The following is a 144,179-nucleotide window of genomic DNA, read 5'->3' as shown; positions in this document are numbered from 1 at the left end:
CGCGTCGCGGTACAGCCCGCACGGGCTGTCGCTAGGTGTAAACAGCCATCTGGCTTGAAGGCCCACACCAAGTTCTATCAGGACCCATCTAGCCTAATCAATTGGGCAAATCTTGGTTTAATTTATTTATGATACCTCACTACGAGTAGTTTAAATGAACGGTCATATGGCAAATCCTACGTGAACACCCCAGGACACTGTTCTGGTTGAGCGGGACATTACACTACACCTGATGTTTAAGTAATCGGGCAGATTCATTGGCTTCCTATTGCTGATTAATCGGACTGGTGCAGTTCTTTACTGGCACCACCCCTGTATATATTAACATTAAGTGTTAATGGTTAATAAGTAATATTATAAGTTAATTAAATTAAAAAAAAATTAAAGGAATTTTGGAAATCCAAAACAGTGAAAATCCAGGATGTTACAGAATATCAATGGTCTACTCTTAATATTTGTGGTTCACAATGAATATCAGTGATTCACAGAGAATGTTGACGATATACATTGAATATCAGCAATCTACAGTAAGAATATCAGCAATCCATAGTAAAAACACCAAGGAATGAAGAAAGAAATGGTCAAATAGCCCTTGTTTGAAAGTGCCCAACATTTCGAACTTATTCACATCTAATGTGAAGCCCACTAGATTGTCCCAAGGTAAATCTAACTCATTCACAAGGAGTTTCAATTTCATGTCATTGGCTCAAGATTGAGGTCAAATCTCATTATATATGGACCACACTGAAGAAAAGAGTTCAATATTAATGCACAAAGTTAATGTAATTGATAGTCACGCACATCTTTAAAAAAAAAACAATGAAAAGATCTTTTCATGGGTTCACGGTAGTTTGATCGGCATGGGCTAAATTTCAATTTTAAGTGGAGCCATTTCCATTTTGAGAAGGACTTTTTACCATCCGAGATGGGAGCTTGCCATACTACGAACGGATATAAGTATATAACATAGGAGCATTTTTATCATCAGATAATGTGAAAAAATAAATTGAGGGCTTGGATTTCTTACTCTCTACCCTATGATGCTTTTGACACAACCACGTCACCTTAAAGTCACCTTAAACGGCCACATAGTCCAAAAACCTAGAATAATGGGGAAGCAGATTGCCGGTGACTTGGGCACCAAAAAAAATAACATGTGCCCAAGGCTGTGTGGGGTCCATGCAGATGTATGTGACAAATCCACTCCGTCCATCTATTTTGAAATACCACGATAATACAGGAAACTAAAATTCAGGCAGACACAAAACTCAAGTGGGCCACACTAATGAAACAGTGGGAACGGAGACATCCACCGTTGAAACCTTCCTGAAGCTGATCATGATGTTTATATGTCATCCAAACCGTTCATAGTATTATTACCACTCAGATAAACTGTAACCACAAATATCATCCTGATACAAAACTTCTATCACCCCAGGCATTCAATTCCCACTGTTTCGTATGGTATGGCTCACATGACTTTTGAATCTGCCTGATTTATAGATTCCTATCCTATTGTGGTCTTTAAAACAGATGGACGGAGTGGATTTGTCACATACATATCTGTGGGCACACACAACCCGGGCACAGGAATATCTGTGCCCGGGTCAAAGACAATCCGCTTCCATGAACGGGACCCTTTTTTTTTTTTCTTTCTTTCTTTCTTTTTTAAGTTTTTGGGCAACGATGAAAGGAACCCTTTTAGGGGCCCACCTTGAATCCTTGATGGAGAGTAGAAAGAGGGCCAAGAGCTCCACATATGCTTCTTGTCCATTTGAGGAAGACGCTAGGAAAGAAGCCTTTGGACTTCTCATAAGAAGCCGAAACATGTGAGAGAGAGAGAGAGAGAGAGAGAGAGAGAGAGAAGGATGACTTTGTAGACTTGATTTTGGTCTGGGTCAGCTCAAAGGAAGATCCATGGAAAAGAGCCTCAACCATCCATCTTTGAATCTCTCTCTCTCTCTCTCACTCTCTCACCAACCTCGACTTCAAACGTACGGATTTGCTCCCTATCATGGCTTGAAAAAAGACCATGTAAACGTCCACATGTGACCGTACAAGTTTGAAAAATAAAACAAAAATGCATTCAACATTCTATTTTCTAGCACTTCTAATGAATTGTCTTCACCCACCAACCAACCAGGCAATTCCCATTCATTCGAGTTGTGTGGGGCGCACCTGTGATGTGTACATGGAATCCAAACCGTGCATCTGGTGCGCCTAGTCATGTTCGTCGTACATGCCAAGAATCGTCTTTACCCAAAACTCAATTGGGAGACACCACAAGGAGCAACTTATAATCAAGATACTTGTGGCTCAGATGAGTCTTGGAATGGCATAATTTTTGGTAAGACCTTTCATCCTGGTGGGCCACATCTGATGAATGGATTGGATGACATATATACAACATGCTGGACAAAAACTCCATCTGGACCATTCTACGGTGGCCGTTTCCATCCCCAATGTCCCCCTTTATTCCCTTTGGTAGGGCCCACTAGAGTTATTGATCAGACTGGATTTTGGGACCTAGGGCCTAATATGGGGAGCATCTAATGGACGGATTGGATGACACTCACATATAAAGGTAGGCCCCACACAGGTCCAATCGTACAATACTACCATACATTCAAAGGCATGTGATCATTGCTCTTCAAACCCCCCCTACCTACCTATCTTTGACTTGTCATAATCTTTTCTAATCTTTTCCCCCGTATGCACGAAACAGTCCTCACCCATGGACCCCACCACTCCCATTCTGGTCAAACCTGTGGGCCCCACCGTTTGTTGTCATAACACAAGCCCTTAAAGCATTTGATGACCCATTCTCGGTCCACATGGCACATAGGCATGCAAATCCAGACCGTCCAAAGTTATAGACCCGATTGCAGAGTGGAGCATGGCTCAACAGTGACACCAATCTGACATTCCCAAACGTTGGATTAGTGGCCATGACATAAACGGTTCAGATGCATGGTCAATAATACAAACCCAACATTCAAAACCAGATGGTTCGGATGGTTAGATGGGCATGATACTCTGCCTATGCTCCATCAGTGAAGGGCCCCACAAGTTTGAGAGTTTATCTTGTTAAGTTCCGTTTGGGGTCATAGAGCTGTGGACTGGGTTGCTCTTAGCTCAGTTGGGGTAAGGAGGATAATTTTCTTGGGAATTTCTCTATTTGGAGAGAGGAAGATGTTTGGGTGGGTTCTTTCTCTCTGAATGTTGTTTTTTCGCGAGATTTCGGGCATTACATGGGCCTTCCTAGGAGTCTATGGCCCTAATGTGTTATCTTCGGTTTCATGGATTGAGTTCCAAGGGTTTGGAAAGGACTTATGAATGTTCTCAATTTAGAACATTCTCCCATCATAGAGAGTTTTTCATTGTAGAAGTATTGAGGTACTTGACTTTACAGGATTTTTATTTTTTGGGAGGAATTGAACCCCATAAAGAGTTTTTCACTTGCAGAATCATTGAGGTACTCGTCTTCATGGGATTTTCATTTTTTTGGGAGGAATCGAACCTCATAAAGAGTTTTTCACCTGCAGAAGCATTGGGGTACTCGTCTTTATGGGATTTTCATTTTTTGGGAGGAATCGAACTTCCCGGCCGGCTAGCCCATGTTCCAAATAAGATAGTGTCTTCTTTGGTGTGTTGGTTGGGATTTTAACACGGTTCATTTTGTCTAAGAAAAGTTGTGTGGGGTTCAAGCATCTGCTAGTATGCGTAATTTTGCTTCTTGGGTTCTTAAGCGCAACTTAGTAGACATTTCTATGGGTGGGGTGAGGTTCACATGGTCTAATGGACAAGCTTCACTAGCTATATCCCTTTTGGATAGGTTCTTTGTCTCTTGATTGGTTGCAATTATTCCCCTTCTCTCGTCGATTTGGGTTCTTTAAACTAGTCTCAGACTATTGCCCAGTCTTATTGGAAGTGGATGAATCGAACCGAGTTCCAAGCCTTCACATTTAGTTTGGATTGGGGATTCCCCTCTTTAGCAGTCTTTTCCCTCCATTGCTCCCCTCTACCCAGAGGCTAACATTCCTATAGACAACTGCTTTCTTCTCAGGAGAAGGGGGAGTCTGGTTGCCTCCTTGCTGTAGGGAGCTAGATGATTTGAAGTTGGGTGAATTACCAGTCCTCTCTCAACTGCAAAAGTGTCACTGGTTCCAGGGGAGAAAGATTAGATGGTGTGGTGTTTTTGCAAATCAAGGGCTTTCTCAGCAAGGTTGTTATATCTGTAGCTGTCCGTCCTAATCCTAGTCGCTCCGAAAGTTGCTGCCTTCACTTAGTTGGCTGGGAGGAATACAATCCTCACGATTGATAATTTGCATAAAGGCCCAATGCTTGCCTGCTATGGCCTTAGTGTTGAAGAGTCCATTGACTAAATGTTCATCCACTTCTCCTCCATTGTTTCGTCCAAAATCTTTAGATTGGCGAGGATCAGCTGGGTGATGCCGTCCTCATTTGAAGATCTTTTTCGCTGCAAGCATTTCAATGGGGAGGTATCCTTGGATCCAAGAAATGGAGGATAGCTCTATTAGTCATCCTCTAGTGAATATGGCTGGAAGGAAGTGAATACATATGTTTTAGGCATGATAGTACATCGCGGCCTGTAGTGTGTCCCAAATGAGTTTTTTACATTGCTCTCTGCAGTGAAAATGAGGCACACCAGACAGTTTGGATTCCACATGAGCATCAAAGGTGGGGCCCATACAGCTCAATAGCATTTGAATTACCATACCATAAGTTCCCATGTATGTGATCATTCCCCTAGAAAAAAACCATCCATGAAGTTAAGAGTTTCCAACCATTCATCAAAATCTGTCCCACTTGAAGTAGGTATCAGACAATGCTCAGCCAGTAGTTTCCGCACCACGTTCGGGTCTTCTGTCTGTACAACTGAGGTCCATGTTTCAGTGATCCAGACTGTTGATATGATGGGCCAGACCGTGGTCAGCACATACACCAAATATCTCCCAAATTTGGAGATCCTACCCGTAGAACATGCCCCCTCATTGAATCTGAACCATTGTTGCATTTTCTTTCTTAACCGCATACTCATCAGCCACCTATGGAAGGATTAGAAGAAAAAAAATCCATCTGGGAGATTTTGGTGCACTGACCATCCAATGTGGGGCCCAGAGTCTGAATCACTGAACCATGGCAAACATATACGAATCAAAAGCCCAACAGTGGCATATAAACTTTCCGGCCCTCGCATTATATAATACCTCTTGAAAAGCAGTAAATGAAAAGCCAAAGAATGGTGTTCCTTAAACATGCAAATCTGTGGCCCATACCATGATTTGGATGTTGCAAGGAATAAGAGTGCAATTGAGATATCTACAACAGGATATGTTTGGACGCACAATGGAATTGAATTGCGAAAATTCATTTCCATCGCAAGTAAATGACGAAGTTGTATTCACATTCCCTGCATTCACAATGAGGACATAGCTGTCTAGAGAGTACCTCAATCTCAATTGCAGCATCCAATGGAACATCCAAATGCATGGAACTTCTATTGCAATTGAACCCAATGGCACATCCAAACGCATCACCGTATTCATCAGCCATAGAAACAAACAGTTCTGAGAAACATATTCTATATGCATGTACCACTCTGACCCATCTGTTCCAACAAAATGTTTAGTCTAACATAAAATAGTATGCTACTTACAAGGGGCTTCAAATATGTCATTATCTGTCTTGCCCTCTCAAGTTCCGAGGTGCGGCCCACGGGTGGATACTGGTGCACCGAACGAATATCTCCACTGCCCACAAGCTGAACATTTGTCTAGCTTCACGCTGTTCTCTAGGGTGCAGAATTTGCAAGACCATATCTTGAACTTTGTCCCAACATCTTTGGGCTTTTGGGTGCCACAAGCTTCGCAGATCAGAACTAATGGCTGCAGCAATCCACCATCACCACCATGCAAAACACTTCGGAGTGAGTACCAGTGGTGGGCCAGAAAAACAGTATGTTGCACTTTAAAACATGCCCACATGGAGAAAAATTGCTCAAAGGAGACATGTTATAAAATGGATCGGCCCAAATTACTGGCATCTTCAAATACAGATCATTCATCAGGTGGACCTCATGATAGTTGGAGGATGGGCCAAAAATCCTCCATTCAACAATTCCATCCATCCAATTGATGGACAAGCACATGAATTGTTGGCTATATTTTCTTCTTAACCGTACATTTGTAGACAACAGATTGAATGTCTAGGATGTATGAGTGGAGGAGTCTATTGAAGGGTCATCAACAGATGATAAGCTCCACCAGATAAACAGAATGAATCACCGAAAACGAGGAGCCCAGGAATTTACAGAGCTGGCCCACATGAAAGCACCAGTAATATCAGCCGATCTTATATTTGATCTTGTAGAGAGATCTTTTTAGGGTTTTGATTCACAAAAATCACACTAATGCCATGTTAGTCTTTGCACGGCGGAGAAGAGAGGAGAGATGGTTTTGGAAATGAGGATTGTGAAGAATACATCTTCTGACCCCAATTGTCTTTTATTAAACCACAAAAAACCAAAAAACAAAAAAAAAAAACAAAAGTAAATACAGACTCAACCCTAATTTATATCCCCCTACACACCTACGTATGACTACAGCTGCAAACTGGTTCGGGTCAACCGAAACCCAACTGACCACACCTGAGTTCAGGTCAGGTTGTCAAGGTCCTCGAGTCGGATTTGGGTTGAAAAACACCAACCAGATTTGAATTCGGGTTGGTTTGTGGTTGAGTAAATTTTGGGTCAGGTTGGGTCGGGTCAGTTTGAGTATCGAGAACTTAGAGCTGGGTTTGGGTTGGGCACCACAGGTTGAAATTCAAGTCGGGTCGGGTAGGGTTGCAGGTTGGGCCTTCTTATGGTCAGTTTGGGGTCGGGTTGACCTTCAACCTGACCAACCCGCCCAAGTTGTCTGACCTATGACCCAAAATACACACGCACTCGCACTCTCTCAACAATCCTTAAATTCAATGACAGTCAGCAGCTTGCATAGCTAGGATGGGTATTTTCTCTCTCTCTTTTTCTTTCTCTTTCTCTTTTTCTTTTTCTTTTGAGAGAGAGAGAGAGAGAGAGAGAGAGCTCATACAAGGTTGCATAATTTGTATGAGTTCCAGAGTTTAAATGACAACATGTGATCTCCAAAGCAGCGATGCTGTGGAAACATAAAAGATAAAGCCTAGAAAAGAAAATATCAGCAAATCAAATGTAAGCTGAACATATGGCCCTGGACAGAGTGGAATGGCAGAAAAGGATTCATGTAGCCGACTCCAATTTTTTGGCATAAGGCTTAGATGATGATGGTGAATAGAAGTAAGCTGAACAAAATATTTTTTTTATTGAAATACAAAATAGTTAACTTTGGCATGGCATGAGTATGAATGTATAACAAAGGACATCTAACATCAGCTTTCGAACTTAAAAGGATGAATTTGGTTCACTGCCATTTCAACAGCAGAGAGAGAGTTACAATATCCACTATTAGACTGAAAATGGTGTAATGGAACTGTTTCCCATTCATATTAGCTCTTACATATCTGCACGAGTATCATTTCATGATATTTGGAAATTCTAGTAACAGTACATATCCTAAAAATTGCAAACTATTTTTCTCCCAGAATGAACCAAACTATTTTCTCTTTGCATTAACTAGAAACTAGAGTCTCGAGTCTATCAATTCAGATTCATGTGGTTTCTTCCATTGAAAGCAGGAAACACTAGAGAACTGAATTCTGCATAATAAGATTTACATTTTTCCACGCCACCCCAAACAAAGTGGAACTGATGGTTACTGGTTATCGGTTTCACCAAAATATCTTATCTGCTTCCAATTTGGGGAAACGCGCTCTTAATACGCCTAATGCCGCCTCCATGTAAACAGCATACTGTTTGACAGATGCATTAGGCTGTGTTTAACTGGAATAATATATTAAAAAGAGAACAGGTACAAAAGGGAAAGAGGCCTCTGCTGAGGTAGCAGAAAACCTAACAACCTAGAAAGGAGAGATCATAACCATGGAAAATATTTACAAGCCCTGCCCTTTCAAAAATTAGCGTTTTAGCTCTAGACCCAACAGCCTGCGGAGAAGCGGAGATGCTCAATCAAATCACATTGACATAATCAAATCACTAACGTAGAAATGACTAGATTGATATCATGGTAACAAACATCGTTCTTGGCAATTTCTCAGAAGATTTTTAAATTTAGACGTATCTCACAAAAATATCACAAGATTTTGAAAATCATGGCAACATTGGTCACAAAGATTGAAATTGCCTTTGTATTCATATTGAGGAACTAGGCAATTGCAATAAATTAACTGCAGAGCTGGACTTAAAGAGGAATGAAACTGCAAATGAGGGCCGGCAAGACCAGCCATGCTTTACAGGACAGAATGTTGGGCAATCAAGGAATAAGATGTTCCTAGGATGAGTGTAGCGGAAATGAGGATGTTGAGACGGATGAGAAGCAAGAAAAGGATAGAATTAGGAATGAATGCATACAAGGGAACTTAGGACTAGCATAAACAAGTAGTAAAACGACGGAAAGTTGACTTAGATGGTTTGACCATGTGCAACGGAGACCAAAAACTACACCAATTAGAAGAATCGAGTCGCTTTAAGTTGAAGGCTCTAGAAGGATAAGGTTAAGGCCCGAAAGGATGTGGGTAGATGTAGTAAGAAAAGACTTTAGGAACTATGTTTTACCTGAGGAAGTGGTCCGTGATAGAACGGGATTCGGGTAGTGGACCCTAATAGTTGGGATAAGGCTTTGATGATGATGATGATGGTACCAAATGTCAGCTCATGAACTGTGATTTGTATCGTTGAGAAAGGGTGTGTTTGGGTGTTCATGGTTTCAAAGGCCAATATGATTTGCTACCTGGTAGTGTCAGATCGGGGTTGGGATAAGAACATTTTACTTCCTGCTCTTATCTCCACCGAGTTTTGGGGCATAAAAAAGTAGGAAATAACTGCCCCGCTCAATGCAGGTCACATCCTCCATGCTGACCAAAGCACGAAATAAAATAAGTTGGCTTGAGGAGCACCACTGATCAGGATTTGTAATTAAAACCCAACACTGCCTTAAGTTATGAAATGAAGTCACAAGCAGTAATCACGACACAAACAATATAATGCCAAATGAAGGAAAGCAAATTTACCTGATTCAATAGGGTGCACATGTTGCATTCCCAATTGGCTTTATCCTCTATACCATCTGTTGCACGATGACTACGAATGGAGCCAGAAGTTGAAGAGCTCATTGATCCATCCTTGGAATCTGAGCCAACCTTTGAGGAACATACACCGTCATCATCCAGGCATATCACATCTGTATCACTTACAACAACAATGGAATCTTTTGAGCCTGCAGCCAATCCCCTAGGTGTCATCACTCCAGGAATGCCAGTTTCATTTTCTACTGCACTAGAAGTGCCAGAAGATACAGATCCACACCACAGATCATCCTGCATTCTCCTCTCTGCAGCCATTGCAGCAGCTTGAATGGGGCTAAGTGCAGCCATTATATTGCTATCACCACCAAGGCGCTTTGGTCCGGATGGGAGTAGAGTTCCCAGCCGGGCCCTTTTCTCTGCAGCAGCTAATGCAGATTCCCGAAGAGATGACAGTGGAGGTTGACGAGAAAAACCGCCCACACGTCTGCCGAGAGTATCGAATCCCTGACCGGTACCAGTAATTCCCTTCGCGATCAACTCGTCACATTCCTGCAAAGAGCATGAAACCTGAATTCAGTAAAAGATGAACAGAAAAATATTGGTACAATCCGGGAGTATAGTACTCAAGGAGTCCTAGACTTGCCATTGGCGTAAAGCAAGGGCCCCACCTGAAAAAGTAATAGGACCCCCTACTTCAACAGCCAAAAGGAGGCCATAAAAGGTAAGAACTATAGTTCTGAAAGACTATTAAACCTACAAGTCAAGCAAGGAAGAATCAAAACAATTACAGATGAAACTGAGCGACAAATGCTCAATTTACATAATCCTGTTACTGCAATCTGAATTGGAAAGCAAGGAACATGACTCGGTATGCAGATTGTCAAAAAGCTCAGGGCCTGTTTGTATGCCATCCATTTATCATTTCTGCCAAATGGACTGACATGGTCATTAAAATAGCTCTCCATCTCTTTTGAGAAAAAAGTTTTTAGTTTTTTTTAAAATTCATTTAGAGAGGCAGTGATTTACAGCCAGACTACACATAGGAAAGCACACGTGTGCAGACTCCAAACTGTCCAGACAACCAAAGTGAATGTGCATGTGGGCCACAGCATAAAACTTCTGAAACATAGACCGAAATTCCAACAGGCACTGACAAATCCTGTTGTGCTTGTCAGACAAATGAATTGGAATGGTTTTTTGGTGTCACCCAGGGTGTCCCAAAACGGTTACGTATCGGCCGTAACGGCCGATACGTAACGGTAACGGTGGTACCCGTTACGCGATACGGGGCTGTATCGGCCGAGTCGTTTTTCTGTACACGTAACGGCCGTTACGGGCACGTTACAGGCGTAACGGCCGTTACTGACCTGTAACAGCTGTTACGGGCCTTGAAAAAAATATATATATATATAAATAAATAAATAAACCCTAACCTTTTTCCTTTCTTTTCCTCTTCTTCTTCTCTCTCTTCTTCTTCTTCTTCTTCTTCTTCTTCCTCTTCTCGGCCTGCTACGGCCCTGCTGCGGCTGCGGTCCTGCTGCGACTGCGGCTGCGGCTGCGGCTGCGGCCTCCTCCTCCTCCTCCTTCTTCTTCTTCTCTCTCTCTCTCTCCCTCTCTGTTCTTTCCCTCTTTCCCTCTTTTTTCTTCTCTTCTTTCCCTTTTTTTTCTTTTCGGTTTCCCTCTCTCCTTCCCTCTTTTTTTTCTTTTTTTTTTTTTTGGGCAGCGTAAGCTGCTGTCGTTACGTGTCACGCTGAGACGAGCGCTGACACTCCTCGAGCTCCGCGTTGTACGAACGGTTCAAAGGAGATCAAAGTTTTATAGGCTCCACAGTGATGTATTTATTATATCCACACCGTTCATCTATTTTTAAATATTATTTTATAGCATTACCTAAAAAATGAATCGTATCCAAAGACCGTCCGGACCACACCAAAAATAGCAGCGGAGGTGATGATTTTCACCGTTAAACAATTCGTAGGCCCACCGTAACATTTATTTTCCATCCAATCTGTTCATAAGGTCAAAAAGACCCGAATGAAGAGGAAAAACAAATTTTATATTGATCTAAAAGTCATGTGATCCCAAAAAAGTTTTCAATGGTAGACGTTCAATCCCCCATTGCTTTTTGCAGTGTGGTCCACTTGATAGTTAGATCTGTATTATTTTTCGTGTCAAGTCTTAAGACAATCTCGTCAAATGAATGGACGGTTTAGATATAACACATTCATCATGCGTGGGGCCCAAAAAATTTTGACATGTGTGCTACACTTCACAATCCAAGTCTCACCTAATTTGAGGCCATAAAAAATTGTACCAAAGACATATTAACTTAAAATTTACTGATTAAATTATAAACTGCAATTGCTAACTCACAATGCCAAAATCAAATTATTTGAATAGTTTTTAATTGTTATTCGGTGTACTCTTATTTTTTAAAATAGGGCCTTTTGGTTTTTTTCATGATTCACTATCCAATAAATGTCCACTAATACATAAGTGGGATAATGACAATAAATTGCATGAATTTGAGGCTAATTTGGGGCATAAATTGGTCCTCCAAGTTAGCCCGAAATTAGCAACGCCATCTACCTAAATTTAATTTCATTTTTTTAAAGAACTACTAGGAGAAAGATATTAAATTGTTAAGTATATAAATTAGATATTTAGAAAATTAAATATATACATTTTGTAGTCAAATTCAGGTTACTTGGTTCAAAAATTAATCAGACAGTCCGATACAGCTTCTCACCAAAGAGTGGACCGTTACACCACCATAAACATGTTCCAATTTATAAATGAATGCATATTTGGAATGCTTAGAATATTCCGGATTTAATACATATTTTTTTATATTTTTTTGGCAAAAAAAAAAAATTTACGCCGTTACGGGCCGTTACGCCCCCGTATCGCCATTACGACCCCGTATCCGTATCGGTTTTGGAGGTCACCGTTACGCCAACCGATACCGATACGGGACACCTTGGTGTCACCCAACACAATCTTACACTAAATTTCAAAATGGCTCGTCAACTTCATTTATTTAGAAGAACGAATGCAGTGGCATACCTTGTAGTCACAAAAATAAATGTCATACAAGCATCGGAAATCATGTATGATAATAGGTAGTTATAAGATACTTAGGCAGCATATAACAATTGATACACAGGCACTCAGAAATTGTACACGTGGCATACATTAGCTCAAATTAAACCAACTAAAGTGTGGAATCCACTGTCACTAAGTCACAGTACCAAAATTTATACTGGTTGAAAATCATAAACTCGTTTATAGAAATATGACCATTATATATATATATATATATATATATATATATATATATATATATATATATATAGCCCTACAAGAAATGTCCACAATCCAATAGTCAAAGGATCTGATAAGTGTAATTTGGCTCATGATACATCTAAACTAATACATTTAATTTGACCAGTTTAAATTGACTCACTTGCACGCTACTTACGAAATTTCTAAGTAATAATACTTAACTACCAGTGTACCATGCACGACACTTTCACAGTGTATGAAAGCTTTTTCTATATGAGTTTATGGGGCTTTTTGGACTTTGGAGCCTGCAGTGAGAATATACTTTGATATAAATAATAATAATAATAAAGATTAAAAAATAAAAAATAACACCTAACAGGCTGCTATCATACATGTAGGATTAAGTGTACTGGAAAAGTATAGCTCATAGCTAAACATTTACCACATTATATCTCCTTGTTATCCCACTAGAAGATAACTCCTGTGCCGACATAGCTATAATAGCAGCTGGTCAACAGGTGTTTTCCTACCACAGTATATTCTCCCAGAAGATTCGAAAACCAAAACTAAAATGCAAGCCAACCCACAAACCAAGCTGACAGAAGAAGCAAAACAAACAGCGGGCAAACAAATACATAAACCCACTTTCTCTTATCTGCGATCATCAGCTGCAATCTATGGACACCATTCCCAACAATCGACCAGTTAGTATCATCTTATTCCCAACGATTTTCGAGTCATGTCCCGACCTACAGCACCACATCAACATTTTGGATTAAGTGGCCCACTATAGAAGAGGTGCAAACCAAAATCAGATCTATCAGACAATCCTAACCTCGGATTTATGGACACTAGTTTGCTGAATCAAAGCAGTTAAAATATTCCATTTTAAACTGCCCATTCAATGTCAGCCAATCAGCCATTTAGACCATCTCTTTAGTATGAGTTTTGAGTAGGGGTGTACATCGAACCGAACCGAGTCGAGCTGAGCATTTAGACCATCTCTTCAGTATGAGTTTTGAGTAGGGGTGTACATCGAGCCAAACCGAGTCGAGCTAGCCTCAGCTTAGCCTGGCTCAGTCACCAGGCACACCCAGCTCGAACTCGGCTCGGCTCGGTCAGCAATTGGACCAGTTCGAGCCAATTTCGAGCTATGTTCGAGTTCGTTTTTCGAGCCGAGTTTCGAGCCGTTTAGTTTTCGAATTTGAATTCGAGTTTAGTTTTCGCGATTATACAATGTCGGAACTCGGAACTAGGAAGTCCAAAATATCGAGTTAAAATTATAATTTTACTACATTTACATACATTTAATAACACAACAGAGCATAAAATAAAATATCAAATACAAACTGAAGACATTACTGTTAGGGGTGTACATGAACCGAGCCAGCTCGGTCAACTTGGCCCGAAAAAGCTCAACTCGAAACTGAGTTCGATCCGAGTCGAGCTGTTTTTTACAGCTCGAAAATGAGTTCGAGCTGACCCCAGCTCGACTCGACTCGGATCAACACTCGGCTCGACTCGGTGTGTGTGTGTTTGTGTGTGTGTGTGTGTGTGTGTGTATAAACCTAAAGTGAAATTCCTTTCCCTCTTTTCAATATACACAACCGAGTCCGAGTGTCACCCCTCTCCCTGCTCCATCTCCCTGGACCCTACTTGTCCCAGACCTACGCCTGACCCTCTCTCCCTGCTCGTCTCAGAGTCTCGGCCGCCCCTCTTTCCCCGGCCCTTGTTCATCCCTCTCTCTCTCTCTCTCTCTCTCTCTCTCTCTCTCGTCCCGCCCGACCAGCAGAGGGCCTCCGCATCTCTCTGCTCGTCTCACTGCCCGACCAGCAGAGGCCCTCCGCCTCTTTGCTCATCTCGCCTCTCTGCTCGTCTCGCTGCCCGACCAACAGAGGCCCACTGCTGACTCGCCTGCTTGCCCTCTGCCTACTGGTAAGCCCATGAACCCCATCTTTTGTTTTAAGAAAAATGAATGAAATCTATGATTGTGGCCAAATCTGATTGTGGTTAATCGTATCATGTATATTAGACTGTAAAGAAAATAGATCTAGAATTAATCTGGACCCTAAGATAATATGTATAAATGTTTGGATCGATGTAGTGGGACCCATTTGAATTAAATCCTATAAATGGGCCTAACTACATTGTCTCGAGATAAAGATATGATGATTTGTATGATTACACTTATTTGTATATGCTAATGTATATTTTGTAAATGTGAATTTGTATATGCTAAATTGTTATTGTATTTTTTATAAATGTGGATTTAGAATGATATCTAGGGCCTAACCACATATGATGATTTGAAATGATTACACTTTGTTTTGAGATAAAGATATGATGATTTGTATGATTACACTTATTTGTATATGCTAATGTAGTTTTTTATGCTTATGTGATCAATGATCACTACCAACTTTGTGGGCCCACCATGATTTATTTAGATTGGATAATCTGATCTTGTTAAAGATCAAGTTAGTGTACAATATGATATTTTGGATTACTACGAACTATGAATTTGAACTTTACCCAAACTTCAAATTATGGCTTACATGCACGAGTTCCAGCCCATCTTACCTATCAAAAAAGATATATGGCTTGCATGACAGATCTCATATGCATGATATATGGAGAGATCTAGTATGTTTTTATCCTTTATTTATAGCTTCCTAGTTTCTTCACTTGTAATATTTCTCTTTTGTTTCCATTTGAAAGGGATCAGAACAATACATGAGGACCAACAGCCCGTTTGATAGAAGAGGTAACACCTATAACTGTGCTCTCTGAGCAGTAGCTCCTTTGGAGCCCGCTTTCACATCGGCCCCAGGGTCCTAGCATGTAACTATCAAATCTGCCCGTTGAATCTAAAAGAGAGACGCAATGTTTTTTTGTTTTTATTAGTTAGTCTTAATCTATGCTTATACCTATTGCCTATTAGATATATATTTATTTATTTATTGCTCTAGTTGTAGTATAGGATAATCAGTTGTCCATTTGAGGATTTCTATGTTACCAGACATAGATTCAGTGTGTTCTTGGATGCATAGAAATTCTCAAATTGTCTCTTTTTGGACAGTTCAATGTCGAATAAATAATAATGTTTTCATTTATTCTAATTTAAATGCATATGCTTGTTTCAGTTCATCTCTCCTAATTCTCTTTGGATATATTTCTTACATTTATTCCATCATCAAATATTCACACTTTGTGTGGATAGTTGACGTGTGAATTAAATACAAGATTAATATATTCCGAAGAAATAAGGGAAGATGATGCCAAAATTTTGGCGTGGCATTTAAATTAAATAATGAAAGCATTACTATCTATTCAACATTGAATGGGTGATTGATTTAAACGCTTAGAAAATTATTGAAAGTTTAGAGGACATTTATATACACATGATACACTACTTAGGAAATTCTTTACTAAAGTTAAACGAAATTGTTTCATATCTTTAAAGATGGCTAGTGAGGATGAAGTCTCAACTACCCCTGGTGCCGGTGCGTCAACCACATCACCTCTTGTTGTTGAGGGAGGGGTCTTCAGCTGCAAATAAATGAAAGAAACGGTCAACTGTCTGGGATGATTTTGAAGTAATAGTAGTTAACAATGTTACTAAGATCAGATGTTTGCACTGCAAAAGTCTATACAGCACAAATACTGGGGGGTCCACTACTCATTTAAATAGATATAGGCAAAGTTGTGCAAGGAGACCTATAATTCCACCTTCAGGCTAACAATTGCTATCATTTACAAAGTTCGAAGGAACTGCTTCTGAAGGTACACTTACCACTCATAAGTTTGAAAAAGGGAAGCTGAAGGAGTGGTTTGCAAGGCTTATCATTATTGACGAGCAACCATTTAAAATAATAGAGAGTGAAACATTCATAGGATACAGTAAATTCCTTAATCCTTAGTTTGAGAATGTCTCCCGTGTTACTGTGAAGAGGGAGTGCATGAAGATGTACGCAAGCGAGAAAATGAAGTTGAAAACAATTTTAGATTCGGTTTCAAGGATAAGTTTGACTTCTGATACGTGGACAGCGCAAAATCAAAGAAAGGAATACATTTCATTAACTGCACATTATATTGATGAAAATTGAAAACTTTGCAAGAGAATATTGAACTTTCGCCACCATCCACCTCCCCATTCCGGTTTGGTTATTTCAGATTGTATTTACAACTGTCTACGAAATTGGGGCATTGAAAAAAAATTGGTTCATTAACTTTAGATAATACTTCAACAAATGACAATATAATATCATTTTTACGTAAACAGTTCAAGGCAACCGACAATTTATTTTTTGAGGAAAAAATATTTCACGTTCGGTGTTCTGCACACATTCTAAACCTAATTATACAAGAAAGGTTGAAATCAATTAACCAAACTATAGAGAATGTGAGGGAGAGTGTAAAGTACATAAGGGGCTCGCCTTCAAGATTGAGTATATGGAATGACAGTCCAACGTTTGAATTTGAAGTCTCCAAAAACGTTGAAGCTAGATGTATGCACGCGTTGGAATTCGACTTTTGAGATGTTGGATTCGGCCTTGGAATTGGAACTTGCATTTTCAGAATATGCAACGAGTGATAGAACGTATGCTTGGTTGCCTACTAAAGAAAATTAGAGCAAAGCGAAGGAAGTTCACAAAATTTTAAAAGTTTTTTATGATTGTACAAAGATATTTTCTGACAATAAGTTTCCTACAGCAAATATGTTTCTTCCAGCTATGTAGAAGATCAAGAAAACCCTAAAGAAAGGTGCCAGTGAAGGTCCATTTTTTCTGCAACTCATGACAAGTGGTATGCAAACAAAGTTCAATAAGTACTGGGATGAATGTCATTTGTTAATGTCCTTAACTGTTGTTCTTAATCCTAGGTGCAAGATGAGTTATGTTAAGTACATCTTCATGAAGATTTATTCTAATAAAAAGGCAATAACTAAAACCTCGAAGGTTTGTGACACAATCGAAGCATTGTATAATACATACACAACCACAAGGTCCACACCAAGTGTTAACGAAGTTAAATCACATGCTGCTACAATCTCGACACTATGCTCAACGATGATTACATGTCTTTCTTAGCAAAAGAAAATATAGACACTGAAACGAAAGAATCAGAGTTAGACTTGTATCTCAAAGAGTCAGTCGTACTGCGGCAAGATTCAGACTTCGATGTTTTGGAGTGGTGGAAAATGAGAGTTAGTGAAGGAAAATACCTTACACTATCGATGATGGTATGAGATATTTTGTCAATTCCTATTTCAATAGTGGCATCAGAATATGCTTTTCGCACAGGGAGTAGGGTCGTGAGCAAGACTCGAAGCTCCATTACACCGAATACAGTGGAAGCATTAATTTGTACACAAGATTGGTTGCGTTCGAGTTGGGGAGATTCTAATATTGATGAGGAAGAAGAGAATGTGTATCAAGCCGCAACACATGAAACAACAAAAACATAAATGAAGTTAGGTTATCATTTCTTGTTAATTTATTGAAACTTGAAAATGATGTAATGGATACTCTTTTATTTTTATTTTTATGTTATGTTGATAGATGTTATACGTGCAATGCATTAATGGCATTTTTTTATCAATAAATTGCTTTTGTTTTATGTCGGTATTTCATTATTGTTAAAATACTTATTTATCCAACACAATATGTAGATATGTCTTCAAGTGAACCATCAATCGATGTTTGGGACTATGGTTCCTTAGTCCATTCTCCAAAGTCTGAAAAGTTGAAGATTTTGTGTCATTTGTATCGAGCCAATTTTGTTAACAAAACTAATCGGCTCATATTACACTTATCCTGTTGGGGTGGAGATGCAAAACTGTGTCCTAAAGCCCCAAAGGAAGTTCAAGTTCTTTTCCAAGCACTTACTGATTCAAACCAAAAAGCTTTCATTCCCCCATCCAAACTTTCTAAAGCAGAGGAAGCTAAATTATTAGCGTTGGAAGAAGAACAATTCCAACTCGCCCTAAGGCGCAGTATGGAAGAGACTTCTACACATCAGTGATGTCCTCCAAGACAACATGATGTCGAAGCAGGTTCAAGCTACATGGGTAAAAAGAAGAAGAGTAAGAATTCAACTAAGTTTCTTTCTAGTCTTGGTGTGTTTTACAGGATGTTGGGAACTACGTATAAATCTTCTCATAAAGAAAGTTCGAAAAATCCAATTCAAACTATACAAGAGGGCGATAAAATGCTATCTCTACCTTCTGATTTGGGAGAGGTGAACGCACCAAGGTGGAGATAGCTTTTTATCATCCTCTTGTATAGTTTGAATTAAAATTTTCAAACTTTCTTTGTGAGAAGATTTATACGTAGTTCCCAACGTCCTGTAAAACGCATTAAGATTGGAAAAAAACTTGGCTGAATTCTTACTCTTGTTTAAATGAGTAGTCGACCCCACGGCATTTTTACTGTATAGACTTTTACAATGCAGACATCTGATCTCAGTAACATTGTTAACTACTACTACTTCAAAATCATCCCAGACAGCTGACCATTTCTTTCCTTTATTTGCAGCTGAAGACCCCTCCCTCAACAACAAGAGGTGATGGTTGACGCACCGGCACCAGGGGTAGTTGGGACTTCATCTTCACTAGCCATCTCTAAAGATATGAAACAATTTCATCTAACCTTAGTAAAGAATTTTCTAAGTAGTGTATCATGTGTGTATAAATGTCCTCTAAACTTTTAGCAATTTCCTAAGCGTTTAAATCAGTCACTCATTCAATGCTGAATAGATAGTAATGCTTTCATTATTCAATTTAAATGCTACGCCAAAATTTCAACAGCATCTCCCCTTATCTCTCTAGAATATATTAATCTTGTATTTGATTCACACGTCAAATATCCGCACAAAGTGTAGATATTTAATTAGGAAATAAATGTAAAAAATATATCAAGAGAGAATTAGGAGAGACGAACCGAAAAAAGCATATGCATTTAAATTAGAATAAATGAAAACATTATTATCTATCCAACATTGACCTGTCCAAAGGGACAATTTGAGAATTTCTATGCATCCAAGAACATACTAAATCTATGTCTGGCAACATAGAAATCCTTAAATGGACAATTGATTATTCTATGCTACAACTAGAACAATAAAAATAAAATATATATATATATATATATATATATATATATATATATATATATATATATATATATCCAATAGGCAATAGGTATAAGCATAGATTAAGACTAGCTAATAAAAATAAAAAACATTGCGTCTCTCTTTTAGACTCAACGGGCAAATCTGGTAGTTCCACACTAGGACCCTTGGGCCGATGTGAAAGAGGGCTCCAAAGGAGCTACTGCTCAGAGAGCATAGCTAGAGGTGCTACCTCTTCTACCAAACGGTCTGTTGGTCCACATATATTGTTCTGATCCCTTTCAAATGGAAACAAAGGGAAATATTACAAGTAAAGAAACTAGGAAGCTATAGATAAATGATAAAAACATACTAGATCTCTCCACATATCATGCATATGGGATCTGTCATATAAGCCATATATCTTTTTTGATAGGTAAGATGGGCTGGAACTCGAGCATACAAGTCATAATTTGAAGTTTGGCTAAAGTTCAAATTCATGGTTCGTAGTAATCCAAAATATCATATTGTACACTTACTTAATCTTTAACAAGATCAGATTATCCAATCTAAATAAATCCATGGTGGGCCCACTAAGTTGGTAGTAATCACTGATCACATAAGCATAAAAAACTACATTAGCATATACAAATAAGTGTAATCATACAAATCATCATATTTTTATCTCGAAACAAAGTGTAATCATTCCAAATCATCATATGTGGTTAGGCCCTAGATATCATTCCAAATCCACATTTATAAAAAATACAATAGCAATTTAGCATATACAAATCCAAATTTACAAAAAATACATTAGCATATACAAATAAGTGTAATCATACAAATCATCATATTTTTATCTCGAGACAATGTGGTTAGGCCCATTTATAGGATTTGATTCAAATGGGTCCCACTACATCAATCCAAACATTTATACATATAATCTTAGGGTCCAGATTAATTCTAGATCTATTTTCTTTACAGTCTAATATACATGATACGATTAATCACAATCAGATTTGGCCACAATCATAGATTTCATTCATTTTTCTTAAAACAAAAGATGGGGTCCATGTGCTTACCAGCAGGCAGAGGGTGAGCAGGCGAGTTGGCGGTGGGCCTCTGCCGGTCGGGCGGCGAGACGAGCAAAGAGAGGCGAGAGACCTCCGCTGGTCGGGAAACGAGACGAGCAGAGAGGCAGAGGGCCTCTACTGGTCGGGCGGAGAGACGGACAGAGAGAGGTGGAGGCCCTCTGCTAGTCAGGTTGCTGGCCTTGCTGGTCGGGTGGAACGAGAGAGAGAGAGAGAGAGAGAGAGAGAGAGAGAGAGAGAGGCGTCGGATGAGCAGATAAAGAGATGAGAGAGTTGAGAAAGGCGGACGGAGACAAGAGAGAGAGAGAGATTATAGAGCTGAGAGGGGTGGTCGGGCGGGAGTCTGGGATGAGCAGGGGCCAAGGAGAGAGGGAGCAGGGAGAGAGGGGTGGCGGGACTTTGGGATGAGTAGGGAGAGAGGGTCGGGCGTAGGTCTAGGAAGAGTAGGGGCCAAGGAGAGGGGCGACACTCGGACTCGGTTGTGTATTTTGAAAAGAGGAAAAGGGATTTCATTTTAGGGTTTACACACACACACACACACACACCGAGTCGATCCGAGTCGAGTCGAGTTGGGGTTAGCTCAAACTCGACTCGAACTCATTTTCGAGCTGTAAAAAAACGGCTCGACTCGGATCAAACTCAATTTCGAGTCGAGCTTTTTCGGGCCGAGTCGAGTGAGTTGACTGAGCTAGCTTGGTTCGTGTACACCCCTAGTTTTGAGTCATGTCCCCTCTACAGCGGGCCCCACCATGTTGACAGTTTGGATTAAGAAGGCCCCACGATAGAAGGGAAGCGACCCCACAATTAGATCAATCAGACAATCCAACCTCAAGATTTATGGACACTTGTCCACTGAATCCAAGCAATTAAACATCTTCCATCTTAGAACGACCATTCAATTTCAACCAAACGCCCAGTTAGTGCCATCTATTCAATATGATTTTTGAGTTATGACCCATTTACAGTGGACCCCACTGTGTCGACAGCTCTCTCTCTCAGCAGACCTTGGTATGGCTCACCTAATGCTTTGAATTCATGGGCCCACTTTTATGGCTCACCTAATGCTTGGTTTTCTGTGAGGATCAACTCTAAGCTTTAGTGAGATGAGTTTAACCCAATGATCCACTTTAAAATCCACTATTATATGCCATTTCAATGTTTTTTTTTTTTTTTTTTAAATTTACAGAATTACTTCTCTAAACTATCTCAGGTGTGAATACTCAATTAGAGGATACAAACCATTTACAGGCTATCCAAACACTGTAAACCAATTACAGCCTGTAAATGTAAATCATTTACAGGCATCCAAATGACCCCTTGGCCACTTACTACCATCCATTCAGCACGATTCTTGAGCCATATCCCCTCTACAGTGGGCCCACTATCTCACCGGTTCTGATTAAAGTATATGAATGTATATGTAGAAAACAAGTTACATTCAGATATTTCGCAAAGAAGACTATTACCGCCTATTGAAATTCAATTATTAAAAAAAAAAAAAAAAAAACCTTTCGGATATCGTCCCAGAGCTTGTAGAAAAGGGCGTTGTGGGGGCCATGGACGTTGTGGCAGAGCTCGTGCAGCATCGTATCGAGAACCTGCTCGTACGGGAAGAATTCCCACTCTCTGTTATGCTTCCGAAGCCTCAGCTTAACCTGCGCACCCCCGTTCACGTTTAGCCCCAGCAGCGAAGGATTGGCAGGGCTGCATTTTTTTAAAATCTTTTTCACATCAGATGTAGAAAAAAATAAAAATAAAAAAAATGGGGGAGAAAGGAAAGGAAGAGAATGTTACCAGAACTCGGAGAGGATCTTGACCGTCCATCTGTGCTTCTTCATGATGGGCTGCACCTGTTTGGCTATTCGCTGCAGGATCTTCAGGGCCTCGTCCTCCCCGGGTTTCTTCAGGGCCTTGATTTCCCATACCTTGTTGAGATCGTTGAGATCCATGGCTAAGTCGGATGGACAGCCCTGATCTTCGCGACGGATGGATAGAGCGATCTCTAAAGATATGAAACAATTTCATCTAACCTTAGTAAAGAATTTCCTTAGTAGTGTATTATGTGTGTATAAATGTCCTCCAAACTTTCAGCAATTTCCTAAGCGTTTAAATCAGTCACTCATTCAATGCTGAATAGATAATAATGCTTTCATTATTCAATTTAAATGCCACGCCAAAATTTCAGCAGCATCTCCCCTTATTTCTCTAGAACATATTAATCTTGTATTTGATTCACACGTCAAATATCTGCACAAAGTGTAGATATTTAATTAGGAAATAAATGTAAGAAATATATCAAGAGAGAATTAGGAGAAACGAACCGAAAAAAATATTTGCATTTAAATTAGAATAAATGAAAACATTATTATCTATCCAACATTGAACTGTCCAAAGGGACAATTTGAGAATTTCTATGCATCCAAGAACATACTGAATCTATGTTTGGCAACATAGAAATCCTTAAATGGGCAACTGATTATCCTATACTACAACTAAAACAATAAAAATAATATATATATATATATATGTCTAATAGGCAATAGGTATAAGCATAGATTAAGACTAGCTAACAAAAATAAAAAACATTATGTCTCTCTTTTAGACTCAACGGGCAAATCTGGTAGTTCGACTCTAGGACCCTTGGGCCGACGTGAAAGCGGGCTCCAAAGGAGCTACTGCTCAGAGAGCATGGCTAGAGGTGTTACCTCTTCTACAAGGTGTCCCGTATCGGTATCGGTTGGCGTAACGGTGCCCTCCGAAACCGATACGGATACGGGGGTGTAACGGCCCGTAACGGTGCAATTTTATTTTTTTTTGCCAAAAAAATATGAAAAAATATGGATTAAATCCGAAATATTCTAAGCATTCCAAATATGCATTCATTTATAAATTGGAACATGTTTATAGTGGTGTAACGGTCCACTCTTTGGTAAGAAGTTGTATCGGACTATCTGATTAATTTTTTAACCAGGTAATTTGAATTTGACTACAAAATTCATATATTTAATTTTTTAAATATGTAATTTATATACTTAACAACTTGATATCATTTCTCCCAATAGTTCTTTAAAAAAATAAAATTAAATTTAGGTAGATGGCGTTGCCAATTTGGGACTGACTTGGAGGACCAATCTATTCTTCAAATCAGCCTCAAATTCATGCCATTTATTGTGATTATCCCACTTATAAATTGGTGGACATTTATTGGATAGTGAATCATAAAAAAATAAAAATCAAAAGGCTCTATTTTAAAAAATAAAAGTTCACAAATTAATAATTAAAACAATTCAAATAATTTGATTTTGGCATGGTGAGTTAGCAATTGCAGTCCATAATTTAATTGTCAAATTTCAAGTTAATATATGTCTCGTGTACAATTTTTTAAAGCTTGAATTATGAGGGACTCGGATGTAAAGTGCAGCACACGTGTCAAAGTTTTTTGGGCCTAACCCGTGATGAATGTGTTATATCTACACCATCCATCTATTTTGCCAAATAATTTTAGGGCATGAGCCCAAAAATGAGGCACATCCAAAGCTCAGGTAGATTGCACCATAAGAAACAACAATAATTAAACGTTCACCGTTAAAAATTTATTGGGGGCTAGAAAAGTTTTAGATCAAGTTGACATGTGTGTTTTCCCTTCATCCACGTCAATGTGACCCAATTAACAGGTTAGATTGAAAATAAACATTACAGTGGACTTTAAGTAATTTTTAATGGTGAGCATTCTATAACCATTATTTTCTATGGTGTGGTCCACCTGAGATTTGGATATTATTAATATTTTGAATCCTGACTTTAAAATGACGTGGCAAAATGGATGGACGGTATGGGTAAAATATATACATTACGGGGGGCCCAATAAACATTACCGTGTGCCCTACGAATTAATTGTGAAAATCATTATCTCTGCTGCTATTTTTGGCGTGGTCCACATGATCTCTGGATATAATTTATTTTTTGGCTGGTGCTCTCAAATGATCTCTGAAAATAGATGAACGGTGTAGATGTGATAAATACATCACCGTGGAGCCGATATAACTTTGATCTCCTTTGAACCGTTCGTACAACTCGGAGCTCGAGGAGTGTCAGCGCTCGTCTTTGCGTGACACGTACCTACCGCTGCTGGAAATTTAAAAAAAAAAAGAGAGAGAGGGAAACGAAAAGAAAAAACAGAGGGAAAGAAAGAAAAGAAAAAAAGAGGGAAAGGGGGAAAGAAGGGATCGAGAGAGAGAGGAAGAAGAAGAAGAAGAACAAGAAGAAGCCGCGAGAAGCCGCAGCCGCAGCCGCAGCCGCAGCTGCTCGAGAAGAAGAAGAAGAAGAAGAAAGAGAAGAAGAAAGAGAAGAAGAAGAAGAGAAGAAAGCAAAAAAAGGTAAGGTTTTTTTTTTGTTTTTTTGTTTTTTTGTTTTTTTCAGGGCCCGTAACAGCCGTTACGGGTCTGTAACGGCCGTTATGGCCCGTAACGGCCCCGTAACGGCCGTTACGGTCACAGAAATCCGTAACGGCCGTTTCGACCCCGTATCGCGTAACGGGTCCCTGCTCTTCTACCAAATGGTCTGTTAGTCCACATATATTGTTCTGATCCCTTTCAAATGGAAACAAAGGAAAATATTACAAGTAAAGAAACTAGGAAGCTATAAATAAATGATAAAAACATACTAGATCTCTCCACATATCATGCATATGGGATCTGTCATACAAGCCATATATCTTTTTGGATAGGTAAGATGAGCTGGAACTCGAGCATACAAGTCATAATTTGAAGTTTGGCTAAAGTTCAAATTCATGGTTCGTAGTAATCCAAAATATCATATTGTACACTTACTTGATCTTTAACAAGATCAGATTATCCAATCTAAATAAATCCATGGTGGGCCCACTAAGTTGGTAGTAATCACTGATCACATAAGCATAAAAAACTACATTAGCATATACAAATAAGTGTAATCATACAAATCATCATATCTTTATCTCGAAACAAAGTGTAATCATTCCAAATCATCATATGTGGTTAGGCCCTAGATATCATTCCAAATCCACATTTATAAAAAATACAATAGCAATTTAGCATATACAAATCCACATTTACAAAAAATACATTAGCATATACAAATAAGTGTAATCATACAAATCATCATATCTTTATCTCGAGACAATGTGGTTAGGCCCGTTTATAGGATTTGATTCAAATGGGTCCCACTACATCAATCCAAACATTTATACATATAATCTTAGGGTCCAGATTAATTCTAGATCTATTTTCTTTACAGTCTAATATACATGATACAATTAACCACAATCAGATTTGGCCACAATCATAGATTTCATTCATTTTTCTTAAAACAAAAGATGGGGTCCATGTGCTTACCAACAAGTAGAGGGTGAGCAGGCGAGTCAACGGTGGGCCTCTGCTGGTCGGGCAGCGAGACGAGCAGAGAGAGGCGAGAGACCTCCGCTGGTCAGGAAACGAGACGAGCAAAGAGGCAGAGGGCCTCTGCTGGTCGGGCAGAGAGACAGGCAACGAGAGGTGGAGGCCCTCTGCTAGTCGGGTTGCTGACCTTGCTGGTCGGGTGGAACGAGAGAGAGAGAGAGAGAGAGAGAGAGAGAGAGAGAGAGATTAAAGAGCTGAGAGGGGTGTCGAATGAGCAGATAAAGAGATGAGAGAGTTGAGAGGGGCGGACGGAGACGAGAGAGAGAGAGAGATTAAAGAGCTGAGAGGGCCGGTCGAGCAGGAGTCTGGGATGAGCAGGGGCCAAGGAGAGAGGGAGCAAGGAGAGAGGGGTGGCCGGGACTCTGGGATGAGTAGGGAGAGAGGGTCGGGCGCAGGTCTAAGAAGAGTAGGGGCCAGGGAGAGGGGCGACACTCGGACTCGGTTGTGTATTTTGAAAAGAGGGAAAGGGATTTCATTTTAGGGTTTACACACACACACACACACACACACACACACCGAGTCGAGTCGAGCTGGGGTCAGCTCGAACTCGACTCGAACTCATTTTCGAGCTGTAAAAACGGCTCGACTCGGATCGAACTCAATTTCGAGTCGAGCTGAGTCGAGCTTTTTTGGGCCGAGTCGAGTGAGTTGACCAAGTTGGTTTGGTTCGTGTACACCCCTAGTTTTGAGTCATGTCCCCTCTACAGCGGGCCCCACCATGTCGACAGTTTGGATTAAGAGGGCCCCACTATAGAAGGGAAGCAACCCCACAATCAGATCAATCAGACAATCCAACCTCAAGATTTATGGACACTTGTCCACTGAATCCAAGCAATTAAACATCTTCCATCTTAGAACGACCATTCAATTTCAACCAAACGCCCAGTTAGTGCCATCTATTCAATATGATTTTTGAGTTATGACCCATTTACAGTAGTGGACCCCACTGTGTCGACAGCTCTCTCTCTCAGCAGACCTTGGTATGGCTCACCTAATGCTTTGAATTCATGGGCCCACTTTTATGGCTCACCTAATGCATGGTTTTCTGTGAGGATCAACTCTAAGCTTTAGTGAGATGAGTTTAACCCAATGATCCACTTTAAAATCCACTCTTATATGCCATTTCAATGTTTTTAAAAAAAAAAAAAAATTTACAGAATTACTTCTCTAAACTATCTCAGGTGTGAATACTCAATTAGAGGATATAAACCATTTACAGGCTATCCAAACACTGTAAACCAATTACAGCCTGTAAATGTAAATCATTTACAGGCATCCAAATGACCCCTTGGCCACTTACTACCATCCATTCAGCACGATTCTTGAGCAATATCCCATCTACAGTGGGCCCACTATCTCACCGGTTCTGATTAAAGTATATGTATGTATATGTAGAAAACAAGTTACATTCAGATATTTCGCAAAGAAGACTATTACCGCCTATTGAAATTCAATTATTAAAAAAAAAAAAAAAACCTTTCGGATATCGTCCCAGAGCTTGTAGAAAAGGGCGTTGTGGGGGCCATGGACGTTGTGGCAGAGCTCGTGCAGCATCGTATCGAGAACCTGCTCGTACGGGAAGAATTCCCACTCTCTGTTATGCTTCCGAAGCCTCAGCTTAACCTGCGCACCCCCGTTCACGTTTAGCCCCTGCAGGGCAGGATTGGCAGGGCTGCATTTTTTTAAAATCTTTTTCACATCAGATGAAGAAAAAAATAAAAATAAAATAAATGCGGGAGAAAGGAAAGGAAGAGAATGTTACCAGAACTCGGAGAGGATCTTGACCGTCCATCTGTGCTTCTTCATGATGGGCTGCACCTGTTTGGCTATCCGCTGCAGGATCTTCAGGGCCTCGTCCTCCCCGGGTTTCTTCAGGGCCTTGATTTCCCATACCTTGTTGAGATCGTTGAGATCCATGGCTAAGTCGGATGGACAGCCCTGATCTTCGCGACGGATGGATAGAGCGATCTGATCTCTCTGGTTTTGAATGGAAAAAACGCGATCGTTTTAGTTCTGTTTGTGGCAGAGCAGGAAGAAGTCCGTTTTGCATCTGTCGCGACTGACAATCCACTGTGTGTCGCCACACAATGGGCCCCAGATTTCCGGTCATTTGAACCGTCCATATTATTGTTTCTACATAAATAAGTTTCATCTGCATAATTAAGCTTCATTGATGATCTTAAACTTTGATTTTTATAGTTGAATGTGATCCATTTAAAATTTTCTCCCCATTCTTCTAATTTCATCTACAGATCAATGGTCAGAATCATCCGATCATCATAGTTTTCCTAGAATATCGCAAATAGACATTATTTCACAACATGGACGGTTATGATCATCCCATTACTTATAATGTAGGGCCCAGAGTGGCGACACACGTTGGAACTGAGTCGCGACAGAGGCAAAATGAACAATTTCATTTGTGGGAACCTTGCATAGGAAGTTAACTTAAAATTCATATGATACTCAGGCAGCGTATGACGCTTGATACACAGGCAGCAGGAACTGTACACATGGCACATAACTAGAATAATCAGACCAGATTGTCGAATCATCTCTAAGTGAAAATCCAAAATCAGATCTTTTTAACGACTTTAATCTCTGATTCTTGGACACTACTTTATTGAAATAGGACCGTTGGATTTATGTCCACCAAACTGATACGAAGATGATCAAATAAGAGTGATTGTTTGTTCACGATACATCTACACTGATAACCATAATTTGAACAGTGTAGTTTGATTTGTATGCCAGCGTATGCAATTCCTAAGCAATTTCAAGTGGCCGCGTATCAACCATTCAACTCTGCCAGAGTAGAGAAAAAAATAAATGCCGTTCGTTCTTTGAAAAGAGCGAAGTTCCCACGCGGCCCTTTATTTCCCGCCAACATCTCCAATTCAAATATGTAGAATATCTGATCCGTGAAAAAGGTGGGCCACATTACAATAATCGCATAATATGAAAATCAGGCCGATCAAGTTATTGGATGGACCACGTTCTCAAAACCAATGAACATCCAACGGTACCAGTCAGTTTACTGTTGTGGCCGACCCAATGAGTGGATCGTCCAGATGCTCGTGGCGGGTCCCACTTTTTATACGGATCAGATGTTTTACACGTTGGCAGGAAAGAGAGAGCTATACGAGCGCGACTTGGCTGCTACGTAGAACCCGGCAGTGGGACCCTGACCGTAAGGCCCATCTCAATGTATGCATTGTATATTCACGCCATCCGTCTGTTTTTTTGCAGCTTATGACAGGACTTTGTAAAAGAAATAAAGCAGATAGAAGTTTCAGGTGGACCACACAATAGGAAACAATCATCACTAAACACCTACCATTAAAATTTAAACTTCCTAAGGTCCACCGTATTGTTTATTGAACATCTGACCGGTTGATAAGGGGACACTGACCTGGATGAAAGGGAAAAACAAATATCATCTCGATCCAAAATTTTTGTGGGTCACAAAAGGCTTTTGATGGTCAATTATCACTGATTCCTTCGGTGTGATCCACCTGAGATTTTATGCTTTAGAATAATCTGACGAAAGCAGATTGTGTACTAAGTAACTCAAAACTCTGTGGGACCCACTGTTATTAATGTATTTTTTGGACTCTGTCCATCCATTGTAACAAATAATTTTAGGTTTTGAGCTAAAAAATGAAGCATATAAAAATCTCAAGTAGACCACATCACAGGAAACAACAGCATGAATTGAATATCTACGGTTGAAAAATTATGCCACGAAAGTTTTATATCAAGGTGATATTTGTTTTTTTTTGATATTTGTTTTTTTTTTATTTTTTCATTTATCCATGTATCATGTATGTGTGATCTTATAAAGAGATTAGATGACAAATAAACATTACATCTTATGAACAAGTTGGATGATAAATAAACATCACTCAACGGTGGAAATCAATACTCCCACCGTTTCCTTTAGTATGGTCCTCTTGAGCTTCAGATATGCTTTGATTTTGGTTTCAACTCCTAAAATGATCTAGAAAAACAGATGGAAGGTGTGGATAAACCACATGCATTCACAGTGGACCCAACAGAGTAACTCAGTATGCAATCCGATTTCTAATCTTACCAAACAGATTAACCGTATGGATATACAGTGCATACATCGAGGTGGGCCCTACGGTTAGTGTAACGCCCTAAAAATTGGGGGTCGTGCATATACTCGACTCCCGAGTTCCTGGGGTCACTTATAGCCAATTTTCATTAATATGCGATCCAGTCTAAATGCGTAGCCTGGAATCTCCTGGAACATGAAGTACATCCATACAAGTCCACTGAAATGAAAGAGACCGAAAACAAATATATATATAAATATATATACATGTCCAAAAGAATACATGGGTCGCATAAGATGCTACCCAACAAAATCGCAAAAGAATAGTAATTCCAAAAAGGAATAAAACTGAGCCCCTGCTCAGCGATCCAATTCCGCCTCTCAAGCTGGCAGAGAACCGCCCATCAACTGGAAGTATGATAGCTCGTCCTCCTCGTCCAGGCTCGTCTCGCCAGGCTCCTCCAGTCCTGAGTCACCTGCATCTATGAATGGGTTTGGTTGGTGTTTTAAAACACCGTCCCAGAATGGGAGTGAGTGATCAACTCAGTGGGTGCTATTAATCTTAAGTTATCACAGGCATCAATTATAATGTGATCTTAATGAAAAGCAGACAATCACATACGTCTAAGTAATCTTATTAATGCGCATGTATGCAGCATGACATGATGCATGCTCTCACCACAACACTCCCTCGTGCGACACCATTTAACGATCGCCAATGCCAACACTTCCTCAGTGCGACCTCGACTGCCGAGTCGCCACATAACTAGTGCGATGCAATGATCGTGTTAGCCGTGTGATTAGTTAAGTCCATTCATCCAGCAGATTTGGGAATCTGGTACACCCCACGTATCAATGCCCTAAATGGGTTGCGAGGCCAAGACCCCCTAATGCGTGAGGCCGAGACCCCGCGGTCCGTGATCCCGTCGGGTTCCTCATCCCCGACTTCAAGCACATGAGGAGTGTCATGAGAAAGGGATCGCTCGCGGTCACTATGGGGAGGCGCGGTACCCCAGCATAGGCCGATAGCTCGGACACAGTGTCTCATTCCACCATGCCCGGCTCACGAGGCTGTGGACCAAATTTTAAGTGGGTTATTGATGAGCTACAACGGTTGTAGGGTGTTCCAGGTTCCATACAAGTGTGAACAAGTAGGGTTAACAATCAAGGTTAGTCAGACAGTAGGCTAGACCACTTGAGTCGGGCGAGCATGAGGCGAATGACATCGGGCACAAAGGACCCATGTAGTCGAACTACAGCCACCCGCACACACCCGCCCAAACGCATGGGTCTAGCCATAGCATAGTCCAACCGATGGGACTACCGTCACTTCTCAAATTCCTGACCAACCTAAGGATAGGAATAGGGACTCATAGCATGTCAACTACCAAAGTATCAAGCATATTCAACACCATGTTCTCATGTTGCTCAATATACAATTCAAATTTCTCTAACGAGCAAACTATTAACATCATGAATAAAGTGTATGTGTGTGGTGTGGTTTGGTGAGGAAGTTAATACTTCCTCTAACTTAAGAAATCACATGCACAAGGGTAATGAATCATACATCCTATGAAGCAACAACACATATGAAAATCAAATATGGCATGAACATATAATAATCCATACATAAAATTATGTGAGAGACAAGAACAATCATCATAAGAGTCAAACCTACAATTCCATACTATTGCAACAAACATACAATTCCTAGGGTTCCTCTAGTTCTCCTAATATGGCATCCAAGCAATCAAAATTATTAATCTCATACTAGAATTGGTGCTAGGCTACCTAAGATCAATAGTCCGCACCTTCGAATTCGTTGGAGGCTTGGGAACGACCTAGGAGCGGGGATTTTTAGGGTTGAACGGCTGGAATCCCTAAAGCAAGCATTTGTATGTTAGAATCCATGCTAATCTCTCCTCAATACATGGATTTCAAGAAAAAGTGGTGAAGAATTTTACCTAAACGATCAACGGAGTGAATGTGTGGTTGTGGTGGAGGGATTTCCTTGGAGAAAGGGTAGAGAGTTACAAGGTTGAGCTTCCTTGGGCCCCACCATCAACAACACCCTCCTTCACTCTCTTCTTCCTCCCTCTTTCTCTTCCTTTCTCCTCTTTCTCTCTTCTCTCTTTCCTTTTCTAGGGCAAAATCGTATGGGGAGAGAGGGTGCCCAAATGAGGCCCTTTTATAATGCCAGATTTGGTGGAAATGGCCCCAAATGTTGGGTTTTTACTATACTAGACCTATGAGAGGGTCTTTCTAAGCTCTAGGGCCCACTATGGGGCGTACATATTGATATACACCGTAGGATAGTTAGCCCTAATGATGATCTACGTATGAACATGATTGGCCCGCCATTTGGATGCACCAATCGACAGATACGATTAGAAGTCTGTTCAACGGTCATCGATGGTTGATCGGGGCCAAGACTATACGGATATGAGCAGGAAAATATCCTTACTCCACGTGTGAAGTTTGGTCACAAACCGACGGTCCGAAATCCTCAACTTTGCATAAGAGTGAATGACTCAATTTACTTAAGTTCCAGTTCCTTTCTTTAGGGTATTTGCGTTTCTCATGCACTCGTCCTTCGGCTCAAGTTGAGCGGTTCTGGACACTACCCAGGTCCGAATCCTGCGATAAACGTCGAGCCCAGTAAGACGAACATTACTTTATAATTTTGGAACTAATGGCCCACCAACGAGCGGTCTAGAGCTTGTCCGGAAAATCGGGACGTTTTTGGAATGAATTTGGTATTGAGATTTCTCGTGGGAAATGATCAGGGTTTGGATTAACTATATTTATAGGGTAACTTATTTATAACTAGTGAAAGTGGATATTTGGTCATGATCACACTAAACCGTCGGTTTTAGACTAGAAGAGTAATGGGGTTGATTTAGTCTATTATTCAAGATCCAGGCCTTATCTGACTCTGCCCCGGTTAGATCTTTAATTTAGTCATGCTTGTCTTGATTAGTTAGCGAAGAGTCGGTTAGATTTGGGCCCTCTGGCCTTTAATTTTAATGAATTCCCACAATGGCCCTCTAGGATTCCTCATTGGCTTTGGGGCGAACCCAACACCCTCTTGGCCACCAAATTCGATGTGTAGGTACCTTATGGCCTAATGAGGGGCCATATAAAATTCAGGAACAAACGGATGAACGGTTATGGGGTTTGAGTAAACGGTTCCGATCTTCAAATGGCCCTGTGGAGTCCATTCCGGTGATTGGATCAGTTCTGGTGGCCCTCTGGTTATGAAATTCATAGGATAGTTGCTCCATGGCCCGATAAAGGGCCATGCAAAATTTGGAGACGATCGGATATGGAGTTTGGTCACACGGGCCTGATTTATGATCAACGGTCACCATTCCACGATCGGGTCCCAGAGTTTGTGGATGGGTGTAGGAAAATTTATTAGACCTCTCCTGAAAATGTAGAAGAGATCCGACGGCTGGATAACCTTGTATCTCGGTTTCATTTGCAAGTACCACATTCCGGTCCTGGCATAAGTGGGGTGCATTTAGTCAGTGCCAGATCCCACTTCTGGGTGTCCACTAAGTCCGTGGTCCGCGACGGTCTACAAGCCCAGTGAGCTCTATGGTTCTCTAAATTTTTAGATTTTTCTGACCTTCCCGCGTCACGGTACAGCCCACACGGGCTGTCGCTAGGTGTAAACGGCCATCTGGCTTGGAGGCCCGCACCAGGTTCTATCAGGACCCGTATGGCCTAATCAATTGGGCAAATCTTGGTCTAATTTATTTGTGATACCTCACTACGAGTAGCTTAAACGAACGGTCTTGTGGCAAATCCTACGTGGAATGCCCCAAGACACTGTTCTGGTTGGGTGGGACGTTACACTACACCTGATGTTCAAGTGATCGGGCGAATTCATTGGCTTCCTACGGCTGATTAATCGGATTGGTGCGGTTCTTTACTGGTACTACCCCTGTATACACTAACATTGAGTGTTAATAGTTAATAAGTAACATTATAAGTTAATTAAATAAAAAAAAATTAACGGAATTTTAAAAATCCAAAACAGTAAAAATCCAGGATGTTACAGTTAGGGTCCCACCCACCGGGCTGGTTCAGGGTCGGAGCCAAAGCGCGCTCGAGCTCTACGCATATTTTCAATTCTCGGACCCGAGGGTAACATAAGGTCACACATCCGCGGTGAATACATCATGTGGGCCCCACATCTGTACGTTACCACCAAAGCGTACCCCCCATAGGGAAACCTGTTATCATTATCAAATATCATAAGGTGGTCCATCTCAGTAGTCTGTAGAAATTAGACTGCAACACAACTTGTAGAATATAATAAGGTGGCCTCATCTCAGCAGTCTGCAGAAATTAGTTGGCTGGGTATAAATTCATTCACAGGTTGGTGAAAGGTGGGCCACACCAAAATCAGGTCCGTCACATGCAAGGGTGATTTTAACGAGGATCAGCAGAAGAGTGATAATCCCTACATATATAAAGCTTGATCTTAAAGCTACGCCTTGAAATTTCAGCCACCCTCCTTGGAAGGTCAGCTCAGTCCAACAAGAAGACAAATATGCATTACATCGTTTGGATGCCTGTAAAATCCTTAACTAGTAAAGGTATTACAAGTAATCCGATGGGCTGCTTGGATAAGTCTGGCAAAAAGTCTTCAAGCCTTTATAGCTAAAAAGACATTATACATCATAGAACACAACGGTTGATATGCAACCCTAATGTATGCATGCATGCTTTGATTCTCTCTGGGGCTTAAAAAATAAATATCAAATCCTTTTTTTATGTGATTTGACAGTTTTGGCGGGATGCAGGGCCCAAAGCTCTATGTGGTATGAATACCTACTTTATACACTGTAAACACTTTATAAGTTAGCCAAACACAATCTGAAAACAGATTACCACTTACAAGCCAAACAGGGTAGCATGTAAACACTTTACACCTTGAACTCTTTTTAGGAGTAAAGTGTTTGCAACTTAAAACTTTATGGGCATCCACACGATCCCCAGGAAAATCTGTACAGGCGGGATCCACATTTCATTGATCTAGATGGTTCACCTGGTGGGTCCCATCACAACACAATGTGCTCCAAAATACTACCCCATCGGATGATCTTAGCATGGTGTGCTGTAAAGGCTGGTACGGGGCCGTAAAGGCCGTTATGGGGGAAAAAAAAAAAAAGACCTATAATTGCCGTTAACGGTACGTTACGTCCCCTATAAAGGCCATAATAGCCCTATAATGGTCTATTACGGGACGAATACAGGTTTTTCATACTTTTTAATCAACATTACAAGGCAGATACAGGTTTTTTGAGGGTTTTTTCCATAAATAAATAAGAGAGAACGTAACGGCCGTTACAGGGCCATAATAGCCGTTATGCCCCGTATCGTAAAGGTAACGGTGGTGGCGTTGCGGCCACCATTACCCTTACGAAACACCTTGGATCTTAGCCATCCTATTTGGTGAACCTTTTTGAGGACTGGTCAGGTCACATGGCCCATCCATTGATGCAGCCCACCAAACCGACTACTGATAGGTCCCCAAACCAAAAAAGAAAAGAAAAGGAAAAAGCCATTTCACTGAGCTGAGCATCAAACAATACCTCTATTATAAAAGCATAATCATCATTCACCCCCTTCTCCCAAATCCATGTTAGATTTCCAACTATGAAAACAATCCTAATCAGTATCGTAAATTACCTTGAATCTATCTTCCCAAATTCAAGATTTTGTTTGGTTTATAATAGGAATTCAAGCATATCTTCTTTGGTCTCAACATGTAATCTACAACAAGAAGTATGCGATGCACTTGTCAATGTCAGATCATTCATGGGTATTCGAAAATGTTAGTACACCTTGGCCGCTTCAAAAGAACAACAAACAGGAAGGCCCCCCTTTTCATTCTGGATCTGGAGAACCACCAGGGACCAGCTGCAGTGAGCATGAGTGTCAGTATCTTAGAAATCGTAAATCACTAACATAGCTTTCACCTACATAGGTCACAAAGTAGTTCTATGTTCTTCACTTCTAAGCGTTTGGCATGAATTATAGAATGAAATTGCAATTGCAAGTAGCAAAAGTGGAGATAACCGGATTCTAATTTCATGAGCATCACAGAGGGGTCTAGGCTTGAGATTGTAATTATGTTACTTTCAAGCCTGATTTGAAACACATGCAACCGCAACTTGAGGGTGTACTTCATCAGACTACAGCCTGATTTTCAGGCCCCTCTCTCTCTCAACAACAACAACAACAAGAGAAAAAGAAAAAGAAAAAAAAAGGTTTGTGTTAACTTACAATGGCAATGTTGTTTCCATTCAGCAAAATCTGATCGAGTTTGGTTATACGACGCCCTTCAGCTGTGATCTCGCTGCAGAAATATAACAATAAGAAACAATTTGTGAAAATTGGGGAAACCTTGTCATTAACAGAAAATGTAAGAATGCCAACCACAGCTAGCTGTTCAATAGATGCCCAAAACACAAATATATTATGAGGTAACATACAGTGATAATGACTAGCCTTTCCATTTGAAGCAAGCACTAAGTACAGGTGGGCCCATTCATCCTGGATTTTGAACTGGGTAGCCCACCATGGATGGGTAATGGACCAAAAATCTCCTCCATTAAACATTCGCAACCATCCAATAGGTGGACTTATTGTTTCATATGGACAGCTGGCTATATATTTGCTTCCATCTGTAAGGGCCCAGGGTTATTCAATAGGAAGTTGGCACAATGGGTTACACCAAATAAATGGGGCATGTGTTACTGAAAGATTGGCCCCACATTACAGAGTTGGCACAAGGGAAAAAAACTTGTAATTTGGGTCATATCTTGTCGTACATGGTTATGAAACAAATAAACATTCCGCATTAACCAAATAAATGGTCATATCTTGTCATATCTTGTTAGTGTTGCTATATGTGTGTGTGTGTGTGTGTGAAAGATGAAGCAATTAATTAGGCAGAGCCAAGAAAGGAAAAACAAAGAAAAAGAAAACCATACAAAAGGAGAAAAGAAAAAAAGGGGCGAAAGCAACATTTACAACAGTAAAAGCATGCTCTTCTAATTAGGGTTCCACCTCCCATTTCAGAATATTGTGATTCTAAGATGCTTCAAGCTCTAAATTAGGTTGGTTTGTACTTCTGTTTATGTAATAAGTGTGGTTACAAGTACCAAGGATCAGGTACGCTTTTAGTCCTGCCTGAGGGGCCTGGACAATTAAGTAATTCTCCAAAACAACAAACAAAAAGGTATCAATATGTATTGGACAGCAACAACAAACCGTACACATGAAATTTCTCCAACATAGTTATACAACCAAAGGTTGCAATATACCAGATATGGATACCGATAAACAGATACAAGAATGGGGATATGAATCTCAATATCTCCAAAGCCCAAAAGACAGATGCGGTTATGAATACAGGTATTCCATATGTAATATGACATTCATATTTGGTTTTATGAAGAAATCATCATCCTCTAACCTTTCTCCCAGCAATTTGGGGATGGCAACTTTATGATGAAATATCTCTGTGTTCATATTCAGTGCTATGATGGAATATTTGATATCAAATTATGGAGAGCAAGATTGGGCTGATTCGGTTATGTACAACAAGAACCAAAAAGCCCCTGGTAAGGAGGGAAACTTCAATTAGGATTGGATGAATTGAAAAGAGGATGGGAGCAAGACTTTAGATCTTGGATCAAGGTGGTGAGAAAGTTTATGAAGGTTTGTTCACCTAGCAAGGATAGGAAGCTATTGGCAAAATAAGATTCATAAAGTGGACCTCGAATAGTTGGGACAAGGTTATGATGATAATGAAAGATCTGACTCTTTTTTCTTTTCTTTTCTTTTCTTTTCTTCTTTCTCTCTCTCAAATAGTTGGGACAAGGTTATGATGATAATGAAAGATCTCTCTCTCTCACTCTCTCTCTCTCTCTCTCTCTCTCTAGAATCATCCTATTCCATTAGCTCTAGCTCTATCAAATTGTTTACACTTGATTTAACACAACCATATTAGAAAACACCACATGGCAACAATATCTCAATGAAAATCCTTCTGGTCGTTAAAATGATAAAATTGGCCGTTATAATGGCCGATTTCCAACCAACAACAGCCACATCGGCTGATAATGCCTATAACAGCCTACTTTTGGCCAAAAACGTCCATAATGGTTGACTACAGCTAGAGGAAGGAAAATTGTTGGGAATCAAAAAAAGGCATGGCCGTGGTCATGGGACACGTATCACATGGCCAAAGCCAATTGGTAAAAATTGCCACTACACACGGCGAGATATGAGAGGTCACGATCACTTAGTAGCCTAACCGCTCTGGTAACCACTCATACTAAGAAGGTGGTCAAGCAATTACATAACTACTCATAACTGAGAAGGTCGTAGAGTGATTACATAACCACCTATAACTAAGAAGGTGGCAGATCAATTACATAATTGTCTCATATCATTTATAAATAAAGTAAAAAATGGGGTTCTCGCAAGGCTGCTACATTGCTACGTCGCAATGCCAAATTCTATGCGGATATGTTGAATTGGCACGCTGCTATGCAGGATCGCCATCGTATGCTAGACAATCACCACCCTCCATCAAGACAATCGTCATCCTTCGTCGGATGACCATTATACTACAAAGCCTAGTCTCTACCAAGTGACAAACAAATTGTCATTCTCAGAAACTTATTATAAGCGTATGTATTGTAAAATCATTAATACAATTTCAACTTTTGGCCTCTTATTTCTTTATTGTTACATTGTTGAACTACGATCAAAATCATGCAAATATTGAAGTCTTTTCGATTGAAAAGATAAAAAAAAAAAGAAGAACCCATTAAAAGGACAAACCCTTCTCTTTGCAAATCACCTAGCCTTAGTTGACAAGTGGCTGAATAGGAAGCCAATCCACAAAGTCCACAGTCTCTCGATCTAACTCAGCACTTGCCAACCCAACATAACACAACTCTACAACGGAATGCTACTTATCTTAGTTTAGTTTATCCAGTCCATCTACCCTACTGCGTTGGGCCGACTTTAGCTTTGTATTAGTGTAATTCCCTTCCATCTACATCAAGCACTGGATCACAATGAAATTGGTTGTTAGTTTCCCATCGACCGTTTTAACGACTGTAAAGATTTTCATTGAGATATTGTTTCCACATACTTCTTCTAAGCCGTTTGATCTAACTATGTTAGATCAAGTATAAACAATGCCCCTCACGTTAGGGTTGGCCATTTCGACCGTTTGTCCTTCTGTCAACATGAAGTAGCAAGTTTTGGCCAATTTTTTCTTTACAAAGATCCCATTTCATGGAGAACAGCTACCGACGGTTTACGCATTCTGCACGAGTTGTGCTCTTAGATCCTTTGAATCTTCACTAAGCCGGTCAGATCTTCTAACTATGTTGTTATATCGTTGAACTAAAAGTCACACATGCATCCCACCGAGCATGCCAAAAAATGGTGTTTCGTGGGTGCCAGAGCAGGATGTGGCTTGATTCAAACCAAACGCCTTGGACCCCAAGTGCCAAGATAGACCGAAGACCTTACGGATTGGTCGTCTATTTAGCCACCTGTCAAGTAAGGTGAGACGATTTGCAAAGGGGAGGGTTCGTCCTTCTAATGGGTTCTTCTTTTTTTGCATTTCGATCAAAATGACTTCAATATTCATGTGACTGCAACCGTAATTCAACAATGCAAAGGGAAAAAAAAATCGTCGAAAGTTGAAATTGTATTAATGATTTTATAGTATATACGCTTACAATCAGCTTCTAAGAACGACAATCCATTCGTCGCTCAATGAAGAATATGCTTCGTAGCAGGACAGTCATCTAGTGGAAGATGACGATCGTCTTAATGGAGAGTGGTGATTATCTAGCGTATGATGGCAATCTAGCATGCCGATTCAGCATAGCCATGTAACAACATAATAACGTAATAGCATAGCCACATAGAATTTGGCATAACAGCATAACAGCCTTGTGAATATGTATCATTGCAGTGGGTCTGATCGTGTTAGCCTCTGCACGGAGAACTCTGTTTTTGGCTTTATTTATAGATAATATGAGACAATTATGTAACCACTCCACCACCTTCTCAGTTATGGGTGATTTTGTAACCACTCTACCACTTTCTCAGTTATGGGTGGTTATGTAACTACTCCACCACCTTCTTAGTTATGGGTAGTTAATAGAGCGATTAGGCCACTAAGCGGTCATGGCCTCTCATATCTTGCCATGTAAAGTGGCGATTTTTATTGATCAACTTTGGCCCTATGACACATGTCTTATGACCACAACCATGCATTTATCTGATTCCCTACGATTCTCCTTCCTTTAGCTATAGTCAGCCATTATGGACATTGTCGAACAAAAATCAGCCGTTATGGGCATTATTGGCCGGTATGGCCGTTGTCAGTTAGAAATCGAGCATTAGTTGCCCATCGGCTATTTTAACGACCAATTTTGCCATTTTAACAATAGTAAAGATTTTTATTGAGATATTATTGCCACATAGAGTCTTCTGAGTTGTTTGATTTGATTGTGTGGGATCGGGTGTAAACTCAAACAAGGTATTGCTTCATAATCCTTCTAAAATGCTACATTTAACAAATTTGTTAATGATTACTGTTATGGGAAAAATGAACCGACTAATTAGAAAAGGTCAGGTCGGAACTTTGTGCACTTCACTAAATTAGACGACGACAAATATGGCTACAAATCCAACCTTTGACCCCAGACTGAGCAGGGAATGAGGTCGAGCTCGGTCTCTCGTCAGCAGGTTAGAAGATTCACTAACCTGCCTGACACCAAGAAGAAGCTCAACTACTCGCCGAAGGAGTCAAGTCGGCATAACCCCAAGCCGGTACAACCCCAAGTCAGTACTATCCATCTTATGTTAGTTCTGACCTGATCCCAACGTGTCTACCCAAGGTCCCATCCGAGGATCTAGGAAAGTGGCCGCAACATGAATCTACCCGAGATCTTAGCCGAGGATCTCGGAAGATCCTCGCGACATATACGAGATCCGAATCCTACTACAACACGTTCCTACTAAACAGGGAAATCCCCTCTACTCCACCCATTCTCACTTATAAAATAGGAGCACCTCCAATGGTGAAAGGTAAACACAATCTCTAACCTAAAACCCCGTTTATGACGAAACCCATACTCTTTATCTAACTTAGGCATCGGAGGGTCCCCTGTACTAGCCAGGGTCTCCTTTGTCTGCCCATTGTGCAGGTACTCGAAGGTCCAAGGAAGGCTAACCAGATTTCTGCATCAACAATTACTATTTTACAATACACATGCATTTTGAAGGGTCATAATCAGATATGTGAAGCTACAAGGAGGCAGGGAATTTCCAACCACACAATGGTGGAGATTGGATCATTTTTTAAGCTAAAGTTCCACTACAAATTTACATATGTACAAACATGAAAGAAGGAGACTAAGTTGGTTTTTTCTACTTTGTAATCTCCTCCACCCATCTCACAAGTTGCCAAGGATGGGCTAAAGATATTGGCCATCAAAACACACTTGTCGGCTCCCATTTGATGATTGAAAGAGGGGCTTGAATCCAAATGTTCCTTTAAACATTGCCAAAGGACTTGCACTTCGTCCTCATTGGAGTTGGCAATCCCAATGGGTCTAGAGAAAGCACCACGAATTGGATCTCAATCGTCCCTAACTCCCCGTTGACACCACCTATCCTAGTCGAGCTTGCATTGTCTCTAGGTCTCCCATGAAATTGCGTTTCCACATCCCATTTGGCGAAAAACACCAAGAATGGCTCAACTATTGGGGTTCCCTTCCCCTTCCCCAATGACCATAGCCCAAGCCCTTAAAATATTGGAGCAAATGATCCCTACAAAAGCCTTGAGAATTAGAAACCATGAAATGATCAGCCCTATAGCCAATTCAATCACCAGAGAAGTACTAATGCTCTTACTTCTAAACACCATGTTTGTTATGCCATGGGTGGTAATGGGCTAGGCCAAGGTTGGCCCCAACCCCAATTGGGTTGAAAAGGCATTGGACTGATCGAAGGATTGAAATAGTCCAATCTAAGAAATTTGTGGGGATATCCCCTTGGACTAATCTATCCATGATAAGTCCCATAATATAAATTATTTTGGTCATTAAAACATGACCCCGGATTCAAGTGTTTTAAACTAGACAGAAATGTTGAATGGGAATCGGCCACAATTGTCTTTAAACTATCAATTCTTTTTTTTCAATTATTAATAACAATGGCCCACTTGATGCTTGGACTAGGCCAATGGGCCAAATTGGACCATTCATCATTGAACCAAGCATGGACTCGAGACCTAGATTTCAAGCACAAGCCTAGCCATTGGGCCAAGTTCAGGAGCCCAAGCCCTAGCCCTACAGGGTTGGGCCACCGGCCCACTGTCGTCCCTATGCTCTACTACCTCCACACAAACCACCATATCATATTAAGGACCAAATGCCACAACAAGCCACCCCTTACAAATTCATAGCCAAATTCCTACGGTTCAAGAAGAGCACACCGAGTCACCTCTAGCATCATCTAATCCATACCAAACAGGCTTTAAGATTGAGTGCTACACATCCTGAGTAAATTCCGCAATGAATAACATATGGCTTCAACACATACCCTATCCTGCAACTATAAGAAACAGCCATTAACAAGGACTTTTTACTGGTTTCTCAAGTGATCTAGGGTAAGAATCTTATCAAGAACCGCTACCTAGCCAAAAAGCAGCAACCCTAGGAGGGCAACCAAGCTTCCACACCAAATCTATTGAGACCTTCTGATATCCTGCACCAAATATCTGCTTGTAGAATGAACCAAGACGATCCCATTTCCAAGCTCTTATTTGTACTGACTATCAGGATGAACGAGCCTTCGAGCGTGGAAACGGGAATCAATTTCTTCATCTATGATATTCCTGCTGAACCAAATATTTCAAACGATTTGACCTCCCTCACTTGAAAAGCAATGATCTATAGTTAAGTCCTCCCTGAGCAATCTCTACAATTTCTAGAGAAGGTGACAAAGAGGTTGATCAGAACACCAATATCCTCCCGAAGCACACTTTGGAAACATTGCCAACAGCATAGATAATTCCTTTCTCAAATTAGGTTGTATCTTTTGTATAGCACGCCATGCTCCCAGAACAGAATGAGGTGGCCTGATCTGAGAACCCCAACCATTTCCACATTTCCCGAATTTCTCACCAATGACCTTCTTCCATAAGGTGTCGTCCTCCTGAGAGAACTCTTAAGTATCATTTTCCAAGAAAAGCAAATTCAATGAGCTAAGCCTTTTTATTCATCCCTCGTTCTCTTTAGGTTAGTAGGCATTCCCATTTCACTAGAGGATCCTCCTTTTATCCTCCCTCTCTTGCCACATAAAGCCCCTTTGGATTTTCTCCAATCTTTCTACATGCTTGGCGTGAAATACAAGAGAGCGATATAATAAACAAGCATATGATTTGTTTAAGCAAGCAACATTGCTCAACAAGTCCACACACACACACACAAATCTTTCTCATTGGAACCTGATTATGTTAAAGTCGCCCCCAATACAGCAGGGAAACTTCATTTCTGATGAACCAGATTTAGTTCTTCCCAAAAATCATCCCTACCTGCAGAATCGTTTGGGCCAGAAACTGAAGTAAAAGTCCACAAGAAACCATCCCTGGAGATCTGAACACAACAGAAACAGGGAAAGATCCAATCCACCTATCTTCTCTGTCAAAAACGACACAAAACTACAATTCCACCAGACACCCATAGTGAGTTCAAGCCCACCCAATTGCAAACTGCTCCCCTTCCCCAGACAAGAAACTGAGAAAATTGTTAGAAATTCAGATGTAACAAATGCAATACAACAAGATCCAGTTCAAAACATTCCCCATGAGTTTCCTAGAGTATCTAGTGCCAGTATCAGTATCATGTTACATCTAACATGACACGACGATCACATGCAAGTATCTGTGTATTATAGTGCAAGTTATGGTGGAAATGAAGATGACTGCAAAGTTCAAAAGGGTCATATTAGAGATCCAGTGGTTTTGGAGAGGCAAGTTAGGCCAAATTGGAAGTCAACGAGGGCCCAGCCTCAATTGCCCTCGAGCTGAATAAGGACAACTGGCTTGCCTCGAATGTATGCAAAATTTGAAGGACTGTTTTGTGTTGGATAAACAATAGAAAAAGATAAAACAGTTTGGAGATAAGGCAGTCGGATTGGCCAAAGATCTGACTATAAGATCTAGCACATCGGGTAGGGCCCCTTTTATCTTCTTTTCCTATTCTCAAAAAGACTTCTTCAATATTTTTTAGAAGATAATTGTTGAGTCATTTATGTGGGCTTTTTAGTATTTTGTCCACTCACTTCTGTGATTAGATCAAGTTGAATTTGCCTTCAGATAAGGGAGACTAGTACGAAGTGGCAACACTTGAAATGAATGTTGAATTTTTGGTCATGAATAATAAGTTTTGGGTTAGCCTTTTTGAAGCTTCACATAGTTCAAAACAAAGAGTCGGATTCTCTCTTTTGATCTTAGAATCATCATATCATCATCCAAGCCTTATCCCAACAAATTGGGGTTGCTTACTCTTAATCTTAGAATCCAGTCAAACTGAATCGCAATACTACAATTCAATAAAGAATAAAGTAAATTACCAATGCTGAAAACTGGGAAATCCTAACCATCAAATGTTCAGCAATCTGTTGGTTGAATGAGGACCATTGTTGTATTATCTTTTCCTAAAAATCAATTTGTTGGCCACCAATAGAAGGATGGAATTTTCAATATGAGAGATTTTGGTTCAAGGTCCATCAACAATAATATCAATGGTTCGGATTCTGGAACCACGGACCTGCTTGAACAAACTGAAACCCAATTTAATTGTGAAACTTTCGGCTAGAGCATCACATAATGCTAGGATGGCTTCTCATTGGTATTCTTCCAAGTTCGTTGTGAGGTGGTGGTGGAATTTGGTCAAAGAGCAAAGTTGAATTCAAATTTCAGAGATCAATATGACTCTCGTCACCTGTCCCTAAGATGGAAGGGCTCAAGCAGTGGTGCTGTATCAAGCAGTTTGAGGTGACGAGGGGTAGCTTTATTTCATTTGCTTGACCTTGATGAATTGGTTATTTTCATTTATTTTTTTAAGGCAGCAGTGAAGGTGAAAGACATTTGTCCAATTAGTCTTTTGGGAGTATCTACAAGATTATTGCTCAAGCATTAGCCTCTTGCATCAAGGATGACATGCTGAATATTTTCTCGCCTTTTCAAGGAGCTTTTGTGGGGCTCAACTAATACTTGACAGAATTTTGGTTGCAGATCAATGTCTTCATCCTAGAAAGATGGAGAGAATATGGGACATCCTCTATAGAAAGCCTATGATGATGTTGAGTGGGATTTTGTTATTTATCTTTCAAAAAGAACAGGCGTTGAAGAGAATGGTACAAAATAGATCAAGGAATGCATATCCATGGCCTCCTCTATTTTAATTAATGGACTCCATGTTGGCTTTTCAAAAGCTCACGAGGCATATTACAAGGTGATCCCCTTTCACTCTCTCCTCACTTCGGAGTTTGGTGATGGAGAGTAAAAGAAACTTATGCCAAAGGGCTCTAGCCAAAGATTGTCATCTCCTAAAAGGTTTCGACATAGGGAATGAAGGGATTTAGATATCTTATCTACAATTTGCAAATAAGACCTTGGTTCTTTGTAAAGCTTCAGGGAACAAGTTGGAAATCTCGAATGTAATATTCAATGCTTTTAGTGGCCTCATGTTTGCAGTTAATCTTAATAAAAGTGAAATGGTTGGATAGAGAAGAGAAAGTGAACATTCTTGAGCAAAACAGGGGATGCAAATTAGTAAGTCTGCTGATCAAGTATTAGGGGCTATATCTAGACAGCAATACTAATTCAATATCGACTAGAATCTGTTTGAAAAGGAACTTCATGAGAAATATTTGAAATGGAACTTGTTATTTGGAAATGAAGCTGCATTTTGTTGAGGCCCATAGTAAATTAATTTACAGCTGCGCTTTCAAATATTCCACATTGGTCCTCGATATCTTTCATTATTTCAGGATCCCCAATTGAGGGTACGGGATTTATTTGAGAAGGGATGAGGCATGCTGTTTGTGAGGGAAAGTGGCAGACGGTGCATTTTTGGAATGATGTTTCTTTGGGGAAGAAACCTCTTGCAATCAAATTTTTGAGACACGTTCGTGTGGCAATGGTGAAAGGCATGCTTGTTTAGGATTGTTCCAAATGTTGGGAGAATCTTGATAAAATGGAAGGGTTCAAAAGTGTCATGAGAAAGTTGCATGAGGTGTGTGTGAATCATATAGGAAGGATTCACAAGGGTGTGAAAATGGACCATGGACAGCTGATTCTCATCTAAATCCTTCTATCTTTTTTCGTGTTATGGAAAGGACTGGAGAACTCCTTGCACCTTTGTTTGAATTAGGTTGGAGTAGAGTTGAAGCCTTTCCATGATCCGTCACTTGACTACAAAATTCTCACCCTTGAGCATCTCCCTTCAACTGAAAAATTGGTTCCTTAACATTGGCTTCATATGTAAAAAGGAGGATATTGTCCATCATCTCTACACCCATTGTGATGAAGTGAGATCGTCGTCGTCGTCGTCGTCATCATAGCCTTATCCCAACAAATTGGGGTTGGCCACATGAATCATTTTATGCCATTACACTCTATCAAGGCCCATGACTACAGTTGGACCATAGGTCTTCAAGTCTTTTCTTACTACCTACACCTACATCCTATTGGGCCTTCCCCTTGCTCTTTTAGAGCCTTCAACTTGTACCCACTCCTTCTAACCGGTGCAGTTCTTCGTTGACGTTGCACATGACCAAACCATCCAAGTCTACTTTCGCTCATCTTATTACCTATTGGTGCTACTCCTAAATTCTCTTAAATGCATTCATTTCTAATTCTATCTTTCCTTCTGTTGCCAATCATCCATGTCAAAATCCTCATTTCAGCTACACTCATCCTAAGAACATGTTGTTCTTTAACTGCCCAACATGATGTCCCTTAACGCATGGTTGGTCTTATAGCCACCCCCAAGATAAGGACAAAATTACTAAAGGGGTGCTTGCAACAAGTCACTAATTCCAACTCTTGCAATAATAAAATCCCTATTAACTTGTGAACCCACACCTTAGTGCATCTTGTGTAGGGTCTACTAACTGATTGACCGGTCATGTCCGCCCACAAAACCATCAGGCAAGATGTGGGGCCCAAATATTTGATCTTGATATACCATGGGTCCCACCCCTAGCCTTTCATGGGACCTGCTCCTAGGCTACATCACCCAGGCCGTTTGGTTTTGGTAGTGTGGTTGGGGATGACAGACGCATTGTTCGCTTGTCTTTCTCAAGGCCTAGTGGAAAGTTTACATCTATGAAGGCAGGGACTTTTAGCTCATATAGAGAATTTAAGACTATTTTCCAAATTTGTCTCTTATTGTGGAAGGGGAACATTGAGCGTAATCTTGCAGCTAAAGTCCAGGTTGGACAATGTAAACTATCTTCCCCCTTTGTACAAAATACTCAATTTGGCCTCTAGACCAAACATTCCCCTTAGACGTGTGGACTAATCAGTAAATATGGGGAAGCATTGGCCAAGGAAGGGGTGCTTCCCCCTTCTCTATGCATTGGGGATTCTTTCCACATTCCTTGATGTGGTTTTTGCTCTTGTTTTATGACAAAATTTCAACCCCTCTCACAAAATAAAAAAGCACAATGCTCTGGCCAGACACTAGTAAGATACCATTTTGGGTCCTCATTTCAAGTGGTCCCATGGTTCAGCAATTCGAACCATTGACATGATGGGTCACACTATGAATGCCCCATGCACAAAAAATCCCCAGAATTGGAAGAAGCCTAGCCTTTCAAAAGCTAACGAATAAATAGACAATTGAAAAACAAAATGCAGCAACAGTGCATCTTCTACTAGAATGAGAAAGGTCAGATATTCTAAGGATAGTACAGCCCATCCACAATGGGACCCATCATTTTCGCGGTTTGGATAAATCCGGACGCTTCTCAGTCTAATCTTTCTATAGCATGCTTTTAGATTGCAGCCTCAGGGATACCTCTATTATTGTGGCTGCTTCCAAGTTTATTTGGTGATATGGAGGCATGGAGCTCCTCCAAGAGTAGGGGCGTTTGCGTGGTTGGTTGGTCAGAGCAAAGTTTTGACAGTTGATGACATTTAGAAGTGGGGAATGGCTATCCCAAATGTTTGCTTGATGTGTACGGTGAATGCAAAATCAATGGATCACCTCTTTATGCACTGCTCGACAGTGTCCTTTTCGTGGAATAGTATTCTATCCTCATTCCGGGTTTCGTGGCCCTTTCCAGTTTCTAGTGATCTATTCATTTTGTCTTGGCATGGGTTGAATCTCAAAAAGGACTTGCAAGTCCCATGGCATCTGGGTCTATTGGCGGGGCTTTTGGGTGATTTGGGAAGAAAGAAATGGGAGGTGTTTTAGAAATTCAAGCCACTGAGTAGGATGGGTTGTGTTGAAAGTTAGAAGCCTAGTTATTGAATGAGATTCAGGTTTTGAGGAGGGAGGGAGGAATTGATTATTCATGTAAATAGTTTGGGAGGTTCTTGCCCTCTTTGTGTATAGTTTTTGCCTCTTGGCGCTTGCTTATAATATACTTTTGTTACCTTTCAAAAAAAAATATAAAAAATCACTGGCTTCATTCGTCAACTGAAAACTCAAACTCTAAAGTATAAACATTCAGCCCAAGCATTGTGTAGAACATCAAGAACGTGATACACGACTTTGGTCATCTACCATATTGTAAACTGACTGGATTCCAATTCAGTTCAATGGAGCAACCAAACACGCCCTAATACATGATGTTGAACGGCATTAAGTCATGTGTGGAGATGGATGGAGAGAGAGGAAGAGGAATCCGTACTATTCAGTGACGTCTTCGAGGACCATGTTGACGTAGACGTCGAAGCCTCTTAGGGTTCCAACCAGCTCCTTATCACCCTTCATTATTACCCATATCTTCGATCCTATGCATCGATCTATCAGCTCTGTGGCCCACCACCAGATGCATTCAGAATATAGAAAGTTTTAGGAAAAACATACAAATGAAAGTGAGAGAGGAAGAGAGTACCTGACGGGAGTAGTTGAGAAGGGTTGTGCGACATTTTCCTTTCGATTGCAGAGAGAGGAGCTTCTTCTCTTCTTCTCTCTCCTTCTGCCTCTCTCTCTCTCTCTCTCCGTCGAAGGGCTGACGAGAAAGCTGCCCCCACCCTCTCTATTTATGTGAAGAAAGAAAGGGACGCGCGCGAGCGACCGTAGGAATATCGATGGATCGGGTCGATCCACGGGTCATCTGGCCCGACCCGCCGCGAGTCGTCCTCGGATAAATGGGCAGTCCGTCGGGCTCCGGTTAGAAAAAACCGAGCAAATTTAGGTAACCGGGTCTGGCTCCGATTGAACCCCACCCAATTGGACGCGACGCCCGTCTCTAGCCTCGAACGGGCGGATATGTGTAGGGCCCACCATATATGCACATTTCTGTGTGGGGCCCACCATAATGTACATGCCTATCATTTTAAAGTAAGAGCTAAGAAATGAGGCATATGTGGTCCACTTCATCGTTGTATCTACCTCAATTCTTAGCTCATACTTTAAAAATTGATAAACAGATATTACAGTGGCTCCACATATATTTGCCTGTTTATGGCTAGAGATGTGCGAGAGTAAGATGCAAAGGTAACCAGATCTAGCCCTTTTCAAATGGATGCTACGAATGATCTGAACCAAAACCTATAACCAATTAATAAAATATATAAAAGATATTTTATTTTAATTTAAAAAATTAATAATATTCTCTTCCATGTCGAGATGAATATTTATATTTAGGGTTTAACCATTTTATGACATGGGTATTAAATTATTGATGAATGCTTTTGTCAAGTTTATATTTTTATTTCAATTATTATAATTGAATTCATTTTAGTCATGCACGTTATACAAAATTGAATTATTTTTTGTTACTATGGTGAAAAAAAACTCTTCCAGTCAAAAGACAAAAAAATAAAAACTTATTAAAAGGATAAACCTCCTTATTTAAAATCATTTAATTGCACACAAAAGCAGCTAATAAATAAATGAACCATTCAAATTTGGTTGTAAAAGATAGCCTCTAGCCTCTTTATTTAGTTCGACACTGAGGCCAAATGAAGTCAATTTAAAATGAGCTAAAAAGGGTAGTTGCTCTTACCCAAGTGGTAGACTCTTAGGAGTTTCAACACCTGGTTAAGGGTTGAATACCCATGGGTGATGAAATCCCACTACAGCGTGAGCATGTGATAGTGTGTGTGCGTGTAAACTTTTTAAAAAATATATATATAAAACAGAGCTAAAAAAGGTTTTATAATGCTCCTTACAATACTCACATATACACAACTGAATTTCAATTCAAACAAAAACTTAAACAAACTGCACCATAAAGAAGGATAAGGATGGAATGCCTACTGTTAGTTGGGTGTAGGGTTCATGTACTTTGTACTTACCATATTGTTAAAGCATACATCAACATAAATCATCAATATCAAGGGCTGTAAATTTCCAAACATTGCTCTTTTATGAAAGTCGGTAGTTTTCTCCAACCCCACATCTAACACACTCACTTACTCATCCGTACCATCGTTATTCTATCCGTTGTCTTTAATGTTTAAATATAATCTGTCCACTACTAGGCTAATGAATTGAAGTTGCATCACAGCATAAGATATAACCAAGCCGGTTCAGTCAACAGGTGAGACACGTGCATCCTTGAAATGGGCAATTCTTTTTTCCAGTCAGCATTATTTCAGGAGGTGGGTCCCATCGGATGAGTGGTCCTGATTGGTTTTCGGGCCATCCCATGTTCCCGCGTGCCTAATTGGACCATGTTCAACGCCTCTCAGCCGCACCCTCTTGCTAAGCGAGAAACTACTCCTCCCAACACGCGACACTAAGCAATGTAAGCCCTCCATCATGTGGGCCCCGCCCAATTTAAAAATCTGCTATCCTCCATAGTGATGCTGTAACATCCTTGATTTTCACTGTTTTGAATTTTCAAAAAATCTATCAATTTTTATTCTTATTTTTATTTTATTTAATTAACCTAAATATTACTTAATGACCATTTAGCACTCAATGTCAGTTTATACAAGGTGTACCAGTGAAGAACCGCACAAGTCCGGTTAATCATGTAACGTCCCGTCCAACCAGAACAGTGTACTGAGGCGTCCTCGTAGGATTTGCCGCAGGACCATTCGTTTAAGCCACCCATAGTGAGGTATCACAAATAGATTAGACCAAGATTAACTCAATTGAATATACCAGACGAGCCTTGATAGAACCTAGTGCGGGCCGTCAAGCCAAATGGTCATTTACACTTGGCAGCAGCCCGTGCGGGCTATACCGCGACATGGGAAGGTCAGAAAATTATAAAAATTGAGGGGAGCATAGATCTCACTGGGCTTGGGGACCATGGTGGACCACGGACCCAGTGGACACCCAGAAGTGTAATCTGGCACTTGCCAGATGCGCCCCACCAATGCCAAAATTAGAATCTGGCACGTGTAAATAAAAACTGAAATGTGAGACATTTCAACCATCAGATTTCTTCATAATTTACGATGAGGGTCTAATGTATTTTTCTACAACCGCCCATTCATCCCGTTGATCGTCTAGGTAAGAACCATCACCCTTTTTTTCCTTAAAACCCTTGTGATGAGGAGGGATTTCATAAATTTCTAACATGCAAATGGTTGTATTAGGGAATCCGGCCGTCCGACCCCAAAAGCCCTCATTCCTAGGTCGTTTCCAAGATCTCAACAATCCATAGGTGCGGACTATTACTCCTAGGTGGCTTAGCACCAATTTCAATATGAGCTTAATGATTTTGACTGCTTCCTTGATGCATTTAGAGAATATAGAGGAACCCAGGAATTTATATTTATTTAGAGTGGTTTGGAATTGTATGTTTATTTGATTTCCCCACATGACGTTGTTCTTGCTTCTTACATGACTTGGTGCAAATTTGATGATGACTTGTTGGATTGCTCATATGATTGCTCACGTGATGATGCCCTATAGCTTGCATGCCTTATTTACTTCATGTGTAATTTGTTTTCCATGAGTTGTAGGAAGTGAGCAACTTCCTCACCAACACACCCAACACTCATGCACCATTGCTCATAAATTATTAGCTTGCTTATCAGGTGAATATGGATTATATGTTTAAGGTATGAGAACATGATGATGATTTTGCTAATAAATATCCCTGTCCATTGACATGTTGTAGACCACCATCCAAACCCTAGGGTTGGCCAAGAAAATGGGGAAAGTTAAGGCGGTCTCGTTGGTAGGACCGCCTTAAGGCTAAACCCATGGATTTGTGCGAGTGCGTGTGGGTGACTGTAGTTAGACTACATGGGTTGCTTGCACCCGATGTCGTTCCGACATGCACTTGCCTGGACTCGTGCGTCTAGCCTACTGTCTGGCCAACCATGATTGTTAACCCTATTTGCTCACACTTGTATGGAACCTGGGACACCCTATAACCGTTGTAGCCCAACAATAACCCACTTGGAATTGGTCCACAGCCTCGTGAGCCGGGCATGGTGGAATGGGACACTATGTCCGAGCTGTCGGCCTACGCTGGGGTGACGCGCCTCCCTGTAGTGATCGCGAGCGACCCCACATTCAGCACCCTCACGTGCTCGAAGTCGGGGATGGGGGAAACCCGACGGGTCAAGGATCGCGGGGTCTCGGCCTCACACATTGGGGGGTCTTGGCCTCGTAATTAGTTCAGGGCATTTGATACATGGGGTGTATCAGATTCCCAAATCTGCTGGATGAATGGACTTAACTAAGAACCCGGTTAACATCATCATTGCATGACATTAGCTAGGTTGGCGACTCGGTAGTCGAGGTCGCACTGAGGGAGTGTTGGTATTGGCGATCGTTAGATGTTGTCGCATGAGGGAGCATTGTGTTGAGGGCATACATCATATCATCCTGCATGCATGCACATTAACAAGACTAGATAGATGTTTATGATTGATTGCTTTTCATTAAATTCTTATTATAATTGATGCTTGTTGCAACTTAAGGCTAATAGCACCCACTGAGTTGATCACTCACTCCCACTCTGGTACGGTGTTTTAAAACACCAACCAGACCCGTTCATAGATACAGGTAATACAGATTTCATGGAGCCTGGTGATGCAAACCTCGAGGAGGAGGACGAGTTCCCTTACTTCCAGTTGATGAGCAGGACCCCGTCGGATCAGTAGATGGGTCGTTGGATCGCTGCGCAGAGGGCTCAGCTTTATTCGTTTTTTTGACATATTATTCTTTATGATTTTGTTGGGTGACACCATGTGTGACCCTTTATATTTTTCTTGGTCATGTATATGTGTGTGTGTGTGTGTGTGTGTGTATATATGCTAATTCTCTTTCATTTCAGTCAGCAGGTGCATTTGTACTTCATGTTCCCGGAAGTTCCAGAATGCGCATTTAGACTGGATTAATCACATATTAATGAAAACTGGATATAAGTAACCCCGGGAACTCGGGAGTCGAGCGTATGCACGACCCCCGATTTTCAGGGTGTTACAGATGCGCGTGGGGGCCCACCTGTTCAACAGCCTGGATTTCTCCATGCGGTTGCGTCTTTCACACGCGCAGAGAGGTGTATGAAGCGGGGGAAATGTAATAGAGCTGGAAGAACCGGAACGTGGTACATCCATCTCTCCCATAGTACACTTGGCAGGGTTAATTGAAAATCGGGTCCGTCCATGCGTAGGGCAATGGATGGTTTGTCCTGAAAAAACGTCCCATCCATCAATCCATCCGACATGTGATAATGAAATCCACGGTGGAAATAAAAAACACTTAACGGTCAAATATTTAGTCCGAAAATTGTAGAAAAATAATGGATGGGATTTTCTCATGAGTTTTATTTTTAAAATTTAAGCCATCCATCCTAGTTTCAAAATATGGACGATCCGATCGATACATATACATGCAACGCGTCCTAGGGAAAGATCGCTCTACCATATTCGGATCTTCCGGTTCTATCATATCATCTCCGTGTGAAACCTGGACGCGGATTTCCTCCTGCTAAAGCCGCAGGATGTTCTTGAGCTGGGATGGTGGAGTCCACCGTGATATTTTTGATAAATCCATCCCGTCCATCCGTTTTCCGAACTCATTTTAGTACATGCTACCGAAAATTATATAGATTCAAAACTCAAGTGGGCCATACGAGAGGGAAACTGGGGAAAGAGTTTTCTACCGTTGAAACCTTCCTATGCTCCGCCTTGATTTTTATATGCCATCCAAACGGTTTATGAGATCATTACCATTGGGATTAAGTGAAAACAAGAAAAAATTAGCATGACAAGAAACTTTCGTAGCCTTAAAAATATTTCAACGGCGGTGACTGAATCACAACTCTTCCCTCTCGAGCGGCCTAGTTGAGTTTTGTATCCATCTAATTTCCTCCAGCATGTCCTAAAATAATCTCATAAAATGGATGAACGGTGTGGATTCATGATGAGCAGCAATGTGGCCCCACCTATCATCCCAGCGCAGGAACTAGCGGGAAGTTGCTTCGTGGGCAAGGATGCTGGGTGGGGTCCACCGACATGTTTGTGAGAAATTCACCCATTCATTCGCTTTGAGAGATAATTATAGGACATGCGAAAAAAAGCTAATGCGTATCCAAAACTTAATTGGATCACACGAGAGGAAATAGTGGGGATTCAATATGAATCATTGAAACATTTTTGGAGATATAAACTTTTTGTTTCAGGAAATTTTTTTGATATTTTCACTTCATCCCACTGGTAACGACCTTACAAACGGTTTGGATGGCAAGTAAACTTCTAAGGTGGGGCGCAGTAAGGTTTCAACGGTAGGAATTTCTTTTCCCAAATTTCCCTTTCGTGTGACTAACTTGAATTTTGAATCCACCTCATTTTTTATCGAATTTCTTAAAATGAGCTCTCAAAACGGATGGACGTGGAGGATTTCTCACAAACATCTCCATGGCCCCACCCAATATCCTTGCGCAGGAACTTCAGAGGCTCGCAGGAAATCTGCGTCCCGAGGCCTGCGGTATCAAGCTGACGCCAACGGGCCGGGCCGTCGGCTCGTGTCTATACTAAAATCTGAATTTTAAGGCCCGATCCGGCCCATTGACAACCATGTCATGAACCATCGCGGTTATATACTCGACCGCGAAAAAACCTACCATACCGAGCGAGAGACGGTGGCCGACCGTAGAGGGAAGGGGGTGCGCATGATGAGAGCGAGGTGAAGGAAGGAGATGAGCTACATTCTAACGACGCTGACGAAGAAGCGGGAGGTGGACGCCATCATCAGAGACACCATCGACAAGGTCCTGGTCCTTCGATTCGGCAGATCTTCCGAAGCCCAATGCCTACAGCTCGATGATGTCGTACGCATCTCAATTCGCTTCTCTCTCTTTCTATTTTCTAATTCTGCATCGATTTTGTCTTTTATTCTTTTATTCTTTTTTCCCTTTTCTTTTCTGAATTGCGTGTGCTGAAATTGTCACAAACCCTAGGATTGAAATCCCTAAATACGGTCCTTATGCTCGATTGAAGTAGTAGGTTAGGTCGCATCGCAGGTGCTGATCTGGCCGTGCACCTTTGCAAGCCGCGATGGGCCCCACTTAAATATTTCTTGTTTCGCATTTGCGGTTTATCAGCTGATATGTCCATGATGGGGGCCACTTGGCTGGATGGGTGGCTTGAAACGTCCTTCTGGTGGGCCGTACTATGGATGGCCTACTGCACGATAATCATATCTGTCCAATCCTATGGTTAGAAACGAACGTGGTCAGGGTCTTCACATTCAATGGTGAAAATCAAGCAGCTGGGATTGTCCAATTGGTGCAAGTTTCTACATTTGCCCCCTCAAATTAAGCTGGTGTCTGGTAGGGCCCACCAGATGGATGGTCGTGGTATTCTGACCATGCAAACATGCTGTCCTCCTGTCAATCTTTGTTTCTTGTGCTGTCTCAATGAACAATTCAAATAGCCTAAATCCCCACCTTCATAGCTGACCAAATATCTATTTTGGGTTATCTCCAAATGCAGCATAAATAACCACATTGGCTTTTTTAGCACATGCACCCAGCAATTTTTTCCTCATGACAATTGGTTACAAAGTTGTAATCGGGATAGGAAATTGCAGCTTGTTCTTCACTAAGCTTCTTAACCATGTGATTCGAATTGCATGTTCTTGGTTATTATGATTTCTGTCAGATCCTTGAAAGCCTGTTTTTATTAGGCCACCTTTTTTTTTTCTTTTGATATCGAGGTTTTGTGTTATGTGGTTTGAACAGCTTGCAAAATCATCACGGGAAGTTTCCAAGTTTGCGACCATAGCTCTAGTAGATATAGATTCGGAGGAGATTCAAGTATATGTTAAGTATTTCGACATTACTTTGATACCATCGACAGTTTTCTTCTTCAATGCCCATCACATGAAGATGGATTCTGGGTATGACTCTTCTCACCAGATAATATTTCTTCAAACAATTTGAGGCTGACTTTTTTGCCTTCTGATATGCATTGCTCCTTTTTCCTAGTGAGTTAGTTCTGATTTGATAATTTAGTCTTTCACATCTTTTTTGTTCTGTGTATTCAACTTCATTAGTTTCGCATGATCATGCACGAAGAGTAAAAAAATAAAAATAAAATAGCACCCCGTCATCCACACACAAATACACCATAATCTCTGCAATTAATGTAAATCAAGTGGAAAAATGTCTAAGCAGAATGAGAAAAAGAAGCTTACACCAAAATCAAGCATATGGAGAAATTAGAATAATAATGTCTCTGCAACGTCAAGAATCTTCTGTGGTAGCGTTTTCCCATGTGCATAGAGATGTGGATAGGTTGGTGAAAGAGGGAGTCTCTAGGGGGATGATCCTCTTTAATGTGCTGAATGCCTCTATCGAATAATGGTTGTTTCATTGTAAATTTGTTTCTTTCTATCCGTGTTATGGGCTGCCGAGGTTGTTCATTGTAAATTTGTATCTTTCTATCCGTGTTATGGGCTGCCGAGGTTGCTCTATCTTTTTTGCTATTTTAATAAAATTCTTGATGCTATACATAAAAAAAGAAAAGAATTTGATACAGATCAAAGGATCTAGAATGAAAGTTGACGTGTATGATTGGTCCAGTTTGTCCTGCAATTGGCATTCGGCCGTAACAACAATATTAAGTTACTAAGCATCCACCAACCTCTCAGAATTACATGTCATGCATACATTATGGTTGTGATAAACCAAGGTACTACAAACATGTTGATTAAAAAAGAAAAAAAGAAGGAAAGAAAAACAACTTGTATTTTTGGATCAGTAGAAAATGCTAGTCTCTGCAGTTCTTATGAATTTGTACACATTGTCAACAACATTGCTATGTGGGTAGTTGTTTGTTGATAAATAATTGAATAAAAGTCTTGTTTATAGGCAGAAGTGAGGTCTAAACCTTTGATGGGTAAAGGAAGGTTTGAATTGCCAACCTTAGCGTATAGATTTGGGCCCCCACTATGAAGTCAATGGTTCAACCCTTTCATGTCTGAATGGATAAAGCATGTGTCCACCAGATTATTATTATTATTTTGTGAATGGTTACAATAACATTATTAAAATGAAGCAAAAAACCGATCCTAGCTGGCATGGAAGGCCCTTTAGTGTTGATGGGAGCAAGGTGAAATCCATGTATTCTTGGCTCATTGGCCTTCAAGGGCTCCAACATGGAGATGTGTTATCTAGTTCACGGGGTATCAAAAGTATGTTGATGCTTTTGTGGGGACAGTTAGAGGTGGAGGGTGACTCGCTGATGGAATCACATCATCTAGCTTCCTAGAGGTCGTATGTCCATATCCATGGGGAAGCAAGTACAGAAGTGGAGATGCTTGCTAGATCAGATCTACTTCTGTGGCTTAGCTTTGTAATTTGTAAATTGTAGAATATATTTGTAAATTCTTTATTCTTTATTCTTTTTCTTTTAGTTAGGGTTTGCTACCAAAAAAAAAAACTAACCCTAGGGCATAGGCTCATTTCCACCTAACAAGGCAACTTGAGAGCATTTAACATAGAGATAAATGGGACTTTCTCCTGTGAGCTTTGATACGTGCACATGCGTATGCAATAAAGCTCGTGTACATACATGAGCGATCTAATCCATCCATCACCTCGTTTACATTTACCCCAAAATAGAATTTGTTCCAACCAGCATGTGGGCCCCAGTATTGGAAACAGGTGGATGGGTTAAAAAACTCGGCCAAGTTTTGTTTTGCAAACTGTGGTGCACCTGACCAATGGATCAACCTGATTATTGGGCTTGGGCATCAATATAGTTGTGCATTCTGATGGATGGATTAGATCAGATTTCGGACCTATCATGCCATGAAATATCTAATTAGCCTCAGTTTTCTTCGGCGCTTCTATTAAGACGGACATTAATTTATCTTTGCTTGCATTCTAGCAGTATTTATATGCATTTTATATGGTTCTCAGTATATTTTTAGTTGCCCAGTTGCATTTTTCTTTATCCGAGATATAAACTGAAACTCATACAATAATATCATCATATCTGTAGAGCCGTGGTGCTTTGTTAGGTTTTTCTATTTTTTTTTCTGGGCTTACGTGTCTAACACTGCGTCCATTTTCCATGTCTAAGCTACATAGATTGGCACTGTACTCACATGTTTTACTGGGTTATTCAGGACTGCAGATCACACCAAATGGATTGGCTCTTTTCACAGGAAACAGGATTTCATTGATGTGGTAGAGGTATGTAATGAAAATCATCCCATGAAACTTTAGGGGCCTGTTTGGTAGACACCTAAGAAAAGTTGATCTCGTTTTGGTTAATTGTAGTCATGTATTAGAGATTATATTTCTATTTTTTTTGGTAAGGATTAAAAATAATCAAGAAAACCAACAATCACAATCTCCAATGCATATTAACTAAAATGTGATTAACTCATTTTTGGGTGTCTACCAAACAGGTCCTTAGTGACTATGCTTAAAATTTTATTATCTTCACACCTGCACCACAAATACAGTTGTTGCTGTAGCTTTTAAACATGATTTGATCAGATTTCGCAAGTGGTTGACATGCATGCACATGCACCCCCACACTGGTGCACGCGCACATATAGACCAAAAAAGAAAGAAAGAAAAAAAGATCGATGTTGAATGTGAGAAGGTCCGCAAAGTGGATGGTCAAGAGTTCATCTGATGGGGGACTAAAGCATGTTGGGGATTTGTGCTATGGAATCACATAGATTTGGATCCAGGATAGCAATCCAATGACACCAAGCACACATAAAAGAACATAAAGATTTAACGTGGAAAACCCTTTCGAGAAAAAACCACGGCATAAAGCGACAGAATTCTACTATGAAAATAGAAATTACAAAGAGAAAGGACTTACTTGATTCGAACAATCTCGAATCTCACCCTTGCTACACCATTTAGAAACTCAAAAAAATCCTTTTCGGAACCCTTGGAAAACTGTTAGAAAGCCTTAGAATACTTTACAAAAGTTTTGGGGACCCCTATTTATAGTTTAAGAAACTCCACTTACGCACCTCTCTAAAACCGTCTCAAATTTACACAGTCTGCGCAGAATTCACGCACCATTTATGTAACCCTCGACTATTCGAAGGAGGGCTTTGACTGGTCGAAGGACCCTTCGACCAGTCGAGCATGACACTCGACTGGTCGAGTACCATGGAACTCCAAAAAACTTGTTTGTTGGATTTCGAGTCGAACGGGCCTCGACTGGTCGAGCAGCCCCTCGACCAGTCGAGAAGCCTAAAAGATTTAAGACATCAAAATTAACAACAATCTCCACCTTGTCTTCAATTTTTAATCGTGTAGTTTCTTAACATCTTCTCTTATCTCTGCATCACATCATAGTCTCTCGTCCACACTCTGTCATTCTTTTACGTTATCGCCAAGCTTAGAGAAGTTGCACAGAACTTGAACTTTTCTGCATGAACGACCTTGGTGGTCATGTCTTCCAGATTCACGCTGGTGTGAATCTTCTCCAGAGTTACGCCTCATTCCTCAAGCACCTGTCGGATAACATGGACATTCAACTAATTGCTCCACCCACTAGAACAAACGAGTAACCTGAAGTCGATTTCTTGAAATCCATACTACATGCGTAATTTGAATCCACATATCCAACCACCTTTGTTCTTGTCTTCTCAAAAGATAAAACGTAGTCTTTCATACATCGAATGTATCGAAGTAACCATCTTACCGCCATCCAATGTTGCTTGCCGGGGTACTTGCTCACAACACTAATTGCTTGTGAAATAATCGATCTAATACAGACCATGACATACATTGCCAACCGCATTCGAATAAAGCTTATGAGATATATCATACTTTTCTTCATCAGTCTTGTGACATATCCTGAGGAAAACTTGAGGAGAGATACGTAGGGAACGCTCTCCGGCTTTGCCTGGTCCATCACATACTTAATCAATACCTACACAGGGTATTCTACCTGTGATTACCAAAACCTGCTCCTTTTCCAGTCTCAATGCCGAGAACCATCTTTGCAGCCCCCCGATCCTTCATCTTTAATGTCCTACTTAATCAAGTCTTCAGTATATTGATTTCAGACATGTCATAATTGACGAACTACATGTCATCAGCATACAATTCCTGACTAACCATGAAGAAATCAAACCACTGCCTAGGCGACAAGTCGTACCACGACCTCCTCCAAACTTTTTCTCAGCCCCTTTAATTTTGAACTGTTCTGGTTGCTTCATGTAGATTTGCTTTTCCAATTTCCCTTGTAGAAGTTCAGACCTTACATCCATCCTTTCCAGCTGAAGATCGCATTTGCCAACCAGCGCCAATCACGAATCTAATAGATACCTGTTATACCGTCGGTGCGAATATCTCTGAGAAGCCGATCCCTTCTCTCTGAGCATAACCCTTCACTGCCAACCTCGCTCTGTATTTATATTGTATCCTCATGAAGATCCACCTGCATCCAACCGTTTTCCGACCCACTGGAAGCTCTACTAGCTCCCATGTGTCGATCTGGTACAACGAGTTCATCACATCGCCCATAGTCACCTTTCACTTCTCAGCACAAGGCTCACCTAGAGTCATCTGAATAGAAGACGGATCCCCTGCGATATTGGAGTCGTCCATGTACCTCGCCGATATCCTGCGATTATGCTGTGTGATTCTTCTCACAGGTGGCTGCTCCACCTGATCTGTATCTTTGTCCCCGCATCTTAGCCTTTATGCCTTGCCTGCTTATGTGGTCATGCCCAGCATGCCACACACGTGTAGAGGTGGAATCTGTTACAGCTACTGCAGCTCCACATTTTGAAGTGCTCCCGATCAACTTGTAAACATTATCGAGTCGTTGCGCTTTCATGATCACCCGTGTCCCCTTGGATACCTTAAGAGCACCATCAATACCTGTGAACTTGCAGCTCATTGCCTCAAGTACACCAAGAGAAATCAGATTCTTCTTCATGTCAAGAACCTGGCTCCAACTCCGATGGGGAGTCATATGAAAAGATGCCCCCCCTGTGTCTAGCATCCACTTGTCCTTACGATCATTGTATGGCCGTCTGATTGTAGACACAGACAATACATCACTATCATATTAACTTGATCCATATGACGTGACATCATTGACCTCCCTGTACGAAGCCTTAGAATCTTTTCTTTTAGGTTTAGGATTTGTACAATCATTCTTCACATGTCTTTCCATCTCACAAATTCAGCACTTTACTTTTCCTTTACCCCTGCCTTTGGATTTGGATATAGAACCTGAAGAACCTGTACCTTATTTAGAGTTACTACCCCTTATAAGCAGTGCATCAGAAGATATCTCTATGTTGACGTTAAACTTTCTCATAGCCTTCCCTTGAAGGGTTGAGATAACAGTGTCGACACGCACATTGTGTCCTTGAATGACTCATACGACGCCAGAAGAGAATTTAGCAACATACATGCTTATTCTTCATCTTTCATCACTTCCTACATATCCAGCAATTTACAAACTAATTTATTAAAGTCGTTGGTGTGAGCCTCCAGATCTTCACCCTCTGCCATCTTGAAGTTATACCATTGCCGCTTCAAGTGTAGATAGTTTTTAAAGGATTTTTTTGCATAGATATCCTCTAACTTTGCTCATAACTTAGCTGCAGTTTTCTTCCTCATGATGTTGTAGAGAACCTCATCTGTGAAACATAAGCGAATCGATGATAAGGCCTTCTTATCAAGAGTATTCTATTCATCATTAGTCATAGTAAACTTTCGCTCTTCAAGAGCACCATCTTCGCCTTGATGGATTAAGAAACTGATCATCTTGATCTTCCATAACTCAAAATTATTTTTCCCTGAGTACTTCTCAGTATCATACTTAGTGCTTGTCATTATTATTTATCTCTCAAATTCAGATCTTTGTCCCAACGATTGCTCTGATACCACTTGTTGGGGATTTGTGCTACGGAATCACACAGATTTGGATCTAGGATAGCAATCCAATGGCACTAAGCACATACAAGAGAACACAAAGATTTAACGTGGAAAACTTTTTCGGAAAAAAACCATGGCACAAAGCGACAGAATTTTACTATAAAAATATAAATTACAAAGAGAAAGGACTTACCCGATTCGAACAACCTCGAATCTTACCCCTGCTACACCATTTAGAAACCCTAAAAAACCCTTTTAGGAATCCTTGGAAAACTTTTAAAAAGCCTTAGAATACTTTAGAAAAGCCTCAGGACCCTTATTTATAGTTTAGGAGACTCCACTTACGCACCTCTCTGAAACCGTCTTAAATTTACACAGTCCGCGCAGAATCCACGCACCATCTGCGTAACCCTCGACTAGTCGAAGGAGGGCTTCGACTGGTCAAATGACCCCTTCGACCGGTTGAGCATAACCCTCGATTGATTGAGCACCACGGAACTCCAAAAAACTTATTTGCTAGACTTTGAGTCGAACAGGCCTGTCAAGCAGCCCCCTCAATCAGTTGAGAAGCTCGGAAGATTTAAGACAACAGAATTAACAACAAAGCATTGGCCATCCATGATGCAACTGATCAGATGAGCCTGGATGACCAAAGGTGGGCCCCACCCGTATGGTTAGCTGGGTTGAGCAAAAATGGATTTGCACAAGTGCACATGACTTTTGATTACCTTCTTTTCTCTGTATGTAGATGAATCCAAGTCTAGAAATCCGTTAAATCTCAGCTTTGATTTTATTTTTTTATTTTTTTGTTTTTGCAGGCAATATTCAGAGGGGCCATGAAAGGCAAGCTGATTGTTAGCTGCCCCCTGCCACCTGAGAGGATACCGAAATTCCAGCTTTTATTCAAAGATGTGTAATCAGCAGATAGGAATCATGGGATACAATGATTCCAGCAGACAGGTTTTCAATTCTGATAAGTGGGGCCCATGCTTTGGTAATTCGTACTACTGGTCTCTGTGTTCTACCGTGAATCGGATCATGCCTAAAAAAGGTCCCCGCAATAGGACAATCATAACATTTTGAGATTGTGGCCTACAACCAGAGAGGTAGAGAAATGCAGCAGTGTACACATTCAACTGAAGGAAAAAAGAAAGAAAGAAAAGAAATCCGAAGATTGGTGGCTAGGATGGGGAGATTTTTGGGTCATTGTCCATCCACGTGGGATGCACAGAACAGTGGTTGTCGGAATCGAAAACTTGGGCTTTTTAATACCTAGGGAATGTATCATCAAACAATGTTATAAGCATATTCATCTAATTAGATACTAAGGTTGTTTGAATGCTATTTTCTTGGAATTTCTGCAGCATTCGCAATTCAGTTCATTTGTGCATTCAAACAGTCGTCTTCTTGCCTGTGATCCCAGGCACAGGGGTCCACAGAGATGTTCGTGGCGAATCCACTCCTTCCATCTGTTTTGAAAGAGCATAACAGGACAGAATTCTAAAAATCAGGCAGATAGAAAACTCAGCTGGGCGACATCAACAAAACAGTGGGAATAGCAACCTCCACCGTTGAAACCGTCCTGAAGCTGCCATGATGCTTATATGCCATCCAAAAGATAAACTGTAGGAACAAATATTATCCTGATACTAATACAAAACTTCTATCACCGACAAGCGTCCAATCTCCACTGTTTCGTGTGGTATGGACTGCATGAGTTTTGGATCTGCCTGATTTTCAAAATCCTGTTCTATCGCGGCCTTTCAAAACAGATGGACGGAGTGGATTTGTCATGAACATCTCTATGGGGCCCACACGGCTCCAGGCACAGAGCAGAGTTAGCATCTTTGCTCAGTCTCTATTACTTTTTATGGTTGTAATTCCCATTCTGAAGGGGGTATGCAGAGGTGATGCATGCAATGGCAAACCTAACATGAGATTCATGATTCATGGGCCAATGCTGCACACATGCGTGAGATCTGGTCCATTCATCAGTTGGAGCGAGCTTCACTTTGGACTATGAGGGTCCAAAATCAGGATGGTCGGTTCACCAGGTTGGCTACATTTGTAGCAGCAGAGAGATTATCATCTAGAACCGTCCATCTAGTTACACCTGCTTTGGATGACCAGTGATACAATTTGCAAAGGAAGATAAGCAAGCCACACGGATTTAGTAGATGGATAGACCCGATCGATACATGACCTGGCTCGTGTATCATCTCCCTCCTCCTGGAGCTATCTCCCCACAGTACACATGGCATGATGATGTTACAATCGGGTCCGTCCATATACTGGCCCTAGCATAGATAGCTTCTATATCCAAAGTTACACCAACTAGACGACTCTATCCGCATGATCTGTGGACGTCAAAAGCGACGTTATCGAACAAATATAATTACTGGTCAATTCTTCACTGAATAAATTGAAGAATAGTGATGCATGGGCTGTCAAATAGTTCTGATTTTCTGGCCCAGTAAATGGATGGCCCGGATTGGTGCACCCCTTGCCACGTGGAGACATGATCATCTTCCGATTATTCCGGCCGTTAGCCTGTAACAGAAGCAATACTTTTGATTCTCTGGCTGTGATGGATGATGCGCAGCCTAACTATTATATTGATGAAGATTCATTGGACGGTATCCAATGGTCATAATTCAAAAAAACAAGTGTCCACGAATCAGAGTTTGGGATGGTTCGGCCAATCTAAATTTCCGAATATAACTTAAGGACAATATATTCCACGTGCCTGCGTATCAACGATGATACACTCGCGGAGTATCAAATAACTCCCCTTAACAGAAACCCGTCAAACTCCCGCGCGAGTCCAGTTCCGTGTATTTCGGACCCGGCTATAGCTGCTGGCGAGTCGCTACACGTGGAAGTGTGTCATGTATTCATAAGATTTTATCCGTTCATCCGGTGGGCCAATGTTGCGGGAAATGTGGGAGATCCTAGCTGTGGAACTGAATTTATCTTAGCCGTTCATTTCTTTGTTACGAGTGTGGCTTGCGTCCATGTGCTAGTATCTGAGAGGCAAATGCCAACATGGTGCACTTTACTCAGCAGTCCTTGAGCTCGCAACAAATCGGCACCCATGTGCGATTCTTCGAGCAGCCTACTTTTTATATGCCCTTGGCCTGAAAATTATCGATTCTAGTCCAGCTTTAAGTCAGCTCAACACGTGCAAAAGAGGGACGGTTGGACAATTTTGAACAATGGTTGACGTTCAAAATACATTTATGGCACGAAATATGAGGCAGGCCAGCATATATTTTGAGTCATAACACCTACGCAGAGGAATTCATCCTGATGAACGGCATGGATCTCACACATGCGTGACATATCGACACGTGGGAAATAAGAGTCCATGAAAAAAATCCTGCGCGCGTATTGTCCCATGGAGAGCTGGCGGGAGTTACATGATTGATACTCGGGCAGCGACGCAGCGCATGACGCTTGATACGCAGGCACTCAAAAAATGTACACGTGGAATACATGAACTAAAATTAAACCGACTACATTGTGTAATCAACTGTCTATATTTAAGATCATATTTTCAAATTAGTTGAACAATTCTAACCTCTGGTAATACAACCATTGGATATTCTTCATTCTCAGCCGTCCAATAAATGGCCACCAATTCGATATACTTAAATAATGTGGAAAATATTTAAAGTTTTGTTTCATGATACATATAAACTAGAAACTATGATTTCGACAATTAAACTACTTAGTTCTAGCCAAGTATGCAATTTCTAAGTGCCTGAGTATCATCCATCACCGTCAGCCAGAGTATCAAAGCTCTTCTCCTTCCAAAATCTCCCACTCAAAATCGCTTCTCTCTCGCGAAAGAAGAAAAATACAGAGAATTCAATCCTCCCGATGGCTTCTGTGTCGGCAAAACCCACTCTCTCTCATCCCTCTCTCTCTTCTCTCCTTCCTCTCCGCAAATCTCAACCGTCGATCACCTTCCCCATCTACAAATCCCCACCGTCCATCCCGTCCTCCCTCTCCTGCCATCTCCCCCTCTCTCCCTTCCTCGGCCGTTCCCTCAAACTCCCCTTCCCTCCGATCCCTTCCCTCTCCCCCCGCACCCATCTCTCGATCCTAGCCGTCGGTTCCGACCCCAGACCAACCGTCCTCATCTCGGAGAAGCTCGGTGAGGCCGGCCTCGATCTCCTCCGGGCGTTCTCCAACGTCGATTGCTCCTACAACCTCTCCCAACAGGAGCTCTGCGCGAAGATCTCGGAATGCGACGCGTTGATTGTGCGGAGTGGGACGAAGGTGACGAGGGAGGTGTTCGAGGCTTCGAGGGGCCGGCTCAAGGTTGTTGGGAGGGCAGGTGTTGGGATCGACAACGTCGATCTCCAGGCGGCGACGGAGCATGGGTGTCTTGTGGTGAATGCGCCTACAGCGAATACGGTCGCAGCTGCCGAGCATGGGATTGCTCTGCTTGTGGCGATGGCGCGGAATGTCGCACAGGCGGATGCATCGATGAAATCTGGTGAATGCTCTCTCTCTCTCTCTTTTAGACTGTTGAAGTGCAATTTTAGATTGGTTATGATGGAGAGAAGATGAAATGTAGAAGAGCCTGGTAAAGATTTTGGGCTGATGAGGATTGAGAATGCTCTTTGGTACAAGTGAAGAACAGCAGACATGCGAATCCTGGATGTTCATCAGGTGGGCCCATGTTAACATGTAATGGCCATTAATAGGGTGATTCGTCCAGTGGGCTACAATGAAAATTGATGGGTCAATATTAATTGAAAACTGTCCACATTCAGTACTAATGGCGGGCCTGCCTGATAGCAGACTGTCCCTTTTGGTTTTGGCTGGGGAGCCTGCCTGATGAACGGCCCAGATCTCATGCACACATGAACATCTGTCGATTTCCCAATATGCGATAATTGAGCAATTTGCCCACCCTACTGATCTGTACATGTGGGGCCCACCTTTTGGTAATCCAGGCTATTCATTCCTGGGTCATCATGGATGGGAGACACTGCAAAAATATCTCTGACAGGGGTTCCTAACTGTCCGATAAATTCAATGTAGCATGTGGACTGTTTTCTCTAATGGTCCACTTGCGAGCCATCAATCAGAACTGAAGGTTGGGCTCTCTTGAAAGAGGATTCTGGGGCAAGGCCCATCAGATGAACAGCTTAGGATTACCAAAAGGTGGGACCACCTACATCAATGTTGGTTGAGCCAAAAAGGCCATTGCTTGTGTTCAAGCATCATATAATTCCCCAAGGGAGAAATCATGTTTAGCTCGCCATCGATTGATGCTGCTTACTAATTCTGCATTATCGTTTCTGTGTTCTTCCTTGGTGCTATGTGCTTGCTTTCAAAGGAGAAAAATGGGGACTGATTTGTTGCTTGAATTTTGAAGTTGAATGTGTGGTTCTCTACTAGGTTGATCTACGCCTTTTCCCACTCCAAAATTAGCAGACATGTTAGAATAAAGATAAAATTTTCTTGAAGAATTATTGGTAGAGTAATGATTCAGTACAACCCATGACAGCTGTATTATGATGCACATCACTGGTTAATATGATTGAGGGTGTGTTTGGTTGCACCAAATCTCATGAAATATACTGAAATTTGCCCAAGATTAGATTTATTAATTGTGAAATTTCATGATATTCATACAACCAACTGTGCCCTAAAAGAAAAATTCTATCACTATAATTTTTCTAACAGAAACTTTACAATGTATTATATATGTATATTACAGCCATAATGCTTCAATTGACTGTTTAAATCTGGGAAAATTGCCGCATGTGAATTGCACTTTTGGGTCTTTGCTGGCTATCTTCCATTTTATGTGAAACTCACTCCTCATTCACAACAACATTTTTAGAAAGCCCTTTTGATTGGTGATGTTTCTTTCTTTGCTTCTGATCCCATGTGATTTTCGAAGAATGTCTTTCTGGTCATACTTTCTAACTGTCTCTGGATATGTCTACGAATCTATAAATTCTATAGGGAAGTGGCAAAGAAACAAGTACATTGGTGTCTCTCTGGTTGGGAAGACATTGGCAGTGATGGGGTTTGGAAAAGTTGGATCCGAAGTTGCTAGACGTGCGAAAGGCCTGGGGATGCATGTTGTGGCACATGATCCATATGCCCCAGCTGATAAAGCAAGGGCTATTGGTGCAAAGCTAGTGTCCTTTGACGAGGCCATAACTGTTGCTGATTTCATCTCACTCCACATGCCCCTCACCCCTGCCACATCGAAGATCCTCAACGATGAATCTTTTGCAAAGATGAAGAAAGGAGTAAGGATTATTAATGTTGCTCGGGGTGGAGTTATAGATGAAGATGCTTTGGTGAGAGCACTCGATAATGGAACTGTTGCTCAGGTATCATTTGGCTGCTTTGCTAGAATCCTAAAACGTCTTGTTTAGCTTCATGATGTGTATTAAAGAACCCTGCTACTAGAGCATTTTTACTTACTAGAAAGAGCAATACCTGTTCTAACTACAAAAATAATAGAAAGAGTTAAATGGTTTTAGTTAAAATCATAAAAATAAATATGAGTAGCATGTTGCAAATACTCTTAGCCATATCAGTACCCTACACTCTGTAACGGTACCCTTACAGGGAAGCATAGGTGCCAAGCAACATGGGTCTGGTGGTCACCACATGCTGCAGGCCCAAAAATATGCTGGTTTGCTCATTAGGTGGGGCAAACATGTTCCAGAACATGGACAGCCAAAAAAGTCCATCCACAGTGCACATTCAATGTCCAAGTATGGACTAACTAGTCAGCTCACCAGCCTGATTTTTGGGCAATGATGCATATATAATGGGCCCATCTGATGAAAAGAATATATCTTGCACATGTGTGCCATGATGGCATGATTCATTTTTTCAAGTATAAGCATGTTCATTATTTATTATCATTTATCAAAAGCCAATCTACATATATAAGCCAAATCAAATCATTATCACATCAACCACTTTCTAAGCAAACCACTTTAATTAATAATGTCTAGTTGAAGGCACAAGTCACAAGTATGAAAAGAAATTAAAATCCCATAGGTTGAGAATATTAAGTATAAAATACAAAATACAAAATACAATTATCATTTATAAAAAAGTAGCGTACGCTACATATGCTACGTGTACACTACAAATACTATGCGTACACTCAATGCTACATGCGCTATGATCCTGTACAGCATGCCACAGGGGATTTACGCTATTTGCTAATGCTACATAGCGTTGTAGTTATGCTACGGGTGCTATTCAAAACACTGCTCTTAGTTAAAACAATGTGCACATGTGAGATGCAATCATGCAATCTAACTTGCTCATCTACCTTTCATGTGCATTTGATGTACATCCGTAGAAGAGATGCGTACAAATCTCAGATGCAACGTGCATGCGACCATGCCTGCAAAAAATATCATATACTTGCATCCTCTGTTATCTTGCTGTATGTACGCTTCCATAGTGTCCACGTGAATGCTTACTGTTATATCTTTAATTGAAATCATAGAATCTTCCCATTCGTCAGCTACAAAGATGTTTTAAACAACCAAAGCTCATATATGGATTTGGGCTACGTTTGAGAATTTCTAAATTTTTTGAACTGGTTGGTTGCTGATCAAATGGTGATTAAAATTACATCCAAATGGCTTCTGTTCACTCTACACCATGAAATGAGAATCATAGGCTACCCTTTGCTTGACAAGTTCTTATGGTCATTTTTGTTACTTCAAAGTTCCAAGTTTTTGGAAACTCAACTAGTGCATTACACAAAGGAAGTCACAAGTATAATACAGATTTATGTTATGATTCGGAACAGGCGGCACTTGATGTTTTCACAGAAGAGCCTCCATCTAAAGACAGCAAATTAATACAGCACGCAAATGTCATTGTTACGCCACACCTTGGAGCGAGCACGACGGAAGCTCAGGTCTGCTTCTACCTCCTGCCCTAATTCTTCTGTATTTGTTTTCATTGCTCTACTCCATGCTACCTCCACCATCAATGCACTGTCTTGATAATTTTCAGGAAGGTGTAGCCATCGAAATAGCAGAGGCTGTTATCGGAGCATTGCAAGGAGAACTTGCTGCAACTGCTGTGAATGCCCCCATGGTTCCTTCTGAGGTAAATTAAAAATAATAATCTGCAGTTACACTAAGCCCTCATCTTTAGTATCTGATGGGCCCCACACTCTGTAGATGCCCTGCCTCAAAAATCAGTCCGGGCCACTCATCAGGTAGGTCACACGTGGATAATTGGCAGTTTCTGTCAGATGGTGTTCTGGTCTCATGCATGTGTGGCCCACCTAATCTGATGACTGCCCGGACATTTAGTCCAGACCATCTGCACATTCAGTTCCAGGATGATGATCACTGTTTACACACATGAGCTATTTCTTCTTTGCAGGTTTTGTCTGAGCTGGAACCTTATGTTATGATGGCAGAGAAGCTGGCCAGGCTGGCTGTACAGTTGGTGGCCGGAGGGAGCGGCATTAAGTCAGTCAAGGTAGTGTACACATCAGCTCGAGATCCAGATGACCTGGACACGAGGCTTCTCCGAGCCATGATCACGAAAGGCATCATAGAGCCGATTTCCAGCATGTTTGTCAACCTGGTCAATGCCGATTTCACAGCCAAGCAGAGAGGCCTCCGGATCAGCGAGGAACGGGTTGTCCTTGATGGGCCAACAGAGTTCCCCCTTGATTCAATCTGGGTCCACATAAGCGATGTGAAGTCGAGGTTCGCTAGTGCCTTATCAGAGTCAGGTGAGATTAGAGTGGAGGGCAGGGTGAGGGACGGGGTGCCCCACCTGACCCGTGTGGGATCTTTCAGTGTAGATGTGAGCCTTGAAGGGAATTTGATACTCTGCAGGCAAGTGGACCAGCCTGGTCTGATTGGGCGGGTAGGAAACATCCTAGCTGATCAAAATGTGAATGTGAGCTTCATGAGTGTAGGCAGGATAGCACCGAGGAAGCATGCCATCATGGCGATTGGTGTGGATGAGGAACCAAATAAGGAGACTCTCAAGAAGATTGGCGATGTACCATCTGTTGAAGAGTTTGTGTTCCTCAAGCTATAGAGAGTAGGAGAATCAGTCACCTAAGGATTCTCATTTTCATTCTTTCGAAGATCAGGTTTTACATGGGGGGAGTTGCAATAGCTGCTGCTAAGGTAGCTCTCCTGTCTTTCCTTATTCTTGCTGTTTGAGGTTTTTGGCCTAATATTACCTGCTGGAGAAATGCCACAGGAGATTCGATTAAAAACAGATTGATGAGGAGATTTGCAGTGCATGTGCCAACATGTCACCCATGTACATGATATGGGTCATTCATCAGGTGGGCCCACTGTGAACATGTCATGGACCAAAAATCCAACTGGTGACCATGCATATGTTGAATATCAAAATGCTGGTCCTTTTCCACTTGTCCATTTCCCCTCCATGTATGCCTCACCTAGCAAGTCGACCGTATGCGTTTTTGGGACAGGGAATGTTCTTGGTGGCCCCCACCTCATTAAGGGCTCGGATCTCACACAAGCATGGCATGCTGACATCTGCGTTGCGGATCTCCATAACAATTAGCATCTCTTACCTAGTGTTCTTGCTGTGTTCCTTTTGTCAATGCTACATGGCAGAAGCTAGACACAGTCAGTTTTGATCTACATGGTTGGCGGTTCTGCGTATTGGGGTTGATCCTATCTCTGAGTATGTAGTGGATTGTTGAAGCTTCTAATTCTCTCCTGGAATGCTCGATTTCACTGCTAAACTACCACAATTAATTATTCTTTGATGTAATACTTTTCATTTTTCCAATAAAATTATTTGGCTGTTCATGATCACTGATCTGTTCTTATTTATGAAACTTTAGCAGGAGGGAATCTCTAGTTTTGATCCATTAGAATTTATTACTGTTGTGAGAATTGATGCCATGCGATCCTAGTTGAATGAGAATAGTTGGACAGTGCAATTGACCAATCTGGACTGTCCATTAAGTCCATGACATATTTCATAGATTTCCATGCAAAATTCACACTGATTGGCTGATCCGATCTGTCAGTAAGTTGGCCTTCTCTTTTATAGCAATTTTTTTTTTCTTGTGATGGATCAGATGGTTACGATTGCCTGATAAAAGTGATTATTCACTATTAGCAATCCATGATGGGCTCACCAGATAGATGCCTCAAATCATTGATTGGTCCTATTTTTTCCACAAATGATATTGACTGCCATTTTATAGGTTACTGATCAGATGGTTAAAATTGTCTGATTGGTGTGATGTATGGAAAATCTGATGGATGTAAAGGACAGTACAGATCGGGCAAATGGACTGCCCAAGTGTCTCAATGCAACTAGGAGCATTATAACTTAAAAAATTTTCCAAGAGCATGGGATCATTCCTCTATCATCATTGTCTTCTCCATCATTGTCTTCGTCGCCATTACTTTTCATTATTATTTATTATTATTGTCCTTGTTAACAATATTATTTGATTTTTTAGGATGTCGGGCAATAAGACTGCACTAGCATAACTGGCTCGGATATATAGTAAGCATGACTTTTGCCGACAAGGTGGCCCCAAAATGGACGATTAAAAGTAAAGTTGCGAGTGGCCCAACTTTAAAGGGAAAAAAATCAGATGGCTAATATTATCTTCTCAGTGCAGTTTTTCTATTATGCTTTATTCACAGCTGGGTCAGCAATTTGGGCTATCCGGACCGTTGTTCAACCATGCCATGTGTATGTTCGAAAGAGTCACCACCATTTTTTAAATGGTGTAGAATTAACATTAGAATCTAGTGCATGCAACCTGCACAGGGCGCTCTGATAGCCCCACCCCACCCCACCCCACCCCACCTACCTATCATGAGTTACCCTGGGGCATGTTTGGATATGCGGAATCCAAGGCAAAAGAAGGGGAAAGACTAATTATCCCATGATTTTCATGAGAATTATTGAAACATGAATTTTTTTATTTTTAGAGTTAAGAAATTTTATTAAGGAGCCGAAATGGCAAGGTTACAGAAGCAAAACAAAACAGCACAAAAGAAGCAGGGGATTATTGTGTTCAACCCACACTACTGAGAACTGCAAAGAAGATAGACCGCCACTTTCTTTTTCATAATGCACCTCCCGACTCCCCATGCCGGCAACAAAATAGGTCATCCAGAGAGGAGGGCTTGGACCAAGAGACACCCACTAAGCGCAACACACTCCACCACAGATCAGAGGAAAATTTGTAGTGAATAAAGAGATGGTCCATCGATTCTTCCTGATGAAGACAGAGGAGGCAGACATTTGGCAACACAAAGCCTCTCCTTTTCAAGTTATCCACTGTTAATTTCATTTTTGAGTTCTTGTTTAAATGGCAAGTGGAAATTTATATTCCTCTTACAACACTTTCCTAGCTTCTTTTCTTAAGAACATAAGTTATGAAAAATTGTAATGATTGCTTAGTGGAATCCTGCTTGTTGCCATCCAAACAACACAAAATGTCACATCAAAGAAAAATTCTTTTCCTTTTCATTGTTTGGCATGGGATTAAACTGGCTGTTACACTTCAGCCCTATTTGTGTGAAAAAGAAAAGAAAAATGAGTTTGGATTGTTTTCTTCTTGAGCCAAAAGGGGCTCCATGTCAGCTTTGTTGCTGAAGAAGCCCCCAAACTCAGTGTACAATGAATTAGATTGAGTTTTATAGGGCTTCTTTCCTCAATAGGATGCTGATGTGGAGACCTTTTCCTGTTCTAAACTGCCGACGGAACCGATTAAAATCCATTTGAATATTGCATATCCAAATAGGCGCTTAGGGAGTGTTTGGTCACTTTAAGAGTGGGACCAAAAAAAAAAGTGCCATCTCTTAGGGGCGATTGGATCTTAAGTTACTTAAGATAAGCTACTTGTGCCTTAAGTAGCTTATCTTGATTTCTACTTATTAAACTGAAGTGACTTACTAATTTTAAGGAGGCATTTGGATCTTAAGCTACTTAAGTTACTTATGCTTCAAGTAACTTACCTTGGTTTCTACTTATTAAGCCGAAGTCATTAACTTTAAGTAAAAAAGTTACTTATAATTGATCAGAAACCAAACTTACCTCAATAAGTAACTTATCTATTGTTGTAATTAGAAAAAGTAACTTATTTGCTGGCATAAACCTGCCCATAGGGAGATGATGAATGATTTTCCAACTTGCTGCAAAGTCTATTTTCAATCTATTGATTGGATGGCTTTGATTGTTCAATCTGAGTGATTATAAAAGGGATGGGCAATCAAAGGTGGACCCAAACAGTATAAGGTTCAAACTGATGATGGTTCTAATACGATGACCTGTCAATTTTTCAAGCCATTGTTTAGATGGTTAGCATCAATTACATTATTTGGAGATTTATGGGAAATCAAAGGTTGCTTCAGATGGTGAACCATGACTAGAACTTTTCTAGTATAATATAGGCCATCCATTTCTTAGTTATTGATGAATGATCACAAGCATTCAAATAAGGCCTTCCAAAATGGACGGTACTCCTACCTTCCAATTTGCTTGTACGGCATTATTTCGCTGATCATGGTTATATCTGGGCCACATGCAATCTGCAGTAGACCCTCCAATCCACTTGTCTTTGTTAGTCAGGTGGCCCATTTGAGCCCACAAATAAATTAATCTGGATCAGTAATGGTCCACTACCACCCAAAATAGTGCACTCACAGGTCAGCATTGCTCCCGCCGTCTGAAGAACTCACGTTGGCTTTTCTTAATAGGGGGCGGAAACGGCAACGTAGGGGAAGGGGAATTCTTTGATACTCTGTAAGAACATGATGCTTTATACACAGGCTCTGAAAAACTGTACACATTGTCTACTGACTCGAGTTAAGCGGACTAAAATCATTGGAACCCACTAAAGCTACGCTGTATTCCAAAAATCAGATTGTTTAAGCAATCCTAACCTCTGATTTATGGACACTTCTTTATGGAAATGTGACCATTAGATAAATTTCATTTTGATTGGTTAAGCAATCCTAAACTCTGATTCATGGACACTTCTTTGTGAAAATGAAACCATTAGATACTTTTCATTTTTATCCATCCAATAAATATTCATAAATCCAACAATTAGATGACCAACTAAGTGTGGTATTTGGTTAAAGATACATATAAATTTGGGACCTAGGGTTTTAACATTTTAGCTCTTGTATGCTACATGTAATTTCTAAATAAAATTTCAAAGTGCCTGTACATCTTTCATCACATTGTAGAGTTTTTGTTTTTGAGTAGCTACACATGCACTTTCATAGTTTGGATAACATATAAGGATTCATACCTAGAAATCAAGTGGAATTTTGAGAGAACATTATTTATCACGCCATGGAGAACTTTAAGCTACTAATTTTTAATAGTCCAAGAATATTAAAAATACGTCCTAGCAATATATGATAATATTAAATTTCAAACTATTGAATGATATCTTGAAGATCTCAAAAAGTCAATATATGATAATATTAAATTTCAAACTATTGAATGACATCTTGAGGATCTCAAAAAGTTATTCATGTAATTAAGTTTAATCTCCATGTATTAAGTATGTCTAAATTGTTATAAAAAAAATAAATTAGCCAGCTTCATTATCACCATTAATACATGTTATCCTGGCAACTGATTAGAAGGATTAGGATAGTTTGGATGAGAAAATTGAAGGTATACAAGTAAGCCCCACATGCCCATATCTAACATATATGTCATCCAAACCCTTCATAAGGCTAATATCATTGAGTTAAATTTTAGACACCACTGATAGAAAATTTCCGTGGCCCCCACAAACTTTTCAATGGTGGAAATTCAATCCCCACTCTTCCTGCGGTGTGGATCAGCGTGATTTTTTATCTCGTCAAGTTGTGAGTAGAGGTGTACACAAACTAAGCTAGCTTGGTTAGCTCGCTCGACTCGACTCGAAAAAGCTCGATTCGACTTGGTCCGAAGCTAAGTCCGAGCCGAATCAAGCTGATTTTTTGAGCTTGAAAATGAGTTCGAGCCGAGTTCGAGCTACCCCAGCTTGACTCAACTCGGATCGAACCCAACTCGAATCGAACTCGAATCGAACTAGTTTGGTGACTCGGTTTCTTTGATATTGATGTTGCTTACCAAGTGTTTGATGAAATGAGGTATGGTTGGTGGCAAGGAAGGTACGTATATGAAACAAATATATATTTTTTTTAATACTTAATTTTTAGGTTGCTTAAAAAGTATTTGATAAAATACCTATAAAACAACTACTAATATATGTAAAACATTAATATTTTAAAGGATTTTAAAAGTGTAATTCACGTGTTTATGAAAATGCTGCATAAGTGAAATCGGCTTGATCTTGGCTTGAATTAGCCCAAGCTGATTGAATCGAGTTGAGCTGGCCAATTAAGCTAAAGGATGGAGCCAAGTTCGAGCTGAGGTTAGCTAGTAGCCGAGCCCAGTTGAGCTAAGGCGAGCTAGACTTGGTTCAACTAGGTGTACACACCTAGTTGTGAGTTTGAGATACTAATGGACGAATTTCTGAGCCCACGTAGCTTCGGACCACAAGAACTTCCAGTGTGCGGATGCCACGGGCAATTGGCGTCCTCGTGTTGGAATCATGACCGAGTGTAACAATCTACTGAAGTAGCCATCGGTGGAACGCATATTCTTTCATAAAACCCAATATAACGTCTTTGGTCGTCTTACAAACGAATACCGCATGCTTATCTAACTAAAATGATCTGATGAAACAGATGAACGGTCTGGATATAATACAATCATCACGTATGGGCCCCACAGAGTTTGGGGTTACGGGAGATTCCTCTAACTCCGGTTTACAGGCAAATCGCGTGGCCTCCACCTGGAACGGTCCACTGAAATCCGGTCCACCCAAACCGGTCCATGAACACCCTCTCTCTCCTCTCTCTCTCTCTCTCTCTCTCAATTCAAGCTAGCGTTTCCTTCCTTTTTCTCCCATTCATACAGAATCAATGATATCAAGCTAACTTTCCCGAAGTACCCTTCAACTCTTTCAAGAGTCTAAGACCTCTCTCTCTCTCTGTCTGCTTTTCCCTACAGGGATTAGAGTGGGATCTGCTCTGCAGATCTCTAAAGACCCTCCTCTTCTCTTGACGAATCTCAGCCGTTGGATCTGCTCAATTGATGCTCTAAGAGATTTCTCCAACCATGGGCATCCTCTTCACGAAAATGCTCTCATCTATCTTCGGCAACCGGGAAGCCCGAATCCTCGTTCTTGGCCTCGACAATGCTGGAAAAACTACTATTCTTTGTATCCTTTTCACCCATAGTGTCTGTTTTTCTTTTTGGATATTTGGGTTCTCGAGCATTTGGGATTTGTGGGCTTAATTCAGTCTCGTTCAGATCGGCTTCAGATGGGAGAGGTTGTCTCCACAATTCCAAGTGGGTTTTCGATTTCTCGATCTTCACGATTCGTACTTTCTTGCTTTTCAATTTTCAATTTTTGTTTTTATTTTTAAAATTTTGATCCTTTTGTCTTTGCAGCTATTGGGTTTAACGTCGAGACGGTGCAGTATAACAATATCAAGTTTCAAGTATGGGATTTGGGTATGTCTACTTCAGACCATTATTTGTTTTGCATCCGATTCAATTGCAAGTATTAGATACTTGCGATACTTCAGTTGTGTTTGGATGTGCAATTGAATTGAGTTGCGAATTTACAGTTTAATCGCGACAAACTAAAATGAAACAAAATGTTTCCTAGTTTTTATGGTGAGAGAGTAACTCAACTTGAAAATTTATGTGATTTGAGCCCAGGAGCTCAATGTGAATGTTATGTTAGGAAGTTACAATTTGGGTTATCTTGACTTCATGAGACCGATAGCTGTAATTCAATTCAATAGTGCATCCGACATTCCAAATGCACACTTAGAGTTTGTGAAATCGTGATGCCAGTTTTGTTTGTTGTGGTTCTCTAGTGATCGAATCAAGATTTGAATGTGAAACAAGGATATCAATGTGAGAGAGAACATTGATATGATTTTATGCAATTGTGATTCTCACTGGGCTTTTAGCTATTCTACAAATTTATTACTTTGTTAGTTTAAGTCAATCTGGACTTCCCATTTTCGCAATAGTCTCAATTGCACTCCAGTTGTTGTTTGATTACAACTACATGAATTTAGATAATCATCATCATCTAAACCTTATCCCAACTAATTGGGATCAGATACACGAATCCTACATTCTACTCTATCAAGGACCATAGGTCATCAAATATGATCTTACCTTTCAAAAAAAAAAAAGAAAAAAAAAAAAGAAAGAAAAAAGAAGAAGAAAAAGTCATCAAATATGTTCCTACTACCTCCACCCATGTCCTTTTGGGCATTCCACAACACGAACTTAGGTGTGATAAAAATAAAATATTGCCATGTTTGGATACATAATTGAATTTGGATGTGGGGAGGAGTCAACTTGGTGTACCATGTACCTGCTCTCTAGGTTGTGGATGTGTGTATTGTGGAGACAAGATTCTTTTTATGTATTGAAAATGCTTTTATGTGGATTCTTAAATTGTCCTATTTCTGGATAGTTTGATAGTATGACATGTACGGATGTATTTTCTATGCAAATTTAGATGTGATTTGAGATTCAACGCATCATCTAATGTAGGGGCATTTTCACACTGGGCTCAAGTGGGGTTGCTTGTGGGATGCAAGGGCACAGTCGGGGTGGGTGTGGCCCACGGAGGAGGTCTCGTGTTCGAGAACTGACAATTGTGAGTAGAACCCACTATATAAGTGAACGGCGGACAATGGCTTGAATAATGGAGCCATCCGATGTGTTCTAAAAGTAAATGCCCAGATGATGACCCGAATAACGGTGTCACTTGGCAAGTTTCAAGAGTGACGGCCAAACGATGACTTGAATAATGGTGTCATCTGATGATCATATCCAGATAAAGGTTGCCCTTAAAAAAATCCAGATAAATATTTATAGCGGAGGAAACTTTATTGTTGATGCATCCAATAAAACTGTGAGGGATGTGTTGAATGGTCAATTGGTGGTAGGTCAGAACATTTTGAGTAGACTATGGTTGAACATCATATATTGCATTGATCAGTGCTTTGAGGGACGTGGTTGACTGTCCAAAGGATTACTGTACCATTGTTAGGTACAAGATCCCTTGTGCAGATTTTGGAAGTCTGCCCATGTGATTTGGGGCCCACGAAAGGGGTTCGGCCGAGGTCCTAAAACCCATGAGATGTGAGGCCTGGGCTATGAGATAAAGGGATTAATTCGCCATACTCTAACAGTTCGAGCTTTTAGAGCAAGTGGTTAATTGTCCTGCATCATCATCCCATTTATTCTTTGGATATATGGTATTTTACTGATTGCATGCCTCCTCTATGAACAACGGTTTATTTGGATGGCAAGATATAAATAGAGAATTTTTCATTGGAGAATTAAGGGGAGATGTTGCTGAATTTCTTTGCTCTTATCTAATTGTGTAAGAACAAAAGTACATGATACATTACTGAATGGGCATTAAAAATTGAAACTAATCCATACTTTAGATGGTGGCTGGTGGAACTTGGATAGAGTTGATGGTGGAACTCAAAATAGATAAAGGATGTTTGATGAGTAGTGAGAGTTGTTTGATAGGGTGCATGCCCATTGTTTAGGTGAAAGAATAATGGTGTCATCTGATGATCATATCCAGATAAAGGTTGCCCTTAAAAAAATCCAGATAAATATTTATAGCGGAGGAAACTTTATTGTTGATGCATCCAATAAAACTGTGAGGGATGTGTTGAATGGTCAATTGGTGGTAGGTCAGAACATTTTGAGTAGACTATGGTTGAACATCATATATTGCATTGATCAGTGCTTTGAGGGACGTGGTTGGCTGTCCAAACGATTACTGTACCATTGTTAGGTACAAGATTCCTTGTGCAGATTTTGGAAGTAATATTTAAAAGTGTGTAATAATGAGGAAATGTTGACGATGTTAGAACTTCACAAGCTGAAGATAACAAACTTAGGCCATATGTGATCAATGTACCCGGTGATTACAATGTTGGTGATGATGAAAACGATGTCAAAAGCTTGTGACTTATGAAGAACCATCGGATCTTATGTCCATGCAAAGTTTGTTAGATAATGACAAAGAAAGTGATCATGGTCTTAGTGATGCAAAAGCGGTGTATTAAATGAGGAGGGTGTTTATTTTGATAGTGAGAAACCAACTTTGTATATTTAGCTAGTGTTTATGATGTTTACGTATTTCATGCTGCACTTCAACATTACTAGGTTGTTCAAGGGTTGAAGTGTTTTACAAGAAGAATGATAGGAAGCATATCACAACGACGTGTAAGGGAGCTGATTGTGCATGGAGGATTCATGTGATGGTGCAGCAAGATGATGGGACTTCTATAATTCAGATATGGAAGAACTTTCAAAAGGAGTTCCAAGGAAAGTTCTTCAAGGATATGTTTTGGCACTTTCTTACATTGATTTCACTTTTTAGCAGTCTTGGACTGCAAAAAATAGTTTGAAATTGTGCACAAACGGATAACCAAGGTAGAACCAACAAATTGGAGATAAACATTTTTTTCACGAGGGTTTGAAAGTTGATCATGTAATGGAAAACAGATTCTTTCAGCAGCTACATATTTGAGCCACTATCATTACCAGTAGTGGATACTATGAACACAATAAGAGTTAAGCTGATGAATAATATGGCGTCAGGGAGGAGAAAGACAAAAGGCTGGACATTCACTCTTGTTCCAAGTCTTGTCAAATATCTGAGAAAGCTTCCTAAAGAAGCATGTGATTGTTCGGTAAAGCGTTCAAGCTTGGAGGAATCTGAAGTTACTGGTCCCAAGGTTATGATAGTCACCAATTTACGTTGACATATTTGCACTTGCCATAAACGGTAAGTGTCATGGTTCCCATGCAAGCATGTTGCAACTTGTGGTTATGCAATTAGTTAGGTAAAAGTAAGGTAAAATGTGTAAAAGGATTAGTAAATACATTAATTGCATTTCTGCAGTTATAAAATATGCTTAGGTGCTGTTTGTTTTTCCGTTTACCCCTGTAAATGGTGGTAAATAAGTAATTATTATTTACGTAAGGAATTCATGCCAGCTGCCCCCAGGACGTTGACATCTACAGTTGTTTGATTTGTTTTGACACCAATGCCGAGGAGGAAGAATTAAAATCTATGGGGGCCAACATGATGTTTGATCCATGCTATCCATCCGTTTTACCAGCTTATTTTAGGGCATGAGCCCAAAAACTGAGAAGGATCCAAAATGCAAGTGTACCACACCACTTGAAACAGAGGGAGTTGAACACCTACCATTGAAAACTTCTTAGGGGCCCCATAAGTTTTAGATGAAGTTGATATTTGTGTTTTCGCTTCGTCCATGTTTGTCTGACCTTATAAACACAGGTTAGACGACTGATACATGTCACTTGATACACGCCACTGTGGGCCCTAGGAAGGATTCAGGTCTCAACGGTGGTCGTCATCATACACGTTGTTTCCTATGGTGTGGTGCACATGAGCTTATAATCTGCCCATTTTTTGGCTCATGGCCTAAAATAATCTTGTAAAATGGACGGATGGTGTGGATTAGACGCATACATCATGGTGGGACCCCACAAATTTCACACACATAATCCCCATATGATTTCGAAATAGGTGATTTCAAATTTCAAGGCATAAATACTCGACGTGCTCCCTCTTCTAAACAACTTGGAGATGTCATCATTACTTATTTACCACAATTTATGGTGGTAAATGGAAAAACAAACACCCCCTTATGGTTCGTATGGATGAGTGATGGTAAGGGTTATCCCTCAACAAAAAAAAAGAAAAAGAAAAAAAGAAAAGAAAGAACAAAGAAGTGATGGCAAGTTTTTTTTTTTTTCTTCAGCTAATGACAGAAAAGATAGGCGTTTATTTGGGAATAGTCATAAGGAAGTGATTTTGTACGGAAATGGCTGAAATGGGAGGTTTCTATACATAAATAACTTATATATCTACTTGTTTGTGTGGACTTTATTTTGATCTAAAGAAACAAGATGAAATCCTTCTCAATGGATTCCACAATCCCTAGAAACTATTTATCCAACAAAAATAAATAAATTTCAGTAATGTTGCCTAATGAAAAAGAACTCTTTAGGAATTCATTATTCATCACGATTGCTTCTAAAAAATTGGCGACAATGTATCATCGTTCCACTCTCTAGAATGAGAATAAACCTCTTTTTGCATCAAAACTACAATAGTTTATTTGGCTCACGCTCTGTCATTGTCATAATCAACCCGACTTCCTTTGTAAGTGATTTTGTAGCCTTTCCAAGTAAGGGCCTATTTGGAATTGGATTGGTGGAAACAAAAAAGTAGATAGGAAAGGAAAACGTCGCGTACGAGGAAAACTATAGAAAAGAAAATTTGTGGAAAAGAATCCTTACATAACTTGTTTGTTTCGCTATTCATGATTTCAATGGAAATGTGGAATGGACAACGGTAAAAAAGTGAGAGTTGTCTCTCAAAAAGGGTGGAAATCTCCATTTCTTAGGTTTTAGAGAGGAAAAGTAAATGGCCCCTTTTTGAGGAAATTGAAGGAAATGAAAACCGATTTCCTCACCCCTTTTGGCTTTTGAAAAGAGGGTAATTGTTACATCAGAGGAAGTTAGTTCTCTTTCCTCAGTTGAATCCCTTTTTCCACCAATCCAAACAGTCCGAGTTTGTAACACTTTGGTCTAGATATACTTTCAAATCGTTTGTCTTTCTAACAAATGATTACTGGCGTGGTTCATGATAATTGTTTTGTGGTTCCATTAAGGGGGAGTTTTTTTTTTTTTTTTTAAATTTTTTATATATAAATTTTTTTACCACGTTAAATGGTGGTAAATGAGTAATGATGATATCTTTATGTTGTTTGGAAGAGTGAGAGCACGCCGAGTATTTACACCTTAAAATTTGAAATCGTCTTTTTCAAAATCGGATGGGATTGCATGTGTGAAACTGTGGGTCCCACTATGATGTATATCTCCAGTCCATGCCATCCATCTATTTTACCTACTCATTTTAGGGCATGAGTCCAAAAATTTGGCAGATTATAAGCTCATGTGGGCCACACCATAGGAAACGTGTATAATGACGTCCACCGTTGAAACCTGAAACCTTCCTAGGGCCCACAGTGACATGTATCAATCATCCAACTTGTTCATCAGGTTAGACAAACATGAATGAAGGGAAAACACAAATTCTAGCTTCATCTAAAACTTCTGTGGCCCCCAAGAAGTTTTCAATAGTAGGTGTTCAATTCCTCCTGTTTCAAGTGGTGTGGTCCACTTGTGCTTTGGATCCTTCCAATTTTTGGGCTCATGCCCCAAAATGAGCCGGTAAAATGGATGGACTACATGGATTAGACACATACATCACAATGGGCCCCACATTATTTAGTTTTTTTTTTTTAAAAAAAAAAATTTTAAGATTGAGAATATTATGTAAGGGAGTCAGGGCAACCCAAAAAGGAAAACAAAACAATATAGGAAAACAAGACACAACTATACAAGAAAAAGAGAAAGGAAAAAGAAAAAGAAACACCAGTTATATAACAAGAAAGCCCAACTGTGCAACTCAAAAAACCCAAGCAAGGCCAACACACCCAAGCTAACCCGGAAAAGAGGAAATGACACTACTGTCTAGATGGAGAAAGCTGCAAGCCCAATATGAAGCTTCACCGAGAATTCTAGCAAACACCTTAGGAGTTGGAGAAGATAGATCTCTAAAACAACGTGAATTCTTTTCTTTCTAGAATGCCCAAAGGACAACAAGCTCATTAAGGTGCTAGAGGGGCTGAATAGGATCATCGGAGCCAACACCATGCCAGGCAAATAGCAGGCATGAGACATCAGGTGGCATGAACCAAGGAGGACCAATTCTATTGGTGGGGAGGGTAGGGAGAGAAACATAGGTTTCATATGTTGAAATGGGAAGAAGTGTGTAAATTGACAGATCAAGGTGGTGTGGGTTTTAGGAAATTAGAGGAGATGAATCTTGCACTATTGGGAAAATGGGTTTGGAGGTTTGGGTCAAAGGGAGAAGCTAAATGGAGGGAGGTTATATCGAGAAGATACGGGGTAGAGGATGGGGTGTGGTGGACTAACACATCATTCTTGTATCGATCATCGTACTTGTGGAAATCAATCGTACCCCTAAAAGAGAAAGTTTGGGAGGGTATAGGCTTTAATTTGGGGGTTGGTAATAGAATTAGATTTTGAGAAGATAGGTGGGTGGGAGAAGAGAAGCTCAGTGACATGTTTCCATCACTAGCAGGGTTAGTAAGGGAAGGAGTGAAGTTGAGCAGTTGTTTTTCAGTAAGGGGCGAAGAGGTTATTTGGGCTCCTAATTTTAGAAGGAATTTGGCAGATGAGGAGATCGAAGATTCGGTTAATCTTTTGCAACTATTAGCAAAGGTTTCTCCAGTGTTAACAGATGCAGATTCCATCACGTGGTTAAAAGCGAAGGGCAATTCTTTCTCAGTTAGGTCACTCAATGATCTTCTGAGTGATAGAGATGAATATGATGGGGTAGCTCCAACGGCATATCTATGGTGTTACGATTCTCCTTTGAAGGTAGTGGCTTTCGGATGGCTAGTGGGGAGGAATAAAGTGCTAACGGTTGACAATCTTTGCAAGAGGAAGATGATTCTTCCAAACATTTGCTTAATGTGTTTCAGAGATGTGCAATCAATGGATCACCTATTTCTTCATTGCTCTTTTGCCATTGCTCTTTTGCAAGGGAAGTGTGGGATCATTTTCTTCAATCTTTCGTAGTCCTATGGGTGTTTCCGAGGTCAATTCAGGGAAAAAGAGGTGGAGATTAAGCCTGTTAGCGATTCTATGTGCCCTTTGGTGAGAAAGAAATGAGTGTTGTTTTAGAAACAAAAAGAGAGGAGCATCATAAGTTATCAAAAGGGCATTTTTCAATGTAGAAGATTGGGTATAAGGGAAGATTCAAGCTTTCTTTCTAGTTTGGTTCATAGTTTCGATTACTTTTTGTTTATATGTATTCTTTAGTGTAGGCCTTCTTTAATGATGCATCATCATCATTTTAAAAAAAATGAGAACCAATTCTGCTGAATCTGCCATGAATAAAGCACCATATCTCCTAGCAAAAGGCACTAGATAAATAGATGACTAATTGTCTTCGCTTCGAGGAGGCAGAGGAGATGCGCACTAGGAAGAATCGCGAGAAGCCAAGAGAAAGCCGTGATTTTTGGCGGCACAACATAAGACTGGATGAAGGAAGGGGAAAAAATGAGAAACCAATTCTGCTGAATTTGCCAAGAATAGAGTGCCATATCTCCTTAGCAAAAGGGCACTTAATAAATAGATGACTAATTGTCTCCGCTTCGAGGAGGCAAAGGAGACGCACATTAGGAAGAATCGCGAGAAGCCAAGAGAAAGCTGCGATTTTTGGCAGCACAACATAAGACTAGATGAAGGAAGGGAATGATTGAGTTGAAGAGGGAGCTGGATCACGTAGGTGCTTGAATAGAGACCACGATTTTTGGCGGCACAACATAAGACTAGATGAAGGGAAGGATTGAGTCGAAGAGGGAGCTGGACCATGTAGGTGCTTGAATAGTGATTTGGAGGAGAAACTTCCCGAGGGAGATAGCGACCGGCATAAGGAACCTTCCTCATCCGGATTTGGCCTAATTCCTTCGAGGAGCTTTAGAAGGTGAAGGAAGTCTTGTAGCTCAGGTGCCGACATTGATCCCCCAAGCCAACATCAAAGAAATAGGCAACAACTGAGCATGAAAGATTAGTAGCAATATCAACAAGATTATGGAAAAGCAATTGAAGAGGGAAGGAAGAAATCCATTGATCGATCCAGAAACTAATATGGTCCCCTTTACCAAGAGCGAAGGGAACCCATTTGAAATAGGGGATTTAAGGGAAGAGATAGCTTTGCAGATGGAGGAAGCCTTTTACAGAGAGGAAGGTTTGGTGAACCAGCCATCCTTTTGAAGACCATACTTAGCAACAATGGTCTCCCTCCACCATCTTCTTCTTTTGGAGTCAAATCTCCAGATCCACTTGTCCAACAAGGTAGAGTTGATGTCAGAAAGGACTCGAATCCCTGCAGCCCCTTCAGAATAGGGCTTGTAGACCTTAGACCATTTGAGAAGGTGGAATTTATGGTTATCAGGGCTACCATTCCAAAGGAAGTCTCTACAGATCTTCTCAATCTTATGAAGAATCGATTTTAGTTTTTCCTCTTCAACTCAAAACAAATCAACCGATTGTAGCTATCAACATCCTAGGGGCGGCTGGCATGAATTCCTTAGTTAAATAATAATTACTTGCCACCATTTACAAGGGTAAATGGAAAAAAAAACAGCCCCTAACTCCAATCTTACATACATGCTGATTCATTAAAGATTGCCAATTCATTTCAAAATTTAGTTTGCTATTGCACCTTGTTGCTATCAAGAAATTCCAGCATTTGGTTGCTGAAGTAATAACCCACTCATTAATCATCATCATCTAAGCCTTAACCTAACTAATTGGGGTCGGCTACTTGAATCCCGTTCTGCCATTTCACTCTATCAAGGGCCATAACTTCAGTTAGACCATAAGTCACAAGTCTTTTCTTACTTTGGAATGCCGTATTGTTTGGATTCATGATGGAAGTAATGGCATAAGTTTGACACTGGCTACCAACCTGACGCAACCCCCCTCCTTTATCCGGGCTTTGGACTGGCAATGAGAGCACAAAACTCTCACAGGGGCAATATAATAGACCATTACATAGGTTGATTACGATCAAGCACTATCTAATCGACCATTACATAGGTTGATTACGATCAAGCACTATCTAATAGTCCATTACATAAGTTGATTACAATCAACGGGTTGATTTCAATCAATGAGTTAACCCACTTAACTAATCTGCCCTCCTTTTGAAGCTTGGTTGCATATTCTGTAAGCTTTTCCTAAAAGGTCTGAACCATTCCCTGGACTTTTCTAAGCTGGCAACGTCTGTTTTATCACATTTCCAAGTCATAGTTTTTCCTCCGTTTTTCTCTGTTTTATCCTGGCAGCCTCTCTTCCTTATCTACTTCCTTTCCACATCACCCTTTTGGATACTTCCCTTTTTCTATTCCTTTTATCAATACTTTACATTCCTTTCAAGGCACCCACATTATCCAAACATGTTCCATGTAGTCTTTATGATATCCCACCAAGTTTTTCATAATTCACATCCACCTGTTTGACTGCTTGAGTTGTATTCCGTGGCACACCTTGGTTTGGCCTGCGTCACATACTTAGGGTTTTAGAATCTAGTGTGAATAGTATTTGAGTTTTAATTTCTTTTTGCTCACTGGAATTGATGAATAGATCCTCTTGTGAAGCTTCATAGCTATTTGACTACCCTCAGGTTCCAGATAGACTCATACAAATAAAGATATGAGCCATGAATCTGTTAGGTTCATTGCCATGGCATTTCATGCCTTTGCTGTAAGTTGTGACTGTTGTGGACCATCATGGAAATTACAATGATATGTTAAAATAGTATAGTTACATTTATCAATGAACTCCACCCTTGATAAGAGTGGAACAGCAGAATGGGATTCATGTAGCCAACCCCAGTTAGTTGGGATCAGGCGTAGATGATGACGATGCCAATGACATTTTTTAACAATGGGTTTATTGGCTGAGCTGTCCTTAAATCAGTGCTTTCATTGATTGTTTCTGTATCATTGAATGATGCATTTTAAGTTGTTTCTCCCATAGTTCTGAAAAATTGCCGTCTCCACTTGAAACCCAGTCGAGTCAACTCGATTTTGTGAGATTTCAAGCCAAGTCAATGAGGAACTCTCTCTTCCATGTGACTTGCCTGAGTAGACTTGCCGGCTCGGTCATCTCGATGTGACTTGTGATGACTCGAGCCGAGTCACTCGCCCATCAAAACATTTTTTTTTAGAAAACTTCAAAAAGGTGGTGACTTAGAATTGAACCTTTACCTTTTCTGAGAGAAATATCACCTATAACTAGTGCATCAAACTTGTAGTTGCTGAGTAAATTAAGACATTTTCTCTCTTTTACTGGAATAAATGTTTATTAGTACCACTAATAGTTTATTAATTTCTATTAAACATCGAATTGAGTCATGTGAAGACTTGATTGAGTCTACAAGTCAACCCAATCTGACTGGACATTGAGTTGTGTTGAGTTTTCGAGTTTTTGAACTATGATTTCTATCGAGAAGGGGAAAGTATGAAGTGCATGAATCCATGTAGTTATCTTTAAGCCTTTATGTTATTACTTTTAAAAATATGTGATGAATGTTTATGTTTTTTTTTTTTTCCCTTCTGCATTTCGATTTTTTTTTTTTTCAATATTTAGTTTTGACATTATATTTATGGTTTGGTGAAACAGGTGGTCAGACGAGCATCAGGTAATGTTAGTTGCCATTTCTTCTTAAGAATTAAAGCCTAGCATGTATAGCTCATTATGTAGTCTAAGTTTGATCATGCAATGTCAGGGTGATATGTTACAATTTTTCCTGTTAAGTCATGTACTAACTTGAAAATTTTCATTTCATTTCATCATGGTATATTAAATGAACCTGTGGTAAACATTCAGATAAGGCTGTACTGGACAGGGTCATTACCGCGTAGTTGCGCCTTCTGATGCAGAATGATAGCTGCTCATTCTTACATGGTGCATTTCATGTCTTATAATGAACTTGCAGAGAGCATTTGAGGCAGTACTTAGAAATGTGAAAACCAGTCTTTTGTGTGAGAATGTAATAACGAATTTCCTTTTGATGTTATGAGAAACCATTTTAGGGCCCTTTTGGACGCACCCTCTGAATGGGTGTTTGACGCTGAAATGCTGTTTTGATCCAAACGGCTGTTGATGTTTTGCATTTGGATGCATTTTTCAAAACCCCGTCTCGTCTCCTGCTCGACAAAATAGGTGCTAAAACAGTGACTAGGCAAAACCCATTGTGTTGAAAACCCCTCTTTTGGAAACCCCTTTTGATCCAAACAGCTGTTGATTTTGTGTTTGGATGCAATTTAAAAAACCCCACCTTGTGTCCTCGTCGACAAAATAGGTGCTAAAAGAAAAAACTGCCAGTAGAGGAAAAAGGAAAGTCATAGCTCAGGCAAATATCAACCTCCCTAGAGAAGAGGAAGAGGGCGAATGAGGGAAAGTCCAGTCTAGAAGAAAGCCGAGGAATCAGGTACCTACGGGGCGAAGTAAATACTTCTCTTATCCTACTCTTTTTGTTTTAGGATATCCTCCTGGGTGGTATCCTCTCAATCTTGAAAGAATCTTTGGAAGAGCGGGAGCTGTTATGGATGTTGTCATGCCCAGGGACAAAGATACTGGAGATTATCGAGGATTTGCCCTTGTTCGGATGGGAAGTGAGGCAGAGCTCGCTAGAGCAGTTAGTATGATTCATGGAATGAGCTTCGGGGGTAAGAAGATCCTCGTGCAAAGAGCGCAATATGGTCCTGAGTCCTTATCATCTTTCCAGGGACTTCCCAAACGAGGTCCTATTCATAAATCTAGGGCGGTCTATCGTCCTGTTTCAGACCAACCCAAAACGACAGTTCCACAATCCTTTAAAGAAGCCTTGCTCCTTGGCGCCCCTGCTATTCCTGCACTGCTATCGCTCGATAAGGGGGGGGATCGTTAGATAATGGCGACAACGGGAGCTCTTCTTCCCAGAATAACTCTTCTGTTGCATTTTCGGATGCTACTGTCGTTGTTGATCACGATATGTTTCTGAAAAACAGTGCTGACCTAGCTAAGTCTGTAGTTCTCATTACTAGAGAGGGAGCTTCTATAGTGATGGTTCGTCAATGGATCCTTCACTGTACTGGTGCTCAGTTTGGATTGTCGGACTTTAAACCCCTGGGGTATAGTGCTCTCTGGGTCAGGTCGGGGGCCAGCATTCACCCAGAGAAAGTTTCGACGGAGAAGCTTTTGTCTGCGTCAAGTCCGGTGGTCAAAATATTGTCATGGGAGGAATTCTCCATTTTTGGTAAAGAAAACCTATGGGTCCTTATATGGGACATTCCCTTGGAATGTTGGTATGATGAGTTCTTAATAGCTGCAACCTCATCTCTGGGTTTTCTGCTGGAAATGGATTCCAAGACGAAACTCGGAACCGAATTGGGAGTTATCAGAGCCAGGATCAGGAGGAAGAAAGGCTTCCCTCTGCTTGAAGCAATTAAGGTCAAGTTCGATAACCGTACTATCCTTCTTCCGGTTCAGCAAGAAATTCCAGGTGCTGCCCATCCTCGTTGGGGCGAAATTTGGAGTTACAGACTATCGGTGAGTCCTTCCCCTGCGGTAGAGAGGGTTGTTGAAGAAGGAGCTCTTCAGCCGTTCTCCCATGGACTACCGAATGTGCAGGAGGCGGGAATGGGAGCGCTTGCCCATCAATGTCCCTTCAGTAGCAGTCCGGCCGAGATAGGTGGCAGTCTCTCAGCCGCTTCAGCTCCTCCGTTGGCAAAAGATATTTTTTGCGTCGCCGTCAAGGGATCGCCCGCGATGGAGATGAAGACACGTGGCTCTACTCTGTCTTCCAAATCTCGGAAAGTGTACCGGCCTTCGCTGCTGTTGTCTCCGGAGAAGACACGTATATGCAGCCCATCCTTTAGCATTAATGAGGGAGGTGTGCCAGCTGTTCCTACGCATGAGACGCCTATCATTGCCTCTGTCCCCATCCTAGCCACACACGTGGAGGAGCTCGCTTCTCGTCCGTGGTCTTCGACGGTTCTCGACTTCGGGTCTATCGTTTCGGGTTCGGGTTCGAACCGTTTTAACTTATTTCCACGTAGATGGGGCCCGATTCAATTTTCAGACGTCATACCCGCTAACCCAACCCCATACCATATTCCCGCCCTTTCCTCCCTCCCTACCATTTAGGCCCCCCCCAGAGAAAATGGGAGAGGTATCTTCAGCTAGGGACGACTCCGGAAGTTTGGTTTCTGATACTCAACAGTCTAGTCCAGTATCTGAACCCGATTCCTCAAATCCCAATAGGGATTGGTTTGATATGGGTCCTCTGACTCTGTTCCAGGAAGGTGCTCCCAGCGAAGTGTTAGAAGCCGAACCTTTGTAGGCTTACCCTAATCACCCTATGCTGCAGTAGGAAAACTGCCTTTCATCCTCTCAGTCGGTGATCTATCTTGAAGGGAAAAGTCGGGACGAAGTTTTTGAAGAAATACAGGAGAAGAAATGGATCCGCGGTGCGGTCGGACATGTTGGAAGATCCCTGGGCTTGTCATTCGGAAATAGGCCCGAAGATTATATTAGCCTATTTCAATTCATTGAAAACCGGGGTAGACCCCTTCCTCTTCCCAGAACCCCATCCAAAGCAGTTAAGCGTTCGACCAACAGGGAACTTTATCGTCTTCAATCGACTCCAGAATTACCGTCCTCTTCGGTGGGTCGTCGAGGGCGCAAGGGGGCACGGGGCAGCTTGGTTCCCCAATGAATGTTATCTCCTAGAATGTTAGGGGGGTGGGTTCCAAGCAAAAGAGTGGGTTGATCAAGGATTCCATCAGTAGAAAGAATCCGGAAGTTGTATGCCTTCAGGAAACCAAAGTCCCTTGTTTCTCCAATAGGCTGATGGCGTCGTTATGGAGAGCCAATGATATTCAGCGAGTTACTATGGATGCTGCTGGGTCGTCGGGTGGTATTCTGGTTGCCTGGAAATGCTCCAGATGGGCTTTGCTTTCCTCTGCTACGGGAAACTACTCTGTCTCAGTCACGTTGCAAGATAAGTTATCTTCCTTTAGTTGTAAAATTATCACTGTTTATGGTCCTAACGATGATGCCCTCAGGTCTTCCTTTTGGAATGAACTGACTTCGGCCCGTCAGTCTTTCCCAGGTCCGTGCATTATTGTTGGAGATTTCAACGTAGTCCGTTTTTCGGAAGAACACTCTCGTCTCAGGAGAGCTTCGGTTGCCATGCACCAATTCTCTGACTGGATCCAAGCGCAGGAGTTGATTGATCTTCCTATGTCAGGCGCCTCATTCACGTGGTCTAATTGCCGTAGAAGCCCCATTCAGTCGCGACTGGATAGATTTCTCATTTCCTCTGAATGGCTTGAGGCATTTCCTTCGGTTCACCAGGTCGCGCTCTGATGCAGGACAATTAACCACTTGCTCTAAAAGCTCGAACTATTAGAGTATGGCGAATTAATCCATTTATCTCATAGCCCAGGCCCCACATCTCATGGGTTAGGACCTCGGACGACCCCCCTTCGTGAGCCCCAAATCACATGGGCCGCCCACCCCGAGTGTGTCCCCGCATCCCACGGGCTACCCCACTCGAGCCCGGTGTAAAATGCACATTAATCACCCTTGGTGAGGAGTCTCGAACACGAGACCTCCTCCATGGGCCGCACCCACCCCGAGTGTGCCCTTGCATCCCACAAGCGACCCCACACGAGCCCAGTGTGAAAATGCTCCTGCATTAATCACCCCCGGTGAGGAGTCTCGAACCTGAGACCTCCCGCTCTGATACCAATTTGATGCAGGACAATGAACCACTTGCTCTAAAAGCTCGAACTATTAGAGTATGGCGAATTAATCCATTTATCTCATAGCCCAGGCCCCATATCTCATGGGTTAGGACCTCGGATGAACCCCCTTCGTGAGCCCCAAATCACATGGGCCGCCCACCCCGAGTGTGTCCCCGCATCCCACGGGCTACCCCACTCGAGCCCGGTGTGAAATGCACATTAATCACCCCTGGTGAGGAGTCTCGAACACGAGACCTCCTCCGTGGGCTGCACCCACCCCGAGTGTGCCCCTGCATCCCACAAGCGACCCCACACGAGCCCAGTGTGAAAATGCTCCTGCATTACGCTCCCTAGAACAACCTCCGATCATTGTCCGATCATGCTCTCTATGGACAAAGTTAACTGGGGTCCTAAACCTTTTAAATTTTACCCGGCGTGGCTCAGAGTTGAAGGATTCAAAGAAAAAATAGAGGAATGGTGGCACTCTTTTCAGGTTGATGGCTATGCTGGTCACCGTCTAATGTGTAAGTTGAGACGCCTTAAAGAGAAAATAAAGGATTGGAAGGTGAATGATCTCAAGAAAAGAGAGAAGGAAACTGCGTCCCTCTTGGCTGAGCTTCAGCAGATCGATGTGTCTCATTTTGATGAGGACATCCTGCTCGAGTCTTTGGTCAGACGGATCCAGATCATCCAGACGCTGTCTTATAGATCCTTGGAAGACGAAATTAATTGGAAGGCTAAGTCCAGAGTGAAGTGGTTGAAAGAAGGAGATAGAAATACCAAATATTTTCACAATATAGCCAACATGAGAGCTCGTAGTAAAGCTATCCGGGTCATCACGGTGGATGGAAGACAGATTGATGACAAAAAGGAGATTGTGACTTGTACTATCGACCATTTTAGTTCCGTTCTCTCGTCTGATGGGTGGCCTTGTCCCCGCTTAGACGGTATCGCTTTTTCTGCCGTCCAAAGGTCAGAGGCTGACTCATTGGAGGCCCCATTTTCTGTCGAGGAAACCAAAGCTGCGATTTCTGCTTTGTCGGGAGAGAAATCTCCTAGCCCGGATGGGTTCACCATGTTTTTCTTCCAGGTGTTCTGGGAAATCCTTCAAGATGACTTCATGGCCTTTCTTGACGAGTTCCACGAAAGGGGGATTCTATCGAGAAGTTTCGGTGCTTCTTTCATATCTATGATTCCTAAAGCTCCTGGCGCCTCCTCGCTTTCAGACTACAGGCCTATCAGTCTAATTGGTGGCCCTTATAAAATTTTGGCAAGAATCTTGTCTCCCCGTCTCTCAACAGTAATGGGAGGTCTAATTTCCTATCATCAAAATGCATTCATCAAAGGGAGACAAATTATTGATGGAGCGCTAATCGCCAACGAATGTTTGCACTTCTGTCATAGATTAGGTTCGAAGACTATCTTTTACAAATTGGACATTGAAAAGGCTTATGACCATGTAGACTGGAAATTTCTGCAATATATGCTCATTCGTATGGGCTTTGGGGCTAAATGGCGAAGATGGATTGGGTCCTGTGTTAAGTCGGCGCATTTCTCCATCCTGCTTAATGGTACTCCGAAAGGTTTCTTCCAAGGTTCGAGAGGTTTATGCCAAGGTGACCCCCTCTCTCCCCTCTTGTTTCTTCTGATCAGTGAGGCTTTGTCGCAGATGATTCTTAGTGGGCAGAACGCTTGGCTGTTCAGAGGTATCTCGATCTCGGATGCGCTTTCCCCCATCTCCCACATTCAATTTGCTGATGATACGTTGATCATGATTGGGGCAGATGAAGAATCTGTTAACAATCTCCATACGACCCTAAGATGTTTTGAGGCGGTATCAGGTGTGAAAATCAATTTGTCCAAATCAAAACTTTATGGAGTCAATGTTTTGGACCAGGAGCTCTCTGTTTTTGAAGAAATTTTGGGTTGCTCATCCGGGTCCTTCCCAACAACATTTGTTGGTCTCCCCCTTGCTCTGGGCCCGCCCCTGATTGAGATGTGGGACAAAATTATTGCCAAAATCCATAAGAAACTAGCCACCTGGCAATGCCGCTATCTTTCGATTGGAGGCAGGATCACTCTTATTAAGGCCGCGTTGTCCAATCTCCCGCTCTACGTCATGTCCTTGTACAGATGTCCGTCTTTCATTTTGAAACACATCGATGCGCTTAGACGTAATTTCCTTTGGTGCGGCAAGGATAACCATAAGAAATTTCATCTTATGGACTGGACAGAAGTTTGCAGCCACTTTAAGAATGGGGGGGCAAACATCAAAAACCTCAAACTCATGAATGCTGCGCTGTTGGGTAAGTGGGTTTGGCTTGTGGGCAATGAACCTGAAGCTTTGTGGAATATCCTTGTCAAGGGTAAATATGGTCAGTCTCCAGGTGGTTGGTGGACCAAGTACACTTTTATATACAGGGCCTCTTACGTGTGGAAAGGTATTCATTGTCATAAATCAGCAGTTATTTCTAATATAGGCTTTGCTCCGGGTAATGGGTCGTCTATCAGATTTTGGGAGGATCAGTGGCTGGGAGATGGTACCCTGAAAACTAAATTTCCGACAATTTTTCGTATAGCAGCTAACAAAGAGGGTTCTATTGCAGCGCATTACTCTCAAGGGGGAACTAGCAGGGTCTGGGAAATTAATTGTCACAGGAATCTTCAAGATCATGAGGCCGACGAATACGTGGAACTGCTCCATACTCTCTCTTCAGTGAATCTGGATCACTCCTCTCCAGATAAACTGATGTGGCTGCGTCAAAAGTCCGGAAACTTTTCAGTTAAATCCTTATATTCGGTTCTAGCCTCCTCTCCTTCCGCTTCTGTGCAAGTCTGCCCTTTTATCTGGAAATATCCAGCCCCCCCAAAATATATTTGCTTTGGTTGGCTCGCAGCTATGAACAGGATCCTCACAATCGATAACCTCAGAAAACGTGGGATGCAGATCGTTAATATATGCCTCTGTTGTATGCGTAGTGAGGAGACTGTCGATCATCTCTTCGTTCATTGCCCTTTCATATCCCAGATTTGGTGGGACTTCTGGCCTGGATTTAATATAGTTGGGTGTATCCCTAATTCGGCAGCCTCCTTCCTAGCAGCCTGGCAGGGATATAAGCTTGGTAAAGTGCAAACAAGAATATGGAGAATGGCTATTATTGCAATTTGGTGGGCTGTCTGGAAGGAAAGGAATGATAGATGTTTCAGTGACGCTCAGTCTCCAGCTAAAGACGTGGGATCCTTTGCCAAAAAGTTGATGTTTGAATGGGTGTTTAATGTTTTGGGTCTTAAAGACTATGATCTAGCTTTTTTAGGTGCTTAGTTTGCTGCCTGGCTGCTATCTCAGCAGTCCTCTTTGTGTGCTTTCTTTTCATTTTAATATATTTTCTTCGTTACTTTTAAAAAAAAAAAAGGTGCTAAAAGAAGGCAACTCGGCAAAACCCATTTTGTTGAATACCCCTCTTTTGGAAACCCCTTTTGAGGAAGGATGTCCAAATGGGCACTTAGCAGCTGGTGGTGATTACTTTCACTTAATGTTTCACTGCCTGTGCACATTATTGGCTAGTCAACACATCAGATATCTTTAATCTTTAGATTATTGTGAATGACCACCCACTTGTTTTTATCATTGTTTATTTTAATAGACTTGCCATGTCTATATCTACTTCATGTCAGATTGCAGAAAATGATAACAAGCATTCTACATGGTAGTTTTGAATAATTAGGTTCCATGCTCTTGTGTTTGACACAAATGCAATTGTGTAACACTAAAAGGAATGCTCATGTGTAGCAAAAGCAGGAGATATTGTTTAATGTCACAAATGAAGAAGTGAAAACTTGGGACTTCCAAGTATATAATTCGTATTTATGAAACCGAGACCTCATTTTACAGCTTTGGTGTTGTAGTTTTGCAAATACGACAACGAATGATGGAAACATCACGCATGGGCATTTTCACATAGGGTTCGAGTGGGGTAGCCTGTGGGATGCAGGGACGCACTCGGGGTGGGCGGCTCGTGTGAGGCGGGTGACTCGTGTGAAGTGGAACCCATGTGAAATAAGGCCCTCGTGGGGTTTGGCTGAGGTCCTAACCCATGGGATGTGGGGCCTGGGCTATGAGATAAAGAGATTAATTCACCATGCTCTATCAGTTCAAGCTTTTAGAGCAAGTGGTTAATTGTCCTACATCAAAGTGGTATCAAAGCGGGAGGTCTTGTGTTCGAGACTCCTCACCGGGATGATTAATATGCAGGGGCATTTTCACACCGGGCTCGAGTGGGGTAGCCTGTGGGATGCAGGGACACACTCGGGGTGGGTGGCCCATGTGAGGCGGGTGGCTCGTGTGAAGAGGAACCCATGTGAAATGGGGCCCACGAGGGGGATTTGGCCGAGGTCCTAATCCATGGGATGTGGGGCCTGGGCTATGAGATAAAGGGATTAATTCTCCATGCTCTATCAGTTCGAGCTTTTAGAGCAAGTGGTTAATTGTCCTGCATCAAAACAGGAAGCAAGAAATGTAGGTATCTGCAAGGTCAGAGAGCTTCCTGGTAATTGTAAGTTTGTAAATATGGGGAGATCCATAAAGAGCTTGGTTCCATATCACTTGTGTCTCAATTACATTTACTTGCCAGTGTTGGGCCATCAAAGCCAAGCTACCGTCATCTTTTAGTTTTAATTATAATAGCTGGTAGCCAAGTCCCAGCTTGGGTAATGGTAGGTTGATGCCTGGTAGGTAGTAAGACTTTTTAGAAAACAATAATGAGAAATAGAGCTGGCTCCATATGGCTAGGACAAGGCTATGGTGATGAGGATGATAATGAACTAACACTTCCAGCTCACTATTCCCACACCATCACTTTGCACATTCTCCTAGCTATTGCTGTTGAATTAAACTTTTCTTTAGCTATGGTGGGAGAATTAGAAATGAATGCATTCCAGGGAACTTGGGAGTAGCACCAATAGGCGATAAGATGAGGGAAAGTATACTTAGATGGCTAACCTCGAGCTTTCCTAATAGTAGGGAGCTTTGCCACTCAACCTTAAGGTTGAGGGATCAAAGTTGGCATGTAACGAGGTTTAAAAGTAGACTTAGATGGTTTGTTCATGTGCAACGGAGACCTAGAACCTTGGTGGTTAGGAGTGAGTTGGTACAAGTTGAATGCTTCCAAAAGTTTGTGGATGGAGGTAGTAAGAAAAGACTTGATGACCTATGGTTTAACTGAAGGTTTGGCCCTTGCTAGAGTGGAATGTTCGAACTGGATTCATGTATTTGACTCCCAGTTAATTAGGATTAGTCTTAGATGGTGAGGATCTAGCTATGCTAGGAGTTCATCATTTTCTTTCAAAATGTGATTGATGAAGACATCACGTCACGTACACCCTTGTGTACGTATTAAAGGAGGCGGGCTGCGCCGATTTCCCTATTGCTAGGCGAGTACCCGTGATTGTTTTGAAGACCTCATGTGCATGTACGAGCATTTGGAAGACCCCACACTGGGAATATGCACACGGGCTGCTTTATGGAGTGATCCAGACCGTTGGATCAAAGTGACGCGATGATCAGGCCATTGGATCGCATGGATCGCATGATCGCGCCATTGATCGTTGATCGTCCACATCAGTTTCAGACTTTATCATATTTTAGGATTTAGTTTTTGATTATTTTATATTTGGACATATTATGAGTGTTTTAGTTGATTTTAGTTAGATTGGGGCTATTTTCGTTAAAGTTCACAAGATAGGAGGCTTTTTATAATTTTTGAAACTTCTTGGATCTATAAAAAGAGGAGAGCGTGTGACCTTTCTGTCATTGAATTTCGTGATTAAAAAAGAGAGAAAAACTCTTGCTTTTTTCTCCCATCTTCATGCGATTTGAAGATACTTCCATATGATTTGGAAGAAAGATTGGTGCGAAGCTAATCTTCATCAACGGAGGTGTGAGGTCTCCATCTATTCCCACACCATCTTCTCTTTTCTTCCTCATCTAGGTATTTTCTTCAGGTTCTTCATTCTCCCCATCACATATTTTCTTCTTCTCCCAAACCCTACCTTCCCATACCCATACCCATCCACAATCCAAACCCTAACCCTAAACCTAAAATTCCCAATTTTTCTACTTTCCCAAATTACCCAAACCCTAATTTTCACCCTATGTTGTATTAGGTTTTCTATTTTGAAATAGACTATACCCTATGCTAATTGGATGTCCCTACATCCATGCTAATTGGATGTCCCTACATCCATTAGATCATAGTTTCTTTTTATTTAATGATCTTGTGTTACAATGTTGGTAGCTTAGGTCAGGATTATGCATGATTTTCTTTTGATTTTCATGATATTTGTGATGAGTATAGCGACGTTGTGTTTTTTTGTTAAATATCTTAGTTCGGTTATTTGATCTCACATGTTACTTAGTTCATGCATCGGTCCTGCATCAGTGATCCTATCTTGAGGAATTATCTCCGTAGTGACCCCATAGAATAATCCTTCATAAGAGCCCTTTCCAACATATTGAGAAAGATTCCCTTGGCAACTAGTGGGATCCGGTTGATGCCTGTGAGTGAGGGAGGCATGGGTTATCTGTTCCATTTTCTATGTATTCCATGACACTGTGACTTAATAGTTGTTTTTTTTTCCATGAAAATTGATCCCAGCATTGAGCTAATTTTGCACCGTGTGCAAAAGGTGTTAAGCATGTTGTAATGGTGTCTCCCACTTGATACATGATTAGAATGACCTAGGCGTCCAGATTAACACATGTAGAGGTGCATGTGGAGGGTGCATAAACTGATCCTATCATGAGGAGTTATCTTCATGGTGACCTCATAGGATTAATCCTTCATTAGAGCCCTTTCTGAGATGGTGAGAATGATTACTTTGACAATGTCATAGTTCAGATGTTTTTCACCAATCTGTTGACATTTCTATCACACGAGATGCCCCAGATAGTTGGAAGGAAAGTAAATGTGCAAAAACTGACCCCACAAATGCCAATGATCAGTAACCAAATTAGTAAAATTTGCACTGTTAAAACTATTAACCATTTGAAAAAAAGAGATGCTCCGGTGCTCTCACAGAACTATAAGTTAATGTGCTCCTTGTTGCATCAGTTCATTTAGACAGTTCGATCAGTTGATCTGAACTGGTCCAGAATAAGGATACTGTGCATAAATATCATTGATCCAATGATCCAATTCATTATTGATTTGGCCTTATTTTCTACACGCATCCTTTTTCTGAGCCATGGACGGGATGGCTACAATTGCTAACAAAAGTGATTCTTTAGATTCATAAGCAATCCATGATGGTTTCTAACAAATAAACGGATCAAATTGTTGATGAGATATATTTTCATGTAAATGATCTTGACTGTCCATATTAAAGACCATTGATTGAATGGTTGATATCTGTTAAATTGGTGTGATGCTTGCATGGTTGGCCCATGAAATGTGCATTGGGCCTAGTGAACAGTCAACAGTCGAGATCAATGGATTGGATAATCCAAGAATCGCAATGTAAATAAATGCAGCTAGGATAACTGTTACTTATAGTGCTTTGAGAGCATTGGAGCATTTCTCTAAAAATAATGGCTTTATCCATCTAGCTCAACTATACTAAATAAAAGATTACTGTTTAAAAAAAAAACAACTAAGAGATTATAGGAAGCTTCATTTGGTTCATCATGGAAAATGCATGATCTTAATGTGGGTGAAGGAAGTAATGCATTTCAGCTTCTCCAACCAAAAAAAAAAAAAAAAAAAGAAAAAAAGAAGAAGAAAAAAAGTTGGTCTCTGGAGGAGGATGTTGTCTTTTTACACCAACCACGTCCAATTCAAGGCTTTTGGGTGATGGAGTAGAGGCTTCAAATATTTATGCAGGGTTGGGCCGCTGTTATTTAACATAAACTTTTGATGGACTCCAATACTTCTGATCTCTTTGTGGGACCAATATCCTTCAAGGCATGACCAGTGGTGGTATGAACCCATGACAAATTAGATGCTAGATGGAATGGGGATACAATAGTCTCTAACTGGGAAATATGTTCTCTTGCCCTCCTATAAACAGAGTGAACTTACGAGGCAAACTCATCTCCCGCACGCATGTACAACCAAACCGTAATGTGTTGCCCATGCCTAAATCTCGAAAGGTTCATTAAATATTCAAGGTTGAATAAATTCTGATTTGAAGATATTTTGTAGGGACTGCCATGCTAGGCATCTGGTTTCATTAGGGCAGCATTGAGGGCAAGTCTCATTAAGCAAGTTTTGGTTGGAGTGATCCATTTCTTTGTTAGAGATAGAAATACTAGGGTGAGTTCCTCACCAGCTGGAGTGTGCCAAGTTCTTTTATTGTGGCAGTAATAACCTGCTTTTATGTTCAATACTCAAGTGACTAATTCGGTCACTATATTTCCTTATGGTTCTTTCCTTCTCCGGAGTTCGATTTCTTCACTTCTTTTGCCCGACACGTAATTTCATGCGATCATAGTTAAACAAGGTAAAGAATACTTATTATTGGTGTAAGCATGTTCTGAAGTTGGTACCTCCTGTTTGTTGAAGAAGTATCTGTTGCACGATCCTTACCTTTTTTTTTTTCATTTGTCAGTCATGTTATGGTTTCAATGCTGTAATGTATCTTGTCTTTTGTACCGTGGTTCTATTCTAATTCATTTCTTGTATCAGCATTTCTTTTATAGTAGGCATTTGGTTGCAGCTGCAAAATGAATTGTGCATGTATGACATGTCCATTGACTACCTATTGTTTTGTGCCCTCAGGCCATACTGGAGATGCTATTTCCCAAATACCCAAGCTATCATATATGTTGTTGATTCGAGTGACGTTGACAGACTAGTAACAGCCAAAGAAGAATTTCATGCTATCTTGGAGGTATGCATATAGTTTATTTTTATCTATAAATTAAGGGTCCTTTTGGATGTATTTTCAACTTTGGACTATCGAATGCAGAGGATACCCACAATGGTTGTTTCCTCGAAAACAAATCTGACGGGTTTTTTGGGCCCATGTATTTGTAGCCTAAATCGTTGGGTGGGTGCCAAACAATTATTTGTGGCAAAACGTGGGTTTCATCTCCAAAACCTTAACACTGTCCAACTGGGCCCTAAACTTTGTTTGGTGACTTCCTCATTAGGCATTGTAGACATCATGCCGTCACGGACAATGTATTCCATAATGGTAACCGTGGCTGTAATGGCCACCACCATTAAGTTATTGTACGGACCATAACAGCCATTATGGACTTTTTTTTTTAGTTAAAAAAAAAAAAACAACCTGTATTGGTCTCGTAGCGGGCTGTTAAGGGTCAAATTTTCTGTAACGGCACTCCATAATGCGTAATGGATGCCATCGTTATTGTTACATAACAGCCGTTACACCCCCACAACGGCCGTTATGGCATACCATGGTTACTGAGGTCTACTAATGATACAATGCATGATAAGCTTGTACCATTCTATGTTGCTTCATGGCCAATTAGATTCTTGAACGAAGAGAAATTGCTGATTATATACAAGTCGACTGCCACTTAGGAACCATTCATGGTATTTTCTTTGATTAACTTTGTGGAAAATGAAGTAAGGCGGTTTTTAAGTCAGTCATAGTAGAGTTCATTTTTAACTCCAAGACGAGAAAAAGAAATATAATTGAAAAATCTGTTAGCTTGTGTAGAGATATTAAGGCTCTTCCCTCATATTTCTTGTGGTTTTAATGCTTTATGATGCAGTGCTTCTAGGTTTAGTCCACCCTTTGTTCCGCATTCTAGAGAAGGGAATAAGATGAAGTAAATTACCAATCTCCTCCCAGAAATTAATATGGGGACCACCATTCAAAAATGAATAATAATTGATAATGTGGGGATCAGACCGCCCCACCAATGCTATAAAAGGCATCTATAAAGCAGACTGCAATTTATGTGGTGGATTAATTTCCAATTTACCCTTCCTTTCTTACATGAGTTAAAAGATGGAGAAAGATTCCAACCCTTTTCTCTTTCATCTCTCCTATGAGGAATGTGAATGGGACTTGCTTAGCTGAGACGAGAAGATGTTTCATGGCAGAACTGCCAACAACGATGAACAATGGTGTGACTGTGTGAGATCTAATCCATTCATCAGGTGGTTGCACCACATGGACATGCATGTTCCAGAAAGGACGGTAAACTCATTCAGTGGGTCACATGTAAGTTTAATGCGAACTGTCATTTTTTCCTGTCCATTTCCTCGTATTTGTGTGGCCCGCCTGATGAATGGTCCAATCTTGTGGATGTATGCCATGAGGTCCCTTCTCAATCTCAAGGTACATGTGGTGGACATGTTTGAGAATCTGTACCTTCCAAATCTAAAGCCCTTTTGTGGATGGAGGGAACCCAAAAACCACACTGATCTAATGACAGCTATCTAATGTACGGGTGCAGTTACAATGATCAGCTGCCCAAACTCAATGGGAGAAATCAGATGCTTAAGATTATCCATTATATGATTTAAATGTCATGCTCCATCCACAATGGGATCCAATATCTGGCAATTTGGCTGTTTGCAGATGTGTGATCCAGCAAAATATCTGTCTTCTCCCAGTTATATTCTTACATTTTCAGGACTAAGCTTATGCCTGGCTTATGTTGGCAAATGATTCATACTTCCTTTATTGGTGTGCTGCACAACACGTGTTGTATAGCCTGAAGAATAGTCTCATTATTAGTAACTAAGCTCCTGGTGCTTGTCTAAACTCTAGAACTGTTATTTGTAGTGTGCTGTTGTAAACTCTATAACTGTTTTTGAGGTTCAAGTGGACATATGGAAGGCTGATTATCATTTATCTTTTGGCAGGAGGAAGAGCTTAAAGGTGCAGTTGTCCTCATTTATGCAAACAAGCAGGTCACCACCATTTCTCATTGCCAATCTTTTAGGAAAAGCTGAAAGTTTCCCTTAGTACTTTTTTTGCTTCAATGGTTTTTATTTTATTGCTTCTGATGATGGAATCATCTATTAATGTTTGAACTTAGTTTCTCACTGAATTGATTGATTTTCAGGAAATCTCTTTGGATAAGAGCTTAAACAAGCTTTCTGTTGATGGAGTCCTTTACATTAGCATGCAATATGTGTATATTATTTATCCAGATTTTGAAGATTGGTCCTGAAGCTTTTTTCTCCACTTTAACTGTATCTGATGTGTGTATTCACTATTTTTGTCATTTGTGTTTGGATGCTCTATTATTCAGTTATATCCCCCTCCTTGTGATTTACCCGATGCGCGTGGTTGACGGGTGATCATGTGCATCCGCAGGGAATAGTCTCGCCTCAAAGGGGGGCACGGACACCCCATTGTCATTAAAATAAATAAATTTTATTAGAAAAAGGCCGAGGCCAAAAAAAAAAAAAAAAAACCTAAAAAGAAAGCGAGAAAATACAACCAGGACCCATTACAACTCTGACCACCTATCAGGAAACTAAGCAAGAACTAAAATCTTAGTTGCTTGTGCTCGTAACATTCAATTTCGCCCTATTGAACACTTCTAAGAGACCACTCCTACGATTTCTGAAACAACGATTGTTTCTTTCCAATCATACACACCATAACCCTGCTAGTAAACATAGATGCCAAACCTGCTTTGTGACTTTACCTTTGCCCCCTCCATGCCAAGCTAGAAAGAACCAATTAATTGAGCTTGGAACGACCCATGCAAGTCCAAAGAGTTTGAAAAAGCCAACCCAAAACTTTGAAGCAAAGGAACATTGGATGAAAAGATAATCGACTGATTCCTCATCTTGGAGGAATGTGAGAAGGTCTCAAGTCAACCGGTTAGACTTCAAGTAACCCTCCACCTAGAGAATAACATCGAACATTTCATGTCTGTGCAACATTCAACTCATCCAATAGGTTGTCCTCATCCTGGCGGCCATCTTGTGTAAAAATTAGGCACATCCACTCAGCAAGCTGATCACACGTTTATGTTGTTATTGACCAATGGAGGAACTTGTTTTCTATATCATGCCCCACTTGATGGGTAGATGGGGCTGATTTTTGAACAAGGTGATCCTCATGGCTGGCCCAACGTATGGGAAGGGTTGGATGCCACATGCATAGGATAGAATGGAAGTTATTCGCTAGGTGGGCTATAAATTGTGGTCCAACCAGTTGGACTTGAGGCCTTTTCTACATACATAATCCCATGAAAGTAGTAAGTGAGTCTAGACTTAAGGCTTATGATGATCTTTACAATAGTTTGGGGACAAGAAGGTGACAGAGATGCCTCAAACTTGCAAAAATGAGAGAGGAGAAGGGTATGGACCTAGATCATGTTAGATGCATTAAGAGCGATAACTAGAGGGTACTAGTCAAGAAATATGAGATCAATGAAAGGTGGAGAAGCTATTTTCAGAACTTATTAAATGACGCCCACTCAGAAAGTATAGGGATTGAAAGAACCATGAACTCAAATGACATCGGAGACCATAGATGCTATCGTATGATTAGAATATCTGAAGTGAAAGAAGCTTCAAGAAAGATAAATATAGGAAAGGCGCTTGGACCAAATTGTATACTAATAGAGGTCTAGAAGTGTATGGGAGATACCTTGTTGATTTGGTTGACAAAGTTGTTTAACAAGATTGTAATATCAAAGAAAATGCTAGATGAGTGGAGGAAAAGTACTGTGGCCCCTATTTATAGAATAAAGGAGACATACAAAGCTATGTACAAAGTATTGTGGGATTAAACTTATGAGCCATACTATAAAACTTTGGGAGAGACTGATTGAGGAAAGACTAAGGCACGGGATGATATATCAGAACATCAGTTTGGTTCCATGCCAGTGAGGTCTATTACTGAAACTATTTTCGTACTTGACTCTTTTTTATTTTTTTTGAAAGACAAATTCCTACTTGGACAATTGATGGACAGATATAGGAAGAGGAGAAAGGATCTTCACAAGTCTTTATTGATCTGTAAAAAGCTTAAAGTAGGGTCCTTAGAGTTAATTTGGTGGGTGTTGGGAAAGAAAAGAGTTTCAAGAGGATATATTAACAAATGTGAGGACCACTAGTGGGGAGACAAGTGAGTTCCCAATTATTGTAGGCTTCCATGAAGGGTCAGCATTGAGCCTATACCTTTTTGCATTGTTTATGGATGAGTTAATGAGGCATTTGCAGGAAGAGATCCCATGGCATATGTTGTTTGCAAGTGATATAGTTTTGATTGACAAGATGAGGGAGGGCATAAACACCAAGCTAGATTTATGGAGGGGTTCTTTAGAATCTAAAAGATCTAAAATTAGTCCGATAAAAACAGAGTATGTGGGGTGCAAGTAACAATAGGAGTGGAAATGGGGAATTAGTTAAAGATTGCTTACTGAGAAGTTTTCCTAAATGACCACTTTCGATATCTTCCAGTCGATAATTCTGAGTGGATGGATTGAGAAGGATGTTGCCCATAGAATTCAAGCTGGTGGAAGAATCGGAGATCTGCCTTTGAAGTTTTATGTGATCGTCTGACAACAATAAGACCGACCATGCTTTATGGGACATAATGTTGGGTAGTTAAAGGAACAACATGTCATTGCTGGGTGTAGCTGAAATGAGGATGTTGAGACTTGAGATGGATAAGCGACAAGACAAAGAAGGATAGAAATAGAGATGAATGCATACTAGGGAACTTAGGAGTAGCACCGATAGGTAATAAGATGAGGGAAAGTAGACTTAGATGGTTTGCTCATGTGCAATAGATACCAAGAACTGCTCTGGTTAGGAGTGAGTTGCTAAAAGTTGAAGGCTCTATAAGTGCAAGGGGAAAGCCCAAAACGATGTGGGTGGAGGTAGTAAGAAAAGACTTGACGACTGATGGTTTAACGAAGTTACGGCCCACGGTAGAGTGGAATGGTGGAATAGGATTAATGTAGCTGATCCTAATTAATTGGGGATAAGGCTTTGATGATGATGATGCCTTATCCCAATTGGGTTCGGTAGAGAGAGGGAGAAGGGAGGGAGGGAAGGAGAGACAACTTCAATTAGCTGGACCATAAGTTATCGTCCACCTAACGAATAAAGGTTGGCCCCCTTTTGAAGTCTGCCTAGTGCAAAAATCAACCCTATCTACTCATCAGGTGGGCCACATCATAGAAAATAATGTCTACTTATTTAAATAGCAATATACAAGCGTGATCCACTAGATGAGTGGATATGGGCGGTTTTTACACAAGGAAATTCTATCGTGGGGCCAATCCATTGGTCAGGTTGGATGTCTCATGCAGTTAATAGGTTGGAAGTCATCTGTTGAGTGGACCGTAACTTGTGGTCCAACTGTTTGGACTTAAGACCTTCTCACATATACATACACACATACTAATGCATGGGCATTTTCACACCGAGCTCGAGTGGGGTGGCCTGTAAGATGCAGGGGCACACTTGGGGTGGGTAGCCCATGTGAGGTGGGTGGCTTGTGTGAGGCGCTACCCATGTGATGTGGGGCCCATGAGCAGGTTCGGCCGATGTCCTAATCCATGCGATGTGGGGCTTGGGCTATGAGATAAAGGGATTCATTCTCCATGCTTTATCAGTTCGAGCTTTTAGAGCAAGTGGTTAGTTTTCCTGCATCAAATTGGTATCAGAATGGAATGTCCCGTGTTCAAGAATCCTCACTGGGGCCCCTTGGGGTGGGTGGCCCGTGTGAGGTGGGTGGCTCGTGTGAGGTGGTACCCATGTGATGTGGGGCCTTGGCTATGAGATGAAGGGATTAATTTGCCATTCTCTATCAATTCGAGCTTTTAGAGCAAGTGGTTAGTTGTCCTGCATCACATACCTACATGTGCGCGCGCGTGCACATGTTCTCAGCTTGCCATTCGGTTTGTGTTCCACTCGATGTTGTATCTATACCCCCTGTATTCAATTTCAAGAGAATTTCTTTTAGTTGTAGAGTTTTCTATTCTACTTGTGTTCACAATCTTTGTATCATACTTCGTGACTCAAGCTTCTCTCCATGCATTTGTTTTTTTTTTTTCTCTCTATATTTATCAACTGCCCCAGTTACATGTTTTCCTGTTCCATCTGTTCAATTTTCTATACAATATACCTTTCAGAAAAAATAAAACTAAAAATGCTATACAATACTATCTTTGTATGGCAACCAAGTTTTAGTTGCAGTATTAATATCCGGTGTCCGTAGATGCCGATTGGGATAGGTTAATCTGTTTTCAGGTTTGTCATTATCTCCAATATATCATCCATACTAAGTTTATTTTCTATAAGATCTTCCAATGATTTCACTGTATTTTTGTAACTTGTCAAATTGATCTTCTGTTTGCCTTTATTGTTTTCTTGAGATGAATCTTGCTGTGAAAATTCTTATCTTTTGGCATTTGATTTACCTAAAGTTTTAGTTGTTTCCTTTACACTGCCATGCAGGATCTCCCTGGTGCACTTGATGATGCTGCTGTAACTGAGGCGTTAGAATTGCACAAGATCAAAAGCCGTCAGTGGGCAATTTTTAGAACTTCTGCTATTAAAGGGGAAGGCCTCTTTGAAGGCTTGGACTGGTAAAGCTCAGCTACCCATTCACAGTTCGGACTGTCAGTTTAGATTTAAATTAAGATTGAACACACAGACACACAGACACGCTTTTTTATGGATTGCGCATCGGAGAAATGCTAATGTGCAGATCACATCTTAGAATTTTGTCCAGCTCCTTCCTCGCGTTACTCATGGAAAACATGTGTGTTAATAGGGACTATTGATTTGGTGACCCACCATGTAGATAGGTCTTTTCCCAAAATGCAATTGGTTGAACTGTGGTAGCAATGCAATCAGTGGCCTGCAAAAGGAACAGTTACAGAAATGCTCGACATTCAACCAGAAAACTCATGACTGAGGGTTCAGAGTGGTCAAATCACTGTGATTTTTGGCCTATAGCCGGATCATGGAATGAACCATCAGATCAACAGTCCGGTTCACCACACATTAGTCATGTGTACCGTGAGGATGCTGCATAGAACTTCTATCAAGCAAGATGCATTTTTTCAATTTTTTTTCCTTTCTTTCTGAAGGATGACAATTTATTGATGAGGCAGCAAAGCCACAAAAGAATACAAAGAACAAAAGTAAAAAAGAGAACTTACAATGCAGACCCATCTTAACTAGACAGATTACAATCGCAAAGGTTCGCTATGACTGGAACCCATCCTTTAACCAAGGACCTCGCTCTAAGGGACACTCCCCTAGAATTCCCTAAGACATCCTTAAAACATTTGTTGTTTCTTTCACCTCAAATCATCATTTTACATTTTCAATTAAACCACAAGCCAACTTTCATGGCTACATAGCTCCGTTCAAGAGTTTTGGATGCGTCCTTTGCATGTGTGAATCATCAGATCAACGGTAGCAGTAAATTTAGCTACATAGAACTTCGCATGTACTCTAGAACACATGCCTCAGTCAGTAGAGAGGGCAGGTAGGTTGAAAGCTGTAATTCCCAAGTGTTTTTTTACTATAAAGGATCAAGGACATCAACGACCGGCAAAAATGTCCGATTTTTCTGTAACTCACACCAATTTGTATTTATGGTGATTTTATGTAACAGTTTCAAGTGAACTCTGGATTTTGATTGTATTCAAAATAATTGGCATAAGTATATGCATTAGGATTTGTTTGGATGCACGTCACCAGGAGTCATGTCAGTCGACTGAGTCCGGACCGAGTCATTTTCACGAGGAAGTTTCCCAGTGACTTGGCTCGACATCTCACTGAGTCAAGTTGGGTCATTTGACTTTCAAGTTGAGCGAGTTTTGGAACTATGGGCTCTGTCCATTTTATAGGGCAATTGATACTAGATGGTGAGAACTATTGAATTGGTTAGATTAGCCTCCCCCAAGTGTCACCCTCACAAGAGCGAGTTTTCCAGTGACTTAGTTCAACATCTCACCGAGTCAAGTTGGCCTGGTTGAGTTCAAGTCAAGTCTGTTAGTTTTAGAACAATGGGCTCTGTCCATTTTATAGGCATTCGATCGGATGGGTCAGAACAGTCCAAAGGGTGTAATTCCTACGCCTCTTCTATCTTCCTCTCTCTCAGTGTCCCCCTCATGAGAGGAAGCTTCCTAGTGACTTAGCTCAACATCTCGCTAAGTCAAGTTGGCTTGGCTGAGTTTCGAGTTGAGTCATAGAGTTTTCGAACTATGGGCTCCTTGCTGTCCAAAAGGTGCGATTCCTCCATTCAAAACATCATGGATGAGGCATGCATTCATGCTAATCCACAGATTGCTGAAGCCTAATAGAAAACAAAATGATTGCTTACTGTTGCAGGCTGAGCAATACTCTCAAGTCTGGTGGTGGCTAAAATGTCGGAGAAGAATTGAAGCACTTGTAATTGCTTTCCAGCCAATCCATGAGTGATGAAGAAAAGATATCGGTAATATTGCATCGGTGACGTTTTTTACTAGATTGGTGTTAAATCAGTGGGACCCATCTTATTTTTCGAGACAAAATGGTTCAATATATATCCTTCTCATATACACTACACTGTAACATTGTGGTTTAAAATGTTAGATTGTATGCCTCAGTCACAGCGTGGAGTTCAGGTAAAAGCGGTAACTCCCGAGTGTTTCTCAGACTACAAAAGGATCAAGGACATCATCTACTGGCCATAATGCCCAATTTTAGCTATAACTTGCACTGACTTCTATCAATGGTGACCTTAGTTTCGGTACAGTTCTACTAATGCACTCTAGAAATTCAGCTACGATTGGCATATATGCATGCATTAGTGTTTGGGTGACTGAATTGAATTCAATTGGAAATGGAATTGGCAGTATTCATGTTTGTGAGTGACTAGGCTTCAAATTACAGTTTGGGTCCCTTTGAGGTTGGACCAGAAAAGCATGCAATTGAAATTCAGAGGTCCCTCTTCCTCATTGTGAATGGTAGCAAACATCACTGGAATGGCCATTCATTCGATTCAGTTGCGCATCCAAACACGTATCCATCCGAGAAATGTTCACATACCAATGTGGTATGGGAACTCTAACATACAACTTTTTAAATTATTTTTGCTATTGTGACGCTCAAGTGGAATCAAATTTTCCAAGTGGTTGAAATGGTGGCCATGACATGAAGATTGAGTTGGAATGATCCACCCATTAGGTGGGCCACACATGTACTTTGAGTTGGATTGTCGGCTGTCCACTAGCTTCAATGGCGTATTGTGCCTGATGAACGGATCATCCTTATTTTGACCTTGGTGACCTTCATGATGCGTCCCAAGATTTGCACGGCTCGTCTATCATAAAAAAAGTGATGGTGGGAAGGAACTGTTGTATGTTAAAGTTCCCATGCAACTTTCTACATGAGCATCTCTCTATCCACCTGAGCGCATACATGCATATCATTCACAAACATTTCTTTCATTGTTTTGCAAATTCACAGCTGAAACTCATCGCAGAAGAGTAAACCCAGGTGGGGCACGCCATGTGAATTGAGAGAGAGGTTTTACAAATGATTCAAATTGATTCCTGTGGTGTGGCCTGAGTTTTGGGCGTGTACGAATGAACATGAGACAGATTGCCTGATGCACGGTTTGAAATTCACACAAACACACCGGAACTCACATATATTAATACAAGATTACTCCCCAAAGATCCAATTGGTAAATCAGCTGGGCCTAACAGATTAGGCATGTGATGACCATGATCAGGCCCAGATAGAATAAGTGTCGTTAGTTCTCGTATTTATTTTGCAGGAATCTTTCTTTTCATATTGATTGAACATGTTTTTGTGCCCAGGATGGTGGGCCCTGAGGAGATTTTTGGCTTGGCCCGCCAAATGGCGAACACCCAATACCAGACATGTTGAAGGTGGGGCGGTGGATCCAGATTGTTCCTCTCGTAGCTCGTGTCTAGGGTTGTTCGTGGCCTGAGGTGGGGCGGTGGATCCAGATTTTGAACTATTCGGTGGGCCTGATGGCCTGGGCATCATCAAAATTTTGATTTAGGCTTGCTCTGAACTTGGCCTATTGACAGCCCTACCTGCGGCCATGTATGGGACATTTGAAAATCCACAATGGAAACAGTGATCTTTGAATTCATGGCTGAGAGAAAATGGATTCAAAGGGAGTAACTGATGGTTTGGATTGTTTGTTCAGCATGATTTTCAACCAAGAGCCATCTATCTCTCAATGGGACCCAGAGGTTATCCACCACCCACCTGCTGCATGTAAGGTAATGGGGAAACGAATGTCTCTTGTGATCAAGCACACCAAGGGCCTAATCCGTAAGCATGGCAATGGAACAGGTAGCCTGCCCGACCCATCTATCCCATTTGAATCCTCGGTTAGGCAACCCGTCTTTCTTGAATGTAGACCGTTGGTTTCATTCCTCTGGAACGTCTATTTCTTTGTGATGTGTCCCACTTGATCAATGAATAGATTAGGAAAATTCAAGTTGCAAATAGGGATTTTTATCAATTTTTGGGCTGGGTTGGGTCTTGTTACCTGCTGTGCTAGGTTCATGCAGGCTTGGGCCTTTCTCTTCATTTTAGCTCAGTCCAGTTCATTTCAATCCCTACCCATCCGCCCCAGGATTCAAAGACTACTAGTTTGAAGTGGGTCGCATTGTCCACTATTCCTGGCTGTAAATTCAGGCCATCCACTCATCAAGTGGGCCAAGCACATGCACTGAATGTTGTTTGTAAACATTGGGTTATCTTTCTCCAACTATCCATTTTGTCATATACATGTATGCCACCTGATGAGTGGTCCAGATCTCTCACAGATGCAAACGCGAATGCCACTCCAGGTGAATTGTGCATGATAAGAGCAACTCATCAGGGCCGTAGCTGATCCGTCGAATAATCTAATGGTCCATTCCTTCGGATTCGATTGGCCTCCTAATGAGCACAGTGGCCTAACCTTTTTGAGATGGGCCCGTAGATAGTGAAATACTCCTAACGAACGGCCTGGATCAAGCACATGTATTCTACCGTTGTCACGTATGCTTGTTGGTGCGATTCTAACTAGCTCATTCGAGTACACTCGAGTAATAAGATCACAATGGATGAGGAATACAGTGTCTATGGTTTAGTGATCCTAGCCGTTGATATGATGGCTCTGCTATGGATGGACCATGCACCAATATCCACCAAGACTAAAGGATCCTACTCTTCGAATATTTGAACTTATTTTGGTTGGATGTGAACCACTATTGCATTTTCCTTATCAGCCATCTATTTTAGGTGGGCCATACCCATGCGTCAGCTAAGCCATACATACAGCTGCTGAGGCCAGTTTGGGCCAAGCTCAGGTGGACCCTATCCAACCCGACCTGCCCATCTAGCTTATCAATGGGCTATGGCAGCCCAAACCATAGTTCTAAAACTCAATGACTGAACTTGAAACTCGTCTGAGTCGACTCAGTTGCGAATTGGCTTGCTGATTCGGTCAACTTGACATGACTCAGCACCACTCAAACTGAGTCACTTGATAAGTGATTGTTTTTTCATAATAAAATATAAAAGTGCCAAATAAATTAATAGATAATAAGTAGATACAGACACATGATGCATGTATGTTTGTATGTATCCACTAACTAAACCTACGTATGTTCATGCCAGATGGGGTCGAGCCTGACCCGTTTACAGTTAAATGAGTTGGGTCGGGCCAAAAGACAATGGGTCATGGGAATTCTTAGCCTGTTTGGTAAATGGGCTTGACCCATTGCCACTCCTAGACACAATTGACAATGGGTTGGGTTCGGGTTAGGTAATAGAGTATCTGTATCCGGCCTGATCAAGTTCGGGTCTTTCAGTATCGAAGTCTTGTTCCTTAAGACCCGGATCCATATATGATCGGGTAAAGGTATCCGTTGGATTTTTGTTTTGAATTGGGTATAGGGTTAAAAAGAATGTTTACATTGCACACACATGTGTGCCTCTTTAACACATGCTTGGTATGTAAAATATTTTGCATGTAGAGTGAAATGGCAGGACATAATTCATAAAGCGGACCCAATTAGCTAGGATACGGCTTAGATGATGGCGACAATGACGACAGTGTGCATTAGGACTGAAAGTCGGGCGGGCCGGGTCGGGTTGGTGCTCAACCCTAGCCCAACTCAAGGTTCCTATATCTCAACCCAACCCAACCCAACCCAACCTCGGGTTGAAAATTCTCAACCCAAGTCCTACCCAAGTGGGCTTGGTCGGGTTGATTGGGTGGATACATGCTAATATTTTCATTATTACATTAGTCCATTATATTTCAATTGATACACAACTTATTTTTTGTACCTATGATTTTATTAATTATATATGCGGTTATTTATCATAAAGAACTTAAATTTTTTTTTTTTCTAAACAAATAAGCTAAAATATAGGACGGCAACTCCTTTAAAAGTCGTGTTGTGTAGCATGCTATTTGGGAGAGAGAAATCCAGCATATCATGGTAGCTTGTGTCATCACAAATGGTGTGGACCAATGAAACCTAGCAACACTGAAATTCCATGTGCCTTCAACACAAACAATCCACACTCAATTATAATTTATAAGTAATTTATATATATCGATCGGGTTCGGATTGGGTCGGGCAACCCAAGACCTTAGCCCAAGCCCAACCCAAGTTTTATTGGGTTGGTGTTTACATAGCTCAAGCTCGAGACCAAACCCTATGCATCCTGCCCGAGCCCAACCCAATATCAGGTCGGTCACTGGTCGGTCGGGTTGAACTCGCCTGCGTTTCAGCCCTAGTGTGCATGTGGCTTGCTAAACCTATGGTGTGGGCATGTTGTTCTGTTTTTGACAGTAAGTATGTGGGCATGTTGTTCTGTTTTTGACAGTAAGTATGTGGGCATGCTGAATTGAAATTGCAGTTCAATTTACACCGAATAATTATGCCCTCAAGCGCCAAACAGATATGTAGTGTATGATCGAGATCTGACAAGATCGGCTGCCTATTCATCTACTCGCTTAATGTGTAAATAGGATAAGACGATATTTGGAGAGTGGGATTCATCCTCTGATGATGGGTTACACCTTGCGGTTGTAAAGAATAGCTACAAAATGCCTTATCAAGTGAAGAATTGAATTCAACGTGAAAGCGTAGACTCAAATTAAAACTACAATTACAAACTACTTGATCAATACTAATGATTACACTAAGTAATGTACACATCAGGCTGGAAGTAAAGAATTATACTAAGAAATGTAATTTGCTTAGTAGGGAAAAGTATCACATTGCAGAATTTAATTGACTGATAATTGAAAGATAACGTTTGATTTAATTTGGTTGGTATGAAATGAATTTTTCCTATTAGATTCCTTTGCTATGTATACCTTTAATTTGACCATTTGAATTCTTTTCACATTCTAACAGTTACTATAATCATTCAGCATTACACAATCTTTTGAGGACATACTTGCCATCTATCCCATAACGACTCCATCATGATCGACCATCTTCAGCACCACCCGATGTATTTTAGCTATATTATTAAAAATTCCTCTCTACACATCTTTGCATATCTTCAAAAACACCATGTGAATTGATGCAGATTACATATAACTCACTTTGATTGGTTATCACGAAGAATGGAGACTGTGCGGATGAACAACTATATATATAATGATGATGATAATCACCACGTGCATGTGGCTTACTATATACATTATATTAGTAATAAAATTAATTGGACCATGATCCGATCTGGTTTAAAAAAGATAGTGGACCTGATCCGAATCCACCATGGAAGATTAGATCCGGAGTGGACCCATAAAGATTTGGCCGGGTCCACCTGCTACCCATTGACAGCTCTAGTCTTACTATTTTCTCACTTTCGTATTGTATAATGCTCGGTTGAGAGTGCACATTACTTTCGTTTTTCACCTTTCACATGTGGGGTCCACACTTTGGTGATTCCAACGGTTGATATGTTGTGATTCATCGTAGATGTTCAATGCGCCAAAAATCCTGACGATTGGAAAATCTTATTGAAAGGTTCAAGATCATGCATCAGGGAGATTTCTTAGGTGCATCGATCATACACAACGGGCCCATAATATCAACGGACGCAGTTTGGCTAGTGAAGCTGCCACTTGCCAGGTGGGTAGTGATCGGTGCTCTGTGGGCCCACCATGATGTATGTGTTTTATCCATGCCGTTCATCCATTTTTCCGTGTGATTTTAGGATTTGATCCTAAAAAATGAGGGGATCTAAATCTCGGTTGGACTACACCACAGAAAAACAGTAGTGATTGAATGTCCACCGTTAAAAACCTCTTAGGGCCCACTGTAATGTTTATTTGACGTCCAATGTTGATTAGGTCGTACAGACCGAGATGAAGGGAACAAATAAATATCAGCTTAATCTAAAACTCGTGTCCCCCAAGAAGATTTTAATGGCGGGTGTTCAATCAACACTGTTTCTTGTGATGTGGTCCATTTGAGATTTGAATCTATCTCAATTTTGGGACCATTTCATAAAATAATCTGAAAAAATAAATAGACGGCATGGATGAAACACATACATCATGGTGGGTCCCACAGATCACCGACCACTAGCCATTGGCTAGTGTCACGTTCACTAGCCAAACCGCGTCCCTGATAGCCTGAAATTTTTTTAGCACGCGTGGCCCTCCTGATATCTCTAATATAAAAAATTACAAAAATAAATAAATAAATAAATAAAATAAGAAAATGCAATATGGCACGTGTAATGGACGTGAAGAGTGGGACCTGATGGTGTAAATGGACACAATTCTTTTATAATGGTCACTAGATTTTATGAATCACTGCTAGATATTGAGTAGCGAATCAGCAAATCCAGACAAATGATGTAGTGGGCCATGCACTTAGTTGATGTGGACGTGGATAACCCTGATCACCAACATGGACCGTCCATTTGGTGGGTCCACTCTGCATAGGTTGCCTTGAGAAAAAAGAATCATGCATGGTTCAAAAACTCGTTGACTCGAATCCTCTAAACTCGGGTTGTCACAGACTCGGCCAAAGACTCGGTCGACTCAGCGAGTCAGGCAACTTGGCCGAGTTTGGTAAGTTTGGAAGGGTTTGTTTTCTAGTAACTCAAAGTCCCAGTTGCATTTACCCGTGATGAACCACCGATTGCATCATGTCCGTTGATGTTGTAGGCATCTAATGAGGATGATTACAATGGCCCACCTCATCGTTGCCTTCGGTACCGTATATCAAATTGTGATTATCCCTCTCATACATGGCACTCTTTTATGGATCAAAACCATCCAAATTGTGGGTCCCACTTTGGATGGATTATTTCTCTAAAATCACATTGATCAAGAGGGACCATGGTGTACAGTTGAATAATCTACATTTCTTTTTAAGTGGAACAAAACCCCAGCAAGATTAAAATTGGGAAATCTTTTATTTATTTATTTATTACCATCCAAATGGCAAAAGCTTAAAAATTCGCAAAGGACACAGGAAAAAGAGAAAAAGTTAAAAAAGGAAAAGAGCTCGCATACCTGATACAACTTTTGGTGTGGTGTATTAAGAAGCACCTTATCACGCTCAAGTGTAATTTTGAATATACCAACGGTTATCTTAAGCTCCTTTTCATTCCATGCTCATCTCTCTTCCACCTACCCCATTTAATCTCTCTTCACTTTATAAATATAGTTTTTGTAGGTGGAGAAAACGTAATAATGTATTTTCTTCATTTTTTTTTTGGGTTATTTTGATCATCTTTGAGGGTGAGTGAGTCTTTTATATTTGAATGAATGAATTCCTAACCTTGGGTTAGTGAATTCTTAACCTTGGGTGAGTGAATCCCAAGCCATCGATTAATTTTATATTGTTTGCCACCATTTTAGATCAAAGTAATCTTCATTTTTCTTTCTTTACCCCTAGTTTCTGTCCTTCTTTATCCTCTCTTGTGTGTTGGATCGGCATCAATCTTGAGTTAGAGGGAGAAAAAATTACTCACATCCTAGGTCAGAAAAAAGAAAGAAAGAAAAAAAAAGAACTCAAACCTTGGGCCAAAGAGACATCCTACATTTCAGGTCAGATAGAAGAAACAAGTTGCAAGCCCACACCCCAAGTCAAGGGAAAAGAAAATAAACTAAAGCATGTAGGCAATCTAGCTCCAACAATGACTAAAATCTAAAGGATGAATTATAAATGTTGCACCTACGAATGATGCCCTATAAAGCTTACATGGGCATTTAATTGCAAGATTTTTGCTTGGATAGAATAGGCACATAGGTACATAACCCAAGAGGAAAGATTCGGATTTGGATAACCTTGGACATTTTTTTTTTTTAAAAGCTCCAGCTTAATAACAATAATTGAAATGTTAGTGCAAAATAATATAGAGACCCAATGCAAAAGGATATGAAAGTATTTATCCTCACGGCCGTGGCCATCTTTGACACATATCACTCCCCAAAGGGCCTTGAGTGTGGTGGAAAACACAAAAGACCAATTAAAGGGCCGTTTCGGTGGAAGGGGAGCGGATTAGGTGATGCCAAGGCCTCACCAAACACTTTAATTTTTATCATTTTTTAAAATATTTTAATATATAATAATATTAATAAGTCTTGTGAGTCTTGATCAAACTTTTGAGGCAACTTGACTTAATTAACCTTAGAGGTAAAGTTGAGTTTCAAGTTTTTGAATTATGACTGTATGATTAAAACTATTCAACTTTTCATAGCTTTACTTGTAAATATTTGGTGACAACAATACAAAATCACAAAAGAAAAGATCCAAAGCAAAAAACAAAGGCCAAGCCAAACCAAGCACGAGATAAGAGATAAATTTACATAATTTGGCAATATGCGTATTTCGCTGACGTAGGGATGAGCTTATAACAAAGAAGAAGAAGATCATCATCTTTCACAACTAATAAAAAAATTCAATCCACGAGGGTAGTTCTTGAGTCAACAGTAAATAAGAGAGAATCCAGATAATTTTATTAAATAATTAATGTGTATGATTTCTCAATTACACTATTAATAAAGAAAATCTAAACCTTAATTCGAAATAACCCAAAATAGTAAAAATCTCTCTCCAAAACTTAATTTGCCAAAAATAAAAATGTCCAAATAATTCTTACCGACGTGTTCCCGACATTATTAAAAAAAGATGAAAATCCTAAAACCGCGAGAATAGGGAAATACAATGAAAACGAAAATTATAAAAAGTTGTATATTGTTTAAGTTTCGATTTTGACCTCTAAGACGAGCATTTCTCATGAAAGAGATGTCCACAACTTACTACATCATGCCCATATCATTTTTTACTCTTAAGATGAGCATTTCGATAGGTTTGCATTTTGTATGATGTTTGAATCAAAAGTTATGGCTGTTTTACGATCCACACTTTGAACATCAATTTCTCCCTATCTAAAATGTATTTCTTTAAACTGGGCACGCTTGGACCCAATTACGTCATGCCCGATATAAGATTGGACCTAGTTCTGACAGACTACTTCTGCTTCTATTCGGGCTTCTTTTGATTTAGCCGTGCTATGAATGTATTTGGAACCCACTCTACATCATTCACTGGGTAGTAGCTTTATGTTTAATTAAAATAAGAGAAATCAAATTATAAGATTTATCTCTGAAAAGGCCGAGCTAAAAGTCTTGAGGGGAGGGAGGAGAATTAAGAAGGAACTAGAACAAGATAATACTTATCAATCCTAAATAGCAGAAATAAGTAGCAACCTTAAATGCACAAGTATTGAGAGATTGATGCAGATGTTGTTCTAAGGACAACCTTACACCAAAAACCAATGGCTTATGGTAGGACAACTTGATTTCTAGAATGGTCTGTGTATCAAAGTCCCAAACTAATACAGATGAATAAAGAATAAAATAGAAATAAATATATATCTACTGCTATTACAACATTCACCACATGTGTAGAAAATAAATTACAATCATTTACCACAAATGCACAAAAATAAATATTCACCACAACTCCAATTATAGTAGTTCGCTTGTGTGTATACTAACTGTTAGAAAACAACCACACAACTACTCCACTCCTTATATCCTCACCCACTGGATATTGGCTTTCACTATGAAATAGGTTTTCCAAGGTTCACCCAAAACCTTCACAACTGTGTTTTCAAAGGGCTAACACAATTAAAAACCCCACGCATTGAGATTTTCTGGCTATCTTAGTCAAAACCAAAAATGAAAGATTTTCTGCTAATCTTACAAACCAAATACAGAAAATTGAGATGTACTTATCTAAAGATTCTTCTTTTGATGAAGCCTGGTAGAACCAGTTCGATGTAGATGTTCAATGTAGATGTTTAATGTCCAATCTCACATATGAAAGGGTTCTTAGGTCTAAATGATTTTTGATTAAATTAACCTAGGCTAGCTTGATTTGATTTTGATATCAAAAAGGGTACAATCAATATTCCCGTTTCAAAAGAAATAGAATTAAATAGAGATCACAAAATCAAATGCAAAAAACCTATTAAAAAAATCTTAAATACTAACCAAGTGGAGACACGTTTTCTTAGAGTTGTAACTTGAATATCTTGGAATGAATTGAAAAACTCTGAAAATCATCCTCAATTTATAGGCAAAAATACTGTTCACTCGACTGGCATAGTGGTCAACTCGACTGGTCGAAGGACCAATAACATTTCAAAATTTCTAACGCAATAAGATAAGATTGCTACTCGACTGGTCGAGTGGCCTGCTCGACTGGTCGAGTGGGACCCAGAAATATTGCTGGACTTTAAGTTAAGCCTGCATGACCGGTCGAGCACTGTTCACTTGACTGGTCGAGCAGTCTCCAAGATTGGTTGAGCATCCAACAGAAATTCTGAAAATTCACACTGGTCGAGAAAATTCTTAGACTGGTGAGCCAGTATTTAGACTAGTCGAACCATGACTAGGACTAGTCGAAAAATGACCTATAAAATTATCAAATGACCTGTGATATAAATGTAAATAGTATGACCTATTCTAAGGTTAATCTAAGGTCAAACAAACCTTATTTGTGAGGTGGAATCATCACATATCATTCTCTTGATGTAGTTGAAGCTTGAAGACTTGATCTAGTACTTGAACTCTTGATGTTGTTCTTGAGTCTCTTGATCTTGTACTTGAATTTGAACTTCTTGATTTTGTACATGAATGTAGGCAAGGATGACATGAAGTTGATCTTTCAGTAACAGCTACACAAAATACAGATTCTAAGAGGTTTTGGCACTACAAAATTTGACAAACCTAGGAGCTAGATAAAATAGCATTTACAATCTCCCCATTTGTCAAATTCGTGACAAAACCAAATAAATAATATTATACATATTACGCACAGTAAAGAATCATGCATCATACATGTACAATAAAGAATCATGCACCAGTTAAAAACTGGTCAGCAAAAATCAGCAAACCAATACTCCCCCTTAATACATTACTCAATAGAATCCAAGATAAGAGAAGAAATTAAGAAATTTGCTACCTAACCACTTCTCCACATCTTAACATCCACTCCATAGAATCCAATATCATTAATATTACCAACACAAATTCTCCCCATTTTTGTCGCAATATGACAAAGGAAAGAACCTATAAATGATGATGGAAGTAGTAAGAGCAACGAGTAATTAGAGTAAGAAGTACATTCAAGATAACATAAATATTGTCAAGATAACCAATAAAACATGTCCAAGCATATAGAGTCAAGAGAAATCCAAGTATAAAAGTTATTACAAATCAGAGATTCAATACTAATCTAAACCAGAGGAAGGAGCAGGTATGGAAGGATCTATTTGATGTAGTCCATTGTTAATGTGCCTAACATATTTGCGCATGCATTTAAATTGAGTTTCTTGGGACACATGCATACCCTCTACCTTTTTTCAAGGGAACGCAAACGTTCATCAAAATCAGACGGCTGAAAATCAGGATTAGCTGTAGAGTCTGATTCAATCTCATCAAATATGTCATCCATACTGACATCATCTGGAGGCAAAGTATCCTCCTCTTCAGTTGCTTCAGCTGCTCCTATAGCACCCACATCAACTTGGCTTGGAGCCAACCTCAAATTCATCTTATTTATGTTTGAGTTGTTGAATGGTAGATGGTTAATCAGAGCTTCTCCAACAAGCATAGCTACAAGATTATGGGTAGCTAAGACAGTCATAAGATAGGCAAATGATATATCACTATGACCTGGATGGAGACGGAACTGAATCATGATGTAACAGATAAGTGATGGAAGACACACAGAGACACCAGTAACAATAGAATGAAAAATACGAGTCATGAAAGTAGTGAGCTCAGTCTTATTACCAGACCTAGGATAGACATTAGAAATGAAAATTCGATGAAGAACCCTGTATCTGAGTAATATAAACTTAGAAGCCAGCGTATTCCCAAAACTCCATTCCGCATTCATATTGCATAAAAATCTAGTGAGCAATATTTTCTTAGATTCAGACGGTTTTGCTACAAGAGTATGAATGAGAATACCATCATCATTAACTAGAAGGTCCATTAATCTAGAAATTAAGTGACGGTCCACATCAATTGGACTTTCTCTAGTTGTAATTGTAAACGTAAGATTCTCAGAAGAGAAGCAGCCTACGCAATAGAACGGTATGCTGGACCGCCCTAATGTAAAATGTTATCCCATCCTACAGATTGAAGGAGAGGAACAATGCCAAAAGGTGCCAAATGATCAGTGTTAACTGTCCGTTCAACTATCACATTGCGTAAGCGAATAACCTGCATATACTTGGGATCTTCTTTAGGTGACTAAAGATGGTGCACCGTGATAGGAGCGGAACAACAAGAAGAGGGACCAAGAGATCCTTTCTTCTTATTTCTATTTTCCATTGCAGTAAGAAAAACAAGGAATATAAGGAATGCAAGAGTGAAAAGAAGGGTTTCAAGAAAATCAGATTTTAGCTAGAAAACCCAACAAACCACCATAAACCTTAAAATAAATAACAAAATCAAGGAAATGGAAGATCAAAGAACTCAACTCTATAAGAAAATTGAAAATGAAGCACTAACCGAAGAGGAATCGAAGATGGGTTCGACCGGTCGTGGTAGGGCTTATTGGAGAAGAAGAACCAAGTGAAAAAAAATGTATTTTTCCACAGATAAAAGGTAAAATTCGAGATCTACGACTGATCGTATACATACTTGACCGGTCAAGCTACCACTGGTCGAGTGTGTACTCGACTAGTCGTGCACCACTGAAAATTTATAAATTTGCATCTATTTGAATTTGAAAAAGAAATTCAAGATAATAAATATATGCATTATGATACAAATAGGTATAAATCATCAGTTCATATTACATATATCAAGATCAAATTTCAAATTTGCAAAACTGTTTTTGTCGAGCGATTTTGTGAATATGTCTGCAAGTTGATTCTCGGTCCGAATATATTCCAATGAAATTATCTTGTCTTCCACCAATTCACGAATATAATGATATCTAATGTCAATATGCTTGGTTCGCGAATGCTAAATTGGATTTTTAGAAATATTAATTGCACTTGAATTGTCACAATATAAAACCATAGATTCTTGCGTAATTCCGTAATCGCTTAGCATTCTCTTCATCCACACAAACTGAGTGCATACATTACCAGCAGCAATATATTCAGCCTCAGCTGTGGAGAACGATACGGAACTTTTTTTCTTAATTAGCCAATACACCAAATAGTTTCTGACATAAAAACAACCATCGATGGTCGATTTACGATCATCAATGTTACCGGCCCAATTGACATCCGTGTAACCAGCTAATTGCACACTAGTACCATGTGGATACCAAAGATCAAGATTAACTGAACTAGTGACATATCACAAAAGTTTAACAGCAATCAAGTGTGACTCTTTAGGGTCTGATTGATATTTAGCACAAATTCCTATGCTAAAAACAATATCAGGTCGGCTCGCAGTTAAATAAAGTAAACTATCTATCATACTGTGATACAACTTAGGATCCACACTCTTACCTATTGAATCCTTAGAGAGTTTTAGAGTAGTACTCATTGGAGTATCAAAATTTTTCCCACTCTCAAATTAGAACTTTTTAACTAAGTAATTAGAACATATTTAGTTTGAGAGATAAAGAAAGCATCAGGGAGCTGTTTGACTTGCAACCCTAGGAAATAGTTTAGTTCTCCAACCATGCTCATTTCAAATTTAAATTTCATAAGATCTGCAAACTCAACAGTCATGTTAGCACAGGTAGATTCATAGATAATGTCATCAACATAGATTTGTACTATTAGTATATGATCATTATGTTTCTTAATAAACAATGTCTTATTAACACTCCCCATTACAAAGTTATGACTTAGTAGAAACTTAGTCAACTTTTCGTACCATTCCATGGGAGCTTGTTTCAAACCATAGGTGCCTTTTTCAGGCGATAGATATGATTAACATGCTTAGGGTCTTCAAAACCCTTTGGTTGTTCAACATACACTTCTTCATGCAAATCACCGTTTAAGAACGCACTCTTTACATCCATTTGATATATTTTGATTTTTTTTAAAAGCACATAATAGATATAAACAGTCTGATTGATTGAAGACAAGCTACTGGGGCAAAGGTCTCATCATAATCAATTCCTTCAATTTGAGTGTACACTTGTACAACCAGCTTAACCTTATTTCTAATAATATTACTAAGTTCATTAGACTTATTTTTGAAAATTCATTTTGTTTCGATAATGTGTTTATCTTTTGGTTTTGGAACTAAGTACCAAACATCATTTCTAACAAACTGATTGAGCTCTTCTTGCATTGCTACAATCCAGTTTTTATCAGTAAGGGCTTCTTTTACGTTAGCCGGTTCAATATGAGATGTAAAGCATACGTAGTTGCACATATCTTCTAGTTGTTTACGAGTACGCACACCAGTGAGAGGGTTTTCAAGGATTTGATCAGATGGATGGTCTTTAACTGTCCGCGGTTCAGTGTTATTTTGACTAGATAAAGACTTTGGTTTATCAAATAAAAGGACTTCATCAGTTTCTGAACTTGAGACAGGTGTATTCAAGTGATCATCTATGACCACATTAATAGACTCTTGAATTACACTACTCCTCTTGTTAAGAACCCGATACGCTCGACTATTCAAAGCATAACCTAAAATATCCCTTCATCACTTTTGGTGTCAAATTTTTTCAGATTTTCTTGGTCACGTAAGATGTAGCACTTGCTGCCGAAAACTCGAAAGCATTTGACAGTAGGCTTCTTATCAAACCACATTTCATAAGCCATTTTATTATTTGATTTTCTAGTATAAACGCGGTTAATTATATAACAAGTAGTATTTACGGCTTTAGCCCAAAGATTTTTAGGAAGCTTCATACTATTTAGCATTACATTTGCCATTTCTTGAAGCACTCTATTTTTCCTTTCCACTACCCCATTTTGTTATAATTTTTGAGCGCAGAATATTCATGTGATATTCCCTGGTCACTGTAAAATTTCTCAAATTTGCTATTTTCAAACTCAGAACCATGATCACTACGGATCTTAGTGACTTGTGATTCTTTTTCAGTTTGGATACGTTTAAGTACCCTTTTTACTTCATCGAGAGTTTTTGATTTCTCTCTTAAGAAGACTACCCAAGTATACCTGGTAAAGTCATCTACAATCACCAGAATATACTTCTTGCCACCTCAACTCTCCGTTCTAGTTGGTCCAATGAGATCCATGTGGAGAAGTTCGAGTGGTTTAGATGTGGCATTAGAGTTCACCTTTTTGTGAGTAATCCCGGTTTGTTTACCAATCTGGCACTCGCCACATATTTTATCCACTTTCTTTACTTTGGGTAGACCTCTTACCAATTCTCTTTTACTCAATATATACAAGTTGCGGTAGTGTACATGTCCTAGGCGCTTATGCCACAATTCAGTCTCATCGGTTTGGACCATGTAACACGATAGCTTAGATGAGCTTGAATCACTAATTATGTAGCAGTTCTCAGAAGTTCTGCGACCAGTTAATATTACAGAACCGTTCTTATTTAAAATTTTACACCCTTGGTTGGTAAATTTTACACTATGATTATTATCACATATTTGAGAAATGCTTAAAAGATTATGTTTTAAACCTTCTGCATATAAAACATTTTCAAATAGAGGGAGGTTAAAGAGTTGAACCGTACCTTGGCCAACAATTCTACAATTGCTACCATCACCGAATGTGACTGAACCACCAGTCATGTCTTTAAGACTGGTGAAAAGACCTTTGTCACCTGTCATATGTCTGGAGTAACCACTGTTTAGGTACCACTTTGAATGTCTCGAAGCCTTGAAAGTGGTGTGGGCAACCAAACAAGCAACTTTAGGGACCCATTTCATTATAGTTTTGGGTTTAGGAGTATAGTTGGCCTTCTTATGTTTATAGTTGTTATAAGTCCTACCCACTGGGTTAGATTTTAAGAGCTCCTTAAGCAAGTTAACAATTTTCTCAGCTAAAGGAGAACGATTCTGATTTTTATAGTTGATATGGTTGCTTTTAGGTTTCAAGGTTTGAAAAGTTTTAGTATTTTTAGAATTATTTTGATTCAGATTTTTTCCTTTTGAGTTAGAAGACTCCCCTTTAACAAATTTAAGTGGAGTATTCTTATATTTGGGAGGAATACTTTTATCATAGCTCAATCTAGATTGATCGCCACATTTTCTAAATCCGAATAAAAGTTTTTCTTTGGATCATCTTGGGCATACCTTCAAGTTTCTTCAAACTCAAAAGCGAAGAGACTTCTAGTTTTAGCTTTTCATTTTCAGATTTAAAATTTTCAACTTGGGACGTTTTGAAATCTAAGTCGTACTTAGTTTTTTTCAAAGCAATCTGAAAAGTATGATTTTTCTAAGAATAGATTATCAAAATTCTCTTTTAGTTTTAAAAACTTTTCTTTCTGAAGTTTTAACTTTACAGCTATTTTGCAACTTTCCCTATATAGGGCATCATAAGCATCTTGAAGGTCTTCTTCATTTTCATGGTCACTACCCAGATTTTTTTCACTGGTTGAATCATCATTATCTGAGAAAGTGAACTTGGCTAGAGTCATTAGGGCTTTAACATCATTAGTTGACTCGGTTTCAGAATATTCTGACTCAGAAGAGACTTCAGAGCAGGGAGATTCATCCCATGTAGCCAACATACCTTTCTTTTTAGACTTGTCCTTCTTAGGACATTTGTTTGCTAGATACCCATATTCATGGCAGTTGTAGCATTGACTGTCTTTTAGAGATTTTCAATTTTTAGATATAGGTCTTTTCTTTTTAATAGGTTTTTGTAAATTAACCCTCTTTTTACTTATAAAAATCTTGTAAAACCTTTTGGCTAAAAGAGCCATATCATCTTCAAAAGTTTCTAAATCAGAATTATTGCTATTTTCATGAGAAATAATTTTAGAAGACTTGAGGGTGATTGACTTACCTTTAAGGGCCTTAAAATTTAACTTATAGGTTTGAAGAGACCCAATTAATTCTTCTACCCTCATATTATCCGTATCACGAAGTTCTTAGATTGTGGTCACTTTTGAATTGAACCGATTAGGCAACGAGCACAGTATCTTTGCGCAGACTTTACTTTCTGGGATCCTATCACTAAGACCCCACATAGAGTTGACAATGTCATTCAATCTTGTATAGAAGTCCATGAAAGTTTTACTTTCTTTCATACATATTTCCTCAAATTTAGTTGTGAGGATTTGGACTTTAGATTTCTTGACAATTGTTATACCCTCGTATGTCATTTTCAAAATATCCCAGGCTTGCTTTGCAGTATCGCAGGATATAATTCTCTTGAATTTATCCGGTGATAGTGCGCAAGTAATAGCATTTAAAGACTTTGCATTGACACTACTCTCACTTTTCTGAAGAGTGGTCCAAGAAAAGTAAGGTGTAACTTTTATAGTTTTAGATCTATCAGTATCAGTCACTTCAGTAGTAAGAGGGGTCCAATTGATCACCGTGGCTTGCCACACGCTCTCATCCATGAATTTTAAAAAAAATCCTCATTCTGGCTTTCCAATAGGCATAATTGAAGCAATCAAATGGTGGAGGCCTAGTGATTGAGAGGCTATCAAAATTTGACATCTTAAAAAGCTCAGATCGATTAGCTTAGGAATTTAATCCAAATAAAAAAAAGGAGCTATTAGGCTTTGATACCACTTGAAAAGGCTGAGATAAAAGTCCTGAGGGGGGTGGGGGTGAATAGGACTATGCCAAATTTAAATTTAAATATGGAATTAAGAAGGAACTAGAACAAAATAACACTTATCAATCCCAAATAGCAGAAATAAATAGCAACCTCAAATGCACAAGTATTGAGCGGTTAATACAGATGTTGTTCTAAGGACAACCTTACACAAAAAAGCAATGGCTTATGGTAGGACAACTTGATTTCTAGAACGGTCTGTGTATCAAAGTCCCAAACTAATACAGAGGAATAAAGAATAAAACAGAAATAAATATCTACTGTTATTATAACATTCACCACATGTGCAATCATTCACTACAAATGCACAAAAACAAACATTCACCACAACTCCACCTATTATAGTAGTTCGCTTGTGTGTTCATATCCCTTTACTCAGACGCAACTAGGCTACAACCTTGGAACCAGTAAGGTGGGTGGGACCGAGACCCTGACTATGGGCCTACCTTGATGTATGAATTATATATCCATAGAGCTGGGCATCGAGTTGAGTCGGACCGAGTTAGGACTGAGCCGACTCCATTCGGTGTTAAAAAAGGCCTGACCTGAACTTGATCCGACTCGGTACCGAGTCCAGCATGCTTGACTGGATCCTAGTTCAGGTCTTGGCTGGACTGATCTGAATTGAGTCCAACCTGGTTAGAAATTTTGAGTCAGCGCGGACCAGCACAGCGAGCCCAAGTTGCTCCCGAGTAAGCCCGGATGAAGTACAACGAGCCCAGGCCGGCCGCCCTAGGACAAATTAGGAATTATTAAATTAAAAAAATTACATTTTACCTTAATCGAGCTGTATTGCTGACGGATTGTTATCGAAGTTAGGCCGGATGGGTGGAGGAAGTGGAGAGGAGAGAGGAGGAGGAGGAGGAGAAGGAGGAGGAGGAGGGAAGACCGGACGGGTGCTGAGTGTTGTGCTTGATTGCTGCCGAAGCTAGGCCGGACGGGTGGACAGAGGAAGTAGAGAGGAGAGAGAGGAGGAGAGAGAGAGGGACGACCAGACGGGAGCTGCTAAGAAATAAACATTCATCACAACTCTATCAATTATAATGGTTCGCTTGTGTGTTCACATCCCTTTACTCAGACGCAACTTGGCTACAACCCTGGAACCAGCAAGGTGGGTGGGACCGGGACCCTGACTATGGGCCCACCTTGATGTATGAATTGTATATCCATAGAGCTGGGCATCGAGTTGAGTCAGACTGAGTTAGAACTGAGCCAACTCGATCCGGTCCTAAAAAAGGCCTGACCTGAACTTGATCCGACTCAGTACCGAGTCCAGCATGCCTGACTGGATCTAAGTTCGGGTCTACGTTGGACTGATCTGAACCGAGTCCGACCCGGTTAGAAATTTCGAGTCAGCGCGGACCAGCACAGCGAGCCCAAGCTGCTCCCGAGTTAGCTCGGACGCAATATAACGAGCCCAGGCCACTCTAGGACAAATTAGGAATTATTAAATTAAAAAAATTACATTTTACCTTAATCGAGCTGTATTGCTGACGAATTGCTATCGAAGTTAGGCCGGATGGGTGGAGGAAGTGGAGAGGAGAGAGGAGGAGGAGGAGGAGGAGGAGGGAAGACCGGACGGGTGCTGAGTGTTGTGCTTGATTGCTGCCGAAGCTAGGCTGGACGGGTGGGCAGAGGAAGTGGAGAGGAGAGAGAGGAGGAGGAGGAGGGACGACCAGATGGGTGCTGCTGTGTCGAAATTGGTTTTGGATCGACTTGCTCCAATAGGGTGCGACGGGTAGGGTTAGGGTAGAGGGAGAGGAGATGATATTTTTGGTTTATATACTACCCGGCAACCAGATTGAATGGGGTTTCGAATTGGGTGAGTCCGACCGGATCGAGTTTTGGTTCGAGTTGGGTCGAGTTACTGTAACTTAATCTCGACTCGGTTGGGTTTCGAATCAGGATAGGGCTACTCAATTCGAAGCCGACTCTACCATTCGGTTCGGGTCAAGTCAGATCTGACCGAGTCGGATCCACTGAGTTGAGTCGCCCTTGCCCAGCTCTATGTCTTGTGTCCATCTGTTTTACCAACTTATTTTAAGACATGGTACAAACATGAATCAGAAACAAATTTCAGGTGAACCACACCACAAGAAAAGTCATCATTGACCATTAAAAACTTTTTGTAGGCCACAAAAGTTTTGGATCAAGCTGATATTTGTGTTTTCCCTTCATCTAGGATGGTGTGACCTTAACAACAGTTTGGATGGCAAGCAACATTATAATGGATCTTAGGAAGTTTTTGATGGTTGGTGTTCAATGACCATTGTTTCGTATGGTGTTGCCCACCTAAGATTTGTATATGCTTCATCTTTGGCACCATGTGTTAAAATAAGCTGGAAAAATGGATGGACAACGTGGATATATGATGCATACATTGAGGTGGGCCCACAGGCAGGGTCCCACTCACATTGCTTGTTGGAATATGGAGTTTGGAAAACTATTTAAACAAAATAAATATAAATTAAGAATAAAAGAAAACTTATTGATTTATAGAAGTCGAGGCGTTACGTGAGTCACTCGGCTTGAAATCGAATTTGCTCCCCTTGGCCAGCGTCCCAAGTGCAACAGGTTTCCAGAGCAATCGACCTCCAGGATACAACGACTATGACTCGGTCACAGCGGTGCACTCACAATATATGGGCTCGAACCACTTGTAGTCTTAACCCGAATTAAAAAATACTTAAACAAAATTTTTAAAGAGAAAATTAATTTTCTAATCCATTTCAAAACTTAAAATCAGAAGTCTATTTATAGACTTTGTGAAAGCACCCTTAAAGGTGTAAAGACACCCTTTCACAAAGGGTTGTGACTATTGGGTTTAAACCCAAGTGTTTGTGACCCTTAGGCTTAAAAGGACACAACTTTTCAAAACAAAATATGAAAGGATGCAACTTTTCAGACTTAAGTGAAAAGGCACATCCATAGGGCACTTATGACCATAGTCATAGCCCGTCCCAATGGATATTTTGAAACACCAAATTATTTTAAAATAATTTAAAATACAACATTGCTCGTTATAGGGTGCAGCAAGTCCCATTACTCAAGCTCTTTGGGTTACACCATGTTGCATATATAAAATTCACTCCATTCATCACGTGAGAACATTATTTACCCATACATGTAAAAGATAATCTTGATTAAAAATTCATTTAGGGCGTATCATTTGAACAATGTAAAATTGTTCCAAAACAATAAAGTTAACTATGTATGGGTGGATATATATATATATATATATACCTCCCAAGAACTCGTGAGAACTCATCTCTCCTTCTATGAGCTTAAAATTTGAACGGTCTGCATGACGCAACACTCCCATGAAACTGAGAGGCCAAAATTTTACTCTGGTTCAAAACTTTGGCTGCCCATGATAAAAGGAAAAAGTTTCTTCCCTTGATTTGCCTCTCTTTTGCCATGGCTCTCCAAAATTTTAAAACGCGATAAAAGTTGAGACCTGAGGTTTCATGGGTGCTGCGCCACGTTGACCCTTCAGATTTTGGGTTAATATGGATATGAGTTTTCAAGAAGTCCTCAAGAGACTCCTGTGAGAACTTTTTGAGAAATCACATGTGATGTGAGTCCAAAAACTGAATGGTCCACGTGATGTAGTACCTCATGAACCCTTAGTGCCCAACGTTTACTTTGATCAAAAACTTTGGTGGGCATGAAAAAAGAAAACATTTTCCTCACTAGATTGCATCTCTCCTTGCTGTGACCCACTAGAGTTTTAGATTAGGGTGAAAATTGATCTCTAAGGGTTTCATGGGATGCTGCATCACATGGACCATTCGGGTTAGAGGCCGATAATATGTGTGCAAAGGTGTGCATATGCATAGGTGAGCATGCCTCTCTCCATATATGCATGTACGTATTAATTTTGATTATCAAGCAGATTAATGCATCTTTCATTCAATCTTATTGGTTAGACCTGATTAGTGAGTTTGATGAAAGATATATTGCTAGGTGGCCCCACAAACAAATTTATAGTAGGTATCCCATTCACGGAAACAGATTGGTTACTACCCTTGCCACCCGCCCGGTGGCGGGTGGTCGGGCTCTGTGGGCCCCACCATGATGTATGTGTTTCATCCATTCCATTCATCCATTTTTACAGATCATTTTAGGGGTTGAACCCAAAAATGAAAGGGATATAAATCTCAAGTGGACCACACCACAAGAAAACAATAGTGATTGGATATCCACCATTAAAACCCTCCTAAAGCCCGCTGTACTGTTTATTTGACATCCAATCTGTTGATTAGGTCATACAGGCCTAGATGAAGGGACAAAACAAAGATCAGCTTGATAAAACTTGACAAACACTATATTTTACGTTACAATATTAAGGGCTCTACATATACACTCTTGTTAATTATTGCTTGTTCAAATACCTAGAGCAACATAGGCACCGGATTTAATTGAATACTGTTGTCTTATCAAATTTCTATGCTATAGTGACTTGATGGGATTTGATTGGACCACATGACTCTGCATCCGCACTAAACATTTTTTTTTTTTTTTTAGTCATATAGGTTGAAACATGGCCTAATCAAGTTATGTCACGACGTGCCGTCAGCCCAATAACTTTCAAACATGCTTTGCCAAGGATAGCACGGCAGGTGACCTAATCAAATCCCCTCTCACACAGGTGGTCATCTGCGTCCTTGTTACACACATCTTAAAGCAATTACTGTAGAGAATCACGGACCGAGAAAAAAGAATCCATGAATGGCAGCAGTGTAACCAAAAGTTTTATGGAACTGGCTGTGATGTTTATGTGAGTCATCCTTACCATCCATCATTTTAAGAAATTTGTGTATGAATACGAAAGAAAAAATGAGGCATATCCAAAACTCACGTGGGCCACACCATAGGAAACAGTGGGGACGGAAACACCGGCCATTGAAGCCTTTTTGTGGCTCACTGTAACGTTTACACCCCATCTAACCCAGTTGTAAGGTGATTCCCACTAAGATGAAGGGGAAATACAAATTTCAGCCTGATACAAAATGTCTATGGGCAAAAGAAGGGCCGTTCGATCCCACGGTTTCTTGTTCATACAAGATAGGTCTGGTCATCACGGGGATTTCCTTGGGTTTTAAATAATAGTAGAAGGAGATTGGGCTGGGCCTTATGGACGGTCCAGATAGGTGATCTGCATGCCAATGCCAATGAATTCATACTAAGTAGGTGCATGGGAAGGTTTCCATGCACTTGGCCCATTAAATGCATTTCTCACGTATCCTAGCAACGGGCATCTTGGAATAGCGAGTAAATAAAGATAGCTTAAATGGTTTTAAAGATGAAATAAGAAATCATTTGTAGCCTACCTGATGGTTGGTTATGAAAGATTAGTGGTGGGGCCCACCATTTGAAACTTTTTTGGGTGGGGCCAACTTTGAGAAAGATCCAAGCCAACAAAACGAGATAACAATTTGGTAAATAAGGTAAGCGACTGGATTGAGTCAGGTGAGACTCAGTCAATGCAGCTAATCTAATAGGGTGAGCGACTGGAGCGAGTCAGGTGAGACTCAGTCAACCTGACTCAGTCAATGCAGCTAGTCTGATTGAGTCGGCTTAATGTGACTTGTCCCTAGGCTCTAAAGAGAGGACAAAAAGGGGAAAGGAATGGAATTGTCTCCAACACCTTTTTCTTCTCAAAGAAGCCGATAAGATGCTGCATACACAGTCCAACGTCAATGAAAAAGTGACAAGTGTGCCTATAATTGCCATAATGAAAATGATAAAAATATCATTTCATATCGAGAATTTTTATTTTGTGGTCTCACATTTAACATGCATACCTAACACATTTTTAATAATAGTTCATGATGTACATACACGCTTTACTTGAATTTTTGGGGTCCACCATATTATATATATAAAATTTCACCATGTTATATATAAAAATTTCACGTGACCCATCACATGGAACTTGTGCTTGCATTGTAGAATACAAAAGACAATCTCAATTAAAAACTCATTTAGGCCACATCAAGTGAATAATGTAAATTGGCTAAGTTCATAGGCAGCTCTTGAGATTTTTAATTATGCTGATTTTTGTATCTTCTATTTTTATCATGCCAAACCAAACAAGAGATAAGAGTTGAAAATTTACGTAATTTGACAATATTCTTATTCCACTGGTGTAGGGATGAGTGTGTAACAAAGAATAAGAAGATAATCATCTTCCACAACTAATAAAAAAGTTTAATCCATAAGGGTAGTTCTTGAGTCCACAATAAGTAAGAGAGAATATTTATATATTTTTATTAAATAATGTATGTATGATTTTTTAATTATACTACTAATAAAGAAAATTTAAACCTTAATTCGAAATGACCTAAAATAGTAAAAATTTCTTTCCAAAACTTAATTTGCCAAAAATAAAAACATCCAAATAATTTTGACCACAGTGTTCCCTACATTATTAAAAAAATAATAATAATAAAAAATCCTTAAACTGCGAGAATAGGGAAATACAATGAAAACAAAAATTGTAAAAAGTAGTGTATATATATATATATATATATTTTAAAGTTTCGATTTTGACCTCTAAGATGAGCATTTCTCATGAAACAGATGTCCACGACTTGCTATGTCATGCTCAGATCATTTTTGACTTTAAGATGAGCATTGATCGATAAGTTTGCATTTCGTGACGATGTTTAAATCAATAGTTATTGCTATTTTATGATCCACACTTTGAACATCAATTTCTCCCCATTTAGAATGTATTTCTTTAAACTGGACATATTTGGACCCAATTACGTCATGCCTGACGTAAGACTGAGATTAGTTCTAACAGACTACTTCTGCTTCTATTCGGGCTTCTTTTGATTTAGCGGTGCTATGAATGTATTTGTAACCCACTCGGCATCATTTACTAGGTAGTAGCCTTATGTTTAATTAAAATAAGAGAAATCAAATTATAAGACTTATCTCTCCCTCCCATTGCACAAAAAATCTCTCTATGATGCTCCTCTTGTATGTACCCCATGGCCTCAACATTCAGTCAACGGCATGCAGAGAATGATTGAGAAGGTTGGAAGATGAATCCGGTCATGGATGTTTGTGAAGATCGGATTGCTGTGGTTTTTAAATAGTGGTGGAAGATTAGTGGACTAGAACTAATGGACGGTTCAGATAAGCAATGTGGACGCCAACAAACCCCATGCAACTAGGTGCATTGGAAGGTTTCCATGCACTCGGGTCATTTGATCATTTTTGGCAAATCTGACCGATGTGGAACTTAGAGTTGGTATTTTCATTAAATTAATATTAAATGCTTTGGAAGTATTTCTATAGACAGGAACCAAAATCATCCGTGGCCCACCTGATGGATAGAATTGTCTGATTTTCTAGACCAGACAACTTGGAGTATGCAGATGCTCTTGGATTATAAAAGTAATTAATAGAATAAATAATTTTAAATTTATTAAAATATTTATTTGAAAATTCATTAAAATCTCTGTTAATTAAATTTATTTTTATATTAAAATAATCAATAGAAAATCATAACAGTAGAAAGCGATACAATTATTGTTTTATGAAAAAGAACTTTATAATTAAAATATTCAATAACAGTAGATTTCCCCTAATAAAATTTAAATAATATTATGATATTGTATACTATTTAATTAAAATATTTAATTGGGGAAATTAAATTATCAAAAGAAATATAGATTTCTCCCTAATAAAATTCATAATTAAAATATTCAATAAAAACTCAATAGTTTTTACCTAACTTAAAAAAATTTAAACTATTTCAAAAAATTTCATTAAGAAAATGTTAATGATTTCTCTTTATGATAAAAAAAAAATTCCGAATCAAAACAAATATTTAGTATGGAATATTTAAAATCCCGGTACTTTTTAATAGCTGTGAATTTATTTATTGCGAAGTAATTTAAATATTTAAATTAATTTTTTTCCAATATTTTAAATATTTAAATTAAATATTATGTAATATTTGAATTTTTGCACGCATGTTTTTTTTTTTTGGTTAACATGGCTAACCTGATTTTTGGTACACGGCATGTCCATCCAGAGCATAAATGGTATTAGGATCGTTGGATCTTTGACACGTGTGCAATCCTATGTAAGCAGCAAACATATTTTTAAGTTCGTACGGTTGGTGCCTCACATTTTAAGCAGGCTATCTTAGATGGTTGATCCATATGAGTTTGTTTACTATTTACATGACATACTATAGCAGTGGTGCATCGATCCAAACCGTTGATATGGTGGGCTCCAGCACCAATATGCTATGCACCAAAAATCTTCCAAAGCGGGAGATCCCGGCCATCAAAATTTCGACCTTCTCTCATTGAAACGTGGGCCATGGTTTGATCAATGTCTATTATGTTTACAGATACAGAAATTTTAGCACATATCATCAAAAGAGGCCTTTTGTAAGTTTGTACATCTTTTCTTGTGGATCGCTGACTGTGGGACCCACTTTGATGTATGTGTCTTATATCCACGCCGTCCATCCATTCTTCCAGCTTATTTTAGGGCGTGATCAGGAAAATGAAGTAGATCTAAATCTCAGGTGGACCACACCACAAGAAACAGTTGTGATTGAACCCTTACCATTGAAAACTTCTTGGGGTCACAAAAATTTTGGACCAAGCTAGTTGTGTATACTTTCATCCAGGTCTGTGTGACCTTATCAACAGATTGGATGGAAAGTAACCATTACGGTGGCTCCCACAAAGTTTTTAATGGTGGGCATTCAATCACCAATGTTTCCTGTAGTGTGGTCCACCTAAGATTTGGATCTGCTTCATTTTTGGGCCCAGGCCTAAAATGAACTGGAAATATGATCGACGGGGTGGATATAAGATACATACATCACTGTGGGCCCCACAGTTAGGGATCCACCGAAGCCACGTCCCCTGCGCATGCTCTCTCTTTTATTTATTTTTAATATGGACCTTTAAAAAAAAAAAATTTATTATAATGATTTTTGTGGACCATTGATGGATATAGCTGACCCTAATTAGTTGAGATAACGATTTAATGGTGACGATGATATCTTTCATTCTTGAAGATTTTTCAGGCAGCCAACATCACCGTTGTGGCCGATCGTATCAGTGGTTTGGTTTACGCTTGCATTGCATTTGGACGTGTGGATGATAGATTTAGTCATCATGGACGTTTAGGACCGTTGGATTGCTGTGGTTTTTAAATAATAGAGGAAGAAGATCGGGCTGGATCTTATGGACGGTCCAAATAGGTGATGTGGATGCCAATGCCACTGTATTCATATGTAAATAAGTGCATGGGAAGGTTGCCGTGCACATGGCCCATTAAATAATGTGTGGCAAATATGAGCGATGGGCATCTCAGAATAGGGAATAGATAAAGATAAACTCAGTCTGTAATGGAGATGGAAGGAAAAATCATTTGTGGCCCACTCAATTGTTACATATGGAAGATGAATGGTGGGCCCTATACCATTGAAACCTTCTTCGGTGGGGCCTAACCCTGAGAAAGATCCGAGCCGACCATTCAGAGGAGCAAAAAAGGAGAGAGATAGAGTGTGTTCATATCCTTTTACTCAGACGCCACTTGGCTGCAACCCTGGAGCCAGCAAGGTGAGTGGGACCTTGAGTGTGGGCCTACCTTGATGTATGAATTGTGTATCCATAGAGCTGGGCATCGAGTTGAGTCGGACCGAGTTAGGACTAACCCAACTCAATCCGGTCCCAAAAAAGATCTGACCTGAACTCGATCCGACCCGGTACCGAGTCCAGCATGCTTGGCTCAATCCGAGTTTGGGTTTGGGCTGGACTGATTTGAACCGAGTCTGACCCGGTTAGAAATACTGAGTCGGATTGAGTTTGGGTCAGCCTAGACCAACACAATGAGCCTAGGTTGCTCCTGAGTAAGCCCGGACACACTACAACGAGCCCAGGTCACTCCAGAAAAAATTAGGAATTATTAAATTTTTTTTAAAATTACATTTTACCTTAATTGAGCTGGATTGCTGTCAAAGTTAGGCCGAACCGGTGGAGGAGGAAGTGGAGAGGAGAGACAGAGAGAGAGGAGGAGGGACAATCGGACGAGTGCTGCTATGTCGAAATCGGTTTTGGATTGACTTGTTCTGATCGGGTGCAACAGATAAGGTTAGGGTAAAGGAGAGGGAATTATATTTTTGGTTTATATACTACCAGACAACCGGATCGAATCGGGTGAAGTTTGACCAGATCGTGTTTTGGTTCGAGTTAACTCGAACTTGACTTGGTCAGGTTTCGGATTGGGATAGGGCTACTCGATCCAAACCCGACTCTGCCATTCGGTTAGGGTCAAGTTAGATCTGACAGAGTTGGATGAGTTGGATCCACTGAGTTGAGTTGCCCCCTGCCTAGCTCAATATATCCATGCCTTGTGTCCATTTGTTTTACCAACTTATTTTAGGACATGGTACAAATATGAATTAGATACAAATTTCACATGAACCACACCACAGGAAAAGTCGTCATTGACCATTAAAAACTTTTTGTGGGCCACAAAAGTTTTGGATCAAGCTGATATTTGTGTTTTCCCTTCATCAAGGATGGTGTGACCTTAACAACAGTCTGGATGGCAAACAGCATTATAAAGTTTTTAATGGTTGGCGTTTAATGACAATTGTTTCGTATGGTGTTGCCCACCTAAGATTTGTATATGCTTTATCTTTGGCACCATATACTAAAATAAGCTGGAAAAATGGATGGATTGCGTGGAAATACAATGCATACATTGAGGTGAGCCCCACGGTTAGGGTCCCACCTACATTGCTCGTTATAGGGTGCAACGAGTCCCATTACTCAAGCTCTTTGGGTTACACCATGTTGTATATATAAAATTCACTCCATCCATCATGTGAGAACATTATTTGCGCCGTACGTGTAAAAGATAATCTTGATTAAAAATTCATTTAGGACATATCATTTGAACAATGTAAAATTGCTCCAAAATCATAAAGTTAATTATGTATGGGTGGTGCACACACACACACACACACACACACACACACACACACACCACTAGTCCTCCCAATAACTTGGGAGAACTCTTTTGAGAACTCATCTCTCGTGATATGAGCTTAAAATTTGAACAGTGCGCGCGAAGCAACACCCCCATGAAACCGCAAGGCTAAACTTTTACTCTGGTTTAAAACTTTGGCTGCCCATGGTAAAAGGAAAAACTTTCTTCCCTTGATTTGCCTCTCTTTTGCCATGACCCCCCAAAATTTTAAATCAGGATAAAAGTTGAGATCCGGGGTTTCATGGGGTGCTGTATCACGTTGACCATTCAGATTTTGGGCTAATATGCAGATGAGTTTTCAAAAAGTTCACCGGTCCGGTGAGAACTTTTTGAGAACTCATCATATGTAATGTGAGTCGAAAATTTGAACAGTCCACGTGATGTAGCACCCCATGAAACCCTCAATGCCCAACTTTTACTTTGATCTAAAACTTTGGTAGGCCATGAAAAAAGAAAACATTTTCCTCTCTTAATTTGCATCTCTCTTTGCTATGACCCACTAGAGTTTTATATTAGGGTGAAAATTGGTCCCTAAAGGTTTCATGGGATGCCACATCACATGGACCATTTGGATTAGAGGCCGATAACATGTGTGCAAAGGTGTGCATATGCGTAGGTGAGCATGCCTCTCTCTATATATGCATGTATGTGTTAATTTTGATTATCAAGCAGATTAATGCATCTTTCATTCCATCTTATTGGTTAGACCTGATTAGTGAGTTTGATGAAAGATATATTGCTAAGTGGCCCCACAAACAAATCTATAGTAGGTATCCCATTCACACCTTCCCATGTAGTGTGGGCCATTTTTTACCTGAAGGCCTAACATGGAGGATACAGCTTGACAGACACCGTATTTTACATTACAATATTATGGGTTGTATATACACACACTCTCATTGATTATTGCTCATTTGAGTAACGTAGGCAGGACATGACGGGATTTAATTGAACACCGTTGTCCAATCAAATTCCTATATTATAGTGACTAGTGATGAGATTTGATCCGGCCAAGTGACTTTTTCAGACCAAACATTTTTATTTATTTATTTATTATTTATTTTCGTAGTTATACAGGTTGAAACGTGGCCTAATCAAGTCCCATCATGACATGGCGTCAGCCCCATAACTTCCAAACATGTTTTGTTTGTATACTGGGGTACGTGGCCTAATCAAATCCGGTCACACACATGTGGTCATCTGCGTCCGTGTTACACACTTCGTAAAACAGTTACTGTAGAGATTCACGGACAGAGAAAAAACAAACCACAAATGGCAGCAGTGTAACCAAAAGCTTCATGGAACTGGCTGTGATGTTTGTGTGAGTCATCCTTGCCATCCATCATTTTAATAAATTTGTGTATGGACATGAGAGCAAAAATGAGGCATATACAAAACTCAAGTGAGCCACACCATAAGAAACAGTGGGGATGGAAACACCAGCCATGGAAGCCTTTTTGTGGCCCACTGTAATATTTGTAGGCCATCCAACCCGTTCGCAAGTTTATTCTCACTAAGATGAAGGGAAAATACACATTTCAGCCTGAAACAAAATGTCTACGGGCTCAAGAAGGTTTCTTTGGTGGCCGTTCAATCCCACGGTTTCTTGTTCATACAAGATAGGTATGGTCATCGTGGGTTCCTTGGGTTTTAAATAATAGTAGAAGAAGATTGGGGTGGACCTTACGGACGGTCCAGATAGGTGATCTGGATGCCAATGCCAATGAATTCACATGTAAATGTATGGAAAGGTTTCCATGCACTTAACCCATTAAATAACTTCTCGCGTATCCTAGCAATGGGCATCTTGCAGTAGGGAGTAAATAGCTTTTTTTTTTAATTTTTTTTAATTTTTTAACACACTCACGCACACCACCACACGCTCACGCCGTAGTGGAATTTCACCACCTATGGGTACTCGAACCCTCAACCAGGTGTTGAAACTCCTAGGAGCCTACCACCGGAGTAAGAGTAAAGACCTAGTAGGGAGTAAATATCTATAGCTGAAACGGTTTTAAAGATGGAACAAGAAATCATCTGTGGCCCACATAATGCTTGGTTATAAAAGATTAATGGTGGGGCCCACCATCGAAACATTTTTGGGTGGGGCCAACTTTGAGAAAGATCCAAGCCAACGAACCAAGATAACAATTTGGTAAATAGGGTGAGTGACTAGAGCGAGACAGGAGAGACTCAGTCAATTCAGCTAGTTTGATTGAGTTGGCTTAACGTGACTTGTCCCTAGGCCAGTGAAGAGAGGACAAAAGTGGGAAAGGGATGGAATTGTCTCCAACACCTCTTTCTTCCCTAAGAAGGCAGCTGGTAAGAAGCCGCCTAAGCAAAGTCCGTGTGTATAATTGCCATAATGAAAATGACAAAAAAATCATTTCATACCAAGAATTATTATTATTATTATTTTTAATTTTCTAGTTTCACATCTAACATACACACATAGTACATTCTCATAACAGTTCATGATGTACGTCTACATATTTTACTTGAATCTTTGAGGTCCACCATATTATATATATATATAAAATTTCACCATGTTATATATATAAAATTCACGTGACCTATCACATGGGACTTGTGCCTGCATTGTAGAAAACAAAAGATAATCTCAATTAAAAACTCATTTACGCCACATCAAGTGAATAATGTAAATTGGCTAAGTTCATAGGCACAATGATCTTGAGATTTTTTTTCATGCTGATTTTTGTATCTTCTCTATTTTATCCTATTGAGTTGACCTGATTAATGGATTTGATGAAAGATGCACTGCAAGGTAGGCGCACATGCAAACCTATGGTCCGGATCCAATTTGCACCATCCAATGTGGTATGGCCCATTTTGGATCTCTGGGCCTAACATCAAAGATAGAACCCGGTGGATGGAGTATATATATTTTATATTACAACATTGTGGGCTCCTTGGACCATGCCCTAAATGAGTTGGTCAAACGGATGGACGGCATGGATATATATACAACACATGCATTGAGGTGGGCCCACAGTCAGGGCCTCACCCACTAAGCTGTTGCCCCTGCCTTACAAAATCTGCGTTCATCAATGGTATGGATTGAGTCCGGACCTGCACATCGATCAAGATCTTATATTAGACCTGATTACACGACCAGACCCGATCGGGTAACCATGTCAGCTTCATTCGTTATCTGACACACATTATACAATACCCACATCAGAATCCGATAGGACCATGGTTTTAAGACTCGTATGAGTCAGGTCCGACTCGGATTTGATAGACCCGATTCGGATTAACACCTAGAGTCCTCAGCGAGCCAGGCCAATTCAGCCTTAACTTGGGCGAGTCACAACTTGACTCACCGCTCAACGGGTCCATCCGAGTCTTTTAACAACGGATAGGATTTGGACGCAAATACACTTCAAAAAATCGGGTTCGGATCTGGGACTACTGTACCCTACCCGGGTCTTTGACAGTCTTACTCTACGTATGGATAGCGATCTCTCAAGCGACCCGTGTTTCTCGGACGCGTCTTGGGTGGTGACGCAATATCAGCCAGCTAGCTGACGTCAAAGCTCTGTGGGGCCCACCATACTGTATGTATGTATAATCGACGCCGTCCATCCATTTTCCCAGCTGAGCCCAAAAATGAAGTAGATCCAAAACTCAAGTGGACCACACAACAGAGACTGGTTTAATGACCTCTACGGTGGGAAGCGAATTGGCTACCAGACACAGCAACCTAGCTGATGTGAGTACGTGTCGTGCGAAGACGAGCGCTGACGCTCCTCCAACTCTGAGTTGTACGAGCGGTTCAAAGGAGATCAGAGTTACATGGGCCCCACAATGATGTATTTATCATATCTATACTGTTCATCCATTTGGCGAGATCATTTTAGATTTAGATCCCAAAAATGAGTAATTTCCAACTTCAAGTGGACCACACCACAAATAGCAGTGGGACAATGATTCTCACCGTTAAAATATTCGTGGGCCCACCGAAACATTTATTTTCCATCCAACATGTTCATAATGTCACATAAACCTTGGATGAAGAGAAAAACAAATATCATATTGATCTAAAATTTCTGTGACCCCTAAAATGGTTTCAATGGCGACGTTCAATCCTCCACTTCTTTTTACGGTGTGGTCAACTTGATTTTTGGATCTGTATTATTTTTAGCCTAAATGCTTACGAAGAGCTCACGAACTGGACTGATGGTTTGGATATAACTCATACCTCATGATGGGACCCATAGAACTTGGTGAGGTCAACACATCAGCTAGGTTGCTGCGTGAGTGTGTGTGGTACAGCAGCCAACCCGCTCCGGCTGGCTGGTGCCCGCGTGTTTCTCACGTAACACATCGTGGTGGTCCCATTTTCGAATAATTCACCTTTGAAATGCATGAAAGAAATGTGATAGCGGTCTTGTGCGTGTACGTCCTGACGTGAGGGCCCAGCCATCCTTGACCGTCCAATGAAAGTGAAACCCGGCTTTGGCTCGCTACATGAGTCAGAGCTGAGCTTTGCATGTCTCATGGCTCAACAAATAAAATAAAATAGAGAAATGCTCTAGTGCTCCTAAGTTGTATCAGCTCACTTGGACAGTACAGCC

The 144,179-nt window shown here is 40.4% G+C and overlaps 6 protein-coding genes across 9 annotated transcripts; 3 read left to right on the top strand and 3 right to left on the bottom strand.

Moving 5' to 3' along the window:
• Positions 1 to 5,576: 5,576 nt before the first annotated feature.
• Positions 5,577 to 22,683, bottom strand: LOC131217138 (DNA-dependent metalloprotease WSS1-like). 2 transcript variants are annotated; one of them, XM_058211914.1, is made up of 4 exons: positions 22,482 to 22,683; positions 22,196 to 22,391; positions 9,187 to 9,750; positions 5,577 to 5,909 (listed from the first exon to the last, which is right to left on the bottom strand). In XM_058211914.1, the coding sequence occupies exons 1-4, from the start codon at positions 22,634 to 22,636 to the stop codon at positions 5,718 to 5,720; spliced, it is 1,107 nt and encodes a 368-aa protein (XP_058067897.1). In that variant the 5' UTR covers positions 22,637 to 22,683; the 3' UTR covers positions 5,577 to 5,717. The 2 variants fall into 2 exon arrangements, with proteins under 2 accessions (XP_058067897.1, XP_058067899.1); XM_058211916.1 differs by lacking the exon at positions 5,577 to 5,909 and adding an exon at positions 7,490 to 7,908.
• Positions 22,684 to 27,547: 4,864 nt separating this feature from the next.
• On the bottom strand, positions 27,548 to 28,193 carry LOC131217139 (DNA-dependent metalloprotease WSS1-like). Its single transcript, XM_058211917.1, has 2 exons — positions 27,885 to 28,193; positions 27,548 to 27,794 (listed from the first exon to the last, which is right to left on the bottom strand). The coding sequence occupies exons 1-2, from the start codon at positions 28,037 to 28,039 to the stop codon at positions 27,563 to 27,565; spliced, it is 387 nt and encodes a 128-aa protein (XP_058067900.1). The 5' UTR covers positions 28,040 to 28,193; the 3' UTR covers positions 27,548 to 27,562.
• Positions 28,194 to 35,784: 7,591 nt separating this feature from the next.
• Positions 35,785 to 49,558, bottom strand: LOC131217137 (sm-like protein LSM5). The gene is made up of 4 exons (XM_058211913.1): positions 49,398 to 49,558; positions 49,191 to 49,314; positions 36,501 to 36,573; positions 35,785 to 36,134 (listed from the first exon to the last, which is right to left on the bottom strand). Exons 1-4 carry the CDS (start codon positions 49,429 to 49,431, stop codon positions 36,102 to 36,104), a joined length of 264 nt encoding a protein of 87 aa, XP_058067896.1. The 5' UTR covers positions 49,432 to 49,558; the 3' UTR covers positions 35,785 to 36,101.
• A 6,027-nt stretch (positions 49,559 to 55,585) lies between these two features.
• LOC131217136 (uncharacterized) lies at positions 55,586 to 64,145 on the top strand. 2 transcript variants are annotated; one of them, XM_058211911.1, is made up of 4 exons: positions 55,586 to 55,751; positions 56,664 to 56,821; positions 59,057 to 59,123; positions 63,620 to 64,145. In XM_058211911.1, exons 1-4 carry the CDS (start codon positions 55,620 to 55,622, stop codon positions 63,716 to 63,718), a joined length of 456 nt encoding a protein of 151 aa, XP_058067894.1. In that variant the 5' UTR covers positions 55,586 to 55,619; the 3' UTR covers positions 63,719 to 64,145. The 2 variants fall into 2 exon arrangements, with proteins under 2 accessions (XP_058067894.1, XP_058067895.1); XM_058211912.1 differs by having other exon boundaries at positions 55,592 to 55,691.
• A 1,761-nt stretch (positions 64,146 to 65,906) lies between these two features.
• Positions 65,907 to 73,628, top strand: LOC131217135 (D-3-phosphoglycerate dehydrogenase 3, chloroplastic-like). 2 transcript variants are annotated; one of them, XR_009157206.1, is made up of 6 exons: positions 65,907 to 67,305; positions 68,790 to 69,166; positions 70,618 to 70,728; positions 70,827 to 70,922; positions 71,205 to 71,968; positions 73,294 to 73,628. XR_009157206.1 is itself a non-coding variant. In XM_058211910.1 (5 exons), exons 1-5 carry the CDS (start codon positions 66,684 to 66,686, stop codon positions 71,874 to 71,876), a joined length of 1,878 nt encoding a protein of 625 aa, XP_058067893.1. In that variant the 5' UTR covers positions 65,908 to 66,683; the 3' UTR covers positions 71,877 to 72,634. The 2 variants fall into 2 exon arrangements, 1 of the variants encoding a protein (XP_058067893.1); XM_058211910.1 differs by lacking the exon at positions 73,294 to 73,628 and having other exon boundaries at positions 65,908 to 67,305; positions 71,205 to 72,634.
• Positions 73,629 to 77,715: 4,087 nt separating this feature from the next.
• LOC131217134 (ADP-ribosylation factor 1-like) lies at positions 77,716 to 111,060 on the top strand. Its single transcript, XM_058211909.1, has 8 exons — positions 77,716 to 78,081; positions 78,174 to 78,212; positions 78,315 to 78,377; positions 89,244 to 89,262; positions 102,130 to 102,241; positions 104,197 to 104,244; positions 108,766 to 108,896; positions 110,656 to 111,060. Exons 1-8 carry the CDS (start codon positions 77,979 to 77,981, stop codon positions 110,687 to 110,689), a joined length of 549 nt encoding a protein of 182 aa, XP_058067892.1. The 5' UTR covers positions 77,716 to 77,978; the 3' UTR covers positions 110,690 to 111,060.
• The last annotated feature ends 33,119 nt before the right edge of the window (positions 111,061 to 144,179 follow it).

This window comes from Magnolia sinica, chromosome 10 (genome assembly GCF_029962835.1).
Source record: "Magnolia sinica isolate HGM2019 chromosome 10, MsV1, whole genome shotgun sequence".
Taxonomy (NCBI): Eukaryota; Viridiplantae; Streptophyta; class Magnoliopsida; order Magnoliales; family Magnoliaceae; genus Magnolia; species Magnolia sinica.
The sequence above is the reverse complement of the archived record's forward strand: the minus strand, read 5'-3'. Positions and strand labels throughout refer to the sequence as shown.

Coding starts and splice junctions, on each gene's coding strand:
- LOC131217138 (XM_058211914.1), bottom strand. CDS start 22,636: ATGGATCTCAACGATCTCAACAAGGTATGGGAAATCAAGGCCCTGAAG. Junction 22,392..22,481: donor AAGATCCTCTCCGAGTTCTG/GTAACATTCTCT, acceptor AAAAAAATGCAG/CCCTGCCAATCCTTCGCTGC. Junction 5,910..9,186: donor TGTGCACCCTATTGAATCAG/GTAAATTTGCTT, acceptor GGATTGCTGCAG/CCATTAGTTCTGATCTGCGA.
- LOC131217139 (XM_058211917.1), bottom strand. CDS start 28,039: ATGGATCTCAACGATCTCAACAAGGTATGGGAAATCAAGGCCCTGAAG. Junction 27,795..27,884: donor AAGATCCTCTCCGAGTTCTG/GTAACATTCTCT, acceptor AAAAAAATGCAG/CCCTGCCAATCCTGCCCTGC.
- LOC131217137 (XM_058211913.1), bottom strand. CDS start 49,431: ATGTCGCACAACCCTTCTCAACTACTCCCGTCAG. Junction 36,574..49,190: donor CTCGAAGACGTCACTGAATA/GTACGGATTCCT, acceptor ATATTTCTGCAG/CGAGATCACAGCTGAAGGGC. Junction 36,135..36,500: donor ATGGAAACAACATTGCCATT/GTAAGTTAACAC, acceptor TGCTCACTGCAG/CTGGTCCCTGGTGGTTCTCC.
- LOC131217136 (XM_058211911.1), top strand. CDS start 55,620: ATGAGCTACATTCTAACGACGCTGACGAAGAAGCGGGAGGTGGACGCC. Junction 56,822..59,056: donor CACATGAAGATGGATTCTGG/GTATGACTCTTC, acceptor TGGGTTATTCAG/GACTGCAGATCACACCAAAT. Junction 59,124..63,619: donor ATTTCATTGATGTGGTAGAG/GTATGTAATGAA, acceptor TTGTTTTTGCAG/GCAATATTCAGAGGGGCCAT.
- LOC131217135 (XM_058211910.1), top strand. CDS start 66,684: ATGGCTTCTGTGTCGGCAAAACCCACTCTCTCTCATCCCTCTCTCTCT. Junction 69,167..70,617: donor ATAATGGAACTGTTGCTCAG/GTATCATTTGGC, acceptor GATTCGGAACAG/GCGGCACTTGATGTTTTCAC. Junction 70,923..71,204: donor CCCCCATGGTTCCTTCTGAG/GTAAATTAAAAA, acceptor TCTTCTTTGCAG/GTTTTGTCTGAGCTGGAACC.
- LOC131217134 (XM_058211909.1), top strand. CDS start 77,979: ATGGGCATCCTCTTCACGAAAATGCTCTCATCTATCTTCGGCAACCGG. Junction 78,213..78,314: donor GGTTGTCTCCACAATTCCAA/GTGGGTTTTCGA, acceptor TTGTCTTTGCAG/CTATTGGGTTTAACGTCGAG. Junction 102,242..104,196: donor AATTTCATGCTATCTTGGAG/GTATGCATATAG, acceptor ATCTTTTGGCAG/GAGGAAGAGCTTAAAGGTGC.